This window comes from Phalangium opilio, unplaced genomic scaffold (assembly GCF_054372755.1).
Source record: "Phalangium opilio isolate 3A_F unplaced genomic scaffold, DU_Popi_V2 ptg000014l_1, whole genome shotgun sequence".
NCBI classification, from domain to species: domain Eukaryota; kingdom Metazoa; phylum Arthropoda; class Arachnida; order Opiliones; family Phalangiidae; genus Phalangium; species Phalangium opilio.
In genome coordinates this window covers 440,165-584,343 of record NW_028324149.1, presented here as the reverse complement: position 1 = coordinate 584,343, position 144,179 = coordinate 440,165, and the positions used below count along the sequence as shown (strand labels likewise).

At 36.4% G+C, this 144,179-nt stretch overlaps 3 protein-coding genes and 1 long non-coding RNA gene across 8 annotated transcripts; 2 read left to right on the top strand and 2 right to left on the bottom strand.

Annotated features, from left to right (window-relative positions):
- The first annotated feature begins 23,258 nt into the window (after window positions 1-23,258).
- Window positions 23,259-78,415, top strand: LOC149704960 (glutamate receptor ionotropic, kainate 2-like). 2 transcript variants are annotated; one of them, XM_089865099.1, is made up of 15 exons: window positions 23,259-24,714; window positions 34,096-34,251; window positions 52,808-53,059; window positions 53,833-54,011; window positions 55,177-55,230; window positions 55,297-55,461; window positions 60,544-60,696; window positions 62,445-62,549; window positions 62,757-62,864; window positions 66,669-66,872; window positions 67,000-67,361; window positions 67,839-68,037; window positions 71,805-72,027; window positions 72,261-72,532; window positions 73,583-78,415. In XM_089865099.1, the coding sequence occupies exons 1-15, from the start codon at window positions 24,540-24,542 to the stop codon at window positions 73,724-73,726; spliced, it is 2,751 nt and encodes a 916-aa protein (XP_089721225.1). In that variant the 5' UTR covers window positions 23,259-24,539; the 3' UTR covers window positions 73,727-78,415. The 2 variants fall into 2 exon arrangements, with proteins under 2 accessions (XP_089721225.1, XP_089721224.1); XM_089865098.1 differs by having other exon boundaries at window positions 72,261-72,541.
- LOC149704962 (uncharacterized) lies at window positions 40,565-44,948 on the bottom strand. The gene is made up of 9 exons (XM_089865100.1): window positions 44,799-44,948; window positions 43,920-44,003; window positions 43,445-43,614; window positions 43,159-43,353; window positions 43,001-43,082; window positions 42,315-42,911; window positions 41,456-41,656; window positions 41,220-41,391; window positions 40,565-40,983 (listed from the first exon to the last, which is right to left on the bottom strand). Exons 1-9 carry the CDS (start codon window positions 44,946-44,948, stop codon window positions 40,610-40,612), a joined length of 2,025 nt encoding a protein of 674 aa, XP_089721226.1. The 3' UTR covers window positions 40,565-40,609.
- LOC149704961 (uncharacterized) lies at window positions 55,998-57,566 on the top strand. Its single transcript, XR_016381472.1, has 3 exons — window positions 55,998-56,556; window positions 56,646-56,751; window positions 56,844-57,566. It is a non-coding gene; the product is annotated as an uncharacterized LOC149704961 (long non-coding RNA).
- Window positions 78,416-79,463: 1,048 nt separating the features above from the next.
- Window positions 79,464-139,774, bottom strand: LOC149704959 (glutamate receptor ionotropic, kainate 2-like). Of its 4 annotated transcripts, none has more exons than XM_089865094.1 (16): window positions 139,273-139,774; window positions 118,169-118,330; window positions 93,316-93,567; window positions 92,669-92,844; window positions 92,525-92,578; window positions 92,135-92,299; window positions 91,905-92,057; window positions 91,101-91,202; window positions 90,576-90,677; window positions 87,503-87,700; window positions 87,101-87,443; window positions 86,138-86,355; window positions 83,449-83,671; window positions 81,576-81,841; window positions 80,498-80,794; window positions 79,464-79,690 (listed from the first exon to the last, which is right to left on the bottom strand). In XM_089865094.1, the coding sequence occupies exons 1-15, from the start codon at window positions 139,421-139,423 to the stop codon at window positions 80,558-80,560; spliced, it is 2,802 nt and encodes a 933-aa protein (XP_089721220.1). In that variant the 5' UTR covers window positions 139,424-139,774; the 3' UTR covers window positions 79,464-79,690; window positions 80,498-80,557. The 4 variants fall into 4 exon arrangements, with proteins under 4 accessions (XP_089721220.1, XP_089721221.1, XP_089721222.1 ...); XM_089865095.1 differs by having other exon boundaries at window positions 80,498-80,770; XM_089865096.1 differs by lacking the exons at window positions 118,169-118,330; window positions 139,273-139,774 and adding an exon at window positions 108,785-109,026.
- Between the last annotated feature and the right edge of the window lie 4,405 nt (window positions 139,775-144,179).

Below are 144,179 nucleotides of genomic sequence, written 5' to 3'. Positions count from 1 at the left end.
TTTTGTCATGTAAAGATCACTAAACCCCCGTAAATAACCGAAAAAACCCTAAAAAACCCAGAAAAACATCCATTCTATCACCACAATACGAAAATTTACCATGAAGTTTCAGATCTTTACAACTTAACAAGCGTGAATTAGCAGTGTTGGGATACCGAATTTCTAACTGAGTGCCTGTAGCCTGTACCATAAAAATATTTTTCAATCTTTAAAATGTGAAGAATAATTAAAATGTTCTCAAATTATTACTTAAAAATGTTGACAGTTGTTTATTCTTAAATGTTGCGAAATCACGACTCTAATTATGTTGCGAAATTATGACTTTATTAATTATGTTGCGAAATTATGACTTTATTAATTATGTTGCAAAATTATGACTTTATTAATTATGTTGCAAAATTATGACTTTATTAATTATGTTGCAAAATTATGACTTTAATTATGTTGCGAAATTGTTACTTTAAAATGTTCAATAATTCTAAGAGAGCGGTAGCTCTCTTAGATAAGACTTCATACTGGCTTTCATGTATAAGGGGGGTTTTTTATTGGAAGTAACTTTTGTTCTATTGTGTTTACTGCTATGAAAAAGTACACTGAACTAAATAGCAGTTAAGAATTAAATAATTTTTTTCATTTTGTAGCGCGTGGTTTGATTTTTTATTGAAAATTTCTTTCATTCTTAACTGAGCTCCTACGATTCGGAGAGATTTTCGCTTTATACACGACCCCTACATTTTCTCTATAGCTCGAAGGCGGCGTATCTCGAGGGGTGCTACCTAAAATGATGTTAGGTGAGTTTACACTTTCACGGCCGCTTTGACGGCTTGTCACGGCTGTCACAACAGAGATACGGAATGCCTCCAATCTTTAATTGACTTCATATACTTCAAACTAACTTTATACCAAGTTTCATGCTTTCTTGAAAAAGTGCACGATTTGGTTGAAAATCGACAGTTATCCTCCAGACTATACCGTCTACCGTAAAATCTGGCGCGTTTAGACCAGAGATCTATCCTTCGTTTATTCTCAGTATCATCTTAAGCTAAAAATATGAGGTTTTCTACGTACATAATTTACGATACCCCGGATAACGCGCGCGGTCTCTAGAGCCGCGCCAATCTTCCCTTATTTATTCTCAGTATCATCTTAAGCTTAAAATACGAGGTTACTAACCGACACGTCGCGCTCGGGAGCACGCCGCGCTCGGCATTCGAGGGATCAGGCAACTAGCGTAATATGCTTCCCATCGTACACCCTCAGAAAGACTTTATTACGGAGCGGCTTTCCCCTCGTCAACGAGAAACGCACGCCGTCCGAGGGATCAGCCAATGGCGTATTCCCCGGGTATTACCTTTTTGGTGGTTTTAATGCCGTAAATTCGGGAGATATGCCTTTAATCCGTTCTAATATTGAAATAAAAACTCTAAAAAGTAATCCCGAGTGTATTTCCGCGTTAAACGGCGTAATACGCTTCCCATCTTACACTCTCAGAAAGACTTTATTACAGAGTGGCTTCTCCCTCGTCAAATTTTCCGTATAGAGAAATATTTTGCAAACGCCATCTATGATGTCGTGTGCAAAATAAAAAACTAAGATAAGAAATTTTTTAAAATAATTGATGTTTTATAATCACGTCTTCAAAAATGAAAATTTGAATATCTGTTACTTCAAACAATTAATTTTCTACACTTATCTCTTACTTTTTTGCGTCTTTGTGTACAAAGACACTTTTTATTAATATCTGTCACTTCAGTCTTAATATGAGTTAAAACTGTTTAGAAACTAGTATTTTAAAACTTATACTGAAAAGCAGGCGCTCCATTTAAGTCTTGTGGTGTTGCTCGTTTATTAGTTACCGCGTTTGAACTAACAAGGCCCTAACCTTCTTTTATAGAAGTATTAATCTTGATTGCTTCAACGCCCAGTCCAACTCAAATTGCCTTCCCGTCGTTTTCACGTGCAAAGCACAGTGGATGCAATAATACAAATAGATTCCGAAGACTTAGGCTAAAAAAGTATTACGTAGACCTGTGTACAAAAACAATCTATACACCTGTGCACAAACATATTCCATAGACCTGTGCTGGGTGACCACATATCCTAAATTTTATAATTTTTTCTATTTTCGGATGTCTTCCTATTAGTTCCTATAATTTCGATAATTTTCCTATATTTTCCTATTTTTTGGAATTGTAGATATTGTAGTACCTACAAGCACCCACAAGTACCTACAAGCACCTAATAGCACCCACAAGTACCCTAAGTACCTACAAGCACCCACAAGTACCTACAAGTACCCACAAGTACCTACAAGCACCCTTAAGTACCTACAAGTACCTACAAGCACCCACTAGTACCTACAAGCACCCACTAGTACCTACAAGCACCCACAAGTACCTACAAGCACCTAATAGCACCCACAAGTACCCTAAGTACCTACAAGAACCCACAAGTACCCACAAGTACCTACGAGCACCCACTAGTACCTACAAGCACCCACAAGTACCTACAAGTACCTACAAGCACCCACAAGTACCTTCAAGCACCCACAAGTACCTTCAAGCACCCACAAGCATCAACAAGTACCTACAAGTACCTAAAAGTACCCACAAGTACCCACAAGCACCCACAAGTACCCACAAGTACCCACATGCACCCACAAGTACCCACAAGCACCCACAAGTACCTTCAAGCACCCACAAGTACCCACAAGTACCTTCAAGCACCTACAAGTACCTACAAGCACCCACAAGTACCTACAAGCACCCACAAGTACCTACAAGCACCCACAAGTACCTACAAGTACCTACAAGCACCCACAAGTACCTACAAGCACCCACAAGTACCTACAAGCACCCACAAGTACCTACAAGCACCCACTAGTACCTACAAGCACCCACTAGTACCTACAAGCACCCACAAGCACCCACTAGTACCTACAAGCACCCACAAGTACCCACAAGCACCCACAAGTACCCACAAGCACCCACAAGCACCCACAAGTACCCACAAGCACCCACAAGCACCCACAAGTACCTACAAGCACCCACAAGCACCCACAAGCACCCACAAGTACCCACAAGCACCTACAAGCACCCACAAGCACCTACAAGTACCTACAAGTACCTAAAAGCACCCACAAGTACCTACAAGCACCCACAATTACCCACAAGCACCCACAAGTACCTACAAGTACCTACAAGCACCCACAAGTACCTACAAGTACCTAAAAGCACCCACAAGTACCTACAAGCACCCACAATTACCCACAAGCACCCACAAGTACCCACATGCACCCACAAGCACCCACAAGTACCCACAAGCACCCACAAGTACCCACAAGTACCTACAAGCACCCACAAGTACCCACAAGTACCTACAAGAACCCACAAGTACCTTCAAGCACCCACAAGTACCCACTAGTACCTTCAAGGACCCACAAGTACCCACAAGTACCTACAAGCACCCACAAGTACCCACAAGTACCTACAAGTACCCACAAGCACCTACAAGTACCTACAAGCACCTACAAGCACCCACAAGTACCTACAAGCACCCACAAGTACCTACAAGCACCCACAAGTACCTACAAGCACCCACAAGTACCTACAAGCACCCACAAGTACCTACAAGCACCCACAAGTACCTACAAGCACCCACAAGTACCTACAAGCACCCACTAGTATCTACAAGCACCCACTAGTACCTACAAGCACCCACAAGCACCCACAAGCACCCACAAGTACCTACAAGCACCCACAAGTACCTACAAGCACCTACAAGCACCCACAAGTACCCACAAGTACCTAAAAGCACCCACAAGTACCTACAAGCACCCACAAGTACCTACAAGCACTCACAAGTACCTACAAGTACCCACAAGTACCAAAGGCAGTTGGTTACATAATTTATTAGTGTGGTGGACCTTTTCCAACCAAACTTGTTAGCTCACACAAAGCTAGGTCCCCTTGTTTTTCAACCACCACGAAATTTGAACCAAATAGCTTTAAAAGTGCTAACATCATAGACTGACTCTTTACACTGCTTAAATATCGCAGATTGGAATGGTTTTGAAAATTTAAATTTAAACATACTTAGACTTAATTATAGTCAATGAAAATTGCGTAGCGGAATGTTAGGTGTTGTACCTTCCATTTAAAACCGTTTTCAAGTCTAACAAACGTGTAGTTTTTCTAATATCGGGGCCACCGGATCGTTTTTTTCAGAAAATTTCCCATGTTATTTCTATGAGAAAAATTCCTGTTTTTCAACAAAAGGTGTGATGAATTTTATGGAAATGAAAACCACCCTTAGCAACTTTATTTTTTATAAAATTAACTAATTAATGGATCTTTTTGAAATTTTAACCACATATTGTGGGCCAGAATTGTAGTTCTGTGGAATTTTTTCAATACAGTTAATGCAATACAAAAAAAGTTACATCCAACCAAAAAACCCTCCTTATACATTAAGAGCAGTATGAAGTCTTATCTAAGAGAGCTACCGCTCTCTCAGAATAAGACATCGACGTTGCATCGTTCGGTCCAATCGCAAATCGATACAAAAAGGTTATTTTCAACCTTACTGGTTTTTCTTTTAGCCAAAAGAATTGGAAGAAAATGACCTTAAACCTTGTGCCGTGGCTATTACGTTGGTCGAACCCTCGTCCTTGCACCATCCTGGAATGAAGTACTAAGAAAAGAGAAAGAAGTAGAGAAAAAAGGTATAGATGCCGCAAAAAGAGCCTATGGCGTAGCGTATAACTAAGGTTATAACCGAGACTATCTGGTCTCTGTACTTACCGCCAAAAACCATCTTTTTTTTCTTTCTGTTTTCGATTTTAAATCTCCTTAAACTGTAAGGGTTTTAGGTTCTACTGAATTCGTAGCCTTTATGTCCTACTTCTTAGTGTGGTTAAGTGGTTCATAACTATTAATTGCCATGTGGGGATGATATTTAAATTAATGTGACGTCATTACATTAATTCCCACTTCAGATAAGCGAACAAAACTCTTAGAAACCCTTTTTTGATAGGCCCAAATATAAATATTTTGCTGTTAATTATAAAGATCTCTCATACGTTAATGATAAATTTCTTTTAAAAAATGTGTTTGACGTTTGCAAAAGCGTTCAAAACCAGTTTCAAAGATAAACGCGGTTTTAAAGCATTGATAGAATTACAGATGTTGTCACAATGTCACTGACTTTGCGTGTAGACCTTCCACTTCTCTGTACTAAAAGAGCTCTTTGCAACGTGATTATGAACTAAGACCACCTTTAGTTCAACAGGTCGCGTAACAAGGGTTTCAAACTTAACTTAACCCTACTTGTTTCTTAAGCCGAGGTAAAGATACAATGTAGACATAGTCGGCGAAAATTGTGGGGCGATGGGACATAGCCCCGTCGTATATTTTGCTGAAAAACCTTACTGCCCAGAATGGCTAGCCTCAACTAGACCTCTGTAAAGATATCGAGGCGAGTGGTAGCGTATAGTAGTTCTTTGACGATGGCCAAGCTATCCTTATCCCTTCTAGACGGTCCTGCAGGTCACTATACGTATACTAAGCCCTGGAGAAGGAGAAAAACCTTAAGGGAATAAAATCTAACAGACTGAGACCATACCATCGTAATTTTCTAATCTTCAGTTTGATATTGCCTTGTATTTTTTATTTCTTTTCTTGAAGAAATGAAGGAACATCTCTTCAGTATACGCCGATAAAGGTATTTACTCAGAATGACTTACTGAAAATATACTTGTAAGACGTAGGTACATGTTGCAATGTTATGGTTTTTCTCGTCCTATATACGGGGATTGTGAAAAAGTATACTTTTGCACTAGTGTAGGTTCTTAGCGAAACCGGATTTATTCCGTTAATCTTCCATTATCCATAGAGCTTTTTTCGGTTTGTATTGTCATATTAGTATGGTACTACCAATATAGAGGTCACAAGCTGACCGTGAAATCGAATTCTCTGATTTTGAAACGGCGTTTTTGTCAGGCTAATAAGGGAATTTATGTTTACTTCCTACCTTATGTTATTTATTTTATTTATTCCTGGTTTAATCCTTATCATTTTATCTTAAGCGAGAAAATTTAATTCGATTCCTTAAGCCTTTGATTCGCTTCCTTAGGGATAACCTTACATTAACCTTTCCTTAAAATAGCTGGAAAGTGGCAAAGTAATCAAGGAATTCGGAAGTAAAGGAGGAAGTGAATGAGAAATTTACGGATGACTTAATTTTAATCCGCTTCTGAATCGTGAATTGAACAAACACATTCTCTAGAGATAAGTTATAGTCGCTTTAGTTACTTGCCCCAACAAGCCACTGTTGTTGTTGTTGTTGTATGGTTCTTGTTCGATATATTCATCAGATTTTCTTAAAAATTCAATATTTAGTTCCTTAAAAATACGTAATGTTCCTTATATTGTATTCACTTATCACTTAAATTTTGAAGAACAAAGGCTTAACGAACGTTTTAATTATTCACAAAGAACGAGTAATCTCACGAGAACCTATGCGCGTGAGTAGGACTGTTCACGAGCTCGAGCCAGCTCGGGCTCGTGACGAGCGAGCCGAGTTCGAGCCGAGCCGAGCCGCCACTTTTGCGGCTCGATTAATTAACGAGCGAGCTTTTTTATGGTCGAGCCGAGCCGAGCCAATAGGCATCGAGCCGAGCCGACTCGCGAGCCGGCTCGCGAGCTTATTCAGTGATATAGTGCTTTCCTTTTAGTCTTTATTCTCTCCACCATTAGCGTTCCGTTGTATTTTTACAGGAAATAAAGCGTGGGAAAAATCTCTCGTCTCTAACCTTGAGCATATTTTAAAGAGCGGGTTTTACTGAACCACTACATTCCTAAACATGGGATGGCATTTATAGTCATTCTCAAGTTTGACGTTGGTAGTAGCAATTTTTTTAAAACATGTATATGTTAATCGAGCCAGCTCGGCTCGGCTCGATCATTTTCGAGCCGAGCCGAGCTCGAGCCGAGCCAAGACCCAGCTCGGCTCGACTCGAGCCGAGCCGCCGTTTTTTTGACTCGAGCCGAGCCGAGCTTTTAAAAAGCTCGCTCAGCTCGGCTCGTGAACAGTCCTACGCGTGAGATTTTAAAATTCAAACCAAGGCTTAGGATTTTCTGCTAGATTGTATATATTTTGGACACAAGTTTTGGCAAGTCTTTCATTATATAGACTTTTTTAAAGATGAAACTTAGACTTGAGCTGTTCAATCATAATTCGTCTTAAAGACGGACATAAGTAAAGTTTAGAGAAAAAAAAATTTCAGCAAAATAAGCGGAAACTGCTTGAGGCTTGAAACTCTCCGAACCGATAGGGTTGAATTTTTTTTTTTAGTTTAGAAATTCACTCTGTCATATTCCTAGAAAATTCAAGTTACTCTGACAAGCGTAAATAGCAAATAAACCAGCCGGAACGCTATCCGGTGCGGACTTTCTTCATAAACATTGACAGCTCACTAAGCCTTAGCCAAGTTTTTCTATTTATATTTTTTATTAATTTTTCTTACTCCAAATCTTACCTCTCTCTTTCTCCAATTTAACTTCATTGCCAACCGAATTGTTAGCCCAGTTCATTTTATATCTGTTTCAAATACTTTCTTCCCAACAAGGTGAACGATAATATCTATTTTTTACGTAAACGGTATACCAACGACCTTGATATACCAAAAAAGAATAGTAATTACAGATCCTCATTTGCTCCCCGCTTTTCTTTATCCATATAATCCAAAACTTTAGGAAAACAAGTATTTTTCTTGATGGCTTAGTTTCTAAAAATATCTATTCCGTTTTACTTTCAGAGCCAAATCAATCGGCGTTCCACCAATTATACGCATTTGACTTTGGAGGCTCATAACATACTGAAAGGACATCCCCGTATCCCTAGTATAACCAGAGTTATGAGCTATTCCTATGGAATGGGGTATGTTTGTGAACATTTTGCTAAACTACTTGGAATAAATGGGAATAGCTGTGCCCAGGAAATGGTAAGATAATCAAATTATTTGTATTGTTATTTTTGGGGCTTTTGGGATGTTACAGTTTTATAGCCTCTATATTTATTACCCATCCAATTTTTAAAATATTCACAATTGAATGAGTACCAATAGACAACCAAATCAAATACCCTTGTGTTATTGCAATTTAGTTATAGAAGATGTTATCGAATTTCCTTTAGCATTGTTTGACGCTCTGACACCTTTATTGTACAACTTAAATTTAGAAGTTAAAGACCGCTCCCCTTAACTGTATTTTCAACAATATTTAACTGGGGGTTTGGAACCCCGGGTATGGAATATATTGCCATCATTTCGCAGTCCGAAACTGGGTGGTGGTGGAGTAGTAGTATATGGTGGAAACCATATACTACGCATATCTCGTGGACGGCGTGCGTGCGGGTTGGGCAACCGGTATTGAATTGCGTCGTTATCTTTATACGAAAACTCTTTTAAGGGCTTTAGTGTATTTTAGAGGTTGTGCTCGGTAACTCATTCTGAACGCCTCATAAAAGACCCGCCATAAAAATGCGAAAAGTTTTGTTGATATATATTTTTACCAGCTTTGCTTGGAACTCGAAATGGTTCTCTAAAATATACACGTGTGTTTTTTCCCGCCATTTCTGGTGTGATTTCCCCCGTTTATCGATGTTAGTTTGATTTCCGCGTTCATTGAAGGAATAATTTTACCATCTTCACGTGGAAATTTCAATATTTCTCTAAGCTAAACACGTGGGTTTTCCCGCCATTTTTACTAGAGTTTCCCGCGTTTTCCGATTTAAGACAAAATCCTGCATACATGGAATTCTAAAGCGTAACGTTTAGGCCTAGAAATCATTTTAGCGCAGTCGTAGTGAAAGAACAATTAATCCAATCCAACGTAATTAGGAATTCGTTTTTTAAAAAAATATTTCCGATATTTTTTTTATTTGAAGTTTTATCTGTTTTTTTTTTACGGGGAAAAAGGGTTAAAGGTTACGTTTATTGGTACCACTGGAAGGCCTTAATTATTTTCGGATAATTTTGGGGCCTGTTGATTCGTAGACTTTGTATTTCTAAAGAGTACTACTACAATTGCACCATCGCGAACTTAAGCTGAAAGCAAAATTTTATACTGTAGTTTTTGGATGTTCTGTTATAAAGAAAGTATCTCTTTGGATCGATAGACTGAAAATGAGACTAAATTTAGTACTAGATATTTTTTGGGGAAAACCTGCGACTCCAGACGAATTGTCTGGTCCTATAGCGTACCCCTCCGAATATCAAATAAAAACTGCAATATATCATCTCTAGAACCATAAAGATATTCGATACTGTACTTTTCTACAATAAGCCAAGCATAAAAGGGAAATAAAAGTGGAGTGAAGTAAATTAAATTTTTTACTGTATTTTTTTGGGGGAGGGGGGGGTACAGACAATTTTCAATATTACTCGTATGTTTTCATAGTGTATCAGGATTTTTAGAGGAATAATGTAGTAACTTCAAAGTACTTGTGTTGTTGTGTGGTTAATTAGATGACTTTTTCTTATTTAAGTAAGATCGGGGTAAAATGTTAAATACACAAGTTAAATTTTAAAACTTAATTAGCTCTTCACAATTAAAGCAAACATAATACGGCCCACGGACCCCAACTAGGTTCCATAGTGGGAAATCGATCTTTTAAACCTTTTACTATAGTTACATAATAATAGCATATTTTTAACGCAACCAAAAAACACTTTACTCCAGAAGTAAAATGTTTCTTTCAAAAATTACTTAACCTAAATGTCCGGCTCTTGAAAACAGATTCAACTATTAGCAGAACCATTTCGTGGATCGCAGTTTCTCAATTTTTAGATGAAAACCAGACAGTTCAAAATGGCAGCACGCGATATTTCACAAGCATAACCCCATTTTTAGTTTTTTTGGTTAAATTTATTTCAAATGCTCGTGAACAATGGTTTGTAGCGAAGTTTCTTTATACCGCAACTTAAGTGATCTGCAGGGGAATTTAAGGTCTACACTTTTTAGACCAGCTGGTAAAGTAATTTTACTGATGGATAGTTCAAGTTTGTATTATTCTAGACTATTAAGGTTTTCGGTTTGGTGACTGAAAATATTTTCAAAATATTTTTTTCTAGCAAAAATACAGGGTGCTACAAAAATGCTGGGTTCTATGGACAATTTTAAGTTGAAAATGTAACTTCTATGACATTTTGTCTTTACGTATGACCCCTTAATTAAATTTCCATTATCTTACATTTTCTTACTTAAATTTAAGGGGTCATGCCTAAAACGATCCAATCATAACTTGTTTAGGGGATGGCCCTTAGGGCAAAAGGTCATAGAAATAACATTTTCGACTCAAAATCTCTCTTAGAACCCGCTGTACTTCGGTCCTACCACTCAATATTACTCATGATCCAGTAGGCATAATAGACCAAGTAAAAAATAACATTCGATGTAATATATTCTACACGTGTTGAGGTTTTCATCCAATATTATTATTTACCTTATCCCTGACTCAATCTTTTGAACTAACCAACGTACGGACTTTTTCCATCAACTTTCGGAAGAGGACATGGATCTTATATCTCTAACAGGACAGGAAAACTGAAATAACTTTCTCAGAGAAGTTGGGTTAACTGAGCTCTGAGGGTTTTGAGTTTAGTGGGACAGATCGCACTAACCATAATGGATCTAATCATCATTGTCCTATTACGTGGAGCATTGCTCGTGGGTCGTGTGAAGTTCCGGTTGTATCTCGCTGCGTTTCCTCTCAACATTTTTTTACTAAGGAGGTTACCATATTGAAATATTTTGCCGTAGTGGCACTCTAGTTCCCATTTTTGTTGTAAAAAGCTTTTTGTATCGGGTTGACCGGTCGGATATTAGACTTAGCTGGAAGTTGTTTGTAGTAAAATAATTAAATAGATTAGGCAACGAATCAAGATGGCTGCCTCCAGTTTTCCACCAAGGATAGTTCGTTAATTAACTTGTGAGTTTTAAATTTATTTTTTTAAGTATCATAAGAACCCAACAGCAACGTCCTGATTATTGAAACGCTACTTGACAAGTCCCACGTGGAGTACAATATCCATGCAATGCTGAGTAAGCTTTTTTCCGCGCACATGGTTCGCATCATTCCCGGATATTCCTTCTTGACGCCCTCGGGAGCGCCCTAGTCCAAAGTTCGGAAGTAAATCCACCCCCCCCCCCTCTTTTACCCAAGCGATAGTATATGGAGAGGGGGATACTGCAAAGGCCTAGTTTTCCTCTTCATTTTTTGCTTCTTGGTTCTTGGCCGAGAACCTTTCTTGAAGTTCTCTGGCCCTTTTGTGCACCTGAATAAGAAAAAGAGTGTAGTTCCGGCAGATGTTGCGAAATAAATCATCACCAGGTTGGTTGGGTTTAGGTTAGGCTTAGCTGTCTTTTTATAAGTTCTTGTATAGTAACTGCCTCGTTGTGTGTGCGCTATAGTGCCTGGGCGGGACTCTTGAAAGATGCTGGCTGGCGCCAACAACTCCAGCGTTTTTTAATGCAGTTTAAGAAATTGACCGAAGAAACGTGCATGTGCATGTAGCACCCTTATGGTTTCGTACTTGAAGTTTGTTAATTTTAAATTATCTCACTTACTTTTAAGTGTTAAACATAATTTGAATTTTGGCTGACATAGCGTGCGGTCATTGGTTTCAAGCAAAACTTGAATTGTCTTTCTTATGTAATGTATTTCCCTTCTGGGTTATTTTTAAAACATTTAAAACATCGTCTGCTACGGAAGTATATAGCCATGGGACTTGTGTCCAGCTCCCAAGAAAAGTCAATTTCGCTTTTAGATAGATTCAACATCTCCTTGGAATTAGTTTAAATATAATAAATTCGTTATTTAAAAGTGCACATTTAAATCCCTTTTGCGTGTTCCTTAAGGAAGACAGTCTTTTGGAACTCCGAATACTTGGGAATGGTCGCGATGGTTCCTTGGAGGAAAGAGGGGTGGAGGTAGTGGGGTGAGGGTCATTCTTAGTTTCTCTGATTTATTCTTTCGATTGAATTTGTCAAGAATAAAGGGAACGGAAGCGAGACAAACCACCGCGCGCAAGAAGCATATAGAAAGAGATAAGAACAATAAAAGCCTTCCTTCCTTCCAAGGAATCAATCGATATGAGGAAATATTAACTTTATTTATTCCGCTAAATTATATTATAATTTATATTATAGGCCTAGTAGTGTTTTGATAGTATGTGAAAAAATTGCGCTTCTAATAATTAACTTTAGTTGTTAATTGAAATATAGCAAGTTCTGTGAAGGGTGATTGTAGGACCGAAATACAGTGAGATGTAGAGGAAATCAATATTTAGTCGCAAATGTAACTTCTGTGACATTTTTCCCTAGCTTTTCGACGTAAAAAGGTGATAGGGACATACAAGGGGGGTTGATACATTGCCATCCATCTCTGCGCACTCTCATAATACAAAAGACTACAGCGCAGACGCCAAAAAGCGAGATGGAAGGCAAAGTTTTACCCCCGTGTCTTTCCCTCATAGTTACATCGAAATGGTCTATTGACACCGTTTACAAGTTGCAATTGTGGAGTTGAAGTGTTATTTACTCCTTGGAAAAGTATTTTGCTACTTTTATCTGGGGAACAGGAAGATTCTTTTATATATATCTAGGACTCTGGGTGTGTTTTTTTTTTTCTTTTTATTTCTTTATATTCGTTTATTCAATGACAAGCATCGGTGATGCCAAAAGAAGTTAGGAAAACGTTTTTTCTCCATTAAGAGGATCGGAGGGATATCCGACTCGGCATCTTTAGCTATTTCGGCCATTTTGTATCCTTTCGATTCCTTCTTCGGTTTAGTTTCCTTATAAACCACTTTTTTTATTCCATTTCCTAACTTACTTCCCCCTAGGGCGTGTGATGGAATTTTTCCGCGGGGACTCGAATTCAAAAGAGCTTTTTGAATATTTCACCAGAAGCTTTCACTATAGATTTTCTATTTAGTGACGTATAGTATTTGAGCTGCTTGTAAACAATCCTTAGAATTTGGCGATTTTCTTCAATTTCCTAGCTTAGTTTCTCCCAAATTAAAGAAAGTCACTTGAGTTACTTACTCCTCGTACTGTTTTGACCTTTATAGTGACCTTGGTGTACCAGAAACGCGCTGGTCTTCAGTGACGTCACCCAATAGCGTAGTTTATAACAGTGCTCTGAAGTTTGAGCTGACCTTGGAGAACCATTTTATAATGTCTTCTTTTATAATGAGAGTTGAATCGTGATGACAAACGATGTTTTTTTTTCTTTCGAGTTTTCAAAATTTTTGGGCACAAATTAGGTCAAGTTGAGAGGTAAAAAATTATCAAAGAAAAAATCTATACTTTTCCATCATCGGAATAACGATTATTTATGGAGCCTTAATGAAAGAAAGCCCTAGTTTTTCCTCCCTAATTCCTTTCCAGGTCCATTTTTATTTTTTTATTCAATTTTGGGGTCGACTGTCTAACTAGTCTTTATAAATCTTTGATCTTTTAAAGCATTTTTGAGCCATCATTACCGAGAGAGGAAGAGTTGTCAGCTTCGATTAAACGTTCTTCATTCTTTAACACTTAACCAGAAATTCGCCAAGTAAGAGTAGATAACTTTAATTAAACAAACCAATACGTATTAGCTGCTCCAGTTGTATCTAGCTTTTAAGGGTTGGGTCAGAGGTTGCGCGCAAAGTTGCGAGGCTGTCACAGGTCAGGGAATACCTGATAGGTCAGGGAATTTAAAGAATGGGTCAAGACGACAGGGAAATTAATTATAGTACGAAACATTTCTTTGGTTCACGAAAATCAAAAAGTTCTTTGAACTTTACTCAAAATATTATTTAAAACATAACCTAAAGAGTTGCCATATAAAATAATATCCATAAAAATCACGTGACCATTGCTTTTCTTGCTCATCTCCTCACGAGGACCCATAATTTTCAATAAAATACTTACTTCAAGTAACGAACTTCTCATTTTACCAAATCAATAATTTTCGAAAACCGAAAGCCTCCAAGCCTATTTTCTAAGAGTTGGGTCTATATTGATTAACTAAGAGGCTAAACAGCCCTGAGCCCCCTGACCTCTGACCTTCTAGTCGGGGAAGGTCCCAGGCATTAATATATTGTATGAATATCTTAAACAAAAATTGAGTAAATTAAGGCAAAGACACTTTATCGAGCTTAAAGTATATGCGGAGCTCTGAGATGCCAAAAAAATAAAAGGTCGATAATGGTAAAATATCGGAGACCGGAGACTAAATAGGCATTGGTCCAAGGGAAGGGATAGAAGAATGAATACAAGAGACTGCTGTCGCTCTTTTCCAACGAATTTTTGATTCGCAGGAAATTACCATACTTAGGAAGTTATAAAAAAATGCGCACCTGTTACATCGACCCTTCACTCATCGTAGTTAGTGTACAGGGGACTGTACCTGTACTAAGTCTTAAATCGTAATCGGTGTACAGATAATCTGAGAGTGATTACCCCCTCGGGTTAAATCTACCTCTTAACCTTTTAGGAATTTACTTTAAAGTTGCTGTCCATATCGAAAGATACAAGTGACCCTCTAAAGTCAGTCCGTATTTAACAATTGTCCATTATTTCTGTTAATATTTGATCTGGCTTTTCTTGCCTCATCTTATTTGGAGTTATAGGTCTATTTAACAAGTCGTTCCAATATTAAGGATAACGTACTTAATCGATTTATCCGATTTAAACAATTAATTAAATGTAAGTTTAAGTACGTGAATTATCCATTCTAGTAGCGACAAGTGAGGTTCTTACGACTACACCGTTTAATAGCCTATGCATGACGCGCATGCATGTAGAAAGATGTCCAAATGTCTCCGCGAGCCCCATCAACCTCGAGAGTGCAACCGGGATTATCGTTTCAAAGTTTAAACACGCTCGCTTAACTCTGACCATGAGTACGTTGTACTGTGTTTTAAGTGTACTTTTACCTATAGACAATCAAGTGATAAAGATAAATATTAGGCGAAGTTAGCATCTTATTCAGAAGTATTACATTTAACTTTAGTCTTATAACTTCATTTTCGTACGTATGATGGTCGCCATTTTGGAAGACCGCCCCAATTAAGAGACATTCACTACTAACTTCAAATTTCGTCTGTATATATAAATTTATGATCAATTGATTGCACTCTGAGGTATTAGCTACTTCTTAGTAACTAAACATTAACTCTTCGTGGATGGGCATGGGTCCACGGGGGCCCTTCTCGAGCTAATGACGCGGGCTGTCCTCGTTGGCTTGTCGCTAAACCGAGTAAACCGACCTTATAAGACAGAGTAGAGAGAGGTGTCCTTTGGGTATGTATAGAGGCGCATCTTCGCTCGAGTTTGGAACCTTGGAAAGACAATCTTACTCCCTCGTATTTAACCACCGACATCCAAGAGAATGATTGATGAACGGACCTTTAATTAGTGATGGTGATACGATATTTGCTCCCTCGCTATCTCAAAATCAATGTCGTAGTAAACGTACCATCTTCATCGTCGCTAAAGGCCGCGTTTAAACGTCCTATCTCTGTGTTGATATTGATTATATTATAATAAAATTTTATTTCTTAATTACTTCTTAATGAATGACTCTAAGGCTATAGTCTTCATTAAAGACGCTAAACTAAAGAGAATATTCAGAAACCTCCTTAACGTTTCCTTAAGGAAGTCAGTGAACATTTTGAATGCCTTTCTCACCAATATTCTCAAATCATATCACGATCCCTTCTCACCTATCGTCAGACATTCTGGGAATACTAATTTATTTTATCAAATTGAACTTCAACCTCTCACTTCTCTCGATCGGCTTGCAAAAGGTCCGGCAGCACTTGAGGGACGGCAAAAGTCTTTCACCGAAAGTTCCTTATACTTAATTAAAACGGCCTCTGACGTCAAAGAATTGCTTGAATGAGGAAAGGGGACATATAGAAGGTCACGTCCCGAGTATTCACCGAAATTCATTTAATGTAGTAGGAAGACTAAGATTATGTAAATATTTTACGCGTCTCTTGGCTTACCGCGTGTTGGTTCTATTAGCTCGGATGATTTGATATGAACGAAAGGAGGGAAGATAAGACGGCTTCCCCATTTATGTCGCGAATCTAGCGAAGACGCTCCTGTTTTTGACACTTGACGGATAATCAATCGTCTACTTCCGTAAGACTGCTTCCGCAAGATTGAGGCATCAATATTTTAATAGCCAAGATAGGTATTGCACGCGGAAAGTCTTATTTAGAAAAAGGAATTATATTATATTTTTTCTAACATTTCGCTAAAGAAAAATTAGGTAATCACTTAGACAAACATCTCTGAAAAAGTAAGAATTCATTATAATTGGTTTGTTATGGGAATATAAAAATGTGAAGACGCATTGTTAAGTCTTATAAGATAGAAAATAGTTCGCCTAAAGGCCTTAAGGCACCAATTCCAAGGCTTAGAAATTTTAAACTTTGCAGACTTTTTTTCAAAAAAAAAAATAAAAGAGCTATGTACAGGAAAGGCAAACAAGATTTTTCCGCTGGATTAGCTACTCTACTGACTTGGCAAGGCGCCTTGGCTTACACCCTAATCAATCATAGTCGAAAGACTTTTTGACTAAAAGGAGACTTAAGTAGCTCTTGAAATTTCTATTACCAACCTTATTTGCATCAGATTGGGATACGAATTTTTATCTTTTTTTTTTAAAGACGGATTTTAAAAGTCTGGCGGGGCTTTATTGACTCTAGGAATTTTTAAGCTTACGTAAAGAGTTTCATGTTTTATAAAGTTTTAAGTGTTTGCACTCTCAGATTGGAAAGAATAAGATATTTGCTCTATTTTTATATAGTTGCAGCTATTTAAACAATTGAGGAGATGAAATTCCTCCTTAAACTAAAGGCCTTGACACGCGTAACAATAACGGTATCTACATGTATTAAAGGGGAAGAGCTTTGAAAGAAAGAGAGAGAGAGAGAGAGAGAGAGAGAGAGAGAGGGAATAGATAACGTCATAACTTGTTGAGTATCACCGCTCTTGCTTTTTTCCATTTTAAAAAGAAATCTGATTTAATTATGGAACTGTTAATAATTAATTTAATTATATTTCAATATTTATTTTAAAGTAATTATTGATATGTATAGATGATAATGATTACGGGCTTCAAAATCGTGCAAATTTGATCAAAATTGGACTAGAATTAAGAAAGTTGCAAATTATTTTAAAATCGAAGTTACTCCCATTGAAATAGCATTGCCCCTCTTAGGTAGCTTCACCCTGAGCATTGGTGTGCGGCAGTATAAACATTTCTACAGGGGCCGTAGGATTAACATGGGCCCGTTTTCCCCTAAAAGTCGTCTTTCCTTGATATACGTATTTTTAAAAATATAATTTTAATATTAAATTAATGCATTTACAATTCGTTAAATGAGGTCCTTAGTTAGAGAACACGCTCCACTAACTCAAACATCAACCGAAAATTTATAGAATAGTTAACCCTTTTAAAAAGATGGGCAATATAAAAATATTTTAGTTGTACAATATAACTTTGAAATTATGTTTATTTTTATCAAGAAGTATATATATTGAAGTATTTAGAAATATACAGAGTAACTCTATGTATGAGGAACTACTCGCAAACCCAGCGATTTATCTTAAATCATGGACTTTACATGGGAAAAACACAGAGGGGTTTTATAATGGTCAGACAATCATAAAATTTCTTTGGTCGTTACAGAAATATCTGTTCATCTTTTCTCTAAAGGGTGAATATTTTACGGTAGTTTTATTAGGATTTTATGATCGTGGTTTTTTTAAGAATAAAAATGGAAAGAATCGCGTCGCCTCTGGAATAAAAGAATAGTAAAAAAATGATAAAATACAAATTCGATTTGTTTTACTACAGAGTCAATCCCTTCATGCGAATGCACGATCTATTTTTTTACTCTACCTCCGTTAACATTATAAATTACTCCGCTGTATTTGTACCTGTAACGCATTTCAACCCTGACTAATTTTTTATTCCTTTGAAAATGATTTTCTATTGAAGAACTTAAATTTTACCCGAGGAAAAATATAAAACTTTCAAAACTAGGCCTATAGCTTCTTTTAAATTAAAAAACTGAAATTGTAACAGATGGGGTTTCGTGCTCGATTATAAGTAACATACCAAGACTAAAGTATGCAATTTACAATACCTACAGTAGTATCTGTTCTTATTGATTGGCTGTCGGCGTATTTGCCTTTATTAACTTGTGTTTGGCCTATTTCTCTCTTTATAAATTGGTTAGCTTCTCTTAATATTCGTTTAAATTCCATCCGGAGAATAAAAGGGTTGCCAGAGGGGTTACTTTTTCACAAGGGGCGTTTACATAATGTGTTACTCCGCAATAAGTTCCCCTTTGTGGTATTTTTTGACTTGAATTTGATTTACCTTTGAAGTAACGCAGCCTACCATAGTTTTATTGATTTTTCCGGATAAGATGACTTTGCTCCTATTTGTTTTTCCAATCTTTTAACGTGATGCCATCTGTACAGAGCGGAAGTATTCTAGTTTTCTCGCACTTATATTCATGTTAATAATTTTCTAATGATCAATTAAAGTTTAATTGAATCCCAGAGAGAATTTTTATTATTAAAATATAAAAGTCGAAAATCAATTTGATTTCGGACTACGTCGCCCTCTTTCAAGTTGTTAGATTTGATCGAACTTTATTGATTAAATACAACAATTAATTTTAATTATAATAATTCCATTTAAAATATACCATAGACCACAATAATTTATATTTATTAATTGCATAAACAGACTAATAATAATTGTAAGAAATTGACTATTGAATGTGTTACATGAAGGGGGTGGTAGGTCCGAAGTACGAGGGGGTTTATAGACATTTTTGAGTCAGAAATGTTCTATAACATTTTTTCCTAAGGACCGGCCACCATTTACGAGTTATTGGATTGTTAATACACAAAAAAACTAATAAAAAAGTAATTTAGTTTAAAATTATTAAATACTAAATTATAAACAACAGACGGCAGTGTAATGTTGTAGTTTTAGGGGTCGATAAAGCCAGCCATGAACCTTTATTGACCCCGCAGCCGTTAGAAAATATGAGTTGCGCGTATGCCCACAAAATTGTCGATAAGTTCCCTTAATTGGTTTGATGGTGTTGGAAACAAGTCAGCGAAAATGGACCGTCCACAGTCCGCCGGCCGGTGATTGGAAAACGGAAACCAACTGGAAAACCGCCGAATCGACTGAATTTCCACAAGGAAATCGAGATATCACGCAAAATAAAACTCATCTCATTCGCGGTTTCGCTGAGCCTTGCCGCGTATTGCCAAAATATAATTTTTGTTATCAGTAAAAAAGCCCGTAGCTGCTAATACAATTTAAAAAAAATATAGTTAAGCCTACTTTTGAATTTTAAAATCTCGCGTGCTTTAATAATTGATAGAGTAATATTACGTGATTAGTGAATATTATAAAATGATCGTTAAGCCTTGGTTTTTGAAGTTTGGCTCACTTTAACAATTAATGACATGTGGATTATGAATACAGTCGGTCTCGGCGAATATTAGATCATTAGGCTATGTCATTGTTAACCTTCTGGAAGGACTTCATTTTTGTAGAAATCTTTAGTTGAGCGGATTATGATGTAAGGATTATTGTATTAGGCGATGATGGGTGAAACCTATTACAGGCGCTCACTTAATAGCATTAAAAAAAAGCGGAGAGCCAATAACGAGATCGGAAGCTTAGAGAGAGAGAGAGTTGGAAGGAAATAGGCTAACGGATGTTAGTGACGCGATGTCCTCATTTGTTCAACGTATGTTTTTTGTTTCAACTTTTTTTTTCGTTCTTTCATACAAGTACAATTCGATCATCAATTTATCATACAAATATTTTATTTTTTCCTTATTTTCATGTTTTCCCCATACTGCCTTGAAAAAGTTGAGATACGTGAAATATTTACACGGTTTCAAGAAAGGAATAGTGATTGTTCTTTTCAGATTTACGCATTTTTTCCAGCCCTGTTTGAAAGGAACCCAATAGGTGTTTACAGGCTTTCATAATAACATGGAAAACATCATGGACCCATAACCGAAATCATTGTAGGTCTACAGGAAAATAGTAATTTATTTATTGTTTTGTATAAATTTCAATGAAATTGGTGTTTATAATTACGTATCGTTGGAAAATGGACATATTCAAAGGACTTCCCCGATGTTACGACAAAGTATGCCTATAACTGTCGATAAGGGAACTCGGTGTAACTAATTTAAGCGAATTTTTTTTCTTCCTCAATTCTTTTCGACCTATTTAAATTCACCAATTAATTTATCTTTGTCGATCCAGTTTTGGAAGGCCAATTTTGGCATACTCGTGCACGTTTAAAATATGGTTCTTGCATTAAAAGACTGGCTGCTTTGGACAGGGGAACACGAAATTGATAGGCGGCGCGTTGTAAGTTCAAGCGAAAAGAAAAAGGGACAAGAGAGCCTATACTGACTTGATGAATTACGTTCCGGTTATGTCTTGGAAGGTTTTTCTGTCCCTCAGACGCTTCTCAACTTAATAGACATATACTTGTCCCTCCATAAGATCAATTCTGGGGCGTAAAAAGACGTAAGGGGTCAGGGACGAGAGGTCAACTCCGCTAATTAGCTCCTCCCGTAACTGGTAACAGGAACCTTTCCGTAAGAGCGTCTTGATTTATTTTGATGTATCCAATGTTTGACCCACATTCGGGTTAGCTGGGTATACCCGGTTTTCTGATCATCAAAACCTGACGACACCGATCTGGTCGTTACGTTTTTCTGCCTGGTTTCTCGCGTTTAATCTCATTTAGTCTCGCAGCATTATTTTAACCAAGGCTTATGGAAGGGTGTTTGTTTTTATTGAAATAATTAGGGTTAACGCGTTGGTTTGATTGTTATTTTTTCAAAGTATGGACCGTTTTGGTAACCGCGCTTGGAGCTATCTTTGGAAGTACTTACAATGTATGGTCATTTATCGCGCCGGATGTGAGGATCAATTTAACCTAAAAAAATATAAAAAAATAAGTTTAGATGAAGTAGAGAAGTACATGTAAGGATAAGAATATCTCCTGGTTATCAACATACCAAAGAATATTAAATTTTTATGGCAACTCCTGAAACTCAAAGAGAACCATATCTGTGAAGTGGTAGTGGTACTAGTTGTCTAATATAACTTTATAGTCAACCGTAGTCTGCTTCCCAAATAGGCTTAACTGAACGCGTATTTAAGTCATAATAATTTCTCTTATTTTTTTTAAATATCCCTTATTTAATTCAAATTAAAATTCAATATTCTGGCATTTTTAAATAAAGATGGTCATTTTCAAGCAAACCATATTCAAGGAAGAATGAATTGAATTCTCGGATGTAGGTCTAGAGATCTGATCCATTCCCGCAGTTTTTCCATTAGTTCCCTTTATTTATCATACTCGAAGGGGAAACAGCGTGCTTTTGAAGTTTTTTTCTAGACAAAACGAATCGTTTATTGCGATGGGAGCGATTCTGACCCGTTCTCGAGCTTTTCTTCGGTTCCTCAGCTCTCTTTTGTAAAGAAAAAAAACACCCCTATTTGTATCATCATTCTTCTAGTGGTTTAGAAAAATAGCCTGATGTCAACTCAAAAATTTTCCAGGCCCAAGTTTTTGCCTTAGGGGTTTATTGTGTAAGCTAAAGGTTTCTTAGCTCACCCCTTTACTAATTTCTTTTAGTTAAAAAGCCTTAATTCATTGACCGAAACTTTACTATGCGGTAAAACATTAAAAGGCAATTATGCTTTTGGGCGATTTGATATTATGGGCCAAGAAAATTTCATATCGTGGTTTATTATTTCGTGATCAATTGCATTTATTGTTTATTGATTTTCGTTAATTTTTTTTGGAGTAATACGCAATAGGAAAAATAAATATTTTTTAATTATTTTTTATAAAATTACTTCTGAGATGCAGCTTGCGAAAAGGTCTTAGCTGTAGACATTTTGGGTGAACTTTGACCTCAAATATTATAAACTGCAGATGTAAATATTTTTAAAATTGAACATCTTAATTTAAAACGGAAAACTGTCAAAAAACAGCATTAGCGACATTATCACATTTGATTCAAAAACCGCTCAGCTTCAAATTGATATTACTTCCCAATATCCGTAGTTTTTTTGTCTTTTATTCGCTATTGTTTATTTGTGACGTGGAAAATTAAATTCTAATCGCGTATTTGTCTCTCGTACAAAGAAATATATCGAGTTAAATTTGAGATAAGGAATATTTCCAAGTCGGCTATAGGCCTACTAGAAAAAATATTGGATAGACTTATTTATGTCTTTTCAATCGTTGACCCATTTTCCCCGTCTGTTGTTGTTGTTGTTGCTGTTTTTATTTATTTCTATGCATGAATGATTCAAGTTAAAGCTAGCTTTGAAGTTTCTCGGATAGCGAAAATTACCATTCCCAAATTTTCCCATTTTTCTTGTTTTCAAATTTTCCCGATTTATAAAAAAGGCTAGACCACCAAATTATTTAGCAATGTAGATCGATTCCTTCATACAACTCTTGTTTGAATAATGTTCAACCTTCTCTGAAATTCAATATACTAACCCAGATTTTTTGGAGGTTTTCTTCCAGTAAATTTTGTCACCTCGGTTATTCTTTTACCGATGTATAAATAATTAAGTATGATAAAAGCGGAACAGTATGCAGTGTGATATTCCATAAAGAGTGGTAGGACCGATTTTCAGTGGGATGGTTCTATGGGAAATCAATTTACTTGTGTGACATTTTTGGCCAAAGTTATGGTTGAAGTGTTTTAGACATGACCCCTTAATTAAACTAAGCATTGTCTTTCAGTTTTTTACTAAAGTTCAGGGGTCATCAGTAAAACACTGCTATCGTAACTTGTTAAAGTTCCAAATTGTACTTCGGTCCTTGGAACACATTGTATAAACAGTAGAGTATGTTTATCCATAATTAATGGAGAGCGTTGTCTAATCCAATCTTTTAGAGCTTACCTGTATACAAGCGCCGGCTTATTTTGGTAATTCTTCGCGCTTTATCTAATATTATTATGTAAGTATTTTTACATAAAAACGCCAGCCAGCCAGACTTGAACGAGGCGTATTATTTCCATTAGCGCCAGCGTTCAGGGGGGCAACGTATTTCGTTATCGAATGACGTAATATTTTTTGGCGGATGCCGCCGAACCAAAAATAAATTAAAAGGGCTTCTTAGGCTCGTTTTTCCTTGGTGTTATTATTAAAGGAGAATTTGTGAAAAGTTTGAAACTGTTACGTATCTTTAAATTGATCTTCTTGAACCGTTTGATTAAATCTTCTTTGGTTAATTCCTCCACGTTTTCCTTTTCGCCATACCTCTCTTATGTAACACCGCTCTTCTTTCTGTTTTCGGCTAGCTGAATGCCACGTTCCGCTTGTATTTTCTTTTTTTTTCTTTTTTGCTCCTCCGTAGCCGCGGACCTTATCGTTCACTAAAACCTCCGACGTTGGAGAGAGATGATTTTCCAGGGATTGGAAGAGGCGGGGAGGGTTAGTCAGGCGAGCGTGTGATAGCAACTAGAAGTGCATGGAAAATCTATACGTGGGTATAACACTCGAAGGGATCGAAACCTAAATTGCATACTGTTCAAATTGAGGTATTCCAAGGTTGTAACGGACTGGAATCACTTTTATCTTGAGCTTCTATCAGGAAGGTGATATCTAACACGAATACAGGCTCGCCTTATGAATGTTGGGGCGAAAGAAACTATCTAGCTATCGTATGTGTTGGAATGGGCTTGTGTACGGAATATTGTAGCTGGCCTAGCTAGGCTGTCGTTCCGCTTGGCAGCGCCACCCTTCGACGAAAAACCCAAGCGTGACTCGAACGGCATCCAATGTACATCCCATACTTCGCTCACCATCCACGGCGCATGTCATTTAGGAGTTTCTCTCTCCGTTCCCCAGCATCTTCATCCCCCTGTTGTACAGGCATCTCTCTCTCTCCGCCGCAACCAGCATCTTCCCGGCATCCCTACCTCCGTTTTAGTAGAGTCAGAGAAGCGACGAGGCGTTTTCGTTCGCCACCGCCCCGAAATAAACGAGAGAAGAATTCGTAAACTCGGTCGTAGCATCACCCGTTAAGCCTTTGTTTCGTTTTTGGGAAAGATACGATATACGATTTTGGACTATCGCTAAGCCTTGGTTAATCGAAATATACAAAGAAATCGAAATTTGTCGTTAATTGAAGCGCGCGCGCGCCTTAATTTTTTAAACTATGTTCGATTGTATTAGATAGCGTAGTCCTTCGTTTATTTTCGTTTTATATTTCGCCTTTAGGTCCCCCTCCCCCGTCGGAAATTCGGTTTATATTTTTGGATTTTAAAGTTTTTAAAGTCCATTGAATGAAATTCAAGATGTTGATTACGGAAGAAGAAAGCGCGGAGTGACCCCAAAGTCAAAGAGTGTAGAGTTTAGGGTTAGTGCGAAGGCCAATAGGGATGCGCCAAGTTTTAGCCAACGGAAGAGCAACCAACGATGCGGGCGGCTCGGGAATTTCAAGATTCTCGAGAACCGGAGGATATTTTCCGGGAAAATTCTGGTTCCTCCTGGTTTGCTCACAGTTGTGGATCTTGATGCCGACCGTGGCTCCCCTACCGAGCATTTTACGTATTGGTGAGTCTAACCTTTTCAATGGTTACTTAATGGGCTGTTTAGGGTAAAATACATCAACGCCTACTTGTAAAGATTATAGAAAACTCTCGAAAACGTCCGCCAAATTTTATTACTGACATTGTCCAATTGTTATAGAGGCATGTGCTCAAAGTATGAAAGATTTCTGTTACGTATGTGCGTTCGAGAAAGTTTTCAAATTCAGTGAAAAAGGCGTGAAATGTTTCAATGAAAACTGCTTTAAGTTATGCTAAGTTAGGCTTAGCATGCGGGTATAAAAATAACTTAAGGCATTACACGACGACAGCGGAATTATTTTCATTTCCTTCCCTCGCTAATTAATACTACCGTTCATGAAATTTTACGTCACTCCGGCATGTTTCAAATCGCCAGAGTCTCTTTATTGGCCAATTCATTTTAATGTCTTCAATAGCAAATTTTATCGCGTTAGAAACCTAAATTTTGTTAGTCCATGCATCACTATAATATATAGTAGTAGCACCCTGTGCTATATTTCTCCAGAGATACCACTGGATATTGCTATTACTGCGTTTAAAGTACCGCTGTTATTATGATGAAAGTGGAACCGTTTCTACATTGAAAGGAAGTCGTTATAATATAGTCGTATAAAGCCTTCAAAAGCCAGGGGCTTAGATCGGTTGACTCCTGGATGTTGTAGAACACTATGTTACCCGCGTTAAAAGCCTCCTTATGTTTAGGGCCCCCAGGAAAAATCAATACTTGATACATGTTATATTGTAACCCTAGAATTTGTATTTCACATCGGATGAAGGAGCGACCGCGTTAGGGCCCATAGGGAAATACATTGATGTTTACCTGGATATACAGATCTGTTATGCGCGGATGACCTACTTCCTAAGTTCGTGTACAATACATTAGGAATTCAAAGAATCATTAAATGAAGCGCGCGACTTAATTGTCTTGCACGTGAAAATAAAATTTCACGCGCTCACGAGATAAACTGACGTCCCCAGGAAATGTTTAGTTCTTTAGCTCCACCCCTTTCATTCAACTACATTGTGTATAGGCTAATTTAATTTTTTTTCAAGTATTTATATCTAAAATGGGATTGAAAAATATAAAAGATGCAAAAGGGATAAACGTAAAACAACTTTACAAGAAGAATATAGGCGCTCTTTTAGGATGGAGTCTTTTCTGCAGTCTAAACGAAACAAAGATAAATTGCCTTCACATCCTTTCTCCATTCCTCCGTCGCCAAAAGCCCTATCTTTTATCGTTGCAAAATTCTCGTTGCATGTCCGTACGTCGTCCAATTTGGGACAATCTAGAATTTCAACGTTCCCCCGAGGGTTGAAGCGACGAAAGTATACACCGGACGGGAGCTGAACCAGTAAAAGAGCAAAAGGACAAGCGGAGATTGTGTATCGAGGGAGTAGTGACGAAGACCAAGGCTCAGGTTATAGGTATAGACCCCGGGGAAATGGTGAGGGTTAGATTTTTGGCCTAATTACCGCCCCCAAAACCCCAACCGGAACTTGGTAGATATCTTCACTTCCGGATGGGAATCGTTCTAAATGTGGAACGAACGTCCAAGGAGCAATCATGTATGGGGGTTGAAAGTAATTCGTGGAACCATTTTGGTGCTTCAAAGGAAGAATTTCAGTTTTATCTTTCGCTCTCCTAACCATAAGTTTATCTTCTTTAAGTCGTCAAAAATTGTCAGGCTATTCGCATCACCATATGGGAACGCTATGTTTTGAAATGCTGCTAAAAATATGTTACAAAATAATCCCTAGGCAAGGAATCATGGGAGAGATATGGTCCTAATTTTCTTCATAGAAATCTGCATTATTGAATCAGAAAAGATTATTCTTTTATAATTCATTTTTCTCGCAATCTCATAAGTAGACCTTTAAGGCACAAATTTTATCGAAGCTTCTAGAAGGAGACTTATCGAAATATACTTACGCTTTAATTATATCGAAAAGATAAGACGATATATTTTTTTGCGCAGTTCGACGGTAAATTTTTGAAATGTTTTCCATTTAATTAAATTCATCTCGTAGCTTGTTTGGATATACGCAATGTTTACATAGATCAAGACGGAAATTGAGTTGCACTCGTTATTATAAGGGTAGCCGAAGGAAAATACTTTGAAAACGAGAAATAACTTTGTTTGTACGTATCTACTTTTTTAATCAGCTAGCTTTTGAAGCATCCCTATGTATTTATGTATGAATATAAAAGTAATTTTCTTAACAAGCTGCTTGAATGAAATAAAAAAAAAATAATAATTTAGAATCTGATATAGTTCCTACCCAGAACTCGATGGATATGGTACTCGAGGGGATTTTATAGTCAAGTATATATTATATCACGTAGTTTTTTAAAGGAAATGTGAAATAAGCTTCTAGTTTCTTACAAATGCTACTAGATGTTCCCATAGTTGAGGGGTGTAGCCCCCCTCCCGTCCAGGCTGGGTTTTATCTCCGCCCTTGGTAACGAGTTCCGATTGGTTAGGGACTGCCTTTGGCAAGATAATATTGGTGTGTAGAGAAAATTAGCCAACAAGTTCACTGGAAAAGTTAAGTTCAGCAGCGGATGACAGTTATCAGTCACAAGCATTTATTTATAGATAATAAAGCACGTCGTGTCTTGCAAGGACTATACGATACCTCGTTAGGTTTTAGGCCTTTCACGATACCTTTAGACTTATGAGAAAAGTGGAGTAAAAATTGGAGGGATGCTCCAGAGAGAGGCTCAAGAGCATCCTTAGCGGAATGGGGAAAGGAAAAAGCAAAAAATTTATAATGTTGGAAAGAGTCGACTTTGTCACGTTCCTCTTTTATGTTTCCTTCTCGGATGAATTGATTTTCGCGCGGGGGATCTTCAGGAGCAAATGGGTGGGTTGCCGGAGCAATTTAAAAGAGGGCTAGTACCTCTCTCTCTCTCACTCACTCTCTCTCGTCTTACCCTCTTTTTATTTCGGGGATGCTATCCTCTCCCATCACCTCTTCTTCATCTTTCTGTAATTTGATGCCACGCATGACGTAGACACGTTCCATAGGCGCGGTGAGAAATCTTTTAGACTTGATATTACGTTGGGATATGAACTCTTAGAAATCTTATGATTTCGAAAAGGAAAAGAGCTAGTCCACCTTCATCTCGTATCACCTCATCGTGCTCAATGTTACGGGGTAAAACAGTGATATTGATTTATTTCCGTGAAGTTGCATGTGCTGTTTGTGAAATAATATTTGATAGTGTTTTATGCTCTCTGCTAGGTGTGCCATATTTTTTTTTAAAATGGGCGAACCTAACCAAAGATCTCCTAACCTAACCTAAGATCTCTTAACCTAACCTAAGATCTATTAACCTAACATGACATAACTTAAAAGGGATTCACAAATACGTGAAAAGTTAATAAATATTCATTCATAACCTAAGATCTCTTATTCTAACATAACATAACATCACATCGCCTAGCCTAACCTAACATCTCCTAACCAAACTAACCTAACCTAACCTAACCTAACATCTCCTAACCAAACTAACCTAACCTAACATCTCCTAACCAAACTAACCTAACCTAACCTAACCTAAGATCTCCTAACCTAACATAACCTAATGAAATTAAAAATGCGAGGACATCACCAAGTGAATCTCGAAAAGATTTAATCATTCATTCTTTTGATGGTTTTAAAACGATGGCTGTGAGCTAGATCTACTTTTTTATATGACCTCGTCAAATTTCTTAAGGTCACCCAGCACCCACTGGAATAAAAAAAAATACTCCTTCAAGACGGAGAAAAATCACTTTACCTTCTCTTTCCAGGTCATTTCCAAACCCGACCCTGTAAGGCATATCAGAATATATATACAGGGTGTTTCGGAGAAGTCTGGCACAAATTAACAGGCGTGTTCTTCGGGTCAAAAGAAGTCAAAAATGTTCTATGAACTTTTGGGTGAAAGCCCCCCGTTTCAGAGTTATGTACTCTCCAAAGTTGGCCTTAAAACAATGGAATTTTGCCGATATGTGGAACTGGTATTATGCCTTTGGACAAATTGTTTTCTAATTTACCATAAGCTTATGTACGAAGAAATTAACAGCTAGTGAAGTGGTTTAAAGGGCCGCTAACATTATTCGTTCTCGTATTAATAACGTTTTTACAAAAATATTAATCCCAAACAAATTTATTGCACCTTAAACGCCAGTTACTTGTTTAATTAGACTTTTTGTTTTATGTTCCTTCGGTTACAAAACATCAGCATTTACAAAAATTGTTCAAAATGACCTCCTTCAACGTTTAAGCAAACTTGCGCGCGTCTTTTAAACGACTCGCGAACACGTTCGAAGATTCCTGGCGTGTTGCGGATGTTATCACACCCATCAATTATTCTTGGTCTTAAGTCCTGGACATCTCGAACTTCACTACGGTACACCAAGTCTTTCAAATGGCCCCACAGGAAAAAATCACATGGGTTGAGATCCGGCGATCTTGCTGGCCAATCAATAGCTCCGCCTCGACCTATCCACCTCAAAGGGAATTCGACATCAAGATGCTGTCTTACTCGAAGGCTAAAGTGTGGCGGTGCCCCATCGTGCATGAACCACATTCTTTGTCGGAGGTCCAACGGTACGTCTTCGAGAAGGTCTGGTAAATTGTCCTGCAAAAATCTCAAGTATGCCTCCCCATTTAACCTTGGTTGCATAAAAAAGGGTCCAATTAACCAATCGCCTACAATTCCGCACCACACGTTCAAACTAAACTGCACCTGATGTGCCCTTACGCGTGTCGCGTGTGGGTTTCTTTGGCTCCACTCGTGCTGGTTGTGCAAATTAATTACACCGCCACGCGAAAAATTGGCTTCGTCAGAGACCAGCAAAATACGTGGAAAGTCCAAGTCTATTACTTGTGCCAAAAACCACTGGCAGAAAGCTACTCTTCTTGGACAGTCACCTTCGTTTAAAGCTTGTACTTTTTGTAAATGGTATGGGTGGAACTGGTGTCCACGAAGGATTTTCCAAACGAGTACATGATTTACACCTAATTGGCGGCCAATGATCCTGGTGCTGGTTGTAGGATCTTCCTCAAAAATAGTTAGTACATTGTCTTCAATGTCCTCGGGTACAATCTGCGGGCGAACTTCAGGGCCTGACGGTTGTAGCTTACCGGTTTCTCTCAAACGTCTGTCAACAGCACTAAACGTTTGCCGATTCGGAACTTGTCGTTCAGGAAAGTGCTCCTGGTACAAGCGCCGAGCTTCAACCCCATTGCCTTGAGCCAATCCGTACATCAGATGCATATCTGAATACTCTGCATTCGTGAAGTAGACCATTATTTGTTTTAGAGAAGCTACCAAATTCGCATTTAAAAAGTAAAGCACATTAAATTCGATTTTCCTTTACTCAAGCTTAAGTAGTTGTGATTCTTAAAAAAACATTCCGATTGTTTTATCCAACGCAGCTTAATTTGTTTTTTAATTTCACTACTTAAGCTTGAGTAAAGGTCAATCGAATTTAATGTGCTTTACTTTTTAAATGCGAATTTGGTAGCTTCTCTAAAACAAATAATGGTCTACTTCACGAATGCAGAGTATTCAGATATGCATCTGATGTACGGATTGGCTCAAGGCAATGGGGTTGAAGCTCGGCGCTTGTACCAGGAGCACTTTCCTGAACGACAAGTTCCGAATCGGCAAACGTTTAGTGCTGTTGACAGACGTTTGAGAGAAACCGGTAAGCTACAACCGTCAGGCCCTGAAGTTCGCCCGCAGATTGTACCCGAGGACATTGAAGACAATGTACTAACTATTTTTGAGGAAGATCCTACAACCAGCACCAGGATCATTGGCCGCCAATTAGGTGTAAATCATGTACTCGTTTGGAAAATCCTTCGTGGACACCAGTTCCACCCATACCATTTACAAAAAGTACAAGCTTTAAACGAAGGTGACTGTCCAAGAAGAGTAGCTTTCTGCCAGTGGTTTTTGGCACAAGTAATAGACTTGGACTTTCCACGTATTTTGCTGGTCTCTGACGAAGCCAATTTTTCGCGTGGCGGTGTAATTAATTTGCACAACCAGCACGAGTGGAGCCAAAGAAACCCACACGCGACACGCGTAAGGGCACATCAGGTGCAGTTTAGTTTGAACGTGTGGTGCGGAATTGTAGGCGATTGGTTAATTGGACCCTTTTTTATGCAACCAAGGTTAAATGGGGAGGCATACTTGAGATTTTTGCAGGACAATTTACCAGACCTTCTCGAAGACGTACCGTTGGACCTCCGACAAAGAATGTGGTTCATGCACGATGGGGCACCGCCACACTTTAGCCTTCGAGTAAGACAGCATCTTGATGTCGAATTCCCTTTGAGGTGGATAGGTCGAGGCGGGGCTATTGATTGGCCAGCAAGATCGCCGGATCTCAACCCATGTGATTTTTTCCTGTGGGGCCATTTGAAAGACTTGGTGTACCGTAGTGAAGTTCGAGATGTCCAGGACTTAAGACAAAGAATAATTGATGGGTGTGATAACATCCGCAACACGCCAGGAATCTTCGAACGTGTTCGCGAGTCGTTTAAAAGACGCGCGCAAGTTTGCTTAAACGTTGAAGGAGGTCATTTTGAACAATTTTTGTAAATGCTGATGTTTTGTAACCGAAGGAACATAAAACAAAAAGTCTAATTAAACAAGTAACTGGCGTTTAAGGTGCAATAAATTTGTTTGGGATTATTATTTTTGTAAAAACGTTATTAATACGAGAACGAATAATGTTAGCGGCCCTTTAAACCACTTCACTAGCTGTTAATTTCTTCGTACATAAGCTTATGGTAAATTAGAAAACAATTTGTCCAAAGGCATAATACCAGTTCCACATATCGGCAAAATTCCATTGTTTTAAGGCCAACTTTGGAGAGTACATAACTCTGAAACGGGGGGCTTTCACCCAAAAGTTCATAGAACATTTTTGACTTCTTTTGACCCGAAGAACACGCCTGTTAATTTGTGCCAGACTTCTCCGAAACACCCTGTATATTACAAAGTTTCTATAATGTTACGGTTACACAACCCTCGAGGCAACCTTGATTTAGTGTACGAGCCATTTCCTCCGAGTTTAGGAGGGCATAAAAAAGTTTTGCTTGCATCGTTTCTGAAAAATTTAAGAATTATTTTCATTTTCTTTTTGGAAGTTATTCGGTTCACGTTATGTTTCGCGGTGTAATTTTTTGTGTGGTAAATTTTATCAAACTGTTACTACGCGGTTTTTGTTATATTACAATAGGGTTGTCGATATTATAGTATTTGATGTGAAGGGAATTTTATATTAGGAAAAAACGTGGAACCGAAATCTAAGAAAACTGTGTAAGCAATTTACCAAAAATTATATTATTTTTAAATGTAAATTTAAATTGTGAGATTGATAAAGTAATTAGAAACTCATTACCTACAAGCAAGCACTGTCAGTTCAAGCGTCACGTGGTGTTACGGTCGCTAATTGGTTCCTTACTGGCGTTCATAAACCAAATATGAGCTTTAGGCTTAGCACGTCAACGTTTAGGTCTTTCAAAGTTTACAGAAAATGAATGGAATATTTGGGTAAAGTTTTGATGTCAATTTCTTTCTTAATCCTTATCAAAGTTAAAAGCCACAATTCCCCAAAGTTTAGAAAAGGACGCCGGGCTTCACCGAATTAATCTTTTGAAATGGACTTCCAATTTAGCTTCAATGGTCAAAAATAGCTTCGGTATCTCGTACGATGCAAGGATCAGACCCTTTTTCTTTATTATTTTCCGTTAAGATTTTACGTTTCAACCCAATAGGTAGGAATTGAATTCGTAGACTCGTTTTCTTCAAGCACGTTTCGGCTTAGTACTTATTTTGAGTGGAATTTTAGTTTAAATTCACTATACTTAGTATTAAGTGCTTTTTCAAGGATCGGCACGTTTGTTGGTATATACTCCCTAAAGTTCGAAACATTTCCTGCAAATATTGAAGTTGTAAAACGTCCACCGCATTCTCCATAAAAAATAAATAAAAAGAAAACCTAATATATTGAAGTAATGCGATAAAAGACTTTGATTTTTTTTTTCGTAATGTTTTGCTTTATCTATTCACTCACTGAACTCAATTCATTATTTACATTACATATCTTAAGTTGAAAACAGTGACCCGGACGACAAAATCTCATAGAACATTTTCGGCTCAAAATTGACCAAGAACATTACCTTTAATTTATACCAGACCCATCAGAAACACCCAGTATGTTAATAAATATTCCTGTTGTTTGTAATCCGTAAATATTTACCTAAAGTGTTTATTTTTACGTTTATTTACACAATACAGAAACTAAGTTTATGTTTGGCAATACGTCTCATCTCAATACACAAACTAAGTCTATATGTTTATCTATTTATAAATTGTAATATACATATAATATGAGCTAGATTATAATGGTTGAAAATTACAACCACTTAGAGCCTTATCATCATTTTGCAAACGATTTTGAAGCCGAAAACCCCTTAAGTTCATTTCTAAAACCCTCTATACAACTAGTTGAAAACTTGGGAGAGGTTCCTTCAATCGCGAAAACCGTCCAAAATGATTTTACAAAGCTCTTCAAGTTTTAGTTCTTAAAAGAAGTGCTTTTCCAGGAGAGTTAATATACCTATCGCGCTTGGACGGTTCTGTTTGTTTAAGACTTAGCGTTGAACAGGAGCTTCTATGTACCACCCCGAGAAAGAGAGAGAGGGTCGGTTGGGGGCCAATGTTTAAGTACCAGAGTATACCGGGTCTAAGAAGTAGGCCTTACACAAAAGGCCAGAGAATTTACGTCAAAGCTTGATGGATTCTTTCCAGAACCTAGCGAGAACTGCCTTGGCTAAGGCGGAATAGTTCTTCTCGGGAATTTCTTCAGTTTCACCTTATTCGCTCGGGTCAAGTTGGAGTATATTAAAGTTGCAATTGTTCCATCATAGTATGGACCATTTTGATTATGAGCAGGTGCTGTTTCGAACCTGCTTTAGGTGTACTTAAAGGGAAATAATTGAAACGTTTGATGAAAGATGATCGAAGTAGTCCACCTGTTTGCAGTTTTCAAATTGGAACTATTTCTCTGTCTACAATATTGAGGAGTATATTAATATGAGATGTAAAGTTAGCTTATCATCGCGTTAGGTCTTAGTCTAAAGCAGACGACCCTAGGGTATAATTTTCTAATGGTCGACTGGCGGAAACAGCTTTTTAGGTAGACCAACCACCTCAGGTTTATTTTCACTAATAAGCGTCATACCTTTCCTTTGAAGTGTATAAATTTAATGATTGAAATTTATCACTCGTATATTTAAAATATTATGACATTTCTTGTCTGATAAAATGTATTTTCTGTTCTGTTTTTGACAGGTGGCCTTTTCGATAGCGAAGATGACGAACAAGAGAACGCCTTCCATCTTGCCGTTGATCGTATCAACGCCGATCCGTCAATTCTTCCTCAATCTCGTCTACTCGCCCAACCTGAAAAGCTCAGTAAAGACGATAGTTTTCGAGCCACGAAGAAAGGTCAGACATTTTTCTTTAATTAACAAACTCCCTTAACAGGAAATTCAGTAATATCCTTAGCTTTATTAAACTTGTTTCTCAGAAAAGTAGTTGGAAAACAAAATATTTTCTTGTTCGGAAAAATGGCAAATTCCGAGAAATGTTTGTGAAGTCCTTTTTTTATTTTTGCAACGAAAACATTTTTAAGGTACCAAAAGAATATTTTATTTTTCTCTTTATAAATGAGGTACAAGAAAAGGCCTAAAACATTCTGAATTTTTTTTCTTCTTAAAATGTCTGGTGTTCAAGAAAAACAAAGAATAGGGTTAGGAGTTTTCCGTGTTTTCCACCAAACGACAGGATATGGGCTGGCGTTGCGTTGTCAAACCCTTTCTGCTTGTCGTAATAGACGTCGTTAGTTTGTAGAAAATGGTTCGCTAAAAATATCTGAACCGCTTACAGGGTGAGGAAACAAAGCGTTCGAGATTATCCATTCTATGATGCTTGTAATGTAACATGTCCGTAAAGTTTTCTGAGGGGAGATTATTAAGTAGTCATTCGTAGTATTAGAAAATCATTGATAACAAAATGTGTTCGAACACCATGACGTACGTCTTATAGTGTTAAAACCTAGTTTCACCTGGGATGAGTCTAGTTTTCAGGGTTATTTCACGTGGGATGAGTCTAGTTTTCAGGGTTATTTCACGTGGGATGAGACTAGTTTTAAGGGTTATTTCATCTGGAATGTGAGACTGATTTTGAGGGTTATTTCACCAAGGATGAGACTGATTTTGAGGCTTATTTCACCAAGGATGAGACCATTTAAGGATATTTACACTTTCCTTAGTAGACAACACTAATGGAATTCCTCGCAGACAGACTAATAGAAGCGTCGCAAAGTGCGAAATTGCATCGAATTGGTAATGAGGAGGCTTTCAAAGCTATAGTTGGTCAAACCAGTTCTGAACCGATTCCAGTCTAAATTCTCTAGTCGAGCTTGAGAATATTCCTTTGTCTGAAATAATGTTTAACTTCAGAAACTTTATTCGTAACTCCCATGGGTGACCACTATCTTCCTTCTTCAATATTCTTTTCGCCCCCATCCATTCGTAACAATATATTGCCATAGTCTTTTCGGTCCTTCAATACGTCAGGTCCTTTATATACCACAGGTCTACCTACATCTTTAATTCATGCAGTTCCAACTTAATCCAACACGCTCCCCGTTATACGATCTGATCTTTTTCGCTCTCAGAAGTCTAGAGTGGCTGCTGCTGCTGGCTATACGAGTGGAGTGTGTACTTGAACTAGCTCCTTTTGCTCGAAGCAATGACACAGCTGCTGAAAGACGAGATCGCTTTGTCAAGGGGTTTTCAAGAGATGGGGAAAAGAGAACGATAGGAATTGATCATTTCACGACTTGCGCCCCCTTAATGATTGCATATAAAAGCAGGAAAAGAAGGCAAGATGGTCTAGCTTTGATGCCCTTAGTTTAGTTTATGTGACTATGGAACAGCTTTTTTGCGCTATAAATTGGTTTTCAGAAAACTATAGCCTTTCGTTCTTAGATTAAAGAGCATTGAAGGCTGATATGTCTTACTGGACATGCTTTATTATTTCCTTGCATTCAATATCTCCGTAACGAAATAATGTGGACTACATGTTCTTTGGTACTTTCCACACAGTCTGACTCTAAGAACACGTCAGACTTATCAGAAATACACTGTAAATACAATCGGTATCGGTGTATTTCAAACTTAAAGATAAACACATTATCTTCTTGAATTTGTATTCAATAAAATTCAATTAAGTTTAATTTTATCGTGAGTATAAAACATCAAACAATACTCCTGGAGATCTCAAATTATCCTTTTCCCAAGATTCCCTTGGAATAAAAGACCTCGCTCCAAGTAAAGAATTTCCATTCACCAATTCGTATTTTTTTCTTTTGATCCTCGTATAGTTCTTTGAGTTGAATTGTCTTGAAAAGCGGAATGTTGGGCGTATATTCTTCGTCGGTCGAACGTTGTTCTCTTTTTTTTCTTCTTTATCCCAATTGGAGACCCTTTCTCCCCTTCCATTCCAAGTTATTCTCGAGAAGTCATATTGTATAGACCATACAGTACAAAGCTAGAGGTCTCTAGCGGCGGTGGTCTCCGCGCGCCTCTACCGACAGTAATTGACAATTGGCTCCGTACCCGGCATCTCTCTCTCTCTCTCTTCTCTCCTCCGACTTTTCATTCTTCCTCCTCTCCTCTTTTCCATTTTCCTCTCATTTATCGATGCGTTGGCAGAGCGCTCGACCCCTACTCCCTTTTTCCATCGGCGAGCGAGTGATAATGGTAATTTTCGAGCCAAGTAACCCACCAGTATTACTTTGCCCATTTCATAAGATATGTTCGATAAGTTTGTCACTGGAAACTGAGAGCTTGTCATGAAGTGACGTAGGTCATAGATTCGAGGTAAAGCGAAGAAGGCCTGGTGAGGCGCTGTCAAAGGCTTAGTACAGACTAAATAGGATGATGGAAGTCCTGCAAAATTAACCACTGAGTGTAGTACTTCAATTCTCGCTTGTTGTCGTTCTCGAGCTGTAAGTCTCTAGAATTACGAAGTATAGGTAGTATCGTACAATGGTAATAGTGAGTAGTATCCTTAACCTTTATCCTATGCACTATGATGTCTTAACTGTGTCAGCATACTTCGTCACAAAATATGTCGTATCACATGCTGGCAAATTTTGATTCCCATTCCACCATACATTCTCGCTTAACTTTAACTGAGCGGCCGCTCGATAGTCGCTTGATTTTGCTCTCCATTTTCTCTCTCGCTCTCGCTCTTCTTCTTTTCCGGGTGGCTCTTTTCTCCATCTCTCCTCTTCCACATCCCAAAGTTAGCCAGGGCCAGATCCGTCCCTCATTTCATTCGGTTATCCCCCTCAGGCTAGCGATGTTCCACGCTTTGAAATTTCCCATCATGGCCTAGCTTCAAGGCTAAAGCAAAGAACGTAATAGCATTCTCTTACGTTATACACTACATACTATTTCCGTTGAACTAATGAAGAAAATTAAACCTTCGAGAGATTTAAATATAAAATGGGAGACAAATTTAACGGTACTTCGATTAATGAACGTCTATGGAAAGTGGCGTGAAAATTCGGGACGTGTTTCCATGGTGATATCTTCTAATTTTGCGCGGGAAAATATATATATATATATATCATTCCCGCTCTTTTCATAGATTTTGTATAGCTTTTGAAAAGATCTCGTGCACTCGATCGCGGAGCTGTTATAGAAATGAAAATGCTTATCCTAATTAGCCCCAGGGAAAGTTGTGACCTTTCGGCGCGAGCCTGTGGTGGAAAATAAGGCGGGAAATTTATATAAACATTTATTCATTTCAGTAATTGCACCCACGCGAGAAATATGCTAGAAAATTTTATTAAAATTTCAAAAGGAAACCTTTTCAACGTGACTTCACCGTCACGTAAATTTAGCGAATATTATATTTATTCTTAAGAGCTTAAATATTTAACGTTCATTAACGTTTTAACTAAGCTTTTTCGATTGCAACAGACAGGGAGGAGTAGAAAAGGAGAGGAGGGAAAACTTGGTTATTGCTTATCACGTGGCAAACGGCCAACTAGCATTGCCCTCTCGTGAGAATAATTATAACTAAAATAAAGCGTGCGTTCCGTTGACTGTAGTTCAGCAATGAGTACGAAACTTATTTGAAAATAGTACATTTTGTGATGGAGAGGGCGCAAACAGTAGCCCACGCGACAAGAAGGAGCCATATTAATTGTAGACAAGACTGCTCCGTTTCTACTCCTCCCTGCAACAGAGAAAATCCAATTCTAAAGACTTAGAAAGCCTTTGGTTCAAAGCAAAGTTCGTCACTAATATATTTTATTATTATTTCTTCGGCTCGTTTCTTAATAGAAGTAATTAAACTGGAAGCAGTAATAACCCAAAAATACCCTGATTAATTTGCTCAATTGCATACGTTTGCTTTATTAAATGAAGGAACGTACTGACTTCCTTCTTTTGATAATTTCTTTTATTAATTTAGCTCTGTTCGATTTTCGCGAGCTTATTAACTAGTGCCATTTGCATATTCCATTTGCGGATCCCAACCTAATTACGAAGAACAATACCCGGCCAGGTGATGCCCTAAAGCGTTTCGCTTAAAGACGTTCATTCAAAGAAAAATAATGAACCATTTTCGTATAATTTCAAAACCAACCTTTATCAGGGTTTACCCCGTGTGTATCGTATTCCCTGTCGAAGGCCGTCGTAAAGATATCTCAAACTCTTAATAAAAAAGGCCCATTGTTTTTTTTTACTTTATACACTAAACGGTTGAACCCAAAGAGACATCGGAATGAACTCAGACCATGAAAATGCAATTAATAGCGCATTTATTTTTAATCAACTTTCTTAAACTGTCACAGCTGCGTCTTGCAATCGCATTCTACTTAGTTTACAATTAAAAATAAGACGCATTTAATTAGTCCTGATGGTAAAACACTAATTGAGTTCTATCTGCAAAACAATTCAAATCATGCACAAAAAATACCATAAATTATTACTAAACTTGAATAGACCCATTTTTTCCGGTTACCGTCTTGCATTTTCTAGATATACGTTCTATTTCCTGTAAGGAAATTTCCTTAAAAATAGCCCATCCTAAGCTTAATTTTTAATGAATATTAAATTGATATATCTTCTCGCCATAGGTGTAAGGAAAATTGAGTAATTCTTGCACTTCAAGTTCGCATTAATTATGATTAACTTTCTCGAGCCCCTAATACAGCATCCTCTTCAATTAAATCCCAATTAGGAATGATGCTTTGCGCTTTAAACAATCGTAGTTATCCCTTAATTATTCAACAAAGTAAACATTGCCATGAGCAAATTTTGACTTAGACATAAATTAAGACAGTTTTGAACATTTATGTTAGATAAAAGACGAGCGCGCTTTTGAGCTAAAGTTATAATACTAAGAGCCAGATCCCTTTGCCTAAAACGCCTCGATATTGATTATCCCTTCGGCTTCTCCCATCTCTTCCTCTTGAGCTTCTTTTCCTCTTCATCCCAGAGAATTATATCCAGATGAGAAGAAGTATCTCTCTAGCTTTATAAAAAAAACCTCCAAGCATCCTAAGTTTAACCCTGCGACTGGTTTTTCAACACCCCTCGAAATTATTCTCTCTGATTCCCATAGAATAATGTTCCCCACATCCCTGTTGCTGCCAGAGGAAGCCCAACCGATCCTCCGCTTACACAGTAAAAAATTGTGGTCTACTTTTAAACCATTAATGATAAAAACTTTTTTCCCGGATTTAAAACCCTGAAAGTGTACATTTTTAAACCATAATAAAATATAATGGTTTAATTTAAAATCACTATTTTCCGAGAGTAAAGTTTGAAACCGAAATTTTGGTACATATATAAACCATTAACTAGCTTATGTGAAACCGGTATCGGGCTATTCTGATGATCAAATGGTTAGCATTTATACCATAATTTTTGAGGGGAGTTTCAGAACCACAGTTTTAGGTTTAAATATAAACCTTTAAACTCCTTTTTTTAGATGATTACGGGCCTGATCATATTTCAAACAGTTTTAATTAAAACCCGTCAAGTACTGATAGTAAACCCTTCCATCTAAATATTAAGTTCAGTGTATACCATTATGATTCTAAAAATATACCCTTTATGGTTTGGCATAAGGATAGAAAGGGTTAATATAGTTGGCCTTAAATGGTTTGCATAGCAAGCCTAAAATGGTTTGCATAGCAAGCCAAAAATGGTTTGCATAGCAAGCCTAAAGTGGTTTGCATAGCAAGCCTAAAATGGTTTGCATGGCAAGCCTAAAATGGTTTGCGTATCAAGCCTAAAATGGTTTGCGTATCAAGCCTAAAATGGTTTGCGTATCAAGCCTAAAATGGTTTGCGTATCAAGCCTAAAATGGTTTGCGTATCAAGCCTAAAATGGTTTATATAGCAAGCCTAAAATGGTTTATATAGCACGACTAAAATGGTTTGCGTATCAAGCCTAAAATGGTTTATATAGCAAGCCTAAAATGGTTTATATAGCACGACTAAAACGGTTACTATACTAGGCCTAAAATGGGTTAGGCCTTACTACCCCAACCCTTAAAGGTTGCATAAGCTATAGTCAAACCAACGAGAGAAAAGCGCGGAGCCCCATTGGTTAACATGTATCTCAGCGCTATTCTCTCGCTGGTTTGACTCAAGATTAACTTAAAATCATGCATTATAGGCCCTTAAATATTGTGTTCTTTTTAATTTAAAATATTATGTACTCATTGGTTGCGAACAAAATTACTTTGATTTAATTCCAGTTTAGAGTTTTAATTAAGTTAACTTATTGCATTTTTTTGCTAAATGTTTTACTTGGGCGCAAATTTTTGTGGCATTTAAGCCCAGACAACAATTTTCAACAAACGTTAAAGTTTTTAGCAAATTAATTGGATAATGAACATTAAACACCCAATAGCTTGCAAAATAAGCGCACAGTGCTGAAAAAAAATCCTCGGTGCTAGCCACACTTTTCCTATCCACATGCAGCTCCCATTCTTCGGAACAGAAGATATTGTTTCCAGAATATACAAGTACAGCACCCTGTGACACTAGAACTTTTGAGACTTCGCTCCTTTTGGAAAACATCGATTGATGGCATTCCTTTAATATTCCAGGTATTAGCATAAGGCTTAATTTAGCTTTGGCACCTAAATTGAAATTTAGTTTTTTTTAATTAGTAACGATAATGAAATATTTTATAAAACTCTTTAATGAGAATTATTTATCACGGGAGTTTTAGATTAAAATATAAATGAAATTTACACAGAGAGAAACCACGTGTAAACAGATTAAATAAAATACTGAAATGATTTTATTTAATCAGTTTACGCGTGGTTTCTCTCTGTAAATTTCATTAATATTTTAATAGTGAAATATATTTTACTTTGTTGAGATTGCTTGTCTGACAAACTGTCGACTTCTTCCATTAATACTGATCTTAAATCAACAGATTCTTTTTGATTTAAATTCCAAATTTTCCCTGAATACAATTGGAGGGACTCTGCTAATCTTTTCTCTATATTAATCCCAGTTACCCTTTGAAATTCCAAATTTATCTGAAAAAAAAAAGTGTAATTACTCTTATGTATAATGTTTTAACTAAAAAATACACCGAATTACCTGTCTAATATTACACAGTGATGGGTACGTTTCTAAAAGGCATTGTAACGACTGGTTTTCAATAAGATCTCGCCTATGAGAGTATGTCCGATCCATCATTTTGTCAATGGCCACCCAATCTTTATTATTTTTACGCATTTCTAACTGCATATATTTAATGTGTTGTTTAACACTAATCCCGTCTTCCATATCTTCCAAAACCTTAAATAACAGTTCCATAAGTAAAGATATTTGTTTTTCTCATTTTTAAGTAAAGATAAATAGCTTTCCCAGTTTTAAAGTAAATATATATAATATTCCCAGTTTTAAAGTAAATATATATAATTTTCCCAGTTTTAAAGTAAATATATATAATTTTCCCAGTTTTTACTTTAAAGGGTTAGTGACTCGTTTATTGAAAAATGTCTAGTTTTGGTTTTCCTAAGTTAAAGTAGTAAAGTATAGTCAAAGAAAGTTATTCTTTTTGTAATATGAAAAAACAAACGCACATTTGAACATACTTCAACAAAAAATAAATTCATTTGTACCCCTGGGGACGTCAATAAGGGTACCGTTTGTTATTAAGCCTAATTATTAAAGTAGTGAAAAAGCTGCCGATAAAGAGTTTGGGGAACGTGCTCGCGCGCTCTTGATCATGACGTCACCAGGGGACCGTAACTTTAAACTGATAGAATAGTTGGAAAAAATTAAATTTCCAAGCTTTGAAAACGGGCTTTTCAACAAGACTTAAAATATTATAATGGACTGAATCAATTAGATCTGTTCTATCAGATAGGATTATAATGGTTTTATTTTAAGAGTTTCGATTTTTGGTGACACTAACCCTTTAAGTAAAGATAATTATTTTTATTTTACTTACTGGAATTGGTGGAGATGGTATTTCTTTTGAATGGTTTGCTGACTTTCTAGTTAGTTCTGCTGTTTTTCCTGATACGGGTGAAAATGATTTTCGTGAAATTATCAAGGCTTCAGGTTCTTTGTTTAACGATTCTGCATTTTCAGGTGCTAGACGTTCAATATCACATGTTTCCAAAATTTCAGACCCAATTTCCGATGTTCCCAAGTTCAAAGATTCTTTATCCAGAGCCTTCGATGTGGTAGATTGTTTGTCTGGGGTTTTCGGCAATGCAGAACCTTTCTCAGGGATGGTCGAGAAAGTAGAATCTTTCTCTGCGGTTTTTGATGTTACTGAATCTAAGTCTGACGAAGCTGTATTTTTTCGTGTCATTGTTAGACTTGAATCTTCATCTTTATTAGAGCTATCAGTTGGAGGACCAAGTCGTTGTTGGTTATTTGCCTCAGCAATTAATGGCACCTTTGATGTCAGGTTTCCAGGAGCGTGGATTTTATATGAGCTTTTCCCATACTTCTTTTTCGCATTTTGAACTGCCGGAACTCCTTTCAAACTGAAACGAAAGTTCTTATACTTGGCTCGAAGCTGCTTGTACCACGGCTCCTATAAAAAAAAGCTTATTCAATTAAACATAATCCTAGACTTTTATTGTCTTGGTTCATTATACCTACACGAAACAAAGGACTACTTACATATGTTTCATTAGGATTCTGTTTCAAATGTGGATATACAGAAACTAGTTTTTGAGCCACGAGCATATGTGATGGGGGATACCTTTAAAAATGAATATATTGTGCGATATAAATACATAGGCTAAGAAAGAGCAATAACAGTATGTTATTCAACTTACAGAGAATATTTTTTAAGGATATCATGAAAAAGAATGTTGATAAGTTCCCTATTTATCAAGCCTTTATTTTCCTTAGGAATTGCAGCGTAAAGCTCTGCCTTCGTATATGTCTCAGAAAGATCTGGCAAAGTGTAGGTTAGTGAAAAATTTGTACGTGATCCGGTGCCAACGCTCTCCTTTTGAGTATTTACAATCCTGTAATTAATAATTCATATTCATTTCTATAGAACGTACTTAAAAGTACTACTTCAGATTAATAACAAATAACAGTTGTATATTATATTACCATGAAGTACATGTTGCTTGTGGCACTTCATTTTCTGCTTCTGATAATTCATTTACTGCTTCTGACCCTTCATTTACTACTTCTGATCCTTCATTTTCTGTTTCCTTTGCTATCATTAGGTGAGCTTTCTTTCGAGGTGAACATATTCCTTCCATATTTTCTCTTTTTTTCTGTGTGGATAAATTTAAAAACAGTTATATGAAGAATATTTTCAATACTCTTTTTATGTTCAAGGATGATCGACGCGAGGGAGGATAGACCGTATTTGGTTTTGTAGTTCATATACTCAACTAGTCAGTACTAGTAAGCCTTTGACAGAGCCTCTTCTAGGCGTAGCTTTATACAAGAACCTTTCACCAATCAAAGAACTGCCTATGACGTATGACTTACGTCACTACACGGCTTGCTCTCAGTAACCAGTATCAATCTTATGGAACATCTTTTAAAATTATGGTTCAAGGATAAATAAGCTTACCGTTACAACTTTGATCTTCATCTTGTTTTCAAATACCGTTTCATTGTCAAGCTCCACGAACTCGTCAAAGTCATGATCATAAACCTTCAAAATTTTTAATATTATCAAGATCAAAGAAAATAACTGTACTTAGTTTGCAGACAAGTGTTGCCAGTCCTTTGTGAGCGCAATTCAAGCACAACATACATTCTGCCGAATGGCATGAAGTTCAGTTCAGTTCAAATAGCTTCTGAGCCTGAGGCGCACTCAAAAATTACTGGCAACCCTGAAGTGCAGTTAGAGGTAGGAAAGAGGGAAGGAAATTTCTCTACCCCGTTAGTGACGAGCGGATAGCCTTTGATAGTGCTAAGCGAGATGACGCGTACTCTTAAAGCTAAGGAGGCGTAACTAGGTAGGCTAATTTCCGGTCTAGAGCTAGCTTCTAGTAGCGATGAACCGGAAACCGCTCTACCCAGATCACGTGACTTTTCACTTTTCTGCCCTAGCTTCCGCTCCCTCCCTACTTAATTCTCTCTGCCTCTACATGTACGGGAAATACCCTATATAAGCTATGACGTAGAAAGAACTGTTCGCCCGCTCCCTATATTCTACAGATTATATAACTAAATATTATTATAGTAGTTTAAAATTTCAATCTTTGAATTCTAAGACCAGATCGAGTAATGGCAAGTTGGCAACCCATGTTAACTTCCCATCGAGCCTAACATAGCGAAAGGCAGGCCACTGCCATTACTGAGTCTGAAACAATGGAATTATACACCATGTTGCTATACTACCGAGTGGAAAATCACTGGGATAAATTTTGAACACCAGATTATACAAGTTTCATTCTTGATTTAATACTTTGAAGTTGTTAAGGTTAATAAAAAAGGCACTTACCTGGTATATAAAACCATTTCCATTATATTCTTGTAAGGAAACGTCTGATTCAAGTTTATCTCGAAAACTTTTAATTGAAGGATTCTTCAACGATATTTTCTTCTTTTTGTCGCCAAAAATTAGAAGCAGTAATATTTCTTCACTAGCCATCTCAAAACTTTAACCTCACCAAGCGAAACTTCTTTGTCCAGTACTTTGTCTAGAAATGTGCGCGTATAGGCGCGCCTATTAGGCACCGTATTTGGGGGCCCGGGGGGAAAAGCGAAAACCGAATTGAAAAAACTTTCCTCTGAGTCCTCTTCTATTGAGAAAAGAGAAAAACCCGAGTCACACCCTCACACCCCTTTACCGGATTGCCCTTTTATCGACCTGCCCCCTTCAGTGGTCACCTTTCTCGAAGGACCGCACGCGCGACGTTATATTTCAAAGCTACATGTTCTAGCATTTTGGCCAAGTGACATGAAAATACCTCTTTAGGGATTATCATGTCAATATAGAAAAATTTCCAATTCTCCCCACAGTTCTTATATCAAAGAACGTTAAGGTAGTTTAGTTTAGCATTTTACCAAGCTCGATCTAAATGTAATTTATGATGAGTGCCCAATTTTATAGCTGTGTTAAGTGTACATATTTTGCAAAAACATTTACTAACTTATTAAATCACTTACAAAATGCTCATGGAAATGACCCTAAATTTAACGTTGTCTGTGGGATAGATGGATGTGGAAGGTGTTACAAAAAAGTGGATTCTTTTCGACGTCACGTTAAAATTAAACATCCACTAGTTTACAAAAGCCAAAACGATACTCAAAATCATGAAAATGAAAATAATGTCCAAATGGAGATTAACGTGGAGCCTGAAGTTCCCGACGTTCCAGTTAATGAGGAAATTGAATATGGTGAAACGGGACTGGAAAATGATTTAAATCCGCTTGAGATCCGCGAATCACTTCTGAAGCTTATTCTTAAATACAAAGAAGCACACCATCTGCCACATACGGTAATTCAATCTATGATTAACGATTTACTGGGTTTTTGTGAACATCTCTTGGATTCAGTGAAGGAAAATGTCACAAAAAAATTAAAAGCAAAAGGACTTGACGTAGATGAAAATATTTTGTTTTCAAAAAGTACGGAAGTGAAAGAAACTTTTGTTTCATTGAACTCAAACTATAAAATTTCAACGTTGTGTAAAAATGAATATGGTCTGATTGAACCCATCCAGTACACATTTTCTGAAACAGCTGATGACGCCAAGAAAAAGGTTTTTCAGTATGTTCCAATAATTAAAGTTCTTGAGAAACTTTATTCCTCAAATCAAATGATTAAGAAGCATGTGAAATTAGGAAAAATCCCTTCCAACTGCATTGGACATTATTTGCAGGGTGACATAGCTAAAAATATAATAGGGAGTCAACCGGAATATTCGATTCAAACTATACATTTACAAATTTATCTCGACGAAATGGAGTTAGTTAACCCCCTGGGTTCGAAAAGAGGAAAACACAAAACCTTGGGGTGTTACTTTTCGATTTTAAACCTCGATGGCAAATACCGAGCCCAGCTAAGTGATATAAATTTAGTATTTTTGGCTAAATCTGTTGACCTTGACAGTTTCGGTTTTCGTGAGTTAATGAAACCACTGATTTATGATTTGAACGCTTTATCTGAGGAAGGACTGTTTGTGGAAAAGACAGGGGTTCATCACACCGTTACAATTTCGATTTTCTCTGGAGATAACCTCGGGCAACACAAACTTGGTGGTTTTAATTGTAATTTCAATAATGGTAGAATATGTAGATTTTGTATGGTAGATTATTTAGAAATTTCGATCAAAACAAATAAGAACCAAGTTCGAGAACGCACACTAGCCCTGCATATGTACCACTTAGACGGAATGGGTACATCGAAAAGCTTCCGTGCATCATATGGAGTACGGAGTACCAGTCCATTAATGACTATCAATAACTTTGACGTGACGCAACAATTGCCCCCTGACCCTATGCACGATATCTTAGAAGGGGTTATTCCAAGTGTTTTGAAACGAGTTTTAAACCATATGATTTCAAATAATTACCTGACCTTGGACGAATTCAACAATAATATTTCAAAATTTCCCTTTGGAAAAACAGAATCAAGCATTCCTGAGACTCAAATACACAATGCTATATGTGGTAAAGGCCATATTAAAGGGTCGGCAAGCGAATTACTTTGTTTGTTTAGGCTTCTGCCTTTGATTTTATTTCACTACTTGCCAAATGAGGGAGATCAACACTGGCTTGTGTATTTGAAACTCAGGGAAATTGTCGAGTTCATATATGCATCTCATCTACATGTGTCATTTCTCGACATTCTTGAACAATTAATTGAAGATTTTCTAAAATTAGTTGCAAATGTATTTGGGTCTGAATCTATGACGCCGAAATACCATTATATGATACATTATGCTGACGCTTATAGAAAATACGGACCTTTACGGGCCATGTCATGCATTCGCTTTGAGGCAAAACATAGCTATTTTAAAAAAATTGCTCTCGCTTCCAAAAACTTCAAAAATATCACTAAAACGTTAGCTTCGCGGCATCAATTATTTCAGTGCTACAACAACTTATCCGAGAGGCAATACAAAATACAAGACACGTCATCGGGATCATTTTTACAAAAAAATTGCTTGCCTGATGCTGTACAATTACTTCTTGGTGGGTGCCCCGATAACCTTTACTCTGTCAAAAAAGCAACATATGATAATATGACCTTTTGCGTGGGATCTTTTTTAAAACACGAAATTCGGGGAAATGAAATCAAGTCTTTTTTACAAATTAAGCACATTTTTTGTATTAACAAGTCTTTGTTGTTGTGCGGTGTTTTGTTTCAAGTGGCTGAATTTAATCGAAAGATATTCGCTTATGCAATTGTGAATTCCGAAAATTGGATTAGAATAAACCCAGATTCCCTAGTTTCTTACGAATTGTTAGACAGATATGTGATTGAAAACCAAAGTTATATAACTCTGAGATCGAAGTCTGTGAGTAGTTAACAAAAAGAAACTTGCATTAAAATATATATTGAAATAATTACTGAATAAATAGACCGATTCGGAAATACCGATATGCAAAGACAACTTTACGGGAAATTAAGAAAAATATGATATACTTAACATAACCTTTGTATATTTAACGGTTACAGAAATTTGCTTAAGAAATAACGATTTCGAATTTAATGGAATCAAATATAAGCAAACTCCATGATATTATCATTTTTATTTATATTAACGTGAATGCAATTATGTTCATTGGACTGAACTACGAGCCGCGGATCGAAACGCCTCACCGCTATTTTTAAATAAAATTTTTATATTTTACACTAATCACGTCTGGTTTCTCTCCATATAAAGATTTTTTATTCCCGTGCAGATAATAAAAACTATATGTTCGACCTTTTTGAAACAAGAGATAGTTTTAATCTATACCGTGTCAAAAAACTGTTATTGGTTTTAAGGTAGGCCATTTTCATCTAAACCCAAAACGGTTTGAGTTCCCACGTTATAAAATACCGTTATTGGTATAAAAATATACTATTATTCAAATGTTCTATATTTAGATCATCACATTAATGGTGTATCTTTTTGAAACGTGAGATGGTTTTAATGCATACCGTGTCAAGAAACTGTTACTGGTTTTAAGATAGGCCATTTTCAACTAAACCCAAAACGGTTTAAATTCCAACCTTATAAAATTCCGTTATTGGTATAAAAATATACTATTATTCAAATGTTCTGTATTCAGATCAGCACTTTAATGGTGTAAACCAGAACTGGTTTTAATTAAAACTCTCAATGGTTCCGTAAACCATTTTGAAACCAATTTCAAACCCCTATTTTTTACTGTGTAGGATGAACGGAAGAGGAGAGATACGGGAGAGCAAAAAAGAAAAAAAAAATGGTCCATCGCCATCTCTTTTGTCCGAAATCTTCCAAATTTCAGAGGCAATCGTCCGTAACACAATGGCCACCCCCTCCCCTTCCCCCCTTAGGCTAGTAGCTAAAGCTTCTTCTTTTTAAAATCCATTCAAGAGAAGAGGGAGTCAAAATTGTAACGTATAGAATGTTAGGGTTAAAATGCTGTATCTCAAATTTAAATGGGTTTTTGAAGTGGGGTTATTTTTAAATGTTATTATATTGTTTACTTCGAGTTTAACTCTCAAGTAGTACATACATTGTAGTATTTGAGCGGTATTTAAACTAAACTAGAGAGTTAGCCTGGCTTACAAAGTATATTTGTTTGTTTACTTTTAAATGTTACGAATGACTTAATCACCCTTAATTATAACCTCATTTATTTACAACAATTTACAAAACACTCGTATAGACAAACAAATGCAGAACCGTAATTATTCTCCATGAATAAATACAAGTTTTAATTACTTAATTAATTTTTTTTCTAAATTTTAATTCTGAACATAATCTCTCTTAATGATTTACACCTCCTATATATTTTAATATTTTCCCATTCTCGAGAAACACGCGCGGGGGCCCAGAACGATGCTTAGATAGAAACTGGATCGTAGATCTTTACTAAACACGACCAAACTGTTCCGAGCATGCGCGAGTTAACCATCGCTTCTCCACCATCTTCCATCCTAAGGCCTAGACGCATTGCTGTAGCGTAGCCTGAACCCTACGAGATTAAAACTCGCTCGAGATGTGCTATTTTGGGGCTAGACTATTTAACTGGCCCAATTCTAATATGAAATTACAGTACCCCATTTTATCTCTCCCTTCGAATCTCCCATAGATATTAGACATTATCTACGTATTGGGTTAGGTACAATCAGAGAGCAAGCTTTGATTAAATTTACTTATATACCTCTTTTATCTATGAGTTTCCACCCTTTTAAAATATATTAAATTTCCATTTTCCTAATATTTTTGTAACGTTTTATCTACGACCTCGATTGGCTGGAGATAAGACGAACTAGAGGAAATTAATTTTTAATATACCTTAATTTATTTTATATGTAAAAGCCTTTTTTTCTGGCGGGAAACGAAGCGGGTCTTTTCTTACAAAAATAGCTAATTTTATAAAACATTTTAATAGATATATGCGCTACAAAGACTTTAAATTTGTCTTGAACATAGGACTATAATGCACTGGTAATTTAGAAGTCCTTTCTAACGTCTTTGGATCCCCCCTATACCGAATCAGCAGACGATACTTCGTCCCCCCCCCGTTTTGAAAATGCTCTGTTCGTTTTTCGAAATTCCGTATGAACCCTGTTATATAATATCCTTTGTTATTTTACCTATTTTTTTGCTTTTTCTTTTTAGTATTCCAGTTATGTAATTTCGCTGGCTTTTTGCCATCAGTATAATACGACCTTACTACATTCGGGCTCTATCTCTAACATTTTTAGCGCGCAATTTTTACGCTACCGCGCTCGTAATGAAATTTGCGGGAAACGAACTGCGCCCCACGCTGTTTTTTACCGCGAAAAATGCGCAGCCCTTATAAAAATTCTCCGAGGAAATACACTTAGCCTAACCTACTTTTTTACGTTAGGTGTGACAGGTTATGGAAAGTAAAGAATAAAGATAATGGGAAACACGCTTAAATAATATTAAAACAAGCTGGTTACCTTTGTGCTAATAACAGCACACTTTAGACATAATAAATATATGGAAATTGTTCGGATCTTGACCGAGCTACACTTAACGGAATTCGACAAGGCTCTATCACTAATTCTTGATACGAGGTAGATTACGGAAAGCCTTTTAATTCAAAAACACTCTCTCTCTCTCCCCTCTCTCTTTTGCGCATTTTGTTAGAAGAGAGAACGCGTCACGTGACCGCTGTAGATAAAATTATAAATACGAATAACATATTCTTCGCTGAGGAGAACGATGCGCAAATACGTAGTTGTTACAGGGAAACGTTACAGATACATCTTGCCTCTCCTCATATAAAATCTCCCTGTTTCAACCTACGCTATTTCTTAATATTTCTTTTATTTTTGCATTGGTGCTAAGCATTTTGGGTGGGCGTTGCATCTTTGTTTGTGTTAGTATTAAAACAATATTCGATATGAAATTTCATCGGGAATTAAGTTAGGCCTTTCAGTTAGGCCTTTGTCTCTGGACTTCTTTTATTGGCTTCTGGCCAAAAATTCGTGACCTTTGTTACGAGGTTATAACTACGAGTAAGGAGGGTTATTTCAGAGAAGCTACCTTGTATACTTTGGCCACGCCACACACATTTCCAGCTCTACTCCCTGAGGGATCGTACAGTTAGGAAAACGTTATGATATTGTCTTTCCATGAAAAAAAAAGAGTTCCAAGAGACTGTAGCCTCGTTTTTCATCGGTAATAACGCGAGTAACGTCAGTTTTTATCCGTTCCCTCGTGACCAGAGAAGTTATCACTTCTCTATAATACGAAAAAAGGGTAAATGTTACCCAAGGACTAGTCTTAACCTATATAGAAAACGTTTTACTTCAGTATAGAATTAGTTGGGTTCAAAGGTTGTAGAAAAGAAAATTCTATATGGTAAAAATCTATTAATTCAACTATGTAGAATTACTCCGAAATTCCGAATAAAAAAGGATTATTTATTTAATTATTAAATTTGACTCAACTAGATGGGTCAAAAGGTTGAGTCTTCAAAAATTGGTCAGTGATCAATTGGTGATTGAACTTGTTCAACTTCTGTTAACACATACCTAACTAGTTTACTAATCTAAACGAGCCTAAACGTTGTGTCATCTGAAAAGACCTTTACAGTCTATTAGAGGATTTAGAAACGGACCGGATACTGTTTAGAAGTTAATGAAAATTATCCCGAGCTCTAGACGTTTCGAATTATGGACAAGGCCCTACCACGAGAGACCCTTACTTACGCAATCCACTATTGGAAATCTATCGTCCTTGTTAGATTGGAAGCGGGCCGAGGAAAAGCGTGAAGCAACCGAATTACCAATTCAAATTTTATTTCTATGATATAGCCTAGCTAGAAATCTGTGTTTTGATTTGCTATAAGCGAGGGCTAGTATGAAAAGAGAGAGTGAGAGAGATCCCTTTGAAAATGATCGGAGAAGACCGTTTTATGATGAAGCTTATAGTAGGTCTATATCATCCTTTATCGGCCGAGACTAGCTGTCACTTCGAATAAACTAATGCGCTCCGTGTTATACCAGCATAAAAAGGGAAAGGAAAATTTTTTGTATCCACTTAAGTCAAAAAAAGAGGTGGTCGACTTTTTTTCACCAACATTTTTAATGGTATTAAAAATATCGAATTGAGTATAATACCCTTATCGAATATTCTAATATCTTAAAAAGGTTCTTCTTTTGAAAATAATATTTATTTTATTCTTAAAATTTTCTTATCCGCCAGCGAGGGTTTTGCATTTTGAATAAAAAACGATATTTAGTTTTATTTTTTTATAATTTTGTCTTTTGAAAAAGCCGACATTTAGGGGTAAAACGGCCCATGTTATTCCTATGGCCCCTGTAGAAATGTTTAAATTACTACACATCCATGTTCAGGGTGAAGCAACCTTCCAGGGTAAGGCAAATTCAATAGGATAAGTTTATAATATTAATATTGCTAATAACTTTTTTAAATCTCATCTGATTTTGGTCTAATTTGAAACATTTGGTAGCTCTTAGTTAAGTCTATCTATTTTTTATAAATAACAGTGATGAAAGACAGTTAATTCTATTTGTTTCGGTAATATTCCTATAAGAGTACTAATAATTTTTAGCAACAACAAGTTGTGACCTTTCTACAATTAAAAGTGCTTAAAAGGTTGTCCAGGGAATTTGAATTTATACTCTAATTAAACTTTTATCATGAAAAAGCTTCCAACTCAAGCCCCTGTTGTTGAATTAGGATTTTTCTGGAACGAGTTCTGATTGTATAGTTGTTGTTTGTGGATCGATCATTGTTATGAAATTTCTCTCTCTCTCTCTCTCTCTCTCTCTCTCTCTCTCTCTCTTTTGTTGTATCGTTGTAGTTTGTAACTTGCTGAAGATGGGGGTGGCAGGGATCTTCGGGCCATTGTCGGACGTGACGAGTATGCACGTCCAGTCAATTTGCGACGCTCTGGACGTACCTCACGTCGAGACGCGATGGGACTTCCAACTACAGAGGGATGATTTGTCCATCAATTTGTTTCCACGGCCTTCCGTTCTTGCCAGGGCTTACGTCGACCTCGTCAAGATCTGGGGTTGGAAGAGTTTCTGCGTCGTTTACGAAGAACACGAAGGTAAGATGATCCTGAGATACAATTTGTTCCTATTCCGTCGACGTGATTGGCGCCCCCACTAACTACTCCATAACCTAATAAGTAATTCATTAGGCATTGTCACAATTCTTTATCGTCCAACACAGATCCGATCCATCAATAATTAAACGTACTCTTTAGTCTCTCCATAAATGCCAAAGGGCAGCGAACTTTTACGTTTTAATTTTGACAATCAGATTAAACTGTCTTGAGGAGAATTATATACTAATACATATAATTAATCTAATAAATTACTTTTATTAAATAATAAAGTTATCTTACGTACGTATATACGTGTGATCTAATTGCTAATTAACGAAAGCAGTAGAGCGTATAAAAGAAATTAAGAAGCTTAAATTACTTAACAAAGAAAGATTATTTTTCTTAGAACGAGTATCTTTCTTTGAAGGCATATTATAAGTAAAAGATAATGTTATTTTTAAGGACCCTTCTTGCAGCTTATTATTATTATACAACCCACTCATTCCAAGAGCTATTAAGTCTGGGGCTCCATTTTTTTCTTCTGAAGTTAAGAATTTGGCAGCTCAGGCTTAAAACTCCTACGTCTGGGATTTTACGAGTCTCTGCATTTGAAAAATCAATAATCTTTAAAAGGGAGTGGAAAATTAAGTTCACCATAGCGGAAAGTTTTTAGTTCATAAGTTCACTGCGAGGGTTTTTGATGCAGTTGATAATTTTAACACACATTTGTTAATATTTAGAAATTAATTTGATTAAAATTATTTTCTTTTAAGGGGTTGTGCGTTTGCAAGACTTTTTCAAAGAAGCCCAACAAAATAATTGGAGAATTCATATGTATCAGTTTACACCGGGCGAACCTTACCGTGACCTTTTCTGGAAAATCAAACGCACTTTTGAATCCAACTTCGTCATCGACGTTAAGCGGGAAAATATTTACACCGTCCTAAAACACGTAAGTTAAAATTATCTTTTAACTCTTAACCAACGTATCAAATATTATAGACGTTAATTGTAATTGCCAAACTGAGTTTTCCCTAATTAGAACCATGGTATAATCTAGGTCCGAGTGTCTTTACAAAGATGACAGTAGCTAACGAGACACTATTTAACTAACCTAATTGCTGTCGGTTTATAACATACGTAGGCTAATCGTGACGCTAGTTACTTAACAGAGCTTCTGTCTGTATCTTCAATCGATATACACTTTGCCTTAAGTACACCTCGATCCGCCCAAATAGACGGTTTAAAAGATAGTAGAGATTTTGATTTAATTGCAAATTAAGTATATGTGTACGATGTCTAATAATTCCCATCCCACATCCGTAACGAAAAAGAACCGCGCGACTTTGTTTTTAAACTATTTTCAATTGATTTCATGAAGTCACATGGTAGTAACGAGGTCTGATTGTGTTAGGATCGAAAAAATCCGTCTGCTATATAAGAAAGAAATTTAAGCCTTTTTTTAAAAAAAAATAGGGAATAGTTGGTGAAAACGTTTAGATGTCTTTTTTCATGCACCTCTCTGAATCAGGGATTGCGATTTTGAAAAAAATAAAAAAAATACCTTTTTTCCCTCTTGCTCCCTATCTGCGCACCTAAGGCTGTTTTTAAAGTCTATTTATATACATATCGAACTCTCTGTTCGGGGAATACATCTAAGACGAAGTATAAAAATCCGGAGCCCAGTTTCTTAAGCCTTATCAAAGTTTTGGGCGTTTTATTTATTTATTTTTTTCGCGCCAAACTTCCCTGGGACCCAAGAAGAAGTTGCCGCCTTTTTACTGCTAATACTTATCCTTTTTGGAGAGGGAATAGTATCGCAAAATGGGTTTTATTCAGGAAATGGACACAGTTTATGAAACTCAACGATACCATCCCATCGTAAGAGGATAAAAAAAATGCCTAAAATAAGCCTATTTCCAGAATGGAGAGTTTTATGGGTGGGTTTATAGCCATTGGGGTACCAGGAGCAATGGGAAAATGACAACAGGTTCAACTTTACCTAAACCTACACTGTACCTTAACCTAACCTAAGCCTAACACAGTATGAATTCTATGGAGGGTCAAGTTACCGCCATCGCCTCGCGTTGACATATTTTCTCTTTTATTTTTTTCAGGTTCAGCAAGTAGGCATGATGACCGAAAATCACAGTTACTTAATCACCTCTTTGGTAAGTACATGATGAAAGCTTTTTTTTCGATGTTAATTAAGTTAAATAATTAAATTTAAATTTCAGGATCTTCACACGATCGATCTTGAAGACTTTAAATACGGGAAGACAAATATCACCGGGTTTAGATTAGTTGACGAAGACAGTATCGAGATGCAAAATTTTCTATCCAATTACAGCGCACACGCCTCTCGAGCCTACAAGCGACCGGGTTTGACCAAAAAACTAAGGGTAAGCGAGCTATAAAATTGTACATTACAAGCAGCATAAGTTTATTAGATATGTTCACTACCAATACTTCGTAATGCTAGAGGCTTACAGCTCGAGCTAGTTCTAGCAGAACGACAAACGAGAATTGAAGTCCTACACTCGGTTTTGCAATCCATCTTCCTATTTAGTCTGTTCTAATCTAAGACTTTGAAAGAGCCTCACTAGGCATCCATGACCTATGTCACTTCATGACAAGCTCCAGTTTGTAACCAGTGACAAACTTATGGAAAATATCTTATGAATTTATGCTAGCAACAACTCCAAAACCTTCCTTTAAGCTTATCTATTGAATAACTTTAAATATTAAAGAAATCAAATGACAAGTTAGGTTTTGTTACGTTTTTTCGTGCAATTTCATTCAAGATGGTAATATCGGTATGGGCTTGGTTTTGATTACTATAGATTTAGATGCTTCCGTAGCTTTAGTAGCGTGATTTATGCAAATTATTTCCATCCAGGGTGTTCTAAGAGATTGAAGCGAAAAATTTTATATACAGGGTGTTTCTGAAAAGTCCATCACAAATTAAGGGGCGTGTTTATGGGACCAAACTGAGCGGAAAGTACCAAAGAACATGGGGTGTACAACATTTTGTTACGGAGATATGGCCTTCCAAACATTCGCCCCTAAAACAAGGAAATATCCAAAAATGAGGAGTAACACTTAAGACCGACTAACCAGCTTGTTTAAAATTACTAGACAATTTCAATAGCCTTTAATCGAACAATTGATTTCTACCTTTACTAATCAGAAGCGTATAAATGAGTAGAAGTATGCCTACGGTGGTAATGTAAAATTAATCCCAAGTGACATGATGTTTCAAGATCTTCCCAGCACCAAGTAAAATGGTTCTGATTGAAGGGACTTTTATTAGCACAGCGTAAACAACGTTATTTTCAGGAATTAGTCCAAATGTCCACGGGCGGCATTACAAAAACGAGGCAGTCTTTCGAATGATACTTGGACATGTTGGAAGATCCCTGGCTTGTTCCTGTTATCTCAAACCGTAAAAAGCTACGCAAATCTTCATCATCACGGACAACACTCTTGTACGTTAGGTATGACCTTGAGAAAACCTAAAAGGACATCTCGAATGTATTTGAAAAACCCATCTCCAATTAAGGGGCGTGTTGTTTGTTTCCAACAGAGTAAACTCGCCCAGAGAACAATTACAATGCAGAGCCACGTTTCGGCGTTAATGGCCCACAAAGGTGGTCCCAAAAACAAGAACAAACTTTAATTTGTTTCGTTCAGTAAGTGTTTCATGTGTCATAGATAAAACGCCATGATTAATGCACGAAGAAAATGAATTTATTGACAAGTTTTAACATTTAATTGCAACTAGTTACAATTAGTGGTTTCTGGCTAAAGTAAACGATATCGATTTCCCACGGGATTTGTTGGTTACTGACGAAGCTAACTTTTCACGGGATGGTATTATTAACTTACATAATAAACATCAATGGTCCCAGCTAAACCCCCACGCAACTTGCGTTAGAAGTCACCAAGTACAATTCAGTTTAAACGTGTGGTGTGGTATTGTGGGTGACAATTTAATTGGGCCACATTTCCTAGAGCCCAGGTTAAACGGTGTGGCTTACTTGCAGTTCTTACGGGACGATTTACCGGAACTACTCGAAGACGTACCCTTAGGTTTGGTAAACAGAATGTGGTTCATGCACGATGGTGCACCACCACATTTCAGCATCGCGGTCCGAAATTATCTTAACGCGACCTTCCCTTTGCGGTGGTTAGGTCGAGGTGGACCTGTGGAGTGGCCTGCTCGATCACCCGATCTGAACCCTTGTGATTTCTTTCTTTGGGGCCACCTGAAAGACTTAGTTTATCAGACTGAAGTGCCCGATGTTGAAGAGCTACGTCGACGAATAATTCACGGCTGTCAAACAATTCGCGAAACTCCAGGCATTTTTCAACGTGTAAGGGAATCATTTGTAAGACGTGCTAATGTGTGCCTTAACGCGGGTGGTGAACACTTTGAACAATTTTTGTAACTAGTTGCAATTAAATGTTAAAACTTGTCAATAAATTCATTTTCTTCGTGCATTAATCATGGCGTTTTATCTATGACACATGAAACACTTACTGAACGAAACAAATTAAAGTTTGTTCTTGTTTTTGGGACCACCTTTGTGGGCCATTAACGCCGAAACGTGGCTCTGCATTGTAATTGTTCTCTGGGCGAGTTTACTCTGTTGGAAACAAACAACACGCCCCTTAATTGGAGATGGGTTTTTCAAATACATTCGAGATGTCCTTTTAGGTTTTCTCAAGGTCATACCTAACGTACAAGAGTGTTGTCCGTGATGATGAAGATTTGCGTAGCTTTTTACGGTTTGAGATAACAGGAACAAGCCAGGGATCTTCCAACATGTCCAAGTATCATTCGAAAGACTGCCTCGTTTTTGTAATGCCGCCCGTGGACATTTGGACTAATTCCTGAAAATAACGTTGTTTACGCTGTGCTAATAAAAGTCCCTTCAATCAGAACCATTTTACTTGGTGCTGGGAAGATCTTGAAACATCATGTCACTTGGGATTAATTTTACATTACCACCGTAGGCATACTTCTACTCATTTATACGCTTCTGATTAGTAAAGGTAGAAATCAATTGTTCGATTAAAGGCTATTGAAATTGTCTAGTAATTTTAAACAAGCTGGTTAGTCGGTCTTAAGTGTTACTCCTCATTTTTGGATACTTCCTTGTTTTAGGGGCGAATGTTTGGAAGGCCATATCTCCGTAACAAAATGTTGTACACCCCATGTTCTTTGGTACTTTCCGCTCAGTTTGGTCCCATAAACACGCCCCTTAATTTGTGATGGACTTTTCAGAAACACCCTGTATATGAGAAAGCGTTCGCCATTAACGCGGTGCTATAATTGAGATTTATTTCGCTCACTGAACCGAGCGGGATTAAGAAGTTCGCTCGTTCAACAAAAGCGTCTATCTCTTAAGCCTAACCATTCTCACAAAGAGGAAGGAACTAAGATTGGCTAATTTTAAAACTAACGTCCCCCGACCTCTTCTAACACGTGTTTTAAGACTCAATGCATCATGGGAGATCCGTTGTTTCTATATAGAGTAATTAAAAAGCTATTTCCCGCCCTCAGGATTAGTTTTGTGATTGATGCGTGCTAGGCCTTGGCCAGAATTTGATTTTTCAAGGAGTAAGTGGTTGAGAATCCAAGCTGGGAAATAAGGAAAAAAAAAGAAAGCGTGGAGGTATAACTTCTCCTTGGGTTGATGGAAGAGAAGAAATCTAAGCTCTCGTAAGAGGATTACCAAGAATTCGAGAAGAGAAAGATAGGGTTAGAGAGGAGAAAGTTGAGTCGAGGCACCGTGGTCGAGAAACGATAGATAGGGTACGGGTTTTAGTTAGAGGAAAACTACGGGAAACAGGAGAGAAACCAGATCGAAATTGGAATGCAAATTGCGTCTCAAGGTGTCCCTAGGAGATAGTACGCTAGCTATAGTAGAAACACCAAAATTCCTCTTTCTTTAAACCCTGGGAAATATTTGGGTGTTTAGGGTTTGTTGAGATGAGCATATTAGATTGGCAGGAATGATTTGTTGTCTGGTTATGTCCCAAGTTACAGTGTAAGAAGGGTCGGGCCAATTCGTATTTTTTTTAGAGAGAGATGAAATCGCGGTACTGCCGACGAAAGAAATAAGTACACTAAATTACAGACCTATGAAACTGGGCATAAATTAAGAAATAACCAATTTATTTTTCAATCATTAGTTATCAATTATCACCTAATGAGTTTACAATACAAAATTAGTAGTAATGGAAAAACGCTTGCAATACAGTTTCAAAGGTTTTGAAATTATTGCTATTGCAATTATTTCTGACAAATATATTTAGGGTTATTGGGAATCTGATATGCCATAATGAATTTATTCTTACTTACCATATCAAACAAAATAACAACAACAACAAAAAAGACATGGATAGTTACTGCAATCCCAAACCCTTTAATTCGTCTTTATCACCTTGTTCTTTATTTCTTTTTATTTCCGAAGGGGTTTTCTATTCCCCGTTATATTCCTCCTTACCCCATTTTCCTATAAACTTTCATTTCCGGTCTAAGCATCGTATTGGGTTCTACCATGACAACTAGGAACAGGGCGCGCGTTCTTTTCCCATGCAGTGTCTCTTGACCAACCCCCCCCCCCTCGTACAGTTTTCCTTATTCCTTACATCAGAGAACATTCCATCGATTTTTCATAAAAGTATTTGTAAAATTCCAACTATTTCGCCCGAATTTTTTTTTCGTTCTTCCAAGGATAGGAGTAAACATACGGGGTGAAACAGGATGGAAACACCAGCTTCAGTTTTATTGCCTTTCTTTTTACCCCAGCGAGATTGAAACGGTTTTTCGTTTCGATTTGTTTATTGAAGGTGTTGGGTAACATTATCTAGTGAATTCCTATTTCACTATGCGTATGATATCATGATGTAATACGTGTTATCAAAAGTTCATAAGATATGTTATCATCATAAGTTTGTCACTGGTTACAAACTGGAGCGAGCTTGTCATGAAGTGATTGAAGTAGGTCATAGATTCGAGGTAAAGCGACGCCTGGTGAGGAGCTGCTGTCAAAGGCTTAGTACAGACTAAATATTGCAAAATTAACGACCGAGTGTAGTACTTCAATACTTGCTTGTCGTTCTCGAACTAGCGCGAGCTGTAAGTCTAAAAAGTATAGGTAGTGTCATGCTTATGGGACATATCTTATAAACTTATGGTGTTATTTTTGTGATATCCATACTTGGTTTTTGCAAAAGTAAACGACTTTTATCCCGACTCCTATAAGACTCAGAAAAAGATCTACTGGCAGCATTTCTTTAGTTAAGATCATCATTTCGTTTAGTGCTTTGTAAACTCGGGGTAAACTTTAACTTACCCATAGTCAACATTATTCATTTTCCCTTAGGCTTAGGCTTTTGGTTTTTTCTGAAAAGAAAATACTCGAGTTTTTGTTAAGAGAAAGCATTTTGTTTCATTTTCTTTCAACGTTTAGACGGAAACTGCTCTCATATACGACGCCGTTCAGATGTTTGCCAAAGCAATCCAAGAACTAGAAAAAAGCAGAACCATCGACTTTCCCCCGGTTCAGTGCGATGCCGGAATTAGGGGTTCAGATGGAACCAGCATTCTCAACTTTATGAAATCGGTAATTACTTGCTTAAATATATTTTTTTTTCTTTCGAAAGAGTATATATTAACTTTGTGTCTAAATTAATGAAGAGATGAGTAATTAATTAAGTGGAAAATAATTTCCCATATAGGCCTATTTGTAAAACAAGTAGGGGCAAAATTAGCCAGTCATAAAATACCCTAACGTTGTCTGCTTCACAATTAGGCCTGATTTAAGTTAAGTATTGAACATATCTTTATACACTTTTTATTTTCAATCCCTTGTTGTTTGTTATTTGTAAAGGATTATAGTTATAGAGAAAGGCTGCGATATAAAAAAAAAATATACCGAGGTTATATTAAGCTTTATCTAAAATCCGATTCAACTAATCGCTAAAATTAAATTCTTCGGGATGTTATGAATTATATTACGGGCTAAATAGAAGATGCTATCATTTATAAATTAAGGATTAAATAGGTCATATTATACCCTTCCTTAATTAAAGGAGTAGATAAGCCCCGAGCCTTTCGTGATCCAAAGATATTTGCGTATTCTTTACATACTTAGTTCATACCGTTACTCGTCTCTGCAACAATAAGAAAATGATAAGAAATTTCCAAGAGTAGCTCACGAAATTATCAGGGCCTAGAATTATAAGTTTGCTTTACACACACCGTACATACCCTCGTTGTCTGACTCCTAAACGTAGCTCGACTGCTCTCGAATTTCAAAGTTTAATTAATTTCTGAGAATGGCACGAGCGAGATAGCTTAGAGTTCATCCCACGTACAGAATGCGATAGCTTCCTTGCGCAATTATAACTTAAGAAACGCTTGTACAGTTTCAACCGAGTATTGTATAAACTTTAAAGGAATATTCATACTGAAACATTAAGACAGAGTTAGTCCAGAAAAGGGGGCAAAATTTTAAGCCTTAAAGCGAGATGGGATGGGAGGTATAGAGAGTTTAAAGGAAAGACTTCGTTGATTTATTTTAACACAGGCTCAGAGATTGTAAAGAGTACTGCTGCATGCGGGTATTGGGGAAATTAGGGTTCTCATACAGCTTTGCTCGTTTTAAGCCACTTTAGAGTCGAAAGTTACCACTTTCCAATTAGGTGGAGGCGAATGAAAAACCTTTACTGCCCGCTAAGATTAGTATAGGAATTAGTGAACCGTTATACTTTCCCTTTAACCAGTTGTTAAAATTGCCCCTTTTCTATTCTTGCACGTGCGAAATGCTCGCTCGAATGGAGAATTACAACTGATGGATTTCAAAATCCCGAGTAATTTTTCGCCTCATTTCAAATATTTGTTATACAAACAAAAATTTGCGTAGCATGCACCCTAACAAATATAGAAAGATTATTTAATTAAATGAATTGTATAAAGCAAGGAATGCATTCCGTAATGCCATGAATATACATATATATAGATGAAAATCCATCTAGATTAAGTGAAGTACAATTTCAAATAGTTAAAATATTCATGTGGAGTTTGAACTATTTCACGAGAAACTTTTATTATTATATTCAAAATTTGTCAAAATGTCGCGCGATTCTGTTGCAGCACCCCACATATAGTGTTTTACTAATTGCTACAATTTTATACAAACCCCGCGCCTTAGAAGCGACCGAGGGTTCTTTGCATTCAAATTTGAAAATTTTCCGCTCGTTTACCCCGTAATGTTGCGAGCTAGCTTACGAGAGACGAAGACATTTTATTTAATTACCGAATTTTTATTGAAATTACTTTATCTTTCTTGTTTTCATTTAATTTTTCCAGACTAGTATCCGCGGTTTAACTGGCGACGTCATGTTTGACCTGCAAGGATATCGTTCACATTTCTTCTTGGATTTAATGTTTCTAACTTCGAACGGACTAACTAAAGTAAGTATAAGTTCGAATTACAAATAGGCAAAGCACTCGTGACGTAATAAGTGACGTAGTTTTACTCAAAATGGTTTCAAATTTACAACCTTCATTGATAACAATACTGGCCATAGTTTAAGTTTAGTGTTAATCGGCGCAATAGACAATTCTAAAATGAAACTCAAAGTACACGCAATGATTCTTATGTCTATTTTTCGCCTACAGATTGGAACCTGGAATCCAGAATCAGGATTAAACATTACAAGCAACATTACGGCTGATTATTTCACGCTTTTGCTTCGAAACAAGACCTTAATTGTCACTACAGCTTTAGTAAGTTTGACCTTTCATTTAACCCTTGACCTCAAAAGCATCAATATTCATTTCGACTGAATAACTGATTTCCCATTCATTAGATAAACCAAATCAATATAGACTATAAAATCAATAGACCCGTAGGCATATCTTCCATGCATGTTTGATCCAATCATTTAGGTATGCGCTAAAGGTTGAAAATTTTGATTTTTACCTAAGCCTTGGCTCGTATTCAAGAGTTGATAAACACTATAGAATGTTTCCATTATTTCTAATGAAACAATCTTGAAACTGGAGAAATAATCAGACAGAAGTGACGCCAAACTCTTGATTATTTACTCCAATAACAGGCAGCACGTGAAAGTGGCACTAATCTTGAATTGATGAAGGTGGGGGGGGGGAGAGAGACCAAGGCTTATATTAAAGGCGTTGATTTGATCCTGTTTAGGTTATGGCCCCCACCTTTATTCCCTTCCATCATGGGGAAGCTGCATCATTTTCCTTGCCACTCTAGCATCCCCTCCTGTCTTAAAACCCTACTATACCTACGACCAGTGATCAAATATTTGACGATCCCCTAGTACCCATAATTCCATTGGGAGGATATAACGTTCCGCTTTCTCGGAAGCCAATATGATCATAAAGTCTCTCGAATAGTAGGCCTTGTCGATCAATTTCTCAATATAACCAAGAACCAAGCGAAATGCTCATTATGAAGCGCAGCTAATTATAACAAATTTAAATAAAATACTTCCACTTAATATTAAAGGAAGTGAAAACTTATAAAATTATTTAAATTATTTCGAAGTAGAATTAAAGAATACGAGCAATTAAGTTAACTTTTAGTCATAAACTTATGATAAGCGTGAATTGTTATTTTTTTACGAGGCGGAACCGTTAGGAATTTATCTGAGTCGATGACAGTTAAGTCATAAAGAATATTTCCGCCTAATGACCTTTATGGTCTTACTATATGGATTGAGAGGAAGCGTTTTTGCCACCGATATCCGCCTCGAATACCATAGAAACAATAAGGAAAGAGCTGGAACCCATCTCCATCCTCCTTACAACCCGAGATAAGAAAAAGACCAATTTTTCCAAGGAAACTATAGCGAATAAAGAAGATAGCCAATACCCTTAAGGCCTTCGTCTACGTTATGTCCATGGAGCAAAGGTGAAAGGGTTGAAGTACTATGCGCCTAATACCCATTTGAAATATTTTCATTCCATTTTTATAATTAAAATCGGTTTTTGATGTTATTTCAATCTTTAAAAAGGCTTAAACAATATATTAGGTTATTCAAAAAGCACATGATATTAAAAAGAGTTAAACTCGTGAAATTTTAAAATGGAAAGTTAGGCTTAAACAATATTAGATTATTCAAAAAGCACGTTATATTAAAATAAAGTTAAATTTGCGAAATTTTAAAATGGAAAAAACAATTAGGGTTTAGGCCTAACGAATGTTATTTTATATTTTAAAGGCAGTTGCATTAGCAGCAATGGAATTTTCTATAGTGCTTAAGTAAATTGCAGTGTTAGATAAATTGCAACCGCAATATTCAAAAATAACTAACCACCGCAATGCACCACGGGAAATCTTTAAGAAAAAACCCCAAGCGAGGTTAGAATAATTACAGGCCCAACTTTTAGCCTAAAATTAGCAAATTCCATAAATTACTTAATACCCCAAGTATATATTAATTTTTCATCTTCAAGTTATCTTTTATACTTGGCAAATGTTCCTCTCGCGTTGGCTTTATTCGGGCTTTGTTAATGAACTAGAGACTAACGCCTCGAATTGATCACCGTGCAGTTGGGTCGGGTCTTAATGGCATTGGATAAACCCTTCCTCCTATTGGTTGGAAATTGTAGGAAGAAAAGCAACCGACTGACTCCTAGCTTCCTTTAGCGCTCGCTCCTTATAATTCTAAGCGAAACATAGGCTTAAGGTATTAGTTATAAAGATGGGGAAGGAATCCTAACCATTACCTTCTAAGATGAATGAACTAAGTCATTCTGACGCGACTTTGCCCCCGTTTTAACGATCCTTACGTAGCTAAGTCCTACAAGAGTTAATGCTAAATTATGCCTGAAGTGCATGGGTGAGGAGGTTTCATTTGATTTAGCAACATACAGAGTGTTTCTGATAAGTCTGCCTTAAATTAAGAGGGATGTTCTTTGGGAAATCAATTTAAGTCGAAATGTAACTTCTATTCAGACATTTTTGTCATACGGGCCCCTGTTTTCGAGTTAAGATTGTCCAGAGTATTTTACGGATGACCCCGTAAATTTAATTAAGAAACTGAAAGGCAATGATTTCTAATTTAAAACACTTAAATCATAACTCAGAAACTGTTGCCTGGACAGCAAAATGTCATTGAACGACAACCTAATCCAATTTTACCTAACCTAACCCTGCATAAACTAATACCACACGATAAATACAATTTGGGGTCAGGTTTCCGTCTTCTAGAATCAAATTTGGAATTTGAACGATGAAACGTATTATTACGTATCATTAGCACTTGCCTGTAAGGGTATACCGTCTTCAAATCACCAACCTTATTAAAAGGAGCGTGGCCAGGGTATGGGGGGAGGGGTAGGGGGAGCTATATTGGCTAGCCAGTCTTAAATATGAGGCTAGCTAACTTCTTACAAAAGAGAAAAAGGGAAAAGGAAAGCGTCGTAAATTTTCCGCTCCTTTATCCATCGTTAAAAGTTTTACCTCCGGAATATTTTCTTCCCCCTTTTTTTTCCTGGACTTTCCTTCTTTCTCGTCTTATTTCTCTCTTCTCTAAGAATTCTCTCTCGTTTCTCCGGAAAACTAAGCCTATTCCATTCTCTCCAAAGCCTATTGCCGCTTCATTCATTCGGTCCCCGCTTCGCGGACCAAATTTAAGGCAAAACATTCAGAACCTCGCTTTCAATGAGCCGTTTAAAAGAGTAGTAACATTTGTATTTTAATTTCTTTACGGTTTTTAAATTTAACTTGTTAAGCCTAATGTGAAATTGTAATTGAATAGCACGTGTGATTTTTCTCGCGCTACACAGAATACTTTTATTTTTTTGCGCTCTTTAGGGCTGACAAAGTATTGGTCCGATGCTTGCTGGCTGGACACCTTTTTCATCCGCCATTTTTCGTGTTACCAACTTCGTAAAATAGCAGTTCGAACTACCTATAGGTGGCTTACACTATCGGAACAGTCTAGTTTTTATTAATTTCTATAATTTTCTAGTTTCTAAAACGCTTTAATATAATCTAGTTCAACTCGGGCTGCCTCTAGCGGTTCCTTTTGGTGACTGAAATAACCTACTATTATGCTATTATTCCTTTGTAATTTGCGAATTCGTCTATTAGGGCCGGGACGTTTGGAAGAAAATACAAATTCTAATCCTGTGTAGTAGCTAGTAACCAACCGTTAAGGGATTTGAAATGGTTTTCTTTTCTTTTTATTATTTTTTGGGTTTATCTACTTCATTATTTGAGCAGTGTTCCCTAGTGGGAAAAATTAGCGTATCCTCAACGGAGAGGCGAAGAAAAACGAACCTTGTAATGTATTCTCGATAAAGTCTCAAAGCATTTTAATGAGAAATTACCAAACAAAGAAGTTCGAAATCGTTTTCCCTCCGCCTCTTTTCTTTTCGCCAAATAAAAAGAGCTAACTAATTTCCAACTTGGGTAAACTTTGAAAACATTCTTTTGTTTTTATGACTGGGGTTTTTTAGTAAGATTGAAAATTTTTGCCGCGGGTCTCTTAAATTTTAACAAGGGTTTTTTAGAAGTGAATTAAACTAGAAGTATCGACGTTGTTCTTTTAGAGTGACCCTTACACGATGCTGAGAGATTCAGCCGGTAAACTGATTGGCAACGAAAGATACGAAGGCTACAGCGTCGACCTGATCGACGAAGTCTCCAAGATATTGGGCTTCACTTATATTTTCAAAGAAGTAGACGATAAGAGCTACGGAAGAAAGGGGCCTAATGGAACCTGGAGCGGAATGATTGGAGAAGTTGTCAGCGGAGTAAGAACGCGTTTATCCATCCTTATCCTTTGGGTCACCGTCAATATTTGCTTTCCACACGATATTACGAAGGTCTTCGAGGACCGTAAGCCTTGGGTTTATTGGGTTGTTTTTCTATGATTATTAGAAAGCCGACGTGGCCATAGCTGATTTAACTATTACGTCGATTCGGGAAGAGGCCGTCGACTTCACGATGCCATTCATGAACACTGGAATCAGCATTCTCTTCAAAAAGCCGACGCAGAAAGTCACGAGATTATTCTCTTTCTTGTCGCCTTTTTCCATGGAAGTTTGGATTTACGTCATTGGCGCCTACATCGGCGTCAGCGTCATCCTCTTCCTGGTGGGACGAATGAGTCCCTACGAGTGGGACAACCCACATCCTTGCAGACAGGAAAATCAAGTCTTAGAGAACAACTTTAACCTCATGAACAGCATGTGGTTCACCATCGGATCCCTTATGCAACAGGGTTCTGATTTGGCTCCAAAGTAAATCATTAACATCTCCCCGTTCCAAACCGCACTTTCTTATCTCTTTTATCTCTCGCTGTTTAATTTTTTTGCTTCGTCATACCTATTTTTGCTACATATTTAAAAGCCTGTTCTTCCTAACTAATCACGTGACATTGTTAAAGCGCGCGCGGAATTAGAAAATTCACAAACAAAGGCTTAACGAACTTTAACGTTTTCGCATAGCACGTGACATTTCGAAATTTCAACGTCGTAGCACGCTTTTTTACTAGTATTATTTGTCATTCATGTTTATGTTAAAACGCATCGAAAGGGTCTGTACCGTTTACATTGCTGAAATATCGTTTAAGGTCAAGAGTTGAACTATGCATTCCAATCTCGGTTGACCCCTTCGATTTGCCGCTTTCTCAAACCTAAAAGGAAGCAGCGAAAGAAGCTAACAATATTTTTTTGTTTTTCTTTCCCCTTTTTTTTCTTCGCGTATCTTTTTCTTAGAGCCATGTCGACGAGAACGGTGGCTGGAATCTGGTATTTCTTTACCTTGATCATGATTTCTTCGTACACCGCCAATTTGGCTGCTTTCTTGACCGTCGAGAAGACGGTCTACCCCATTGAAAGTGCCGAAGATCTTTCCAAACAAGAAAAAATCCGATACGGATGCTTAGGAGGTGGCTCCACCGAACAGTTTTTCAAAGTAAGATATCCATCCTACCTTTCCTTTCCCCTTTTACCACCCTTACATTCGTACGGTCCCATTTCATTCCCGCCTTCCTTCTTTCTTAGTTTCTTTCTTTCAACTCCTTGAAAAAAAGAAAGAAAAAGAAAAAAAAAATACTAGAATAGAAGCGAATGGTCGACCCCGATAAACGTGATGTGTTTGTTGATTTAGTAGTAATTGCTCAATCGAAGCTAAGGAAGCTGTAGATACTATTACGGTATAGGAAAGAATACCTTTTTTGGTACAAAGAATATACTGTATAGAATTCCCTCCTATATGTAGAAGTCACTATTGATCGAACCACCAAGGCTTAGCTAAGAGAATAGCTTGGACAGGGTCATAGGAAGGAGCAGGTTATAACCTTCGATCAACAACATTATAAGCCTATTTTGAAAAAAAACCTTGATGTACAAGAAGTGTTTTTGACCTCGGTACAAGTTATAGTTGACGACGGAGGGTGGTATTACCCACTGCACTTCGGTCCTACTACTAGTTTATTTACTCCCTATTTTCAGAAATACTATTTTGAGTTGTTGAAAGAGGCGCGTACGGAATTTTAATACTTCTGTTTATCAACAACAAAGAACCTCTTGAATAGATCAGGATATTTTCGTCTGGTATTTATATTCTGGTGCCTATGGAGCGAGTTTTGCAAGGTACAATATTTTATAGGTATGCCTTGGCTAGACGTCGTTGTAAATTAAATTTCCCTCTAAAGAAGAAGCGGGTTGAAGTTTCGGGACGAGATCCAAGTTTTTTAGTCGTCTTTTTTTTAAAGTCAAGAAAATTTCCTCTCGAGAAAAAAGACTTCCAATCTTAAAAGGGGTCAAAATTTCCATGATTTTTTATAAGATTCTTGGCACTTTGAAGATAGAAGGGTAAAGCAACCAACGCGTAGTTCGAGACTCGCATAACCGAGTTCCCAACAACCAAAAATTCAATCTTTTTAGTACGTAACTTTGAAACACGAAATAAACTAGCTACCCAAGGTCCTTTAGGAATAGGTTGTATAGTACCTAGTTACGAACGAAATACGAGACATGCCTGACTTACAGGCCCTCAAGGAAAGTTCAAAAGGTCACGATGTAAAGTTTCCCAGACAAAATTAATTCAAGTGTGCTGATTTTGGGGTCGGTGTTACAATGTTGCAAACGCTATTTCTCAGCGATGACTAGACCAATTTCGATACTTTTTCAATTAAATACATGGTCTGTGTCGTTATTTAATTTAGTGACCCAATGAATTTGAGGTTAAAGGTCACGCCATATATCTATAGCGAAGACACATTTTTCGACTGCGCAGAAGTAATTATCTGTTTCAAATATAAATGATTGAAATTTCGTTTACTTATCAATAATAAACTTAAGCTATTTCAAAATATGCAGAGTACATTGTGAACTGTTCTTGGGTTTAATGTGTGAGTACTATTTTATCCTATACTAAGTTAGCTGGTAAAGTAGGCGGAAATATATTCAAAATAAATAACCCGAGAGTTTCAAAGAGGTATAATCGTTAAGCGACTTTGTCTCAAAGTTTACCTTTTTCCCAATGGGAATATCGGGTTAAATCAAGCTTCTCAAACACTATATAGTATCGCTCCGTTTTCTGTTGACAGCTACGTCATTTTTCAAACACCCAACATGGCCTTCCTCTTGAGGGGCTGTCCCCGCCCATCATGACGTGCAGGCCACTAGAGTAAGGCGAAACTCCCCAACCTCCGTTTGAGTTGTTCCTTTTCGCCTAACTCACTCGAAACTGATACTCCATCAGTACCACATTTGCTCAATAGTTCTTGGCAAGAGCTATATAACGATTTCTCAAAACGGTGGAAGAGAGGAAGAGTGCGGGGCTTTTGAGTACCATCCATTTTACGGTGGGAGTACAGCTAGGGAGCCGAAATACAGAATGAAAAGGGCTTCGATTTGAAATCGTTTTGCGTGACTATCTGGAATCGATCCGTTGAATTTTTGATCGTCGTATGAGTTCCCAGACTTACTCGTATAGTCTGAATCGTTAAACTTCAAGAAATCGAGAGAAAATAGCTTCGGAAAACCTTTTAGAAAACGAATTTAATGTAATTGAATTTAAGAAACAAACAAGATCTACGGAGTAGAGTATGTCTGGGTTTCAGAATCAACTGGTTAATAAAAATACTTAATAATATCATAAGTTTACAAGATATGGTCCATAAGTATGCCACTACCTATACCGAGCGACCTATACTAATTAATGCCAGAGACTTATAGCTCAAGCTAGTTCGAGAACAGATTTGACTATACTCGGTGGTTAATTTTGCAGTCCATCTGGTCCTATTTAGTCTATGTACTAAGCCTTTGACAGCAGCGTCTCACCAGAATCTATGACCTACGACACTTCATGACAAGCTCCAGTTTGTAACCAGTGACAACTTATGGAACATATCTTATGAACTTATGATAATATATCTTTAGAAGTTTCCAATATAACTGAACAATATGTTAATTTTGAAGTTCGAAACTTAACAATTTAAGGCACTTTAATTTCGATACATTTAAATTTCAGCACAACTTGTACTAACTAGTTAAGCCTAATTTAAATTTAAACTTGAAAAGCACCTGCATATGTCTGGCACCATCCAAACCTGAAAATACCTTTCATTTTGGCCAAATCTTAAACTCTGTTACGATGCGGGCTCAACCCAAAATAACTAAAAACTTTACCGTTCTCAGAAGAACAACAAAAATAAATAAATAAAAATAAAATGAAGTAGAAAATATTGTATTAAGATTATAGATAACGTCTACTAAGGCCCATGCAGAAAAGAGGGAAACAAACTAAATTTGACGCGCTTTGATGTAAATACTATTAGGTGAACTCCCCAAAAATAGGTCTACAGTCCAGTCCTAAAAAGATGAGGACAAAAAATAAATTGCGGAAGAAGCTGGAGATGAAAAGATGGAGGATATAGAAAAGAATAAGATGAAAATGAATTGGGCTGATAGTGGGAAATGAGTGGTGGTGTCTGGAGCCGCGCACGCTGACATATTACCCAAAATTTCAAGAGAGAATGCCTATAGGCTAAGAGTGTGTGGCCAAATCGATTGGTACTCTAGGCTTTAAGACAAAAATACGACAGCCAGATAGAAAGAGGGTATGACAAAAAAATAAAGCGGGGATGGAAGAAGAAAAAAGATTTTTCTTTTCAATATTTTCTCCTTCTTTCCTATACCTCTTATGTAATGTCTAGGAGAAGAATGAAGTGCAAGGAGTCTTCGGACGAAGCGCCTCGGTTTGCGCATCCTGGATAGAATAATAGCTAGGGCGATCAAAAGCGATCTCGTTTTCGGTTGTGACGTCGCAACAGCAAGTACTAAATAACAACCAATCATGCAGAGATAACAGGAAATTAGTGCGGATCCAAGACCTTCATTTCCAGTTCTTTTTCCTCTGCTATATAATTAAAACGTTCCTAGACCGATCACGTGACACGCGCTGTCTTTTAAGACATGCGCGATGAAGACTCTTTCTCTTCGGTGAGATTAGACGGTCCTCTTTCCACGATGCCCAAATCCCTTAGGAAGGCTCCTTGTGTTTTATCCTCTTAGATAATACCACGAATTTCTTATTGCAACGCCTCTCCACTCAATAACCATTAAAGGAAGGGCAGCGGCAGTTTTTTGAAGGCTGTCCGCGTTGAGTTAGTGTTTTGTAGTATGGAATAAGAAGTGAAAAATTAAGGGGTTTTTATTTTCTTTTCTTTGCAGGATTCACAGATCCCGACTTATATGCGCATGTGGAAGTTTATGGAAAAGAATAAGGACGTTTTCACCGAGTCCAATGAGGAAGGTCAAAAGCGAGTATTAGCCGGCGGATACGCATTTTTAATGGAATCCGCCAGTATCGAGTACCGAGTCGAAAGAAATTGTAATTTAACGCAGATCGGGGGTCTACTGGACTCGAAAGCCTACGGAATAGCTACTCGGAAAAGTTGGTCAAAGTGTCCATGTATCCCGAGGACAAGTACTGTTATTATAGAATGAAATAGTTCTTCCACCTAAGAGTTTAAAGTTTGAATACAGTCTTGAAGGTCATGATGGCCAAAATATTTTCCACCACGCCTTTCTTGAAGGTCACGAGGCCCAAACTAGAATCGATTTTTAACATGTACTTGTTCTCCCTGTTCGTAACGGATGTCTTAACGGTTGTTGGGATTGATTTAGATTCTGAGTTCCGGACGCCTTTGTCCAGCGCGATTCTGAAGCTTCAAGAGAACGGGATCTTGCACGATCTAAAAGAAAAATGGTGGAAGCAAAAGAAGGGAGGCGGTCAGTGCTCGGACGATTCTAAGAAGACTTCGAGCATCGTTACCGAGTTGGGCCTGGGCAATGTGGGCGGTGTCTTCGTTGTTCTTTTGTGCGGTCTCGGTCTGGCCATAGTCGTGGCCATTATGGAATTCCTATGGAAGGCCAGAAAACGGGCCTCGGAAGATAAAGTAAGAGCTGTAAGACCTCTTTTATCATCTACAGTGTGAGTACGAAACCGTCTCTCTATATCTCTCGTCTAGTAGTTAATTAAAAAAAAAGAACGAAAAAAAAACCGTAGAGTCTGTGAATTGCTGTCGTGAACGTGCATCCACTGATCGAAGCATCCGTTTGTATATAACTTAACTCCTTTTGCAAGATATCCGTCCGAGAAACAAGTAGATTTAGGCCGAACAGGTGTCCAATAACGTGTCCAACGTCTGGCTAACCATAGTAACGTTCGCCATCGTAGCGCGTGAATTTAATTCCATTTGGAAAGATTCTTCAGCCCTACTCAAACCCTAATTGACCTTCAAGGTCACACCATTTTGAGGTCATGATGACAGGGCGTCATCATGATCAGACAAAGCGTTTCAATTTAGTGTTCAAATCTTTCCAAAACGAGTTTAATTCGTGCGACTGTTTTAGGTATTGAAAATGTATTTGCGTTTTTGCAAATTTATTTGAATTGTGTTGCGTTATACTTGAAGAGTTACTTTCGTCCGACATTCGAGGGAATGTAACCTCCAATATTATTCGGTGCCAAACCCAACCTCAAACTTGGCGTTCACTATCGTTCAACTAACCATTCACGGAGGATCTCGGTTATTTGAACCTTCGTATGGCACAGTACCCGCAAAAAGGGTTACATTCTCTACAAGTCGGTTTTTAACGTTGTGGTCCGTTTCGAAGCGGGACAAGGCCTAATTTAATAAAATACTCTTTGAGCTCATTGTGAAAAATTTTGGGAAGGAGCAAGACGGGATTAACCAATGTTCGATATCAACGATTACCTCCGAAACGGACCAATTAAAAATTTGAAAGCATTTCGTGTAAGGTTCAAACGAACCCCCTTCACCTACAATATGGCAATGCAATGTCACTGGTCAGGTCAACAGGCTCGACTTGGGAAATATCCTTTAAGTCGCGAACCAAGACTTATACGAATTGCTTTCAAACGATACATCTAAACGCATTTTCTAATTCAAATGGCCTTTGTTTTACTTCAATGACGCGAAAAGGAACCACTGTGCAAAGAAATGTTTCGGGAACTCAAATTCGCCCTTTCCTGTCGAAGTTCGACCAAGCCAGCGCGCAAGGTCGATTCGGACAGCAACGGCGATTATCGTATCTCGACTCTGCCCAGTTTCTCCACGGATTATTGATAAACCCACCATATCTGAAAAACTGCACACTCTGCAAGATGAAGCTACACTCCTCCTAACTAAAGTTCTACTATACCACCACTTCACAGGATCACGCTACTACACAATATGGAAAGAATTTTCGACAGGTATATTTAATAATAAGTATAACCAGCTTAAGATCACTCAATCAATGGGGTCTAGAAAAACCAAATAATTAAGTAATTAAAATTCACCCCCGAAAGATAAACGATTTCCAAAGAAGCTTGGTGCTTTTAATTAATAGGTAATTAATACTACGGGTAATCATCTCCAAAGAATGGAAAGAAACAAACGAAAAAAAATTCATAATTACCCTACAAATTTTATACGTTTTAGGTTACGTGGGGGAGGGGGATAACACCTTAAGAATAATTACTAATTACCCAATGGGATTATGAAGGTATATCGAGTCCCAAAACCTTAACCTCATAACAGGTTTGAGAAATTATTTTGGGTCAACCTACCAAAAACATTTTTTCCCATTCTTTGGAGTAGTAATATATAAAAAAATGGCAAGGATGAATTTTATGATACGAATTGGTTGTCAACTTTCGGGGGTGTAATTAAACTTAATGTAAATTAATTAATTGAAATTAATATGAAATTAAATGAGGATCGCAGAAATTAGCTACACGTTCGGGAGCGACATGCATGTTCAAAGGCTTAGGTTGTAAAACAATTTAAAATTCTAATGAACTAAAACTAACCGCGTTAATTATGACGACGATACTACGTAGGCCTATTTACTCAAAAAAAAATAAATAAATAAAAAAGAGGTGTTTTCAAAAGACAACAATTATATACAGTATATATATAAATGTAAAAATCAGATTCTATAATATTACGTTAAACTACCTTCTATTATAACCAAACTAGCTCTCGAAAAGGGTCTGGAAATTTTTAACATTAAAGGTAAAACAAATTACTTAATAAATAACTAACTAACATCGCGATGACGTCACACTGAAATACACTTGTAACAGAATAGGGGAGCCTTGAATTTATCGCGCAATTATAATTCTATATATTGTTTTTTCTGGAGAACATTGGTGTTCTAAAAAAAGACTATTCCCAAAAACTTAACGTAATTGCTTATTGAAAATGGTTCAGTGAAAAGTAAATCTAAAAGCTAAAATACTTTTAATTGTGAGGAAAATAGATGGATGCCCTCATATTTTCCATGGAGTTACTTTACTGGAGTGAATATGAATATTTCTTAAAAAGTGTATTGCATCGTGCAGCTAGGTCTATTTTAAAGTATTGCTCCATGATGACAAGATTGCTAGCAGACGATAGAAAAACGGTATTAAATTTTTTGTGTGTGGGAATTAGCATTATTTCAATCGCGGCCCATATTAGTTCCTTTCTTTTTACCACAACTCCCCCTTATTCTTCAATTAGTACGGAAGAAAATGGCGTTGTATGATCGACGTGTTACATTTCGGTTAGATTAAAGTCGTAATTAAATCGCGTTCAATTAGTGTTTTTGTACCGGATTTGTGATCAAAGATGAACTAAACTCACAGGGACACAGGATAACGTAAAATTTCAATATTTTATTTAAGGTGAGTTTCAGAATTTAAGGCCAATTAAATCTTGATTAGCGAGGATGAATTCGACGGGGAAAATTTAGGGTATACACCATGTCTGCCGCTTGCTTCGCGTGGGAGAAGGTATACTTCGGGTTTTAGCTTTAACAACGTGTGTGTTGTTTTAAATTATCGTATGGAAGCCATTTTAATTTGTATTAAAGAAATATTGATTTATTTAGATTCAACTATTAATATGGTAGTAGAAAAGTACAATATTTAATTGAAATTAATAGAATTAAAGTGGATTCAATTAGATTAAAATATGGTATCGTAGAGCTTCATTTTATGAATCATCGGATAATTTGAATTTCCATTCATTTAAGCCATTCATAATTTTTAATTATTTTAACTTAAATTAATTTGTAATCATTAAATATGCATTAATTTTAACTAAGGCAATAATTCCGAGTGCGGGAAACGTAATATTTTTTAATTATGATTAGAAACTAGGCGGATGAATTACGATTAGTTTAAAATTGACTTGGGTTTGAAAGCGTGGCTTTTATCGAGTAGTTCTAAAACGCCTCCAGTTAAATCTTGCCCCGACCCCCCCCCTTTAATCCTCCTTGTAATATTGGTCTACTCCTGTTTAAACAGATACTGTTTAAGAAAATTATGTAGTAGGCCTAGGGGAGGGGGGAAAATCAAAATCAAATTGGCGACCCCCGATAGAATGAAACTGACGCCAACATACTTCTTGGGGGGAAATATTTCTAATTCCCTTCCCCCATCGCACGATGCTTCAAACCTCCTCGCTTTTAATTCTCGTCGAAGCTGTATTTTTTTTGTGTGACCTTCAAATAATTCAAGCTCTTTCTCAAATCGAGGTTTTTATTACCAAAGCGCTTAGTAATTGTGCAAATTAAGTCAAGGAAGTATGAACTCTAAAACCATGCACTGTATTTTTAGCTTAGGTTTAATTTTTACTGACCAACTCATGAGCACGCAGCTTTGCGAAACAAATTAATTACGTTGCAAATAATCGAAACCAATTACGAATATACATAATTAAGATGGTTGAAATAATTTTAGGGAAGTAATTAACGCCAATGCCAGAATAAACAATATTTTATATTTAAATTAATAAATATATTAAAACCGACAGAACCAATCACTTTCAAATAAAACTAAACTAAACTAAACCACTCGAGGTATTTTATAATTAAAACAACAACCCCCTGTTAATAAGCCCCGCCCCCTTTTTCCATATACTAATTAATAATTACTATCTATTAATTACTATAATTAAATCTTAATAACTTAGTTTAAAGATATCAAAATGTAAAAAAAAAATAATATTACAATCTTTTTTAAATTGCATAGGCCTACGGTATTTCTACTAAAATGGGATGAACAAAATATACAAAGTGTAAATTAAGGCTAATTAATTAAAGGAAACTAAGCCTTAAATGCTAGGAAAAAAATTGAACAAACAAAATAACAACTTAATAATATTAAATACAATATATAAAAATACAAAACTTGAAATTTTGCTCCAAATAATTCATTTTTTCTGATCATCATGACTTCAAAAAAATTAATAATAAATAATAGAAAATGACCACAAAAATCGCAACACACCCAACCACCCACCCCCTAAAAAACAACGTAGAATTTTTCTCGTCTTTTAATAAATTTTTATTTATTACAAAAAAAAAACTTTAAAAAGCCAAGTTTTAGGTACTTGTACGTAATTATATTAGAGAGGTATTTAAAAAAAAAATAACAAAATGAAAAACTTTTTGAAGCGAAAGAAATCTTCAAATTTTCGTGTTCCACAAAAATAACAACAAATTTAATCAACAACAAACATCTACGTGTAAACAACTCTGGATTTCTTTGGCTTACCGCGCAGCCAAAAAATTTTCCCAGATTGTTCAGTGGAGTTAATTAAGTGATGAAGAGAAAATAATTAATACACTTTTTGGAACTCAAATTATCCGTCCATAAATATTAATATAAAATCATAATAATTAATATTAAAAATAAAAATAAACAAATATTCGAGATGTTAGTTAAGTATACGTCGGGGTTTAAAAGGCTCACTTAAACGAGGGATAAATGTATCTCGAATATTAAAAGGTGTTCTTAAATTATCTAAATATAATTCTTTTAGTTGCGCTATTTTTAATTAAAAAATATATATATACAGATATCAAATCCAACAAGCGGATGACGTAGTATTACGTATTCACTTTAGTACCTATGATTTTGCAAGTGGTTTTTCCCAGCTGTTAAAAACCCGCAATTATATTAGTAAATTAAAATTTTGACATTGTATTGTTAGTTAAACCATGTTATTTAAATTTAAGTTTTGGTGTCAAACTTTAATTTAATTATTATTTACAAAACAAATTTCTGTTGGATTTGGTATACAATAGCGCGACTAATACAAAGCATTTCTTGGATAATTTAAGTAACCCTTTAAATATATATCCATTTAAATAAATAAATAAATAAATATTAATTAACTCAACGCGATAAACAAACAAACAAACAAACCAACAACGTATTTAAAAAAAAGTGTCAAAAATTGATTGTGTGTAGGAAAACAAAAACCTTTTTTTGTGCCAACAAAATCGTATTATCGTATCGTCTAAACAAAATTTATCAAAACCTTTAAACCCATAATATGAAGATGAATCAAGAAATTATCGGTATAAAAACATTAACCCGATAAAAAAAGGACCATATATGAAAATAATTTTAATTTTCATTTTTGAACTTTATGGGTGGGAAAATGTTTTGAATCATTTAAATATTTTTTTTTGTAGTTTGAAATTTTGTCGATTTTTCTTTTGTAAAATCGAATCACGATATTTATTAAGTTTTGTGGATAATATTATATTGTAGAATATTTAAATATGAGGTAAGAATTTCAAATTATCAACAAACAAATATACAACAGACGAAATATTATGGAACAATAAATACTGTTGCGTTCTTTTAAAGAAAAAAAAACATGCAAATATTGAAATATGGGCCTTCATCATGTTTAGACATAATTTTTGGGATATTTTTAAATTTTTTACTTTTTGTGTTTTTTTAATTTTTAAAAATATTCGTTTTTGACAAATTTGTTTCTCGTTTAATTTAACAGAATGTGATCTGAAATCTAATTACAAACCGAAGAAAAAAATAACCGTGTGCATGTGCCTACATGATCTTACCAATAATGATGAATTTGTGCATGAAATTTATGAACACAGAAGAGAAAGGAATTGAACATGGCCGATTCTGGATTCTGAAAATAGGAATTCGCAGTAAGTTTTAGGTTTTCTTAATTGGTGTATACTAAATACCTGGGTCTTGAACTTTGACCTCAATTGGCGAAAATTGTCAATGTAGGTGAGACACTGAACAATATAGGCCTACGTTTGCGAGAATTTTTCTGGGGTCTATATTGGAATTACTCAAAATAATTATGGCATTTGTTGAGGTTTACGATTTTGCAAAAATTTGGGTATCCTGCATGGGGATATACTGTACCTTTAATGTGTTTCCTATAAATTAAGGAATTTATTGACTTGCAAAATATTACCTTTAGGGTAACTGCACCAATATTATAAAAATTAGGTACTATAAATGTACCGTTTTTTTACACGTGAAAACCTTCAAATTTCAGATAAATTCTAACGAATTTATTTATAATTTATTAATTTCTGTACAATTTCACTTCATTTTCTTTTAAATTTTTAAATATCTTATAGCCGTAAAAGGGTTAAAATTATTTCAAATAGTAAAACCCATTTACCTTCGTGAATTAGTTCAAAATACCAGTTGAGATCTTCTTACGCAAATAGGCAAAGACTGGGTTAGTTTTATTAATAAAGTTGGCACTGGGTAGCTTTATATTAAATATCGAATTAAATTTCTTTTTACATTTTTAATTTGCGCAATTAAGACAAAAAATTAATCACAAATTTAATTTTAGATGAGCTGCCAAGTAGGAGATAGAATCACCCCTTAAATAAAATGTAGTTATATATTCTGTTTTTTTTTCGAATACTTAATAACTAGTGTCGTCAAGATATTTGTTAATGAGAAATAGTTCAGTTAGCTTGTTTATTTTTCAAATTGTTTTGTTTATTTGTTGTCGAAACGTCTATCATGGAAGAATAAGCATTTATTTTTAATTATATCGTGACCTAACCATTTCTATAAAACCCGATTCACACTTGACGGGTAAAAAAATTTAGATCTGTTAAAGTTTTTGTGAACAATTTGTTTTTTGCTTTTATTTGTTTTTTTGTATATCTTCCTTTGTCGCTGGATTATTTGGTCCGAGGTATTTTGAAATTTGAATTTAATTTTAAAAGGTTCGTACATCACCTGGAAAAACCTGGAGAACCTGTAAAGAAATATAGAAAATTTTATATTTGGGGAAATTTAATGTAGGGTAAAATTTCGAGGAAATAGGTGAAATATAAAGGTTTGGTACAATGTGAAGGAACTTAGAAACGGGTTTTAGAGTATACTGGAAATTAAAAAATATATATATAGACCAAAATATCATGGGAAAAAATAGGTTAAATTTTAAAATAGGCTTAAATGTCATGGAATAACAGAACAATTTTAAAAAAATAGATCAGTTTTTAAATTAGACTAACATATCAAGGATAAAGTAGGGCGATTGAAAAGATTGGTTAAAATACTAGGGAATATTAGGACAATTTTAAAAATAGGCGAAAATCCCGAAAGGAAAAAAAATAAGTGAATTTTAAATATAGGCTAATATGTACCAGGGGTACATGTAATATTAGAAGCAGGAATAGAGAACAGTAATCTGGGCGCGCGTCAAAGTCCCTGACCCCTTTCCCGGGACGGGGAGGGGTGGGTTGTGAAAGACGTGGTGGGTCATAGCGACAGAGGTAAAAAAGAATTTCGTATTTTTCGCCGTTTTCGTCAGCAACGTCATCAAAACGTAGTTTAAGTGAGCTAATAAGATAATTTAAAAATTTCGTTACGTTTTTGTGGGAGGGGCTCTATAGTGGACTGAAGTAAATAGTAACCGTTCTCTATTCCTGCTTCTAAAATTACATCTATCCCTGTATGTACGCGATAAACTGAAAGTTTAGGCAAATTAAGAACTACGGAGATCGACGGGGGGAAACCTTTGAGAATGAGAATGGAAGGAATGTTGTAGGTAATTACGAACCCTGTCATAAACCTCTTTCGTTGAGACGATTGTGTCTCTCGGTCTCTCCTTCTCTCTGTCTTAGGATTCTGAACAATCGAAATGTATCGGGGATTTTCTTAGCTCTATCATTTGCATAATACCATTTTCCTGCGGTATGTCCAAGGGCGCTGGAACGTAAGTTGTGCCTGGTATACATTTTGAGCAATGTCTCCTCAGAGCCGGTCGTTGCCGGGAAGCCCTGCATCGAGCGGCAAAGCGGAGCTCCTCCGCCATCTCTGAACAGATAGATTGCTGGGTGGAACAAAATATAAGATTCTGCGTTCATTAGAAATTTTTTCCTAACTTCATTATACGCCAACCAACACATTTAAAGATTTTTTTCCCTTTTCTTTTGCCCCAACAATTTTCCGATAGAATTCTCGGATTCCAACCCAGGTTTACTATCAAGGCTCTCATTTAGTTTTGGAGGGGGGAGCGGAAGGGATTTTGCCCAATCGTATCGTAAAGGGATGGTGAAATTTAAAGTAAAAATGACCCAAAGGTTAGGCCCTACAGGAAGCTGATTTAAATTCCAAGGAAATCGGTGTAGCGTTCGAAGGATTGTTTTTTCTTAACAAGGACACGTAACGTTTAAAGGATGGAATAGGACTGTGGTGCACACCGTGATCTTTCGGTTTCCTATTGCATTTTTGACATTGGCAAGCGTACAACGTCCCTGTGAAAGCGTGTGTATGGATATTGGTACGTTCTGACATATTATATGGGTGTTTCATTTTATAAATACCACGTGTAATAGTTTGAATGTCAATATTTACATTTCACCTTCCGTTTAAGTTGGGGCAAATCGATAAATAAGGAGCTAGACTATAGAAGATCTCCCCCTCTTTCGGTAAAATCAATAACGTTAGTAAATAAGTTGGATCCTATTGATCAACAAGTGGGTATTCACCGTTTTCAATACGCTAATTATTTCCCCAAGGGTAGCTAGGAGCTTGCCATGAATTAACTTACAAATCGTATATTTCATAGTAACTCTCGAATATCGCCAAAGCTTAGAGTAAAACTAATTTAAAAAAATGGAAATCGTATAATTTACCCGATCTGATTGGGCGTTTCTTCTGGAATTCCAACAAAATTCCATGATTGCCGTGAAGACCGCTATGGCTAGGCCGCATAATAGTACGACGAATACGCCACCTATATTATCCACTCCTAAAGCATTAGCTTTGCCGTCTTTCGCCTTATCGTCCCGAGTACAGGAAACTCCCGGACTTTTCCACCATTTGTTGTATAACATTTGAATGACTCCCTTTTCTTGAAGGTCCAAAATGGCCAGGGAAATTCGGTCCCTCCATGGTGACCCTATAGGGGAGATGAGGTGGAAAATAATAAGAAATTAAAATTAGAACTAGAAGAATATTATAGAAGATTGCGTTTAAATTAAAGCATAAGTTTGTGAGATATATTCCATAAGTATGACACCACCTATACTTCGTAATGCTAGAGACTTACAGCTCGAGGTTGTTCGAGAACGACAAGCGAATTGAAGTACTACACTCAGTGGTTAATTTTGCAGTCCATCTTACTATTTAGTCTGTAGTAAGCCTTTGACAGCGCCTCAACAGGCGTCGCTTTACGAGAATATGTGGCGTTTCAACTTTTTCACTTCATGACAAACTCAGTAACCAGTGACAAACTCATGAACATATCTTAAGAACTTATGGTTAAGGATGTATCGGAAGAAATCAAACGAATCTTGTTTCTTCCGAAGAAGTTGAAAATTAAAAATAAACAAAACTTAAAGTAAATAAGTAATTATAGAGAATACGTAATTAAATTACGATCTCAAAGATGAAAGCGAGTTTTATAAAGTGATCCTTTTAAAGAACAATTTGTTATAATTTTCATTCCGAGAGTGTATTAATTTGCATATTGATGAGCGGAAACAATTTAAGGCTTAGTACGGAACTATATAGTCTACAGAGGGAAAGTAATGAATTATCTCTCTCTCCAATAGGGGTGTTTTGTTTTGCCAAGAGATTTTGAATCTTTTGTAAATAATTAGGGTTCGTCAGGGCCACCTTTTCCAGCTCCCAAGTGCACAGCAGTCTTCGATCCAGAACTTCACGCGCCATCCTTTGTTCGTATCCTGGAAAAGGCCCGCGCGCTACCGAAATTTACAAATCAATACCTGCATGGCCCTTTTGAAGTTACCTTTTAAAGGTAAAATGAAACGAAATACGACGCGAATATGTAACTATTTCTCGTGTATCCTTTAACTGGGAACGCGAGTCGTCATTTGAAAACGGTATTTAAAATCTTTTACCCTTGAATAATCTTTGAATCAAATCTTAAAACTACTAACATCGCTTGAACAGAGAACCGGTAAATAATCTATATCCTTCCAGTTGAGATCATAATGCGTGGCGCGTATTTTAATTAGCTAACGCGGTTCATGTTTACTTTACGCTTAATGTGACTCTATCCACTGACTTCGAAGCAATACGGTTAAAGGGGGAATAAAGGGGCTAATGGCTTCATCTCCCCTGCCTATCAGCTCTATTGAATCTATGTCAATAGACAAAGCGACTTCCTAACGAAGGTATTTAATTAAAACAGTGGTGGGACAATGGAATTGGGGAAAGAGTGTCTAGGTGAAAAATATCTTCATTAACGAGTTTTCAAAGAGAGTTATTTTCCTAACACCCTTTTCTCTGAATAATTTTAATTAACGATACGTGTTAAGTCCTGTATACTAAACAACCCATTTTGTTAACTATGCCTTCTTAAAGAAATTATTCAGCCATGAATTTTGTTTATTTTTTAAATGGTAAAGCGTATATATAGACTTATGAATATTGGAAAGTTCTAAGTGTCTAATTACAAAATTGCGTAGAAGATTCGGTAATTAACTTTCTGGGGGTTATGTCTTACCTTGGGGTTGATGAAAATGGAGGAATAAATCTTACCCATTGGAGTGGCTATTCCATATCCTTTGGAGTCTAGTAGACCGCCCACTTGGGTCAGGTTGCAATTTCTTTGCACCATATAATCCAGCATGGTTGACTCCATTAGAAACGCGTAATTACCGTCTAGGACTCTTTTAACTCCTTCCTCGTATGACGTAACAAAGACGGAAGGTCGACCTTCCATGAAACGCCACATTTTTTGGTACGTTTCGATTTTGGAATCCTAGATAAAACAAGATATTTTTAAAAATCAATTTATTTATACCTACTTCAATTCAAAATGTAGAACGGCAATTTCCAAGCCATTTATTTTTATTTTTTGTCTTGTCTCTTGTTAGCTCAGTGAACGCGCGTCTCATGCACATATCTAAGTCTCTACTTGGTTCAAATCATGCGTATTTGAAGTCTAAAGATCCTTTTCCATCTAGGCCCTAATAGTTTTTACATTTTAGCTTAGAACGATAAAACGTCGTCGAGCATTGTTCTAAATCTCTTTCCTAAGCCTAATGACCATTAGGCCTATTGTTAAGTTGGAATCTCATCATCGCTATCCCTGATTAACATTTTTTTCCTTCTCAAACTTCTAAAGGAAACGAAGCGTTAAGAGGTTATAGGGTCACGTGTTATTTAATTCAGAGGTTGAGCTTGAAGAAAAAAGGCGGGGAAAACACGTTAATGATGAGGTTCTTGAATCAAAGCGAATTTGGGTGTAGAAGTACATAACTTAATCCCTGGTAGATAGTTTCATCTGAAACACTTGGTAGACATGCAAAAGCTATCATCAAAGACAATAGTACTGGAATAGAAGACTGATTTAGACCGAAAGGGTTTTTAAGTAGTCTATTTCCGGTTGGGTAGGTCAACCAATCACAGACAATCCCTAACTTACAACCAGGACCCTCTTTCCCAGTTTATGTTTCCCGCTGTCACTAACTTAAACTTAATTCAAGTTGAAATACCACTCAACTTTTATTACTTCAAATAATGGGCTTCTACTTAAGATATAACTTCATTATCAATTCAGTAGGGCGCTGGACCGCGCTGGCGATGGTATGTTTTTCTTTCCTAATGTGAAAAACATGTAAGTTTCAGCCGCAAACTTAATCTACGGTTTTGCGCCTCGAGCAATGAACCTACTAGGGCTAGCCAAGGCTTAACTTCGAAAAGCTTTTTGCATGTTTTTCAATAAATTTGCATACGATTTTCCGAAACATTTAAAGTTTATCTTCGGACACCTTACTTTTTATTTTCACCCCTTTTACTTAACTTCCCCGCAGTAAATTTCATGACATAGTTTGTTTGCGTAACTTCCCATCATCCTCCAAGGGTGGTTAATGAACTTAAAAGAGATTATTTTTATCCGTCTTAACCTTCTCTATGCTTCTTACGCGTATGCGTGATCCTAATTACCCAGGGAAACCTTCTTTCAATAGAAGGCCAAGGAATAGACGGTATTTTTTTTTTTTGAAAGAGTACAATGGACCGGCTGGATTTACTCTTTATATAATGTGGAATAGATCAGATGGGCAATTTTTCTTTTTTATGGGAACCGCAGTACCACCGATGGAAGAAATAGGTATGTTAAATTGCAGACTCAGAAACTAACAATATTTAAACGAACTCATCCTAAGTTTTTAACTTCTAGTTAATTGTTAATATGTAATTACTCATTTAATGATAATTTATAACCAATGAAATTAAAATCGTTCACAGTGCATGCTTATTTATAATTTTACACTCATTTGTTTCAAAGGTCCGTAATTTACCATACTGATTTCTTCCGGTCTAATCCCCTCTTCCACACTTTATATTATTGAGGTTTCCAAGGAATGGGATATATATAATGCGACCGAATTCGGGAATACGTATTAAATTCGAATTTAGCTCGTCTTCGAGTAATGTTTCTCTGTCAACTGCCTTAGTATCGACCTAGACATAAACTTCTAAACTCTGTCTTTTAAAAAAAGGTGGTTAGAAATGTGTCAGAAAAGTTTAAGGAAACTTTTTATTTTTGCCCGTCACAGGGGGAAACACATCACCGTCCTTAGCTATAGCTTCTGCTCCTTGTTCGTTAGTATACTGTTGTGGAAAGGTTTTTATATTTTATTTATTTATTTCTGGAGTTTGTTAGCTATCCACCGTGTCAATTCGATAAGAAAATAGAACCCGGAAAATGCATAAACTAAGGAATTTACCTACAAACACATCTTTTCTATATCGATTTCTCAAGACATCCTCAAAAATATCGCTACGGATTTCTTAGCGCATTTTACTACTACTATGTGGGGTAGTTTTGTAGATAGTGGTATGTAGTAACGGTGTTTTATTGGTTCTGGAGGTAATTTTGAGCCGAAAATGTTGTATAGTAATATTCTCTTCCGCTCCGCCATTTTAAAGGTTAATAAATTATTAGTGTATATGTCTAATCTTACAAAAATAGATATATAATTCAATTCTAATACTAAAAAAAGGTTGGTGAGAGCAATGTGGTTAGTAATTTACTTGTAAGAATGATTTTATGGTTATGTATTTCTGATAAAAGCACATAACACCGCAAATAATAAGTCGCTTCTATTGTTGCTGAAAACATCTGTCAAGTCTACTTACTCCCGAGAGACGAACGTTTTGAACAACAAACAAGAAACAACGAACGAAAAGGAGGTTGGCTGTTCTCTAATATTTACCGTACCCGAAAGAAAGTCATTGTGGAGCCTCCTTCTAGGGTTCCGTAGGCTATTTTGTTTTGTTCGGCCAGATCTTCGACGCTCTCGATTGGCGTAATCATTCGTTCTACTGTCAAGAAGGCTGCCAAGTTGGCCGTGTATGACGAAATGATGATGAGCGTGAAGAACCACCAGATGGCTCCGATTATTCTAGTGGACGTCGCCTTTGGATTGACGTCGCAACCTTAATGACAAACGACCGACTTATATACCTTCCGAATAAACCAGCGAGGTATTTTGTCATAGCTTGAGCGCGGCAATGCGGAATTCACTGATTGAGAAATACATCTCAGCGAGAAATGATATAGTCTGAATCTTGCCCTTCTAGATTTGGCGGCAATTCGACCAAGAGTTATTGGATCGGGGTTTGCGGTATACATAGTTTTCGGAATAGGAGGATTGATACCATTTACACCAAGAGGCTAGATTATACTTGGCGGACAAATTGCAGTACCAAACAGCCTGACTTCCTGGTGTGAAAGGTATCAATCCTCCTAGTCTGAATTCTGAAAGCTATGTATATTACCTTCCCGGTTTTGGTACCATTAGCAATACGAACACGGATTTTTTAACACCCTATTTCAGGGGAATTTGAGAATTGGGTGGTTTCTTTTTCGATATAAAAATATATATTAACGTAGTGTACGAGCCACGGGATCGTTAGAATTCTAGTATATCGAGGTCATTATAAATTAATTTTCCGAAATCACTGTTTAAAAATTAGAGAACGTGAATTGGATCTGTAATTCCTATGGGATTTCAAGCTGACTCCAAATTTGACAGCGATACTGGGAGAAGGTCAAAGAAATCTATTCCCCTAAGCTAATTACTTGTTTCCTGGTTCTCTTATTACCCGCTACAATCATCTTATCCTTACTGATTGGTGTATTGGAACAATAAGGTTTGAAAAGAAAAGAAAATCATCTTACCTTGATGCATCAGCGTGACTATAGTGAACCAAAAGCTATTGGCTAAACTGAACTGATTCTCGACGACGTCATTTTCGTTTACGCAAGGATGTGGATTCCTCCATTCGTAAGGACTGAATCGCGCTACTATGAACATTGTGGAACTGACCAGGATATAGGCGGCTAAGATGTACAACCAGATATCAACTGCCAAGGGACTCATGAAAGAAAACAGACGAACTGGCAAGCTCTTTGGGATCTTGAAGAGAATTCCGATGCCCAGGTTCATAAACGGCTTCGTGAAATGAATAACGCTCTCGCGGGCGTAGTTTATCGTCATTGGAGCCACCGCCAAGTCGGCGTTCTTTAACACGCTCCGAGTTAAAGTCCGTCATTTGATGTAGATGCTATTTAATTACTCACTTTGTCGATTATTTCTCTGACTAGTCCGTTCCATTCCCTCGTCGTTGTGTTTTCCGCTCCAAACTTTCTGTCCGGGACCAAGTACAGTTCGTAGTTGAAGTTCAACAACTCGGCGATGGCTTTCAGCAGGTCAATGCAGAAGCCCTCGAATCGCGCGTTCCCCGTTAAGTTATTTTTGACCATAACGTAAGGAATCGACTGAAAAGGAACATAAAACATCTGTTGAATTAGAATCTTCAATGCGGAGACGCTTGATATCTCGTTTTCAAGTTCTGAAAACTTGAAAACCATACCACCAAAACTATGCCAGTTGATTGCGGTTCGAAACTTAACTCGTTTAAGAACACGATATTTCTCTCATTAGTACGCTGGTAAACCCAATTACATTTACAAGTCTGCACTGCGAAATAAAATGATAACCAAGAACCGAAAACATACTAACTCCCGGTATATATTGACAAGGACAAAGATGGTTGAGAAGAAAGCCATATTTTTCATTTCATCGTAAACATCGTACTGGACACTAAAGAACACATTCATGAAACCACAGTTCTTTTTTCACCATTGCTAATAATCCCGCCTTATCTGTAAAATCTTTACTTCCTCTTTTGTCTTAACCAAGACGTTAGTTAAGAAGAGGGATCGGATTGGAGGTATATCAACCAGTATAGAGAACAGGTTCTTTTTCAATGACTACGAACACGCCTTCGGAAATTAGTCTGCTGGTTGTGAGTTAGTTCCGTAACAAACCTGATTGACCGACTACGGTTAAAGAATGTTCGTAAAAGAGAGAGAAGAAGTTGTCGTGTACGGTTTACAGGACCAACTTAAAGATCGTTAAGAAGAATGGCTTTCGGGTCAGAGTTTATTTTGTTCGGACAAATGGCCGAATGACAGCTCTGACTTGGTGGACGTGGCGCTCTTTTTTTAGTTCTAAAGGAGGAGGGACTAAGTTTCGCTTGGAATGGTTTCTATTGACCCACATCGGGTCCTGGCTGCCCATTTTGTGGTCGTTTTATTTATTATTCTTCGATGCGAGTTGTATGGGCCGGAAAAACCGATTTCGAAGGACTAGCACCAAATCGCTTTCATATATACTCGAAAGAGATATAAGTGCTCTTTGTGAACCCTACTTGAAGGTTGCACTTTGTTTCAAACCTGAAGTACAGCTAAAAGAAATTTAGTATAGATTGAAATATTAGCAGCTAAAGAAAGGTATTTTCTAGTAAAGAAACGACACGACGGTCGCTGATAATTCAGTTAAACTTATGTTGGGAATTTTCGTATATTGTTTAACTTTTTATAAATAACGTCTAATTCTTATTGTCGAATCACGTGCACCTTAAGCAGAGATGTTATTTTTAATCTGCACGTGCATCTTGAAAAAATGTTATTTTTAATCTGCACGTGCGCCTTAAAAAAGTGTCATTTTTAATCTGCACGTTCCCCTTGAACAAATGTTATTTTTAATCTGCACGTGCACCCTAAACATTAATGTGGTTTTCAATCCCACTTAAAAAGTGTATCTCTCATTAGAAACCGTAACTGTTTATTTAGTGCACATAGCAATAATTCATTCAGTATTTTAGTCTTTTATCTACGATTAAAGCTAAAAGATCGATTATTTCCACTAAAGAAAAAACAAATATAAACCCACTAGAAGATAATGCATATTTTCCGCTCCAAAGATAATGATTATCGATGTTTCATGCATGCATGCTTATATTATAGCTTGTGTATTTTATCTTATGTTTTTCAGGAACATAGATTGCTTAAACATAAGTCTACAAGACGAAAAAGTAAGAAATTTAGTTAGACAATTACGAGGGCTCTTCTGAGTAAGAATATGGTACCAGCATTTCTAGCAACACAACACTATATACGTTCTAGACTTATGAATGTATGCTAATTAACTTATGCTACCACACCACGTATGGTGATCAAACATAACTCTAGAAGCAAACAATATTTTTTTTCTATAAGATTTCTTGCTTATTTGGTTTCTTTAGGGAGAAAAAGTGTATCCTGTAATCTCCAACCGAAGCGCTATCTAATTTCTTCGTCATACATTCTAATCTCAAGACCTCGAGACCGCAACACAAATACTAAGGAATAGATAACCCGGGCCCCCAAAAACCTGATCCGAAGAAACAAAAGCTTGCAAAACATTTCGGGAAAACGCTCTTGCGCCTCCCTCTCAAGATGGATACGGGGTAAGCGCGAGGAATGGGATGAAAGAAGCCCAAGAGAAGCCAGGGATGGGAATGGATGGGCAAATTGGAAAGGCGGGGAACGGCGGCGTATAGGAAACAAAAAATATGGGTCTCCAATCAATTTAGGCTTTTTATTCACTTTTTTCCTTTTCAATTTCTTATGGCTCTCTAGCTATCTCTGAGTTTCAGAAGCGGTATAACTTCAAGCCCCTCCTTACGTAGATTAATTTCAATTGAATATCCGGTGTAATATTTTTCATTGGAAAGAAAATCGAAACATGCTTTGAAAAACCGTCCTAAGTTTATTATATTTACTACTCTATAAGTTTAACATTGAATTGGGTTGTTTTAATTATTTTTAAATGACTGAAACGCTAGCAGAGGCATCGTAGAGATAAAATAGGTTAGAGAGGTGTATGGACAATGTCAGTTTAAAATCCTCACTGAACATAAATGATTGCATTGAGACACACACGATAAGTATAAAACTTAAGGAGCAATATTATAAACTTATGAAAAGAATTTTTCTCCAGCTCCGATTACGTATTGGAATTTAAGGAATGCGAAAGTGAAAAAAATGGCATAGTTTTGGATTGTTTTTCTGCAACTTTCGAGATTAGCCAAGAACCAATGTAAGACGTGAGAACGTTGAAGGTTTAGTACAATTGGTCACGTGTCCATCTTCTCGGGTTTAACCCCCCCCCCCACCCGTCTCCTCCATTGAAAATTTAGATGAATATTCATACATTCTCAGGTTGTAAAAGGGTTCTTGGATAAGCTGATATTCAACTTTGCTTTAGTATCATGGTATGAATAATTTTAGACGAAGAAAATGTGTAATATTATCCGAGAAAACTGACCTCAATGGTTGTAACTTTTAGCGATATGTTCATGGCTCCAAACTCCTGGAAAGCGGCGTAATTGGTGATATTCATACCTTTACCCTTTTCCCATTCGCCAACCTGAAACGGGAGATGTCGCGACAGAAATTGGTGGATTGGGTTACGCCATTGTACCGTGTCTTTGTCCCGAAACTTTTTAGTTAAGGCGGGAATGCGTAAAATTCTCGCGGGAAAATGACAAACGAACGAACGAACGCGACGGCGGTGAGATAATCTAATTTGGCGCGCCAAATTTGGAATTAGTTTCTCTACAAGGAGGATTAAGAAAAGGAGAAGTTTTCATTATTTGCGTATTTTTTTATCCTCAGATTTAATCGCTATTTACGTATAAATTAATAACAATTTTTTTTTTATTTATGGGAGGGGAAACTTGATATGTTTGACTGGTAAAAATTTCCACTCCTTTCGTTAACCCTTTTTGTGTTTTTTTTTTCTACGAGTTCCCGCCTTTTCCAGGTTAATTAGACGAAGGTATCTTCTTACTTTTTCCATTTCCTGTCGTCTTAATTTTAATAAATCTAATTTGAAAGAGCTCCTGCGTCCTTCTTTCAAGTGAATCTTTCCGGTTAGTCCGTTAAATTCCACCTAAATCCGCCAGGGGTAATAAGAGAAAGACGTACGTTGGTTTATTTCAAGATATCCAAATAGAAAAGGGTCACTTATGCAGTATAGAAAAGCTCTTCATGATTAAGTATAGCGTGAGCCACGCTCTCGAGTGCTCACTTGGTTCCGATATAATCGGATTAAGAGACAGTTGTTTCAAATATCTAATTAATTTTAGCTGCAATTAACGCGATAAGATGAATTGTTAATGGCAGACACTTGAAAAGTACTTCACCAGGTACTCTAGAAATTTTATGCCCCTCAGACAAATCTAATTGCTTAAAAGTATTGTAAGGCTATTCAGGACTTATCTAAGGCCTTAGTCAACGTGAAACAATATGTAGGAAAAATCTAGCACGTGTGTAAGCAGCTCGGGGTGATCCAATCAAAATTTGGATACATTTAATTGTTACTGTAGAATTTAGCTTAAGGCTATACTAATAATTTTAAATTGGGAGGTTTTTTTCCTGTTCAAAGAAAAAACCCATCTAATTAAATTCTATAATGCAAGTTAAGCCTTTGATACTGAATGAAATGGCGCGAGAGTAAACTCCCATGGAAGCTCGTTAGCGATAGAAAGCTTTCACTGATTCGATGAAACCCCACCCCCAATCCCCCCCCTAAAACCCATCGAAGCGAAACTGAGAGTGGAAGACTTTGCAGGAGATACTTTAGTTAGCTCACCGAGTTGATGAAATTAAAAAGACTGCTTCCTCCACTCCAAGGGACTTCTTCATCGCACGAGGCATTAACGGGTCTTAGCGCCGAACTACGTTGTAAACCGTGAAGTCCCCAAGCGTAGGTTAGAACAGAATCGTACATTAAAGCTGGTTCCGTCTATATACGTTACATTTATAGGGTATGTGGGGTTAAAAACGAAATTTCTAAAGTATCTCGTCTAGTCTCTAACTTACTTTAATGACGTTAGTTTTGTTTAAAATGTGTTGTCCTATTGGCTGGAATTTTTCCATGTCACGAAGTACTTGGCGTACAGTTGAATTCGAAGTATCCACTAGACGATACGCCGTGATATTCACAAAGTTGTACAAAAAATCTTCTAGGTTGAATACTTCGATATCCTTAAGATTTTTCATTGATAAATACGTAAATAAAATTTCTTTGAAAATTTAATGAAAGAAGTGTGCGAGACATTCTTGAAGTACGAAGTGTAGGCTAAACTCTTTCAAATTATCAACACAAACAGATAGATAAGCTTGATTTTTCTTACGCACTTCTTTCATACTTCAAGAGTCTAGTGATCTTCTGAAACTGATTGGAAGGGAAAACTAATTTAATTCACTTACGAACGTAATGAAATGGTAGTAATATTTGTAATCATTCATCTGCACTTGCAGAATCTGTTAATGATAAATTTATATACTCTGTACATTTTTCTAAATACTTATTCCCGTCTGGGTTTTTGCATATAAATACACCCTTCAACTTACCGATCTTAAAAAACGCGGTAGATTATCTGGTTTTGTATCTACAATGATGCTGTAAATCCCTCTGGCTTTAACATCACGAAGAATGTCCCTGAAACTGTCCGCGGACGTCTTACGGAAAAGGAAATGGATGTTTTTTGGCAACGGTTGACGTACTAACTCTTGAAGACAAATGAGCGCTATGCCATGGCCGGAAAAGAGGACGCAAAAACGAAAAAACCCCAACAAGATGGTTGAAGATACGTTAAATATGTCAAACACAAAATAAGACTGAAGTTTTAAAAGAATGCGACTTCTTTTTCAAATGGCATCTTTAATTTATTATAAAATTTGTATGGATTGACCTATGACCTCGAATACTTCCGGCTATAGATGGAAATCTTTTTGGGATAACTTTGACAAGACACGAATCATGTCTTTGGTTGAAAGGGAATTAGAGAAATCTCTGAGAAGCGTTAGCAACATTATCAAGTACTTCACTGTTAGAATGATGATTTACTTAAGCAACAACGATGGCAAAAACTACATTTTCTACTACATTCATTAAAGTTAATCGTTGAACTCTATGTTATAGGGCTAATTTTACTGATTTTTCCTTAGGGACTTAGGGTTTTACCCCTCGTTAGGCCTATTTGTTTCTTTGTTCTTACCGGCATCGTCCTCGTACAAGACGGCGATTCTTGTCCAATTTAGAAAAGTCACGAGGTCGAGGAGCGCTCTTCCGAGCACTTGAGGACTGGGATGGAGGTTGATTGAGAATTCTTTGATGTCCGGCTCTATGTCTAGTCTCATTTCTATGTGCGGAATGTCTAGAGCGTCGCAAAGCGACTGGATGTGATTGGCCAACAAAGGATCTTGAGGACCAAATATAGCACTCGAACCTCCGTTGATTTGAACGCAAGCTACAATAAAATCAAAGGAAAAATATGAATTTTCTGAGAACTATCGAAATTTTCCGTTAAGTTGACTATTGTATTTCTGTGAAAAAATTATTTGCGTGTTCATTTACCCATTTAATTTCAATGAGCGCTGTAGGAATTTTTCAAACCTTGGATCTACTTTAAATTATTTTACTACAGAATTTTTTTATTACATTTGTTGTTGAAGTTTTAGAACTCAAATTCTGACGCTTTTTATAATCCTTTAGCACCTAGGGAAGGTTAGGCAATAAGGGTATATCCCATTTAGCACCTTAAGAAGCTGAATAATATCGTATAACTCAATCCTTGTCCTCTTAGAAAGCTTGAAAAAATAACTTTTCTTTCGCTTTAACTTATTGTTTCTATTTACCTCTAAGTAAAAAAATATTTTGTGGATAAATAACAAGACGGAAAAAAACATTAACCCATTTATCCAACCACATTTCGTCCCTCGTAAACAATACATTAAACTCTGGAAAACTAAATTACATGTAAACTTCAGCCACACGTTACATTATGAGACTTGCTAGGGTAACGGTGACGCCACTATTAAAAAAAATAATAAATGTAAAGCTCTACTCGGTAGTTTCAACCACGTAACAAAATAATTGTTAAAATGGCGCTTTCGTTGTCCTAGAAATTCGCACAACACAGCCTTGTGGAAAATTATATAAATTCGGATAGAAAAAGAATGTATATTTCTTTTTTACGCCGTTGCTAGCCGGGATCTTCCTTTTAGCTTCCGGCCATTCCCTTTTATCTGGACCATTAGGCTCACCGCGCCGCGTGCTTCTAGCGTCAGATGTTCGACTTCCTTTGACCGCCTGCTTCCCTAGCTTCCTCGACCCCTACCATATACAGTCCCTGACCTTAATCTTTACCCGAGCTAGCTAGCTACTAGCCCATACGATCCCATCCAGTATTTCCCTCCATTTTGTAGCTGAATGACTGACTACCTTACAGCTTTAATTCTCCCGAGAAACAATCTCCGTTCCTAGCGCCATGTCTTAACGGATGCAAATTCTACTCGATAAACGCCTTTTACAATAATATCCATGTTTACGATTTCGGAATATAAACTATACAATAGCTATTTCGAACCTCCTAGAGACCAGGGTTCATTAGAAAATGCTTATATGTTTGTTCGCGAGTTTCCTAAGGGACGCTCTTGGATTTGTTAGGCTTTAGTTTCCGCCTGTTTGGTTTAAATATAATAGTGATTTAAAATGCGTGGGATGGATTTTCTGTAAAGTTTCCCCTTAAACGTGAACGCCTTTATTTTAAATCTAAGCCTTGGTACGTATTCTCATTATGTGTTCCGAATAAAGGTGAAACGAATAAGCCAAGACTTGGCTTCATTATCCGTAGACCTTTTTAAAGACTACTCTAGAATCTTGACCTATTTTCAATTGCCTCTTGAGACAAGCCATAAGCCTTTTACTAGTTTTCATTTCGAGTCGTCGTAACCGAAATTTGAAACCACCTGTAGCCAGCCAGCAATCCTTAAAATACCTTACAAAACCATTTTCTATGTCAAATCCATTTTAAAGCTGCAACAAAACCTTAACGCAGCGAGTTTATATAATGGGTAAAAGCCCATTAAGCGTTGTACTGAGTAGCGTGGGCTTTGAACGAAGCTGGAAAGCAGAATGTTTAACTAAAGTACTCCAATCGGAAAATCGCGTCACGTTCCGGAATACTTATTCTTTAGAACTCTTGTTCTTTTCTAGATCGTTTTTATTACGGGCTAAGAACACTCTTTATATTTTTTATATCGACTTTATCTTAAGCATTTTGAAACCTTGAAATTTTGGATGATTTTAGCAAAGATATATAGAGAGAATAGAAAGTGAGGCAATGAGACGGTGCGAAGGAAAAGTGTATTACATTTACAAACCACCAGGTTCGCGCTACGAAATCTATGATAATCTCCAAGGAGTGTTTAAATACCTAACACATTCCCAGATAAATTCGTCAAATGAGCCCGAAGTCCTATTTTCATCTTACAGAAATTAAAAAGATGACGGAGCACGTGAGTATGGCGTTGATTGGTCGAGCAAAGAAGCTAGAGAGAGATTAAGCCTTGGAGTTGGTCGTAAAATATACTGGGTATACACTACTATTTGAGGCTTTCATTCACGTCAGTTCCTCTTTTTCTGTTTTTTATTTTGTTTTTGATAACTATAAATTTGTTTCCGTTTGTTTCTTTTCTAGCCTAGAACTGATTTCTTATATTGTTTGGTAAAAATGTGTATCCTTATAACTAGTTTATTCTTCCAATGATAAGATCTGTTGTGGAGACTTAAGTTCTTTGAAAGATCAAAATATTTGATATTAGAAACAATTTTTAGTTTTTTTTTCTTCTGAGACCACGCAATTTTGTAACTTGTTTACTTTACTCCTCAAGAATCAAGATTTTCCCAGAATTTCAATTTAAGGTTTCTTTCTTAGATAGTTTATTTTATAAATTCCCAATATCGTGTTCCGTATAAAAACATTTTTGAAACGTTTTCAATATCAAAGTGAGGCGTTAATGTGGATGAAAGGTTTCTTAGTGCCCGCTATGATGTTTACTTCTGCTAAGTCTAGCTTCTCTTCAGCTTCATTGGTCGACCAATCGGTGCTGTACTGATCTTTTTTTAATTTCTCTGCTAATTAGTCTTTTTTTAGTTTTGCAAGAGGACTATGAATTTCTAATTTACAATAACTTGGCTATAAGCATTGATTTTAATATAGTTTATTCCAAAGGTGTATTTAATAATATTAACGTGAAAATCTAATAAGTTCATAAATTTATTCCAGTACAGCTTAAAGCAATTTTCAAAATCAAAAACAGAAAATTTGCAGAAAAAAATTTCCAATCCCGTTGTCCTTTTTTTTAATTTTGAGAAATTTCTCTAAATTGAATTTTTCACCGAGCAATCTGACATCTGCTTGGGTATACCGTACATGTCTAAGCCGTGCGAGTCCTTTTTTCCCTCCTTAACTTCAGTAAAAATTTTCCCCGATTCTTCTTTGAAAATTATTCACAACCCACGCGATATTACCGACGTTAAACGTAATTGAGTTTTAGGAAAAATATTGATTCTTTGTCTGAGAATCGTTGAAAACGTTTTCCCTAATTAACATTTTCTCTCAGAGTCACGCTGAGTTTGTTTAATTGATTTTTCTAGCCTAACCTTTAAACATATACCCAAGAGTCGCTGCCTTGAAAATGGCATTTTCCCTATTGATTTTCTATTGAATTTCCGTTCATTTTAAGCTTGAAACTTGCGAAGATATGAAAGAGGAGAAAACTGAAAAATTCTGTTTGGAATATAGCCCCGAATCTTTTGTTTCCGAGAAATTCTTTAATTAATTTTGAAAATTGTGAAGTTTAGAAAAGATTTCTTTCTTTTTTCTCGCTTTTAATATATTTTTGAATGAGAAAGATTTAATTTAAAACAAAAGGAAAAAAGAAATTTGAAATATTTTTAGTTTTTTCCATTTTTAGTTCTCTAGTTTTAGTAATATGACCTTTTTTTTCTTTTTATTAAAATTGAGCCATTATTTAGTTGGCATTGTTCTTTGTCAAGGGTTATCATCATGGGGAGATGACGCCTTTGTTAAGGAATTTGCCGTGTAAGATAAGAGCGGCAATTAATTTAAAAATATTCCGAATAGGAAATAAGACGTGTCGTCGAGTTTTGAATGCGAAGTAATTAGAGAAAAAAAGGTTATTGATTTAACCCTAAGTTTAAGATCATAAGTCTACCACTAATTGCGTTTACAAGTTTCTCTGGATCTGACCGTGAGATTCTAAAGCACATTTTTGCAATTCCTTGTAAGCCTTCTTCTTAATATCTCAGCCAAAGCGCTGCAGACGAAACTCACCTCAAAAAGAAATATTTTTTTTTCTATCAGTCACAGATACATTTCTTTCCCTTTTTATGGTGGAATGTTTCATTAAGTAAGGAATTTCACGGTCAACCTGTTATAGCTATAATCTTTTGATTGGCCGTGGTCTCACTCTACAAGACGGGAAAAATAGTACATTCTGTAATCGCCTCAACACATCTTAGTAATAATTTTTTCGTGGAAAATTATTATTGCACCTTGATTGCATGCAATTGCAATTTTAAATCCATGGAGAAAGAGTATAGTGTTTTGAAAAAATCTGTTCAGTTGCTTGTATAATTTTACACACGTATTATGCAAATTCCGTTTGGTGTTCAAGCACTGCGCAATCGCTTGCTTTAGTCGATAACAAAATCGTGCTCTGAGTAATTAATGAGAATTATCTCACTCCGTATTCAAACTGCTCGTTAATCACGGATTCAGAATCTCAAGAATAGATTAGGTCCTTACAAACGCAGAGGGGAGAAGTTTGAAACGGTCTCCGTGTACTCCCAAACGTTATAACATTCTTCTCCCAACATCTTTGCCTTCCTCAGTCTTCTAATTTCATCCTTATATCATAAGTTTATATGTTACATAAGTATGACACTTCCTGTACTTCGTAACGGTGGGGAGTTACAGCTCGAGCTAGCTCGAGAACGACAAACGAGAATTGAAGTACTACACTCGGTGGTTAGTTTTGCAGGACTTCCATCTTCCTATTTAGTCTGCATTACTAAGCCTTTGATAATGCCTCACCAGGCGTCGCTTTACGAGAATCTTTTATGTCTCACCTACATCACTTCATTACAAGTTCTCAGCAACCAGTGACAAACTTATGGAACATATCTCATAAACTTATGCTTATATGGATAGATTCTTAGCGTCACGACCTGAGAAAGTTTTAATAGTTGACGAAACATTTTAGAGTAGCTCCGAAGAGAGGTCAGAGTTTATAGTGCTGGGGCAGCTTTTAGGTGCTTGACTGTAATATGAAATCCTTTTTGGCAGCGGCTCAGGAAATTTGGAGCCAAATTTAGGAGCATTATAGGGCTCCGAAGACGTCGTGAAAAGTTTAAAATTATATTTTGGAAGCCAAATTATTAGGCGAATAATTTGGCTAAATTGTCCCTTTATATTTGATGCTAAAAACTAGTTTATGAAGGGAAAAAAGTGTCCTTCCTTACGCTGGAATGTGTTCACAAATCACGTGACGTTACTCAAAATTCCATAATTTAAAAACAAAGGCTTAATGAATTTGAGAATATTTTCTAAACACGTGACATACGATATGTTTCAAAAATTTTGAATCAAAATTCGACAAAAGGCTTAAAGAATTTTCAAAATTTCTATGCTGTAAATAATAACCCACCTTATTCCCGATGCATGTGCCAAGGCTTATTTGACAAATATGGGTCAAAATGAAGCGTCATCTGCTTCACAGTATAAAAGTTCCAATATTTTCGGCTGAAGCAGACGACGCTTCTTTTTGACCCACATTTGTCAGTAAAAAGTATGGCTTTAAGCCTTAGCACACGTATCGGGAATAATGTGGATTAAGAATAGTGTCGTAATAAAGATCACTTTGTGTCACAGTAACGTTATTATGCCTTTAAGTAAGTCATACCACCACTCTATAAAAAGACAGAGGAAAAGTTTGAAAAGTCGGCTGCTCCGCTAGTATCTGGGTCACATTTCTTTCTTGCGGTTTACTCGCTCATAAACTAAGATGATTTATTAGTTACAATTACGCCTGGATTACTGTCCGAGAAAACAAATTTCCATCCCTAGCGAGATTCCTTTTAATAACTAAAGACTCGTTCGTAAAATGTTTCGTAATAAAGCTTTGTCTCTATATGCCTGAAAGAGTAATGAGGCGGAACATTCTCTTCTTATTAATCGGTTCTTGCCCAAATTAGCGAACGTTTCCATAGAATTTTAGGCCCTAAACCTAACCGAATTTATCGAAGGTATACGAAGCTATATTGCTACTCTCCGAAGTTGTAGTTGTTCGTCCATTAAAAAGGTTTTTAATGGATCGGGAAGGTCACAAGGTCCTACAACTTTTCTCCTTGTTTACCGTTAATTGGAAGACCTGCTATTATTACGAACTTCATAAGTCAATTGAATCTCAGCTAAGTTTCCTGCTGCCAAATAAACCTTTCTTTTCCGGAATATACCAGAGATAAATAAAGACTTAACATTTTACTGCTTTGACTGATAAAGACTTCTTAAGTGTCGGCAACCATCTTGGAAAAAATGGCGACTGGAAAAGACAGCAATTTTAAATCTATCTTACTGTGGCAACTCGAACGTTACTGCGACCATACTGTCCCAAATTGCAATGCTGCATTTGTGAATCTCAAAATTTTCGGGTTTACCCTAAGGCATGCATTACATCCATCCAACATATTTTGGGTTTCTATTTGGCCAGAGCTATAAAGTGCCCGCAACACTGACCAGTCCATTTTCTCCATTATCAGATATTAATGGTAGCGGAGAACGGATAGGGTACAACCATAAATAAACTGGGATACAGCTTATTTCTGTAAGGTTTCTTTTTTTAAAAAAAAACCAACATCATGAATCACTACAACAAACTACAGATCCTATAACTCTAACGCTATAACCGACGAATCAATTCACCATCGCCGTAACCCGAGGAAAGGTCAAATGGCGTTAGGCTTAAGTACCACCGACCTTTTTTACCCTTCCCACCCTCTTAAAGTAATGGTCATTTTTCAAACTACCGCAAAGTTATGGAGGTGTTAAGTTCGATCCCGTTTTTATGACGCCTCGAGCTAGGTTTTACAAGCAAATTTACGTAAACGCTAAACGGAGCAATATGACCCGAAAGCAATCATAATATATAGCTAGAGGTGTCCGGTTAAGCCTAACCGTCTTGCATTTTGCTCGTATATCACGAACACTTTACATTTTTCATGAACTAGGAGTTAATTTGAAAACATATTTATCCAGAGTGGTGTCGGTATTAATGGAGACAAACGCTGTATGAATCCGCAAATGTTAAATAGTCCCAAAAGTTGGAGAATAATTGGTAATTTAGGTTCTGCTACAACAGTAAACCAAGGCTTATCAAGTTCAGCACCTTTATGTGACAGTTATATATAGTCTGAAAAGTTTAAGCTAAGCCTCGGACCCATGGCAATTAAGGCCTACTATTCTTATTTGCTTTTCCCTCCAAAATTAATTCGAGTTTAAGCGGCATTATCTTTCCGGGTGAAAAAGCGGGCCGTCCAGTTTGGTTAAGCCTTGGCGAACGAGAAGGGAAAGTAACAAACTTCATTTTACTTCTTGATTCATCGCTTACACCGCTAATTAAAACGTCCGTCCCTACAAGATAATAACATCGCGCTCAACAATTAGTATATAAGTCTTAATATATAAAGGTCGGCAGGGTAGCTGGCTATAAGAACCGAGGCTTAGGGTCTAAATGGCACGTACTGCGTGGGTAGCTCATGATATTAGCTGGGCGAGAACGCCCTTAACTGATTTCCGCGTAATCGCCTGATAACGGATGAAAAAGGTCGCTAAGCCTCGTACTTTGTAGTGCCTAGCCCTAGAATGATGAGTCTTTAATTTAGAACTTTTATCCCAACTTCCTTATCAAGTTGTTGTTCGCCACTCTCTGGGTTTACCAGTGATGGAAAATTTGGGGGTTTAATACTAGTAGTAGAAGTTTTTAGGGACTAATAAGTAAGAGTTACTGAAAGTTTGCGTCCGTTTTTGGAAAGCTTTAATTGTATTTAATTAGATGAACAGGAGTTGAGGCCACTAGGTTTATTTATGGCACACAGAAATCGTAGTGGTACCTATAGAGTTTTAATATTAACATCATGGGGGTAAATATCAATTAATTTAAATATCACTTTAAATGACCTATGGGGTATGGCCATAGACCGTGCGTGCTTGGGGTATACTATTCCTCATGGGTGGCACACGGGTCCTATTTACATTCCTCGACATTCCTCTTCATTACGTTACCAACCGGGCTATTTTCCCTTCGGCCAAATCTATTTTAATACTAGAGGTCTTAAGCCTTTGCTATTCGCGTTAGGCTTAGCTCTATATGTATCGTAAGAGATCTCGCGCATTGTATATAAACTATTGCCAGCGGGAAATCGGCGCGAGAAGAATTTCCCGCCTTTTCTTATAAGAAAGAAGAATTCTTATTAGTTTCTACTGACATCTCGATGTCGCTCTCCTCCAGGGAGTCAGGGCCAAACACGCGACCAAAAAGCTATTAATACTTGGATCTATAAAAGGGGGCTGGTGCTTTTAGGTGTAGATAGTTTTCGGTAATTGGCTGGTTTTCAATCTGATTACAACAGATACTGTAACACAAAAAGGGGTAGACTTTTTGTTGTTTGTTATGACCAGTGTACAAAAATCGCTTTCATAAACAATAATACCGAATTCAAGAACCCACACTAGATCTGAGAACGTTCGAAGATAGAGGTTGGTTGTAGTGCCATGTATCGCCCTTTTGTTAAATCTAATAGAACAAGATCGACAAACCTTCCTCAGTATCCCAATTCGTGTCCCAGTTTGGGACATTCAGAAAGTATCAACGCCTTCCATCGCTATCGTTTGTAGCTTATTGTCAGAACCAATTTTCTACGTTTTTTCTTTTTCTTTATTCTTAGTGTTTTCAGGCTTTTAGAGGTTATCAACTTACTGAAATCGCCCCAGAAATTATCGAAGTTTGTTTTCCCTCGGGTATACAAGATAATACTTTAGCAAAGGGTTGTGTGAAGCTGAAGCCTTTGTCTTTGAGAAAGAAGACGACAGTGTTCATTCCCTTAAGCGAAATAAAAAGCTCTTAGGAATTGAGGACTCCCGCTGAAGTATGGACTAAGAGGCTTTCTGTCTTCTGTTAATCCCTATTTATGTTCCTTTCTTAAAACCACGCGACTCCTCTATTGGTTGTACGACTATGCTCTACTTCATTTTGAAGTAACTGTCCCAAGGAAGAAATTACAACATACCCCTTGTTGTAATCTTCGCTGGCGCTTGTCTAGTATTGTCAAAGCTTAGTGAAGTATGGTAAACCATAAACAAACGTCTTGAGTACTATTGAGCCGCTTAGCATTCAACATGCCTTTTATTCAAGTTATTTCCGGTGCTGTTTAAAATATCATATAATGTGTCCGGTCCTACGTGATAGGGTTAAGACCTTCGAATAATGAACTTCCGGTTTTCCTTAACCAATGTTTCTATACCATGCCCTTCGGGTATTATCTTTCGAACAATTAAATTGAAAAATATAGCATGTAGGAATGGTAACGTTTCCATTGTAGCTAAGAATGATGGGATATTTAAAAAATCTCCTGATTGACATACCCTTTGCTGATAATTTTTTGAGACCAGTGACGCAAAAATTAACGAAACTATATGCTCCTGTTAACCCAATCGTTCGAGAGTATATGATCCTGCACAAAGACGCTTAATCATTCATTCTTCATTAGATTTAATAATAATAATAAAAAATCCTTAGCCTTAGCCTTACAAAAACATTTTCTTGTAAGCTTCCTCAGGAAGTATGGGTTTTCATATACTTAAATAATTAAGCCTACCCAAGTCTTATACTAACATCTTCCTTTTATCTTCTGTTTCTTTGAAAATTCCGAAAGCTAAGTAAGTTCAGGGCATCAGGGATGTTGTTTGAAGTTTACAAGGAAGTATATTAGAAAGGAAAAATCTTTCAGTTGTCCTCTCCTTTTGATAATGATTCACGCGATGATGCCGCCACGCGCAGTACCGACATAGTTCCTTCCGACAACGTCAACTATGGTACATCCCTAGTAATAATAGAAAACCTCTAGGCTTCCGTTAAAGAGTCAATAAAGATTCAAGAGATGCGCGTCGAAAGGTTGACCGATTTTTCCAAGACCCGCTTTTCGCCCGACTCTCTCTTAATCCATCCATTACAAGTAAGCACAATGAAAGTGACAAGAACAGAGAAGAGAAATGTATCGAGAGATCCAAGCATGCCACGCTACCCTTGGGTACACCTATAGGTTCCTTTAAGGCCTTAGCCTGAAGGAATTTTTGGAAATTTGCTTTCAAAATTTATGCCCTTATCCCTGACTGCTACCCCCTCCCCCTCCCCCGATAATGTACTGTTCTTCTAGTTACTAGTATCAAGAGTAAATGAAAAAAATAGTGCACTGAATGAATGTGAAGCTATTATTGTTTACTTATCTAAAAATGATATAATAGAAGCGACACTGGAATGCTTTGAGATGTGGGAGGAGAATTGCTTCTAACTTTCACGGCCATTTTGTTTAGTTCTAATTTTTGGGCTACCTTTTCTAAATTGTAAAAGTTCGATACTTTCCGTTTTCATTAACTCGTGATACAACGCGCTTCGCCTGAATAACCTTTAAAAAAATGAGAATGGAAAGAATGGCTTGAGGTGGTGGTGGTATATTGAGTTGTAATCTTAGTTAGGACGGAGTTTGATAAGGATTTGTTTTGAATTTTGATAATATCTAAGAGTGCGTTTTAAGCTATAATGGTCTTTGATGTTGTATCTTCGAAGATGAATAATATCTTTTTTCCTTATTTTTTTACGACGGTACTCTCTCTCTCCCTCGTAAATCTATGCATGACTTTTTAAAGAAAATTTCATTACTACATTATTTACCATATTTTTGGTTTTAAACCTTTTAAACGCCCTTTGGTTTTTGGACTTATTTTCTTGAAGGATTTAAAATAAATTCCAGAAAGCGTGAATTAATTATTACTAACACAGAGATCCCGTGGTGTGAGATGAATCAGTTTATTTTATAATCTTTTAAAATATTTTTTTTTTCGGAAGATGAAAAAGTTTGGGTTTTTTTTTAAATCACGTATACTTTTCACGCTTTTTTGGCTTTTTCACTGCTATTTTTCGAGGTTCTCTCTTTTCGCAATGTTACACTTTGACAACCTCACGTACCACCACGATGGTATGAAGTTTCCCAAAACTCGAAAGAGGAAAAAAAATCGTAGGACCTAGTAATCCGAGAAAAATCTCTGGTATTAAATTTCCAAAAAAAAAGAGAAAAAATAATAATTTTTCTTTCGCTTTAAAAGTTTTTCTTTTCTTTTCCACAATGTTTCATTTCCGAAACAAAAGACTTTAGTATCGGGTTTTAGACCGGGAAATTGGTTTTTTTCTTTCAAGGAAGTATAGAATAGAGTCACAACTGAATTGATATTCGGTGGAAAATTTATGGGTTTCATATACATATTTTTGAAAGTGAAAAAAAGATGAATGTGATTAATTTATAAGGAAACTCGATGATCTAAATATCACATTAATTATATATTACCGGTACATTCTCTCTCTCTCGCCCTCTCTCTTTTTAAATTATCGTCACTATTTTCGTTGGACCTCATGCATTTTGGTCCATTGGGATTTCTAACATTCACGCCGAGTGTGCTTTAGATATAATGGAAAATGTAATTTTCTCCAACGTTTGTTCCATTTAGATAATTGAAAAGCCTAGTAAAGGGATCTCTTAAACGTCAAAATATGTTGTTCTGGAAACGCCACGCCCCGCCCTGCCCCCAGGGGTCGTTATCATTCTGATGAAATGTATGAAATTAAATTTATACTTTTTCGTTTAATAATAATATATACTAATGATATTAAGAAAACCCCTCCCAATATTTTAGAATAATTAATTTCGGATATGGGTTTTTCTATATGAAACCATGGGTTGGTCTTTTGCGCATCAAATCTATTGAATTGACCTCGTGATCTTTAGGAGTTTTAATTGTTGGAGCTGCGATAATGGACTCGTTTCTTCGTACGATTTTGTAAGCAAAACTTTCACGTTTATGATATTAGTAGAATTGGAAGAAAAAACGTGGATGGTACAGGCATATCGACGACTATATATAAAGGCATCTTTCTCAAGATCGATCATTGTAGCTGGCAAACTTCTCACGAATGGGGCAACCAAACTCATCCATCTTACAAGGACCGCGCTTTTGACTTTTTGGGTTTGGTTTTGGGCAAAATGCAAACATAATGACTAGCAATTTACGTTCACGGATTGACGGACATCGTTACGCTACAACGATAGCGATCAACTGTGATTTAACCCCTTCCCCCCATTCCAATAGCACCCCCCCCCTCCAATTTAAACCTTACAAGCGAAATATTCCATTGGTTTTCAGGATATTTGATTTGACGGGAAAGATCTTGTTAAATAATATATTCAAATTTCATTTATATCGGAATGTTCGGATAATTTGGTGGACAATTTATTTCTTTTATTCTATAAATTCACTTTTGCATAACGGTGGTAGGAAATGTCTCTTCGCGCCAAAAAAAATATTTTTGGCGGGAAAGATATGAAAAAAGAAAAAAAAATGTTCCTTCAATATCTATCTAACATTTTCCTGAAAGTGGGTTTCTTACGCAAATTTTTCCGGACAGTTACTGCATAAAACATAAGGCTTTTAAAAAGCGGCGCGCGATGCAGCTTCGATCCAACTTCTTTTCATAAAATACGAGTTAAATTTTTGGGAGTAGAATGGAATGTTGGCCGGTAAAAGGGAAAATTTTTCTTTCGGGGGTTACATCCCCGAGGCATCAATCTTACTCAAGGAAAGTTAACGCAATCAAAAGTTGACTAATAATTTACTGCCATTTTATACCTAAAAGTCGGAGGACCTGATAGTAGGGGTTAAGTTTACGTGACAAGTTTTTAAAACATCTTCTTAAAAGGGGCATGAAGAGTTCAAATTGTGTTATTTTGTTTCTTTAGCAAGATGAAATTGGCTGAGAAGCGTTTGCGCTCATGTTTTTTTACCAATGTTTCAAGCTGCCTAAAATCTGCACGAAAATCTGATCGGCCGTCTCATTGGCCAAAGTTTGAACCAATCAAGGAAGGGAACGTGAAAATATTTCACCAATAGGCTTCTTCGATGTAAAAAAGAGGGTACGCAACCCTTCGGGGGGGGGGGGGTTAGACCCATAGCCCTCTCTGAACCCAAAGCGTCTTGAGCGCAGGCGCAAAGTTTTACCCCGTCTTAGTTACATCGAACATGTTTGTACTGAGTGAATAGATTTTTCAGAAATGCCAATGAAGTAAATAACCTCTAAAACACTAAGTTCCACACGGCTTTAAAAAGGAAAGAAAAAGTGGAAATTCCTTCTTATGTCTTTTTTAGGCGTTTATCTGTATTTCTCACCCCTGAAATGTCCCCTCGCTATCTTTTGGGGTAATGGGTCCTTTATCGCCTTAAGCGATTCGCACATATCTTTATACGGGGCTTTTCCGAATCAAAACGTTTACGTTGACGTCCTTTTTATCTGATTTGTCTTGATCGCCCTTTTTCCTTAAACCCAACTCGATTTAAACTTGACATTGCAACTTGACGGTTCACTTTCCTTAGGAACCTTTTCCTTCAGTGAAAAATATGGTCAAATTTCTAATGCATTTCATAATCGTGTTACAATAGGATAAAACCTGACCTATTTTGTTTTGTTTGGCAAGATCCAGAACACCGGGAATGCGATGATACTTATAAAAATGGGAGGGGCTTATGTTATACCAGTGTATTGACGTAAACTTGGTCCTATATAGTGCTATGACTTCACTATAAAGTAAATGTTCTCATTGCGAAGTTTCTTACGCACTCGTGACGTGTCACTTATGTAATTTCATTATTACAAATTACACTCCAGAATTTCATTTAAGAAAGGTCAAGAACCTATATAATTTTGGGAACGTTCAGATATAGAATTGCGCTGTAGTGCCTTGACCTCCCTTACGAATCGCCGCCATATTGGCAAAAATATAACGGTGGCTTTATGAGTTCATAAGTTCTTGGGAAAACCTATTCGGAATTTTTATCTATTGAACGTTCTTTACGTGAACTCAAATACATCCTTGTACATTTCCATATACAAGTTGCCGACATCTTTCGTCTAATACGCAAAGGGTTAAGGTTAGTAACCTCATTGCAAATACTGCAGACCAATATAGTTGTTTATTAGGACTTGGCAGGGAGTATTGACTTGGTTTTCAGTGTATAGAAGCTTCCTATGAAGCTTTGTTGATTTAGCCTCGACATCGGGGGTTCCCTCTTACCAGAGCAAACCCAGTTAGGGTTAGACCGCTAGCTTTCTTGACAAACATCGTTTGGAAAAATTGCGCCGCATTGCTGGGATGTTATATAGATATAAAATAGACCATAACACCAGAACACTACCAGAAGAAAATATCAAGGTTTATTTATGAATTAGATATAAATTAGCATTTCATCAAGCGTTACTAATGACAGACAGACAAAGGTGTTTCATCATTTATCAGCTATGTTGTATGTAAATAAATGTCTAATTGTTCGAAGAAATTCATTATTGTCATCATATCCTTAGACTTAGACGACAAAACCAATCCCACGAAATTCTATAGAATTCTATTTGCTAACCTCTCTATAACCAATCTTTTCGTTGCAAAGGCACGTTGTTCCCAATTCCCGTAGGACATGTTATCTAAGCAAACGAAAAGTATTTTCCTTCGAGTTGGGGACAGAGATACCCCGTCTTGCACTTTGTGGGTAAAAAGGAGAAACCCTTATTTTGTAGGCAACTGTAAAAATGGATTCTCCGGGTTAGTCCCGCGAGAAATTCTGGGATGGATATAGTTTGGGATACTTGCTTTGCCCTGGCCAGTTTAGTGTCGCAATAAAAGACAGTTTCTATAGTCGAGTGATTGCGCCCATGAAGGAAGATCGTAAAAAAAATATTGCCTCGGAACTGACTCTCAATTTATAGCTGAGGAAAATCGATAGAAAATCGCGGCGAAAACTGGACTGGTCAAATAGTTTAACGCGTATGTTGTAGCGAAAGTAAATAGAAATAGTAGTTTCAATGTGGGGAGATAAATGAAAGCATATCATACTCTCCTGTCCAACCAGGATTTCGGTTTCTCTACCTTTCTTGGTTGCCCAATCAGCGTTCTACTGTAGAATTTGCGATATCTCTTGGACGAAAATTGAACTTTGATCGGCTTCTAAGGTGCTGGAATATTTTTGTAAACCATGCCCGTCTACCATAAGTTCATAAGATATGTTCAATAAGTTTTTCACTAGTTAATGAGAGCTTGTCATGAAGTGATTGAAGTAGGTCATAGATTCAAGGTAAAGCGACTCCTGGAGAGGCGCTCTCAAAGGCTTAGTAGAGACGTATTTATAAACTTATGGTCTACTTAATATCTTAGTTGAAATACTTGTATTTTTGCCTGCCATGTTCCAAGATGGATACGAATTTTAAATATATTTATGAATGAGTACATACCATTTAAGAGGTAGTACAACGTCCCCGCAAAACTAGAATAAGTTCCCAGCATGTAAAGCGGTTTGGACTTAGATAATATTAAAGGATATCACTCCGGCAGAGTTTATTAAAACTTCTTGACTTATTTCTGCTTGGTTTGTTATATTTATTATTCTCTTCCATGACCGGAAGGAGTTTGCAGTATAACAAACCATCATCCAAGTACCGCGCGCCGCATCTTTCCTTCAAGCAAACTTTTAGGTTCTAGTAACGATCCATTCTCCATAGGGTTTGTTTTCCTAGCTTCATAGATTGTCTTTCTTTTATATATATACAGAGGTCTTGTTTTCCTTTTAAGAAAAGAGTGGAGCTGGTCTCGGCGTCGTCGTCGTCGCTAACTCAACGCCTACACGTTTCCTTGTCGTGTTCTCTATTATAGTTTCTAATGAGGTTGCCGGACGTCGCTCCACCGTGAGTAAACCGGAATAAACGAACGTTTTATAGTGGATAGAATAGCGACCCTCGACAGCCATATACCTTTTATTTTTGGGTCCCGCCAAAAAAAAAAATCCAACCCATTTTTCACCGTCATATCCACTAAACTGGAAGGAAAACTGAAAAAGGAAAAAAAGATCCACTGTTTCTTCAATCGTTCGAAAATAGATGAGTTTTTAAGGGAAAGTCAAATGGTTTAGTTCCTACTTTGAAATCGCTCTTCTCTTTGTTATCCTTCTCATGGATTCGATAGCTCCTTCTCTTCGAATTTCCTTGTGGAAGCCTCAGCAACTTGTCGTGGAATTCTTAGCTTATTTAGAATTTTTTTTACTGGAAAATGCTGCTCCCTCGAGAAAAAGAAATCCCAGATACTTTTCTTAGTTATCTCGCGGTTCTCTTGAAATTATTCTCGTGAAATCGCCTCACCTTCTCGTGAAATTATTCTCATGAAATCGCAGCCACTTCTCGTGAAATCATTTCTCCCACTATTCGAATTATTCTCATGGTATCGCCTCTCCTGGTGAAATCGTCTCTCCTTCTCTTAGAATTTTTCTCGTCAAATCAGCTCTCGTTCTTTCGGAAGGGTTCTCGTGGAAGTTCCTTTTAGACTAATTTTGTTTCAGTGTCCCTTTAAAAGCCACCATAAATGGGGAGAAAAAAGTTCTATATCGAAACCAATGGCGTTTCTAGACTATAGTAAACCCGAGAGAGCGAAAAATCTATTATAGTTTTATATCGATAGAGACGTTATTTTCGTTCCAAGTTAGCCGTCTTTCAATTTGTCCATTTCTTTGTCAATTCAATCGAAAGCATCCATAGCTAGGAAGAAGGAATATAGTTGGAGCGACACCCAAAATCAATAGAGAAACTATATCTCTGGGATTTCTTCTCTTGGATGGCTGGGTGGGTGGATGGATAGATAGCCGCTAAGCCTCGGTACCTCCCTACCTATTCCAGATAGTGTTATAAAGATTGGGCTTTGAACAGCCGCCTGGTTTAGTGACGATCAACCCTCTTAAAATACTTAGGAAGGACAGAATTTCATCGAAAATAGGGTCTTGAGACTCGGTACTCTGGCTTCGAAGCCCGGGCTTTTAGGAAGCAATGCAATCTTCGTCTTAAAAATATTGAAACCGAAGTTGATTAGTTTGAAGTTATCCAATAACCGCGTTCAAACTCGCGATAAAGGTGAATAAGGATTACGAATCTGAGAAAACGAACAACTTCAGTTTAATTATCTTCATTTAAGGAAAGGTCAACCTTTGTCCGAACGTTTCCACGTCACTGGTTATTTTAAAAGGCCGGACTTACAGTCCGAGCAGAAACTTCTCGAAATTGGAAACGCTTTGTTGTGTTATTTATAGACCTTATTGACTGATTTATTTCTGCTATACGAAACTTCTATAAGTTCAAAGTGCGTCCAATGAATTTTACAACGGATATCTTGCTAAGCTCAGAATGCCCCACCTTGTCCCTAGGGCCGTGTTAGCATTACATTGCGTTATATTCGTATATTTCACGTAACCAACGATGTTGTTTATACTTGTTTATTCAATGCTGGCTTTTAATTATTCAAATTTAAATACTCACTATTGCTTTTATTAAATTAAACAGGATAGGTTGTGGATTATTTAATATAAATACGATTTTATTGGAGGCTAACCTTAATTCGTTTTGATTTCTTATTCCATCAGAATTTGTAAAAAAATTCTGTCTTTTGCATTAAACATATTTTTTTTCAACGGACTGGTTTTTAGCCACATCTTATATCGTGTATGCGAAGGAGGTAATAGTTTCAACCGCGATGTGGAAGGAGTAGGCCTAGTTGTTACGGACTTCAGACAGTTGGAATTAAATGCTTTAGAGTCTTAAAATTACTCTCGCGCTAACAAATAATAATTCATAATACCACGCGCTTGTGAATACATTAATATTTTTGAATTTTTAAATTTTTTGTGCTTTGAAAATGCCCCGTATTTAGTGAATATTGTTGGCGATAAAGATGGGCATTGTGTGCAGGAAACCAACTAACCCTTTGTCCATCCCTCTTTCCTAATATCCTTAGACCTATTTTCCTTATAGGTTGCCTTTAGGCTCAGGAATGTTTGTGGGATCCTATGGGAGTAATAACCGAAACGCATTTTCTACTTTATCTTCTTCCCTATACTTTTTCTAGCTCCCTCCTTTTGCCGGGAGCTTAACTTAAAACATGGCGCGCTTCTTTGCCTCTAAGAACAAGATGACCCAGTCATATAGTTTTTACCGCCTTCTAGTGACAAGAATTAGTATTACTATATGCATTATAAGATGACCCCAGCTAATTTAGCATTTCGGGTTTTTTTTTTCATTGTTTGTAAAATAGCATTCCTATTATGAATAAAATCAATCTAGTAATAAACTACAGTAACTTACTCATTAGGTTCATTTTAAACTTAACCTACAGAACTTTATCTTAATTAAATTACAGAATAATATTTTTTAAACTAGGGTCGGTACTGGTAAATGTGAACGATTCTATTTTTTCTTTAACATTTTGTAGCTAATTTTTGGGCGGCTTAAATTCCTTTTAAAAGGGCTCTATTTGTAGATTGAATATTGAGGATTACGATAAAAATGGTATGAACATTGTAGGAATACGTGGATGAAAGATACGAACCTATATACACACCAACTCGGACTAATCAACTTAAGTTGATGCCAATTTTAGGTGTTGCTTAATACAATACCATCGGGGAATAAGCTCTAGGAAGAGTTAAAATAATCCCACGATAACAAACCTTTAATCGTTAGATAGATCACGTTTTTCACTATAAAATTGATATTAATATCTGTGGTTTCGATTCGGAATTCGATTTTAGAGTTGGAAAAAACCAGGTAAAAATTCAATTGTTTCAAGGTTAATTAGAATCCTTTTTAAGCTATTTTACTAAAAAATAAAAGTAAAAGTTATAATATTAACTTTAAAATACATCATTGACCAAAAAAAGACTCAAATTTCGCGCCATTAGTAAGTTTATCAATTTAGCGGTAAGAGGGCGGTAGCTACGACTACTTATTGGGCGGGAAAGCGAGAAAATGAGACAGCTGTTATGCGAGGTATCGAAATAAATAGGACTTCTCAACAAATTATTGAACATTTTGACTCGGGTATTGTTTTTAATTATATTATCCTATTATCACTTATCACATCTGCGTAAACTTTAATCTAGGTGCATGGATTTAGGCCCTACGTAATGGTAGCTCCTTCAGGGTTGCCACGGAATTTTCAGAACCAAATTCCCTGACCTTTTTCTCAGATTTTCCCTGACCTTTTAGGCCGAAAAAGTGAATGTTTACTGCACGTTTCAAGTGGTTATAATTAAATAAACTCTCAACATTAAATTTTCCCATGTATTTGTTGCACCAATACAAATAAGAAACATTTTAACTATAAATAACAGTCTAAGAGAGCATTTACTTTACAAAAACAATTCTAGACATTTTTAAGGATTAATCTAGAGTTTTCTGTGTTGAGAGAGCATGAGGAGAAACTTTCATTACTCTTTCAATAAAGACTTATTCCCAGAAGTTTTACCCACTAAATCAAATTCCCTGACTTTTCCCTGACCTTTTCGGCCCATTTTTAAATTCCCTGACTTTCCCAGATTTTCCAGGATTTCCAGGTACTGTGGCAACCCTGTCCTTTCCTAGGGCCTTTTTTATTCCTCCCATTTGATTATCATTGTTGTTCACATTTGGGTCCAGTGTTCATTCACTACCTCCTTCAGTATTTAGGGTCAGGGTGTTTACATTTACCAGCGATTGTTCACAATTGGGGTCCTCCGAGGGGATTGGGAAATAGGATATTGTGCAAAATTTAAGAGAGTTAAAAAGCTGAAAACAGCGAATTGTGTATAAAGAATCATATTTCATATCCTGAAAGTTTCTGGTGTCTAACGTTAGCTCCACGGAAGTTATTCAAAGATTTGCAAAAAGTGTCCATAATTACCAGTACCAACCCTATAGTAACTTCCTCAATCGGTTAGTTTTAAACTTAACTAAACTACATCATTATTTGTAAAGTTATCATAAACTATAGTATCATGATAATATTAATTAAATTAAAGTATAATATTAATTAAATTAAAGTATAATATTAATTAAATTAAAGTATAATATTAATTAAATTAAAGTAAATTCCTCAATTAACTTACTTGAAACATCATTATTTATAATTATCATTAATCTCACTCGTGAATTTATATTTATTTTAATCTTAATTAAATTACAGAATAATATATATTGAACTATTGTAACTTCCTCAATTTTAATTAAATTAAAGTATAATATTAATTAAATTAAAGTATAATATTTATTAAATTAAAGTATAATATTAATTAATCTACAGTGAATTCCTCAATTAACTTACTTGAAACATCATTATCTACCATTATGATCATTAATCTCACTCGTGAATATATATTTATTTTAATCTTAATTAAATTACAGAATAATATATATTGAACTATTGTAACTTCCTCAATCGGTTAATTTTAAACATCATTATTTATAAAGTTATCATTAATCTCACTTGTAAACGTGGACTGCTCGCTTAACTAAGTAGAGTAGCAGACGAGTTTTCAAGAGACGATATCATTGGTTAACTCATGGTGAACTTTGCCTGCTAATTCGTTTCTCTCTACATTCAAGACTGATAAGGTTTTAGGAAAAGAACTCTAAGCTTCAGACGTGACTTTGAGGCCGACTTAACGTCATATTAACGTGGTAGTGGGCGATTATTTAATTTCTCTCTCTTAGCGCGAAACGCCGCAAACGCGCCTAGACTCGAGATGGATTTCTATCCCAGCTTATATCTCATGAAAGCAAAGGTTTATATAAGCATTCTGTGGCGCAGTTCTAGCGTACCGGGTTTCCGAACTGTAGCGTTAACGTTGGGACGTTCGAATCCCGTCGGGGATTTGGAAATTTGCGAAATAAAATCATATGAAGCTTAGCTACCCTAGGTCCATCTGTTAGCGTTTTAGAGCATTATTTATGAATTATGAATAAATTTGAATAAATTAACGCGAAAAGGCGGGGTTAAGACGCCCAACCAGCCGTAACATAGGATATAATGGGGGAAAAATGGGGGTAATATAGGGGGGAAAGGCACTAAAAAAAGGGGGAAATGGGGGGAAAAGAGGGGGGAAAGGGGGAAAAAGTGGGGGTGAAAGGGGTAAAAGTGGGGGTAGTAAATCTTCGGTATAAATGCATTAGTTTTTAGCCATCAATAGATGGCGCTAAAAACTAAAAACCAATTGTTGCTTCACTATACTGGACTTACAATGTCTTGAAAAGCGTTAACCTACCCATAAACCAACCAAGTATAGGCTTAGGGATAGTGGGGAAGTGTTAATATCGAAATTCACGGAGGTAGGCGTAGTTAAGATCCTTAGAATTTAATATTCTATCGCTTCATTTAAATTCATATTTTCCAACGTCGAAAACGTTTAGCATCATCACGTGTAAATGTCAGGTTATAGTAAGTGAAGGGAGGTGGCTGTAGAGACGCCTCTGTTCTTTAGCTGTACGCTTCAATGTTTATTATAATTCGCCTCCAATTTAGGAACTTGGCGAGACAAAGTCGATTCGAGTTGACAGGCCAGTCAAGAGCGATCCAACCTAACGCGCCCATTCAATAAACTGGTAAACTTTCCTCGTAAATTCAATAATAAATTCTAAACCACGAAACACTTTCCCCTGGAATTCAATTTGAGATGCTTTACAATTTACGAGGTAGTACGCGGCGGTGTCGACGTAAAATTCTCTACGATTCTCTTATAATAAATTCTAACTAATATTGATCCCTTCAGGCAAAGGTTAGCGCTGACTGGACTGTTTAGGTTCATCTACAGACTATTTCTCTGTTGGACATAGTCTTGTACCTTGTGGAAATATTGTCTTCTTCCGTTAATATTTCCTCAATTGTTATATAGGCCAAAATACGCTTATAACCATAAGTTTGTCACGGGCTACTGAGAGCTTGTCGGGAAGGGACGTAGATTACAGATTCGAGGTAAAGCGACGCCTGGTGAGGCGCTGTGAAAAGCTTAGTACAGACTAAATAGGACTAGATTGACTGCAAAACTAACCGAGTGTAGTTACTCAATTCTCGCTCGCGTCGTTCTCGAACTACCTCGAACTGTAAGTCTCTAGCATTACGAAGTATAGGTAATGTCATGCTTATGGAACATACCTTATAAACTTATGCTATAACTCGTAATAATTTGAAAATACATTTTTTGAGCAACTTTCTCTCATTATAAAACCGATCAAGGACATTGGACTTAATTTTTTATACAAACCTTCAACACCAGACTTTTTATCCATGGATGCTAAGGAGACACGACCCTTTTCAACCTTCATTATTCGCGTTACCCTATTTTAAATTTCAAACGACATTAAGCCTCGGTTGCGCCGTGCACGCGGTTCATAAAGAATGATAATAAAGTTCAACTCCGATCGAGGTATAGGGAAGGGTAATTAGTGGTTTAGCTCGCTATCTTGGGAATTTTTCAGTCAGCCCTTATCCTATAACTGCTCAACGAACCTTTTATTGTCCTCGACTCGTTCACTAAGCCTAAATCTAGGCCTGACATCCAGCCCTCTAGGGGTCGTTACTCTATTAGGATTAGTTATAGAGTTGGCGTTCACCCATTGCGAGTGAATACGGAGAATGGTGGAAATCGGGGTAGAGAGTGCGCGATAATTCAGCATTTTTATGGTGGTTTTCGCTGGGCTCTTCCATTAGAAAAGTGGATGGAAAGTAGCTTATTAAGGGAATAAAACTAGGGGTAATTTGCCAGTTTCTTTTCGTGGTAAAGGGGTGACACGGTAAAATTCGCGCCAGGTACGTACACGCCAAGAGTTGGAACCACTAGCCCGAAATGATCTAAAGCATGCTTTGCTTTTTTTTCCCGAGTTTGGTTAGGTGATATGGTTACGGTCTTGGGTAGGTTATTTTCACTCTGTTAATTATCTTTTCCAGGGTAAATTCTATGATTTATTTTAATAAAATACATGCTGCATAATTAGATAAGTGTTCGGAACAAATTAGAGTTGCGCATCTATATCTATACTATTTTTGTTTTTACGTGTTTATAAACAAATCATAAAATCAGTGAACTGTAAACACTCCCACTCTCAGTCAAATTGATTTATCTAATCGTATCAATTATTCCAATTTTCACTTCTTCCAACTGCAGGAATGACATAGAGACCTTACTCAACCCCTAATTAATTGGGAGTCTCTGCCGTCCTGCAAATGAGCAATCTATCTTTGCCTCGAGATCATTTCCGTTGAAATACCTAATTTTCGACCTGGTATCATTAATTCATATTGCATTAATTAAAACCGTACCTGATATGGAAGTGCAATTTAGTTTCTAGATTATTTATAACTTAATACCCTGGACATAAGCACCTCATTTGATATTGAGGTCTAGGCTTAGCATTTATGAGGTCTAGTTTAGACGAAGGAATATAGGGGCTAGCCATTGATTGGACAGGACGACTTGAACAGGATTGCCAGCACGCTTCACCTACCTTTCATGGTTATCTCCATTCTCCCGTATTTGACAAAGATTCTTTCTAGGGTGGCAAGGCTTAGAGTGTATGCCTATAGGTTGTTAGTCGAATACTGGAGGTATTTTCGATTTTCTTCTGCCGTGAAAAAGATCCTTATCTTAGCTTCCTTCTCTCGCCGCTTTCACTTCGTTCTGACCTTAAACTCTCGGAAAAACTAAGGATTTCGGGTTATTTGAACTTAAGGCTGAACTTAATCGGCAAATTGGGACAGTAACTACCCTCGTAGAAACCAAACTTGTGTTAAAAACGTGTTCTGAAGTTGTTTTATGTACTGCAGTTCTAATCGGTTCAACTAACGGATTTTAGAATGTTATTGTAAATCATTTTGCATAGTAAGTCATGGTTCTTCGCGAGGTTTAAAATTGGCGTGATCGCCTTGTTTTAATTTCTTTTCTTTTATTTTTTTTTCATTTCCTTTTCCACCGTCTCTTCAATCCCACAATCCCTATCGTTCCATTCAATCCCTTACTCGCGGATGAGAGTGGTGCTAGAGTACGAAAGAAGCTGGAAAGAGTAAGAGTTCAAATTACTCCCCCACGAAAAGATAGGGGGGATTTTTCTCTTTCGGTGATGGGGAGTTGGGCCGGTGTACGTTTCTCGCTTCATTATTTACCATGACACGGAACTAAACATCTATTTGAAGACGACAACTTTTAGTTCGTCCCCTCTCATCCTCGAACGAATTTCTGTGCCCTTTTTTCTCTTTCCTAAAGCTCATCTCCTATCTTGGAATGGGAAAACTTATTGGAGCAAAGGCTGAACTTTCCCTCCATCCTTTTTTATTTTCTGATCTTGAGCTTTTTTTTCTCTCTCTCTCCATCGCTCGCGAGACTTATCTTTTGGGGGGAAAAGGGATCAAAACCGTGATCGAGCTTTACCCTCAACCTTTCGCTTGATTGCAAATTACTTAATTGATTGAATTAAGAAATCACGGCTGGAAACGCTCTTTTAACCCAAGTTTTCTTTATGAGATAAATTTATTTTCTGCATAATTTTTTCAGAAGCTATTTACTTGAAGCGTAGATACTCAGTGTGAAAGTGGAATTGCTTAAATTGCGTTTCGAAGGTTGAGTTGTCAAACCTGATCTTGATCTAATTAAGAGTTGAAGTTTTTTTTTCTTGGACAGTTCACGCGGTTAATGAGATTAAAGACTTAATGACGACAGTGACATTTTTGTGACGTGGTTTCGATTGGAAAATAAATGTGGTGTGGAAAGAAAAAAAAAGGATCCAAGGCCCTAAATGAGAGTTTTATGGGAGTTTTTGATAAAAGAAAATTTTTACCTTTTTTGGCCGCGTGGAAACTATCTTCTTTAGGCACGTATTGAATGTCGTAGACAAGCGTCGTATTGGGTAGGACGGTTTGGTCTTTGTTTATCCTAAATACGGCGTATTTGAAAGCCAACTCCGTCGGACTGTCTTTTTGATCTTCCGTAAAGATGGCTCCTAGATAAATGAGACAAAAACGAAAAGTATAAAGAATAATTCAACTATTTTAAATACAAAGTTTTTGCGATTAGACTTAACTCAAGCGAAATGGCTACACTAACAAAATTACGAAATAGAAATGAAACTTCCATCATTTTCAATCTATTCGCAAACAAAAATTGTAGACTACAGTGTAGGGATTTCGTAATTAAAGTAAATGTTACCATAAGTAACATAATCTTAGTTCTAAGTTTCAAGGAAATTCGGTTTAAAATGTAATTTAAATTTAGTTTTCGTGCCATCAAAACTTCAATAAGAACCGATAAAATATTTTATTATAATTTAGGTTAGATTAAATTGAATATTTATCACAAGCCTGCTTAATTTTACTAATTCAATAGATAAATACTTATTATCTAACTTTAGATCAAAGTTCGTTGGGTATGTTTTAAAATATCGTGAATTTAAAAATAAGCAAATTTTGGAAGTTGAAAGAGAATTCCGTAAAAGAATACAGTCAACTGGGGATTATTTTAGTTTCTTATATAGTCATATATATTCTGTCTAAAGATATTTACTCTTGCTTAAAAGTACTAGAAAACGAAATAAAATTCCCCCGGGGGAGGGGGGGGACTGAACAAGGCAACGTTGCGTGGAAATTCATTGAACATTTGAGTACGCGGCCACAAAAATATAAGAACCGTACAGATATACTCCGAAGAAGAGTTTCTGTAATGTACACAAGGCATTTTATTTTCCTACAATCCCAAAGTCCCTGCCATACTCAAGTCTAACTATAGTTCAAAAGAACGTCTCTTCAAGCACTCCATCCTCGAAAATCAATACGCTTTCCCCAAAAATTGCATAGATATTTTACCAGTGAAAATCTAACAAAAGTGAATATTCTTATACCGTACGTGAATTTAATTCACACAAATTCAGGGCTCGTATTAAAAAAAACCATCATAAAAAATCCACTTAATAAAACCCATAACTAAGATCTTCAATTTTGTTTAATGTGAATGTTAGAATAATTTTCTTTTAAATAAAGATAAGTTTAAGATATTTATTGCTTCAACTTCAAAAGTATTTTTCAATAATATTTATTATTTCTATGAAACGATTCAAGACTTCTTTTTACTAAGCATATATTTTTGAATGACAGTTTCTTCAATTCACGCAACTGCTAAAAATAAAAACCGCAAAAAACCCAATAAAACCAGGTGGGCTGGGTTTTTTTTTTTTGAACCCTGTGCAAATTGTAAAAATAAATTCCTTAGTTTAATTTTAATGGTGTAAGTTTTGAAACTAGAAAATTTGTTATAAAAACTTTTGCAATTATTTTGAAAATATACTTTGTATCTCTTCTCGGCGTAACTACGCGGTTAAAAGAAAACCAATTTCTTTTATCTTAATAAGATCTCGGCTTTCCTCCCAAAAAACCCAATTGCAAACTTGACTCAATGAATCTACGAAGAGATTAACAGGCTTTCATCCCCATACCCTATTAAATTTTAGCTTTATTATTTTTTTAATCCCCTCGTCTTTTCCGGTTCAGGCAAGATACAGGGTGTTTTTAAAAAAATGGATTGTGGTAGGACCAAAGTAAAGTTTGTAACTTCTATGACATTTTTACCTAAATGCCCTTTAATAAAAACACTGAAAGGCAAGATAATTTAACGAAGGGGTTATCCATAAAACACCCCAATCATAATTAGAAAAAAAAAAGTGACAAAATGTCGTAAAAATTACATTTTCGTCTTAAAGTTGATAATCCACTACGACCCTCTATTTTTGAAACACCCTGTATTTGTCGTTACGGAACAGATTTAATGGATTGAACACTATCTATCTCAACGTATAAAATATACTATATTTCATCCCAAACTAAGCCGCCATGTTCATTTGTGGGGTGGCGTAGCGGTTAGCGCTTTCGCCTCGCAGCAAGAGGATCCCGGGTTCGATCCCGAACTGTGGCACCGGGTGAAAATCTGGGAACAAATCCTTCTGCGTAGAGTTTGCAAGTTCTCTCCCCGCTTGTTAAAAGGAGTTTTCCTCCGCGGTCTTACCCGGTTTCTCCTTTCCATCAAAACTTGCAGAGGTTAACGGTAATAGTTAGTATAGGGCGCTGTAGGTTAGCTGTGGCATAGGGGCTAGCCACCACCCCTCTATGCACTGTAAAGGGACCCACCTGTAAACAAGCCACAGGCTTAGTGTGGATATCCCTTCATAGACAAAAGCTTATATTATTATTATTATTATTATTATTATTTTTCCCCCCTTATAAAAAATACCTATTCTATATCAGGCTAGGCCTAGATTTTTTTTTTAAATGGTTTGAATGAAACTTGGGAAATCGGGGTAATGATCTTTGTCAAGCCTTGCCGGCCTGCAGGCTCCAAATAAAACGATTTTTTAGGGGTTTAGTAGCCCCTTACCCCTTCCTCCTTTCCTCCAACTCTGACATCATTTTGACACCGAGAATATGTGATTTTTATCTCGAACTAAACGTTAGAGTGAAAACCGTTGATAGAGATGAGGTATTTGGAACGAAATCTTCTTTTTCTAATATAATAAGTTGACAACCGCAGTGAGCAAGTACCTTCTTGGCGTGTAGTTTTTCAGAAATCCCGCAGTGCCGTATTCTGGGATCTTAGACATAATGGATCGAATTATTTGTAAGATTGGTTCCCAGGTTCTGTGAAATTATATTCTTATTTGTGGTAAATGTTAGTGCATTACTTACACTGATTAACTTATGCTTGTCAATTTGTAGAGCATTGACATCGTGGTTTTTTCCCAGTTACTACTATTACGAAATTCATAAACCCGTTATACTCTCAATAAGTATGGGTTGTAACCTTGATATTTTTGCACGCATCCTTTAAAGGATTAAGGGGCGAGTCACGTGACTGAGTGTTTCTCGTGAAGTGGCGTCTTCTGGTGTCGGATTTCTTGAATTGAGAAACCATAGTAGCGCCTTCTCTGATCTCTTTCATTTTCCGTAACCGAATCGACAAAGGAAAGGAACGCGGTTAGCGATGCATCAAATCATTTCAGTTTAGGATAGTTAACTTTTACAACAAGAGAACGCTACAAGCCCCTACGGCAATCCCATACTTGTTCGTTATAAGGTTATGTTCAGTTCTATTTTTGGTGGTAGATTGCCATCTTGTTAGAGAATGAAGGCATGTAGTTTTTTGGAGCCAAAAAGATTCTAGTAGACCTATATATATAGACGTTTTCTAAACTCGGTTGGGTTGACAATGGATTTAGAACTTTAGATTCGCTGGCGGCCGTAACCATAAATCTCGGAATTTCTCTCTTTTTTTTAAATTTTATTCAGTTAGGATGGAAATGTGGGAGGAAAGAAGCTGGACTTAATGCGGAACCTCTATCAGACTCTACGTTCCTTAGTCTTTTTAGGTAGCGGTGTCATAAGCTTCCCGTCTTCTTTTTCCTCCACCTCCTGGAAAATTTTAGAAACTATAGCAGGTGTTACTGTAGATTTCGGTTGAAGTGGCATCTTGAAGGAGGAAAGTTTTAAGTTTGCTTCTGCAGTAGAATAGCCTTTTAAAGATCCTGGAATGTTTTTCTTGGTTGGGCATCTTTGAGTGCAGCCATCTCTAGCTATGTGTAAAAAGTAGTTCTTGTCGCTGTAATTAGGTGGCAGCTAAAGCTTATATCCAATAAAAACCGGTGTACTCCACTCGAATGACTTTTAAATTAAGCATTATCACTCGTTCAAACCCAAGTATAAAGCTGTGCTTGGTTTCCTTGGAACCAGTGGCAAGTTTTGTAAAGCTCTTTCTTGGTCATTAAGTTTGCGATCTATAGGTTCTATAAGAACAACGTCTAAACTCTGTACCAGTACGACTTTCAACCCGTCCTCGACAGTATGGCATGATTGTTTCTATTATATGGGTTATAAATTTTGAAAAATATTACAACATTTCGTTGCCAAAATGGTCCATATACACACGTTTACTAGATTGCAGATGTATGGAAATTCTCCATTACACTCTGTTTGAAACAAACAATATCATTTCGTAGGGAAAAAACCCTCTTAAGCCTAGTTTTGAATTTTGAATAACGCGCTCTATATCAATTCATCGTAAGATCCTATTCCATTGTGTGAATGTATTCGTTAAGCCTTTGTTTTTGAATTTAAAAATTCCTAGCGAGCTTCAACAATTGATCGAATAATGCCACGTGGATTATAGTGAATACAGTCGCTCGCGAGGAAGACTTGAGCTATTATTCATGACATGTTTCATCGATTCCCAAACAATTCCAATGTCCTAAAGCGTGAAACGTAGTATAGGAGAGATCATACCTACACGAATTTGCAGGACTGCCGAAGCAATAAATATGTATGCTAAACTACAGACAAATTTATGAGACCTGGAGGTGTCTAAATTTTGAAATAAGTAATTGTATTCTTAAGCCTTTGTTTTCACCTCAAGAAGTTATCAATTATTATCTAATAATTAATTGCAGACGTTTGAAATATTGCTTAAAACACCTGGGAGTTTCATAGGTCTGCGATTTAGCATACCAATTTCTCCGTCGGCAGTACAACTCTTTTACAAACTGTATATTTGAAAGTAATTTATAATACACCAGTCTTGAGGATAAAAAATGAAATAAAAAATTTATCTCAACAGGAATAGAAATAAAAATTTAGGCTTTATCATGATGGATTGCAATCCATGAGAAGCATCCCAGTCACCTGGGGCAGGATGATTTATTCATGATTTTCCAAAATCCCTGTTCATCTTATTTGGTGTAGGACTTTCATATCTTACCCTATAGAGTATAGTTGCCGAGCTGTACCAAAGTTTTAAGTTGAAAGTGTAGGGAGTATCATAAGATTATGGTGTTTTATATAATGTGCCTTCCTAGTACCTCCTTGTATCTCGTGGATAATATTAACATAGAAATTATGCCATAGTAATTATGCCATAATATCTAGAGTATTGGGAAGGTGTAGAATTGTTGTGTGAAAGTTGTATGTTTATTGGAGGGGAAACTTACGCAATAAACTTATGGTTGCACTTGGAAAAATGTGTTTCGAGTAGAACTAAGGCAAGGTGCTTTGAGACTGACGTTGTGGAATTTAAAAAACTTCCTTACTCAAGTTTAGGTCTAAAACTTAGTTTTTCCATCCTCACTTATACATGTATTTTGTTACATTTCAAACCAGGTTTTCTACTTCTTCAAACTAAAGCTTAGATGTAAATAAAATCCTAAGCCTTTTAGATGCTAACAATTTAACTTGCGTACAAAAGTTGGACACCGGCGAATTTCGGAGTTTGTGAAATGTGACAAAGTCCTTTTATACTCTATAGCTCCCTCTATAGCAACGTGATGCTATTGCCAAGGCTTACGGTGCCATAATCGAGCTTCCGATTTCGCCAAAGAGGGCTTTCCCGTGCACTGTCGCGAGATCCATATCTCCACAGAAATGGAAACTGGAACTGTATGGCGCGTTAAACGGATGACCTGGGAGGGAAATAAGGAATTTACTATCAATTTGTTTTCCTATTGTGCAAGGAAGGGATGCGACATTTCGAATATGAAATACGGACGCTGATCTATTTCTTTCAAAGCGTCAACCCCATTATGATCAGCTCCATCTTTCCAACTCTTTGTGGAGTTTTAGACCAACTCTTTTTAACACCAAATGCAAATGAAAATAACAGAAAGTAATTCGTCACTTGGGACGTTAATGAAACCCTTTAATTTTAGTGTACTCTAAATAAGTGAAGGATTCATTTCTTGCTCTCTAGCTTCTCTGACTGACTAATCAAAGCTCCAAGTTCTTTTTTATTTTACTTTTAAAATTTAGGCCTTGGTTAATATTATGAGAAATCAACAACATTAAATCTGTAACTTTTGAATGTATTCATTTAGTTAATACGCTAATGGTGGATCATCACGGAAATGGTTTCCTTTAAAGGTAATATAGAAACTAAGCTTCGGCATCTGGTTTTCATTATACATAACACAAACGGAGTTTAGGTTTGGTGCGTTGAATTTACCTGTCAGAACGGAATGCCTTATCCAATCTCTTTGCCTCGTGCTTTGCCTGGCTTTAAAACCCTTTGAATGTAGGTAGTATATTAAAATATAGGCTTAATTATAAATTGATAATTATTGTTTCGGTAAGCACGGATGAGCGCTCGTGCCCTTTCCTGAATGGTTTTAATCATTTTAGAGTTTAGATGCAGCCTGGGTTTCCTTGCAAATTTATGCACCAGAGTTTTCCTTATTACGGTTGATACGGCCGATTTCTACTCATTGTTCTAATATGAATTTATTTCATGTCCCCGTCAGTACTAAACGATAATCTGTTTGCTTTAAAACAGAATTATTTAAATAATTATATGTATATATTCGTGAAAGAATGAAATAAGCCCAATTTAGAGCTTAAACTCAATGGTTTCTGATCCGAGAATCTTTAATAATACGGCAGTTAAACCATAAATTTATCTATACAGCTTAATGAACGTTTTGAAAATGCAGGCTCGGGTTTTAATTTAATTTTATAATTAAAATTCGGGGAAGTATACGGATACCAGCATCGCGATATAATCCACTCTAAACCACTGTATAATTAAATTTCAGTTTTCCTCTTTCTCTTGCATATAAATGAGTAATTGGATTTTCACTGAATTACGATATTATTACGAAAATATTAATATTTAATCAGTCCTTTCATTTATGGTTTTACGTCGTTTTGGTGTAGTTGCCGTTGTAAAACTTGTACCAATGTGAGGGTCAAAGGTCATAGGTGTCAGGAGTGAAAGGTCAGAGGTTGGTTTTAAATATCTATTTAATAATCGGATACACGTGCAATAGATAATTGACGAGCTCGCGCTGAATCAAATTTGGAAATAATAAAGCTCGAGCTGCATGTATATTAAGAATTAATACTTAATTTATAATTTAAATAATTGCAAGGATAATTCAGGATACAGTGGGAATATAAGGTTAAAATGTTAACTTACTAACAATATAATAAGAATAAAATTCAAAATTATTTCTTAGGTTATGTTTTGAAACTATTATTAATTTGTTTTTTATTAAAGACAAAAATAACTTTCCCAGTAAAGATAAATTTGTTTAATCCCGTCATCTTGAAGTTTTTTTAGCTTCCCAGAGTTCACAGCGTCAGGCGTATTTTTTTTTCTATTCCTAAAAATGGTATTCATTTCGTTTTTCCCATGGAGAAAAAGTAGAAACCGCAGCAAAATGTACTTAATGAGATCTTTTTTCCCTTTCAATTGTACGTGCTCCTATTTGCTATTCCTTCTGTAAAAAAGTATTCGACCAAGGCTTAGTGGATTGAATTTTTTTTCTTTGCCCGTAGGTCTCTCCTATCTTTGTAGTAAGCGAAAATCCCTACCATTTCCAGCTACAATTTTTATTTCTCGGAAAAAAGGCGATATTTACAAGTAAAAGTGCATAATATGACGTTTTCCATTTCCAAAACAGATACGTTAAATCTTGTAAATTTCTAACCCTATAATGCGTAAGTCATGGTCTGCTGTAGGGCTTATTTCTGGATTTAAACGTCTAAACGTTTCTTCTTCAAAAAGAAATCAAATGGCGGCGTTTTATTGTGATTTTTACTCTTTAGTGGAGTCGGGTTACCGTTAGAAAAATAAATCTCTGTAGGTTATCATTATTTGTCTTTGCTTAATCCACCACCAGGTGGCGATGCTTTAACTCCCTTCGAATTATACTTATGAAGAGAGTCATACGTCTATGCTTCAGCTTATAGACGTCCATTTCCTTCAGTAACAAATGTAAGGAAGAATAAAAAAAGAAATGTTACAACTTCGCCGCCGCAACTTGATGGAGCTACATGTAGTATTATATAAGAATAGCGTTGTAGTCAAAAATGGGCAGGTGTCAGAAGTTTCCTTTCAGGAGTGTTCATGGCCGACAGTTTCCTTTTCCATCCTGACACGCGGATGTATATAAGGCTTAGTTGTAACAGTAATTCACTGCCAGATATCTTGGCAAGCCATTTTTATACATTAACACGAACCGGATGGACTAGATGTCAGAAAATAACATTTCTTAGACCAAAATGTACTTTCTTTTTCTTGCTACTGACACTGTTACGTATATGCTTCCCATCACTCTAATTACTAAATAAATCTAGGGTTTTTACATTGTTTAAAGATGTGATGAGTAACATGAAAATATCGCCACTGGAACTTGGACTTCATTAGTGTTTTCTTTGTTGAACATTGAAACTTCCGACGGCGTTATGTCGCTTCTAGTTTTCTGGACATTCTACCTCTACTCAAACGTTGGCATTTCCGGCTTTCGGAGTCTGCCCGCACACACTAATCCCAACTTCCTATATAAGGTTTCTTCTTGGGAAGCTATATCGTAACTTAGGCCTTGGCTGCTAGCTTTATCGTTTTTCTTTCCCCCATACCCAACCCACCTTCCTCTCTCTCTCTCTCTCTCTCTCTCGTCTTGTCTCGCTGGCATTTTGCTGGTCCGAGGATTTGTGACAGGAAATTTCTTCGTTCGCTGATTCTGAATAGAGTTTTAGTTCTACAACGGTTCAGAAAGAATGATGGCTTTTGTAGTCGTATGTCAGTTGATACTAAGCCAGGACGGAGTGATATTGTATACTAAATTCCGTATATTGAAAGTAGTCCCTGAAATTTTAGGGTGATATGAAGGTCTTATAGTTCACTTAATAGATATCAGAAACGTGTGAATAAAATTAACTAAATTAGGCTTAGCAAAAACACGTGATTCGCGATAGCAGACTATAAAATAAGGCCGCAATGAATCCCAGTAATAGTTTTATTTCATTTATTATTTCTCTTAAAATATGTTTTTAAACTTTTTGGGTGAAGCCATCTTATAGGCTGAAACTGTCTAATGCATTTTCAACCAGCCCCTGTAAATATGCGCGACCGCAATGCATCCATGTATTAATTCACCAAACTTCAATTTGCGATGTAAAACGTTTATAATTCGCTTAGTTTAAGTTAAAAATAATAAAATAGTTTAATAATGCTCTCACCCTAACCCGTTGAACCCTCATGATAAATACTGAGCCATTTGATTAGAACTTTCTTCAAAACCCACCTTCTAGAAAAGGAGTGAAATAATTTAAGAAAAATGCCACACTCGGTTTAACCTTGGTTATTTGTTAAGAATTTTAAACCACACCTGAATACAATAAATGTTTATAGTAAAATAAAAAGCCACCGTTAGTTTTTAATATAAAATAGGCGTGATGGAGTTCAAGACGCTTTAGGTGTAACGGTTACACATATTCGTATTTTTCTTTACTTATAACTGGAAATAAATTTACCCATCTTCTGAATATTATTGGAAATCTTGTGAGTCGAAAATTGGAATATTGGAGAAAGTGTTTTGATCCATTTTTCCTAAGGTAACTCTTTGCCTTGGGTTCCTAAAGCCTTGCCCCACTTCTTGAAATACACGTCTCTTTGGATCAAATATAGACAAAAAGTTAGCTATATTGCGAAATAGACAGAAAAGCTGCATGGGTTTATACCATTGCCAATATTCAGAAGATCGGCTTATAGAACCTTAGAGCAATTAATTAAGTAGACCTCATTGGATAGAAGCGATACTTTATTAGTTTATCAACCTTATATTTTTATCTTCAGGTAACTTAGTTCCAGGTGCGCAAAAATCCTCCTAAAGCTCATCTCCCATTTTTCTTTACTCCAAGGCATATAGAAGAGTTAGAATCCTCATTTTGGCTTCCGCTAGCGAGTCGGAATTTGCTTGGAAATCCTTCCCCGAGGAAATGATAAAGGCGTACTTCCGCCTGGGTCCTTCCCTATACTTTCCACCGAATCCCTAAGGATCTAACCTGGCGCGATCTACTTTGCCACTAGAGTTAAACTTGGAGATTGAGTAGGCGAGAGATTCCGCCGGAAACTGGATAAAATTTTCTCGCTACGATAACGCTCATCAAAACACCTGTCTGTCTACATTATAGAGTTCAGTCGGCTACTGAAATTCGTTTGCATTGTTAGAAAAATAAATTCAAATGTAACTAACACAGATAGGGTACCAAGTAAAATAATATGGATACCACTGAAGTCTAAGAGCCTAAATTCACCCTAAACCTTAACATATGTCTTTTTTCCCTTACTTAAAAAAATAAAATAAAATACTTATTGAAACTTCAAAAGTTAATCATTGGATAGTTACGCATTAATTTAAAAGTATTTCATAACTTAACTTCACCGTAAATTTTTAGTAAATCTAGTTTCAAAAATAACAAAATCACCATGCTTTTTCTATGAGAAGCTAAGCCTAACTGAGTTATTTTTTTTTATTTTCCAGTTTATTGCGAAATTACCATAGCACGGTTCGTAAGCGGGTAAATTAGAACTGATGTAGATAAATCAGATTTTTATATTGAGATATTTTTCCTTTGGGACTAGAAATGTATGGGTAGAAAATCATGCCATATTCGATCTGTTCAGAGTGGTTCCATATAGAAGCTTGTTCTGGAATCCATCTTGTTACTCTGTGCTTCTCCAGTTATTTTTTTTCTTCTCTCTGTAGAGTCACTAGTAATTCGTAAAGGGTTGAGCCCCGGGGAATATACAAGGTTTTTCTTCAAATTTTCTTTTTCTGACCTCAGACATCAGTCGTATACTGTGTTATCCGCCTTTTCTCCGCCAATTACTCGTTCGCTTTTCGTTTCGCGGGATCTCTAGAAAAATCACGTTCGATTCTAGAGAAAACCTCCCAGGTAATAAGAAAATATGTCGTGAGGTTTCTATAATAACTTTCGAGATTCGGTTTTCCTTTGACTATCTTTAATCAAGGTAGAGTTTTAAAGTTTATCCATGCAGAAATTATTAAAACTTGTAATTTTGCTGAATGGGCTTGGTAATTATAAAGGAAAATACTGGATTTTTCCGAAAGACTTGTAAGAATTAAAGAGGGATGTTCTTTGGGCAATTTTGAGTTAAAAAGGTTCTATGACATTTTTCCGTCTGGGCCACCGTTTTTAAGTAATAATTTTAAATGGTTTATGGATCCCATAAATTTAATTTAAACACTAAATCTTAACTTGAAAACGGTGGCTCTCTTAATCCGATAGGGTAGATATTCCTTATTTTTGTTTATTAATATTTAGTTCCGGCACTTTCTAACTGCGAGTTTTGTCTTAGATTTGTAGCTATTTGAGTTCCAGCAGACTGTAAATACACTAGAGTATCTAGCATCTCGGTTCTGTGAGTGAGAAAGGGAAATACAGAAGAATAAAAAATATATAAAAATTCGGAAGTGATGAAGATTAAACTTCCGAATATTTAAATAAATTCTCTTGAGGTTTGGGAAAGGGAAATCTGTGAAGGAGGTTCCGCGCATACCAGAGTAATTCTGAATTTTTAAAGGAAGGCAAACGGAATGATTTATAGTCATTTACTAAAGCGCAAAAACCTCTATGAAAAGGTAAATTCAGAGAGAAGAAAAATATTAGAAGTAATATCTAACAAAATTGAAAATCCCGCCCAAAAAGAAATTACAGCTTTCGTGAACTTCATAATTTGAGTCGTGAGCTGGTTCAAACTAAATATTATCATAAGTTCATAAAGCATATGTTCCATAAGTTTGTCACTGGTTACTGAGAGCTTGTCATGAAGTGACGTAGGTCATAGATTCTCGTAAAGCGAAGCTTGGTGAGGCGCTGTCAAAAGCTTAGTAATGCAGACTAAATAGGAAGATGGGCTGCAAAATTAACCCAGTGTAGTCAATTCCCGCTTGTCGTTCTCGAACTAGCTCGAGCTGTAAGTCTCTAGCATTACGAACTTGTATGTGTAGTATCATACTTATGGAATATATCTTATAAACTTATGATATTATTATACAGAAATGAGCTCAAAAACTTCTCGGTTAAAGTTTACTAAAAATATCAAGTTGGAGAAGGTAACCTAACATATTTCTAAAACTGTTACCCTAGCTTCTCCTTCGAGTTAATTTCCTTCCATTATGATCTATTCCATGACCTTTCTCTGGGCTTACACCCTTATATAACCTTTAGCATTCTTGCGGAGAGAAAAAAGAAATGAAATGGGCAATCGTTTTGAAATCCATAAAGAAAGAACGCCTCTAAAGTGGGAGAACTTTTTGAAACCAAAAGAGAGAGAGAGAGAGAGAGAGAAAAGGGGTGTAACGGTCGGTCTGAAAAGAATGCATAGCATCACGGTCCCTATCTGCTTCGCTGCGTATCTGAATCATTTCTCTTTCCATAGACCATTTCGATTCAAATTCACGAGGTGAATCGAACGGCCTTTGACTATTATGCGAAAGGCTGTTTAGACAAAGCTAGTAATTCCGTATCTCTCGCTGTGTTCGAAATGGTTCACGTGTTCTTTCTTCTTTTCCTCGTCTCGTGCGCGTCTCCGTTCAATTCTTTATCTTCTTTTCGCGTGAATGATATTAAGATTTCGTTTCTTGCAAAGTCGACATGACTCTTAGCTGCCGCCGCCATATTCTTTCGTATTTCGTTAAAAAAAGATGGTATTCTTACGAACCTATTGACCCCTGACCTCATTTTTAGCATATTTCGAAATTGGAAGAAACTGTTGGTTCACTAAATATAAAACGCACAAAGCGTAATTGTGCTGGCAAGGCTTAGGTATGAGATTCTCTATAGGGGATAGTCGTTAGTTGTTGCTTGAGATGAAACAAAACTTCAAAAGATTTCGCATGGTACCTGTAAACCATCTACGACTGAAAGAGAGGCGTGGCTAACTTAGAGAACTTCTAAGCCTTATTATACGATTAATTTATTAAAAGCCTTAGTCACAAGTGAGGCTTAACATTTTCCTTGGACCAAGGCTTAAGTCCCAAATGATGGTATACAGAGTTATCTTTCGTATATTTGATATTATCTAGCTATAGCCAAGGCTTAGAGAAAGGTTTATACATACTTGAATGCCTTCACTTTTACGGCTGTGTAGTGAAAATTGATAAAGTAATATAATTTAGACTAGGGAACTTTAATTAGAAATTGCCCTGGGGGGTTTTCCCCCTTCTCTATATCTCTCTTAAGTTTCTATTATCGATAAAGCTTTAGAAAAATTCGGGGTTAAATCCCGAGGATTATAAATCCCCTGTTTCTATACTTGGAGTCGAGGGTTTGCGGAAATTAGAATGAACTGTGTTCTGACTGACCTAATGAAGTTTACCGACATATTAGCGAGCTTGCCATTGAAACCGAAATGTTTTCTGGTCTTTTATGGGCTACTCGTTAAAATAACTAAATATTTTTAAACGTAATTTGCCAAAAGGAAAATGTCATAGAATTTTATTTATTTTTAAATAATAAGGTGAGATATGGGGTTTTCAATGGGACACATGAAATTTAGCAGAATCTATTTACCACCTTTACGGCGTACCCCTTATGATAATACCCCAAGACAAAACATTTCACGTTGTAATTGGTTGGACTTTGGGCTGTGTTTACCCAAGAATTGGGAAGGTTTCCTTAATTATCTGTGGTATTCAAATCGTACTACACAATTTTTCGCGATCCCACGAAGTGAATAAAATTATTAGGTTGACTAGGTCTTCTTCTAACAGAGTCTTGTCTGTAAACCCCAACGTTGTTTTCTTTTGTGCTTCTTCTCCATTTCCCTAATGCTTGCTGGATTGCTAATTGCGTTTGTTGCACAGCTTGCCTCTTTCTGTTTATTAAAGGGTAGTAGATGAAGTACCCGAGTTATCATTCGTTCAATGTCAATGTGAGAACTCATTTAATATCTCAGAACGTTCAAAGTTAGAATAAAACTATAGTGTGTACATTCTTCTCATGTTTTCCTTGGATATTCCTGGTTCTTTCATGCCTCGCCGACAATATTCTCAAATATTATAAGAGTTTTTGTTCAACTCATGCTATAATATTTCCCTTTTTTCGTGTGCAAAAGTGTAATACATAAATAAGTATTGTAACGATGTGTTTCTGTTATGGAAGACAAGAGTGATTAAGTTAATTGACTGGAGAATACCTGTATGATTAGGCCTACCTTATGAAAATATACATTCATATATTAAAGGAATAGCGATGTGATTTAAAAATTATCTCAAATCTAAAGAAAACCTTACTTTTTTGAGAGTTTAAACTCTTCTGATTCCAAAAATATGCTTGATAAATATTTAAATTTGAGGGAAAACACAGAAAAAACACTTCAAACATTTGAAATTTGGGGCAAAAGCAAATTTGCGGAGAAGATTTTTGGCGGGTTTTTCTCCTTGATACGTCACTCACGGCATCTCGCGGGAAAGACAAGCGCGAGCGCACGAGACTCCCGAGTCTACTAATGCCGCGCGAATCTGAATAAAATAGGCTTAACAAGGCGCGGCGACACTAACAGGCGTCACGTGAGCGATATCTAGAGAGAAAATTTCTCCTTACTACGTCATCAAACGAAACAAAATTTTAACTAAGCCTTTTCCAAACACAATACTTGGATTGCAATTTTCTAAATTGCTACGAAACCAAATAAAAAAGTAAACATATCATAATAAACTAGATTTTTCAAGCATTTTTTTCGCATATTAAGTTTGTGGATGACGGAAATTATGTCACTAACACTTTAAATTGCGTTTTCTTCTCTAATTATTCAAAAGCAATAATTAAAACAAATTAGCATAAATTAGCTTCTAAGCCCATTCAGATCATTCGAGGACCTAATAATGTTATCATGACCTTTAAGAATGACCTCTGGTATACAAATAAGAACGTAGAATCCTCAACTCCTCCAAACTTAACTCAAAGACGATAGATAATCTATATAAACAGGGTCAAACCGCAATCTGCATTTGGCGTGTATGCGTAGGATGGGACCGGATTAGGCTTAGCACTCACAGACGCGTCATTAGCCTCGTAAAGCGAAAGGGAGGCTGATGATAAGCGTCGAACTTGTTTAGATTTCGTTCAGATCGTTGTGGGGCCCGGCAAGAGAGCGCTAGACTAATATTTGACTTTGGTGTGTTTCGAGAAGTTTGTTTATTGGGCACTGTATTAATATGGTCACGGTTCGCCAAATCAACACGAGAGAAGGCTTATATCTTTATTAAACCAGAATATTGTTGGGTAAAAATAAAGTAAACAAAACTTGGAATTCGGTGGCCTTCCTAAGCCATTTTAACTAGAGAACCTTTTTTTATTATTTATTTACCAAGTCATGGCTTTTTGAAATTCCTTGGTCTTGCTTGCTTTATGCCTAACGAACTTCTAGTTACACTCTTTTAAGCCTTTTTGTTTAAATATATTTTTTAATGTATCAGGTTTTAAAATAGTACCAGAAATTTCATTTAGAAGTAAACAAAACTTGAAATTCGTTGACCTTAACTTAAGCGTAACGAATTCCTGGTTAAGGATTTTTAAGCCTTGGCGTTTTTGAAATATATAGTTTAAATGTACGAAAAAAAACCATGATAAAAAATTCTTTGTTTTCTCTGGGTATCCTATCATGAAAATCAAATATTTAAATTGGGGAAGACTGAACTCACCGTCTAGGCAATTTATCTTTCTTATTTTTCAAGTACTTTTTTTATTTTGTGAAAGCGGATTTAAGAAAATTGACGACCAGAAAAAAAGAATCGTAACCCCTAAATTCAAATTCATCCGCAGTTCAAATATCAAATGTAAATACTGGACGAAAGAGATTCTAAGATTTGTTATTAAAATCAAAAAAAAAGATAATTGATACAAAATTTGATTAAGAATTTTTCCTAGGCTTAGAGCAAGGAAAGTTTACATATCTTCAAACCAAGAGCCGGTATTTTAAACTATTAAATTTAATATAACCTATATGAAAAATTAATCATAATATACAAACAAATCGTAGTGCCAGCAAATATTTACCGCGAACAACAATATGTTTCTTGCATCCACTATAAACCAATCCTGACATTTATGTGAAATATTACACGCGGATATTTGGCAAAAGTCACTATAAAACCTTGTATATTTATTTATAAAAGTCCTCAATTTTTAGTATCGGAATATTTAGATTCTCAGGCTTTAAAGGGACTGAATTCCAATATAAAGAATGAGTATTTTAGGGTCTATTAAAATTGCAAATCTCTATTCCATAGATCTATATAATATTCCCAAGAAATAATTTTCTTTTTGTACCTATATATATATATATATATTTTTGCTTGGTTGGAAAAGAAACCATTTTTTGCGGTTCGCCATAAGTGAAATTTTATGCTCAACACAACATTACGATAGGTTTTTTTTTATCTTATTTCTTCTTTCGCGTTGGAATATATCCATAAATGATGTTTAGAATCGGATTTTTTTTCCGCTACACTAAAAGACTATTCAATAGACCCAAGAACAGGACCATAAATCTTGCGAAAGATTATTTTGGTCATCTTTCCAGTATCAAACGAAATAGGGTTTGGTATAAGACCAGGGCGTGAAAGAAAAATAGAAAAACTGAAATCGTAACATTTTGATGCGATTTCTCGTATTTTTGGGGAAAAAATTCTATCCAGGAGTTAGCTATTGGACTAATGGTGTCCTAAATCACCAATAAATGTCCTTTCGATTCAATTCAGGAGCTTATTATTTGACCGAGGCTTAGCGAATTTTCTATACTACCTAAAACGCGATGGAATGGAAGATAATAATAAATTTTAAAAGTGTGTCACATTTTTATCTCGAGGGGATAATCACTCTTATATTTCACGAATGACTTCATCATCTTTTCTTTTTTTGAAATGCAAGGTTAATCGAGAAACAGGCAAGAATTAAATGGCAACGTTTCCTAGTAAGGTATAAACTCTGGTTCTAGCGAAAACCTGACGTAATTGTCACTTTGTACAGTCATATTATAAAATATTCAAATTTATATACAATTATCATATTTAATTATTCCAAATGTAAAGATGGAAAGTCTTCCTTTCTCTATTAACATAACACTGCAATTCAAACGTATGGGTCTCCCGTAAGGGCTGATAGTCTCGGCATTGTCCATGCGCGACAAAATTAAAATAAATGATGCGCCATCTCCGTTGAAACGTTTCCAGAACGCTTATAACGATTTCCTTCTATTTTTGGGGCTTTGGGTAGAGGTGAGATCGCAGTAGACTATAATTTCTGCCACCAGGTGACACCCCTTTTCTAGAAATACATCACTAGAAACACCTCTCGTGTGTGTATCAAACAACCTTCGACCTATACTTACATAAAATATTACAGCCTTATGATATTAATTCAACCACCGATCTAAAACAGAGTCATAATGGAACGAAGGTTCATAAATTAGCTATTAGCTAAATAATAAAGTATAGTATACCGAGTTTATTAATGAATCTTTGATGTCACCCCTATACCGGCATAGCTATGGTAATATCATCAACTTTCTATTTCGATACCCTTAAAGTGGGGGGAGGCAATATTAGCGTATAAAATGAAAGTCTTTAATTTCCATAACTGTACTATTAATTTAAAAACTCATTTCTGCACGAGATATTTTAGTTGGGCCTTTTTTTATATAAACAGCTCGTGAGCTTCCTAGAAAAACTATATAAGGCTTTTATCGTTTAAGTTTTTTTTTTCAGTTTATAACACGCGGTACTGAAAGAGAGAAAGCTATTCCAAACATCTGCCTTGGGTTATCTAGTATCATGGACTGTATATTTATATAAAAAGGGACAGGCTGTAAATTAACGCCTAGATCCTAATCTTGCCTTGCAAGTGTTGTATTAACGCAGTTTTCCCGTCCGCTATATGGTCTATAAGGTTCTTGAAAGTACCGTTTATTTCATTTCTTAACTCATAAACAAGTTGCTAAAGTGGAAAAACACCCCACCCTTTATAAAGTGCAGGCAGTAATTTAGTTTAAATATTAAAAATATGAAGTATAATACTATACCCTTAACTTAAGGAAGCGGCTGTTCAATTCTTATGACTTAGTCCTTGCTTAAAGACAGTATTTTTCAAAGAGTGTGCGGTTGAACTGGAATGTCCTGAAATCTAAGGATTACTTAACGGGGACCAAAATTGTGCCTAAGAAAAAAGAACCTAAGACTAAACCGTCTTGTTCTTTTATTAAAGCTACTTCACGAAGACATTAAGGCAGACTTAGAACATTGGTACATACTCGCGAAAAGCGATTCTGTTTTTTTTTTCTCAAAAAAGGGTTACTTAAAATGCATTTCAAGTATCGACCTATCTCGTTTTAGCAACATATTTTTAATGACAGAATAAACGTATCTTAATATTTTATCAAAAGATTTTTTCCCACGGTACGACTAGACTAAATATTTGGATCGTTTAAGTAGCCCTTTAAAATGTTACGGTCGTGAAGCCCCTCGCCCGAAAATCCTAGCGCCAAATGAGATTATTTCCTTATTCTTTGCCGAAAAGAGCTGTATAGAAGGAAAAGAGTTAGAGGGGAGAGGACAGTATTAGGGTATGTGTTGGCTAAATCCGCATAGCATTTTGGATCTACTTTCGCTCGCTAGACCTTGGAATAGACCCATAATGGCGACGTCTGAAATATTTATCAAGAACTCTTATATACCTACTAGAATCTTACCCCTTTTGGGGATTTTTTTCTTCTTTCTTACTATGCTTTGGAAAATATGGGATTTGAATAAAGAGAGGGGCTACCAATGAGAGAGAAAAGAGGAAAAACTTGTGTACTGTTTGAGCGAGCACCTTAACGAAAATTTCTAATTTGCATTTTATGATTTATCGGATATTTATTTATTCTCATGATTCGGTTAGAGTCGTAACGCAGAATAGAATTTGTAAATATTGGCTCTACTTAGCTAAAAATACCTATCAGCTTTGCCTTGATTAAAACATGGCCACCTCTTCTTTCCTTTGACAACAAAAGATGGGCCTGGACTAAGACGTTCACCTAATTCAACCAATTATTCATTCCTTCTTCTCTTAATTAAATAAATTCCTGCTTTTATGGAAAGTACGTTATCCGAATAAAGAATGAATTCTGATATTAATTAATATTTTATTGAGCCATATAATTAATTATTCGTTTCGACCTTTAGCACGTTACGTGTCGCCATTTTGTCAACCTATTCCACAAGGGACACTCGGTGTTACGTTTCAATTCTTCCTTTTCATTTTATTTCACACAAAAATAACGTTAAATAAGATACTTTTAAAATTGGTTCCCGAAACCAAAACGAAAACTATCGTAAAAGAATTGGAAAAGTAAGAAGATTTCCCGGAACCCAAACGATTTTTAGTTCTTTTCGTCTTTAAGATCTGTTTTAATGCCTTTTCACGCTCGAGTCGCTTTCTTAATGCTTCTTCTAGATTTCAACACCTCATTCCCATTGCGTACCTCTTTATTCTTCCAACTCTATACATTATTTTTCTCTCAACCGAATAAAACCATAGTAGACTATTTATTTTCATAGGGACAAGATAGTAAAATATGCCAAATGATAATTTGTTTCGCAATATTCGCTAAAATTTAGACGCAAATACGTCACGTGATTGTCACGTATCAAATATCAGGTTTTTCTTTAGACTTTGCGATTTCAAACCATCACGTCATTAGACTTCGAAATTGAGTTGTAATATAATATCATAGAGAAGATACCAGCAATTAGCTTACTGGATTCTAAGCCTTGGGCTTTAGTGTGAAACGGATAAGGAAAAATCCGTCATGTGGTACTAGGCATCCAACAGAATTTAAAACTCAACTGTCGTCTGCTTCACAGATAGACCCAACGCTTAAGCTCTGGTAAGTTGGGATATTTTTAAAAATTGATTTGTAAGAAGTAGCTTTATCCGACAGTTACATTTAGGTCTGCCATTTTCCAAGATGGCCGCGGATTAAAACAGTCTTTCTTACTGAGTACCTACTAGCAAAGACTAACGTGCCTTCGAAAATACAGTTTGGATTGGGCTTTTTAGCGTTGACAATTAGTCAATACACTTATCCGACTACCTACTTCCGTGTGACAATTTATTTGTCTCGCTTCGTTTTAAAAGCCTGTAGAGAGAGAGAGAGAGGAGATACGTTGGTTCAAATTGTGTTCGAACACGGGTGTAGGTGAACCATTGGGGAATTGAAAGCAAGAAATGTATCTAACGATTTCGGCTAGCGTTAAGAGCTTTTTTTATGTTTTCGTAAAATGATTTATGTATGAAGTTTGTGGACGCGGAACGACGTATTTTTAAACCCTTTTCTCCATTTTAAATTTCCCCTTCCTCTTTTTAAACGTCGACTAAAAAAAATCATCCTCCACATGTTCCGAATTAGTTTTTCATATTTATGATCTTGAAGACATCTTTATTTATTTCTTTTAAAAGAAAGTAGGCCAATTCGTTTCTTTGATAACTTCTTACATTTTCAATTATGTTTTATTTTTATACCTCTCACGTCAAAAACACTTGGGAAATTAGAAACTTTTCATTAAAGGGAGTATCAAGTATATGGATTTAGACTACCTATTCCCTTTAATGGTTGTGAATTTATTTCTTAGCCTTGGATATGTTTAGGTCTGTTTTTATATCAGTGCTAATAATTTTTCGTACAAATTTAACAATTAAGGGCATTTTAGAGAGCGTTAAATTTAACCCAATTACATTAAAATCGACTCACAATTAATTAATATGTTCAAATTAGAAAAAATAAGTTGATTGTTATATGATTTCAAATTTATTTGAACACTTACGCATAAACTTGTAAAATAAATTACATCTAATGACGTCAAGGCCGTGAAGAGAGCCAACTTTGGCAACATTAAAATCACGCGCCGGTTTGCATATATTACGTCAAAATTACGTCACACTACATAAAAATTGTCATTATTCCGATTCTGGCTCGATTTTCGTGTTATTGATATAATTTTGAAGCTCTTTTTGACTTCTACAAAAATATGGTGTCTATTTTTTAAGTATAAAATGAAACATATGTACTCACCGATTTTAACTTTATTGAAGTACTTTGTTGTCCGTTGCCCATTGGCGTTAGTCCACATAACAATGAATATAAATACAGTCAAATACCCGAAAATCTTCCCTAAGAATGTCCCCATCACGTTCCTGGCGGTACTGATTGTCCTGGTACTCATATTTCGGAACTAAAACCAAACGACGGTCCAACCCGTGTCCCGTACTTTGCGTACACTTTTAATTATAATGTTTTTGATTAACAAATTCTGTACCTTTTCTTTCAATTAACCGGGCAATGTAAGGATACCGTACCGCGAATACACGCGCCCGGTGTACGTACAATTTAGCCGAGTCCTAACGCACATGGTCGGGCTTCTTGTACCAAGAGACGCGCGATAGCTCCCGCTGATCCTGCTCCTTCAGATCGCGAACTTCTCTCTCGGACTCCAGGTTTTCCGGAGGATGCCTTCGTAGATGGGAGAGATGTTAGGGGGATGCCTTACTGGGAAAGGTTCTCCCAAAACGGTGGGTGTCAAGTCCTAGATGGCGTTACTCAAAGGCTTCCCTAAAACTCTTTTTAAGAATTTATATTTACCATATCGTGGATTATGTTTTGAAGATGTATGGGAGCGGAAATAAATTCAAAATAATCTTACGTATTTCCGGTTCGGAAGTAAACGCCACCATTTGAATACAGGGAGACTCTATAGTTGGAGTCGAGTCTTCTATTTTTTTGTGAAAGGGCCATTGAAGTAAAAGTAAAACGCTATTATTCGGTGTTATGTGTTGGAAGAGGTAGCTTGTCATGTGATAATGCATTTAACCAGGAAGACACTTTTATGGTCGTGTTTGAAGGGTTAACAATGATAATCAGGGAAGGAGGAAGCTAAATTAATTTTGACTCTCACAATGACTCCCCATATAGAGTATTCCTGCTTCAATACTACCTAGATAATGGAGTCCATAATTAAATTTTCGTAAAATTTAATTATAAATATATTGTTATTTCAGAATTCTAACAAAAAAAAGATTGTACTTTAATTGAAATTTCAATACACAACAGAAACACTTCTGAAGCTGATATTGATTGTGAAAATTAACAATATTCAAGTAAAACCTTTATTACTAGCTTTCCATCTTGTTTATTATAGATAATATGAAGTTGAAAAAAAAAAGAATACAAAAGTAAAAACAACACTCACACAGAAACTAGCCCAAGAGCGAAAAAACTACTTTTTCTGTTTTTCTCCCTGGTGTTTTAGCGCCTCTTACTTTAAGATGTTTTTCCAAGGAAATATCTTGACTCTCTGTTAGATGATTTGTTGGAGAGGTAGGGAAATCGCTTTTAATACCCGCCTGTTTCTGGAGAATAGATTTTACTCAACTTCTTAAATCTCTTCTCCGTTTTGTGACGGTTTTCCGTCGGAAGTTTGGAGGAATTTTGAAGGAAGGTTCTTGCCAAATAGAGACAGAGTGTGTAGACAATTACGGCGTGATTTTTTTTTTTTCTTTATTTGCGACCAATAGGAATAGAATTTTTTATTGAAAACTGAGTCAGTGGGCCGTTTCAAATAATAATTTGTATGAGAAACTGATTAAGTGTAATGTCGCACTTGTGGTTTCTATGTTACTTATTAATTGACTGTAAAAATACCAGAGCTTCATTTTAGAAAACTTTAAAAACAAATTTAAAGCATCAATTCTTTATTAGGATTTCTCTTGAAAACATAAGCCCTCATTAAGTTTTAACCCATTTGGAGTAATTAAAGGATTTTAAGCTGATTATATATTTACTGAAACGTCCCTCCTTAATTACTAAAGCTCTTAGAAGAATTTTAAGTTTTTAAAAGGCCCTATAGCTCTTTTCTTTTAAATGTAAGTAAGCTAACGATTTTTATGTCGAAGCCTTAATTACCTATCGCAACTTCAATTTAAAATTGAAACTCCTTAAAGTCGGCTTTATTTGTACGTAGCTGTATTGAGGGTTAAACATTTCTACAGGGGCTATGGGAAATAACATAGAGAAACGACCGCCTGGTGGGACGCTTCTCCTTTAAACGTACAAAATGCATAGTTCACTGTACTTCTCCAAACAAAATGTTGATAATCACGTTACACATCGACGTGACCGTTATGACGTCATAACAAACGATGGACTGAGTGTTTCTGTTATATATTAACGAAATTAAATAAGTACTTAAATCAATTTTAATATTTTCAAGTATTTTAAAACATTTATCAAAACATTGCGAAAGTCCAAATTAAACCTCTGATGTCCCTTAAAATAAAAATTACGTTTAATCTTCTTACATATAAGCATTGACCTATATATATTATTTTTACCATTCGAGTATTTTTAAAAAACTATGTATATACGATAGGTTAGATATTCTACAATACGTTTTAAATGAACTATTTCTCATTTTATTTGGTTATGTGTTGAAACAAACCAACCATTACTATTAATATAGTTAATTATTGCTTTGAAACAGTACCGTACTTGAACTACAAGTATTTCTTTTTAGGTACCACCGTATCTAGATGTCGCTTTTAGCTGATATTCGAACCGGGGGATTGAAATACCAATCAATGGCTACGATACAAGATTGTAAACTGAGTGAGTCTATACTGACCTCAATCTTATCCTTATATCTCTCTAGTGGAATCCAAATCCAACTCCCTATGAATGTGGTAAACAGTATATATGTATAGGTACTAGAAGACGTGATTTCCTAGGCTATGATCTTCTGCTCAAATTTCTAATTACGTATTCCTATTTCGTATCGTACTCGATTTCGCCACATTTGGGATCGGATTTCTCGCCTAAATTGGAAATTTCAAACTCGTGTTGTTGTTAGATAGGTGTTCTTCGTATTCCCAAGGTCCCAGTTGAATTGAGTGTATAGATACGGACCAATGATCATAGATATATCCCGAACTTATCGTTGCAGAGCGAGATGATAGGAATATCCAAATTTTAGTGATTTTTGAAAGTAGATATCATATGAAGTGAAATAATTTGGGTTTTGAAAGGTGTCAGGGTTTAAAAAGTTCAGTAGGTTTCGGAGGTTCAAATTAGGGATAAAAAATGTCAGGGAAACTTTCCTGAAGTCGTTCAAAATGGGCCTATTATTTCTTCAATAGGAGTTTGAAATTAGTTACGTTTAAAAACTATAAATGAAATCTCAACATACTGCGAAATTTGTTACTGCGAGATTTACTAAAGAGCGATGAAAGTTGAAAATAGACGTAATTAAGCATGGACATTTGAGATTAGGGAGAAATTTGGAAATAAGTCTTACTAAAGAGCAGGGAAATTTGAAAATAGACGTAAATAAATGCGGGAAATTCGAGATTAGGCCTATAAGAACTGTAACGAAAAAAAGAATGGAATTTCAAAACTGGTATACGAAAAATCAAGAAACCAAGGTATCTCATATAGAACTTGAGTTCAAACCGCAATTTCCAGATGACGCTGCAATCCCAAACTTTCCACCCATATAATCATCTTGTATCGTTTTCCTCGTACTTAAACTTCCTCCCAATTTTATTAGCGAGCTAGTCCACAAATTAGTTCTCCAGAGAGGAATCTGTATTAAAGAGTAGAAGATTCTTCCTTTTGTAGATCTCGACCTAAATTTAACAACAATCCCAATTCCACTCTTACGGTGTACGTATTCTCCCTGTATTTCCATTCACATTCTATATAATAAATGAAGGCTGGAAAAGTAAACGCGTAACACTGTCTACTTATAAAGGATCTCTTTACTTTAGCTATAATTCCGAGAAAACCAATGTAGTAGCGACATATATATAGGTAAACCCAAGCACCTTGCCGAACAAGCAATCAACTCTATACAAAGTTTGTTATAACACAAGAAAAAGAAAAAAAACATCCCCCAAAGAAAAAGAACGTGTAAAGAAAACTAAAGAAAATTGGACCTAATAACACCTTGAACTAATTATTCTTCTTTGGTAAGGAATTAAGGCCATATAGACTATTAAATGCTTCACCAGGACGGCATGGTTTTATAATTTAGTATCAGCCAGATTTTGTAAGGATTTTCACTGTAATTTCGAAATAATTTAAAAGTTTTATTATTGACTAAATTTTCTTTACATTTGTAAAGAAAGAAAAAAAAAAAGAATTTGTCGTACCGTATTATATAAGTAAATTAACTGGCTTACAAGTTACAATTTGACCCTGTGCCAACAGGTGTAGGCCTATAGTAGGCTATCTTGAACTGCAGCTGATTTGAGAAACAATTGCTCAGAATATATGAATATATAAATATTATTTTACTTGTGGAACCAGTAATTCTGTAATTCAGTATTTCTATAGAATATTTAGTAAATAAGTTTTTAAAGTTAATAACTTTGATTAAGAAGTTTCCATTAAAGGGGGCTGAAGAAAATTCCACCCTCCCTCTCTCTCACACACACACAGCTTCCATTTCATTGCAGTGTTGTCAGTCCCTCTGTGATCCACGATAGTGAAGTACTGATTCAAACTGAACTGCTAGCCTTTCTCTCTGCTCACTAACGGCCAGGCAACACCTTGACCGTAACTAAAACATAAACAGATGCGCCGGTCTTTCTTAAGATGATATTGAAAACAAAAAACGCAGGAACTTCTCAGAACTATAGTAGAAAATGAATTTAGTTTTAAAGTTCTCCATATAGATTTGAGATAAAACTTACCCGGTGAAACTTTAAATACTCCTTGGAAAACTCGCGTCCTTTCCGTTCATCTCAGCAGAATACAAACAATCTGCTAAATTTTATTCCCTCCTCTTTTAGTTTCCTTTTGGGAGCGAGACTGGCTCGTAGATAGGTCCCTGGCGCCTTCCTTAATTTGGCATTTAAAACTCCTTTATCCATCCAGGGAGCTTGGGTGCAAAAGTTCCCTTCTTCCAATGTAGAGAGCGAGTGAAA

Excerpts from the sequence above, each read along its gene's own strand:
- LOC149704960 (XM_089865098.1), top strand. The coding sequence starts at position 24,540 with ATGCGCCAAGTTTTAGCCAACGGAAGAGCAACCAACGATGCGGGCGGC. Across the intron at positions 34,252-52,807 it reads TTTTCGAGCCACGAAGAAAG|TTTGTAACTTGCTGAAGATG; the intron begins GTCAGACATTTT and ends GTATCGTTGTAG. Across the intron at positions 53,060-53,832 it reads CGTTTACGAAGAACACGAAG|GGGTTGTGCGTTTGCAAGAC; the intron begins GTAAGATGATCC and ends TTTTCTTTTAAG.
- LOC149704962 (XM_089865100.1), bottom strand. The coding sequence starts at position 44,948 with ATGGCTAGTGAAGAAATATTACTGCTTCTAATTTTTGGCGACAAAAAG. Across the intron at positions 44,004-44,798 it reads GAAATGGTTTTATATACCAG|GTTTATGATCATGACTTTGA; the intron begins GTAAGTGCCTTT and ends AAAATTTTGAAG. Across the intron at positions 41,657-42,314 it reads TACCATCTCCACCAATTCCA|GTTTTGGAAGATATGGAAGA; the intron begins GTAAGTAAAATA and ends CTGTTATTTAAG.
- LOC149704959 (XM_089865094.1), bottom strand. The coding sequence starts at position 139,423 with ATGAGTACCAGGACAATCAGTACCGCCAGGAACGTGATGGGGACATTC. Across the intron at positions 87,701-90,575 it reads TAAAAGTTACAACCATTGAG|TCGATTCCTTACGTTATGGT; the intron begins GTCAGTTTTCTC and ends GTTCCTTTTCAG. Across the intron at positions 80,795-81,575 it reads GAAACGCCCAATCAGATCGG|AATCTTATATTTTGTTCCAC; the intron begins GTAAATTATACG and ends TAATGAACGCAG.